At 39.0% G+C, this 144,179-nt stretch overlaps 1 protein-coding gene across 6 annotated transcripts; it reads right to left on the bottom strand.

The window, feature by feature from the left end:
* Nucleotides 1–24,822: 24,822 nt before the first annotated feature.
* Nucleotides 24,823–133,632, bottom strand: ELAVL4 (ELAV like RNA binding protein 4). 6 transcript variants are annotated; one of them, XM_075182055.1, is made up of 8 exons: nt 133,612–133,632; nt 55,058–55,298; nt 45,376–45,462; nt 35,802–35,905; nt 33,348–33,501; nt 31,486–31,711; nt 29,434–29,472; nt 24,823–27,291 (listed from the first exon to the last, which is right to left on the bottom strand). In XM_075182055.1, the coding sequence occupies exons 2-8, from the start codon at nt 55,284–55,286 to the stop codon at nt 26,964–26,966; spliced, it is 1,167 nt and encodes a 388-aa protein (XP_075038156.1). In that variant the 5' UTR covers nt 55,287–55,298; nt 133,612–133,632; the 3' UTR covers nt 24,823–26,963. The 6 variants fall into 6 exon arrangements, with proteins under 6 accessions (XP_075038156.1, XP_075038152.1, XP_075038151.1 ...); XM_075182051.1 differs by lacking the exon at nt 133,612–133,632 and adding an exon at nt 90,669–90,952; XM_075182050.1 differs by lacking the exon at nt 133,612–133,632 and adding an exon at nt 90,120–90,651.
* Between the last annotated feature and the right edge of the window lie 10,547 nt (nt 133,633–144,179).

The raw sequence follows: 144,179 nt of genomic DNA, 5'->3' as shown, positions 1-144,179 counted from the left end.
AGAAGAAACTTCTTAATTTAAGTTCCTTAATGAATCAGGCCCATGGTCTGGAATGGAACTCATGACTACAGTGCTGAGAGGCAGAAGTGCTAACCACTGAGCCACCGTGCTGCCCTTACAATATTGTTGTTATTTTCCAAAAATAATTGAATACCCTTAATTACTGTATTATTCAATTTTTGATGATGGATCTCCTTGAGACGTGTTAGATCAAAACCTCCTAGCTCTCACCAAGCTCTATACTTATGCAGTGCTTTTTCTGTATCCTATCTAACATTCACCATCTAAATCCCTGATATTTACTTCATAAGCACAGCTCCCATCTCTGTATATTCTTTTTATGAGTGTCCTGTGAAGCAATGAATATACAAACAGCTCCATATTACAATGAAATGGAAATAATTCTAATTTTAGCTTGCCGGTACTGGGTTTTATTTGGTAAGGGGGGAAGATTAAAATTTTTCATATTTTTCTTGTGATCTTTCGTTACAAGAACAAAACTACATAACCGAACATAAAATATTAATATCAGAATCATACAAAACCTATTATAAAAAAAAAAAAAAAGCCTAGCAAGAAAATTTCTCTCTTGGTGATGACAAAAGGAAAGTTTCCAGATTAAATTTAATGGCGATACAAATAAGACTGGAAAAATATCCTACGGGGAAAATGAGGCAATCAATATTTATACACTTTTACTTTTGCAATATGCTGAAGATCAACAGTAACCGGCCTCAATGCTGGAATGAGATTTTCTTGTGTATAAAATATGACTGAATGACAAATGTCATATTCTGGTTGAGCCTCCGAGGCTGGTTTATTGGGCTGAACGTGGTTCATAATTGTCAGTGTGCAAATATAGTGCAAATAGCTAGCACGATGCTCCTTTTTGTAGGTCAATTGCAAAGCACAATAGAGACAAGCTTCATGACTTTCATGGGGGGACGTAAGTGGGTTCTACCATCATTATTTTTTAAATGATAACTATTTGATGGTCAATGGGCCTGATTCGTCAAGGCACGCAAATCGAGCGCAATGTGCATTTTTTTAAACAAACACACAGAATTTGGGCATACGCACATCTGTATTCAACTACCAGCAGTTCTGAAGAAACGTCTCTTGTTGAATACGGGTGTAGGTACGGTTTGCTGTATTGAGACAGACACAACACACTGCTGGATACAATACGAATAATATTATGATAAGGCGCTGCCTTTGTTTCCCAAACTGATATTATATTGTGTTACCGATGTGCACCCTATAGGTAGGTGGTGCAATGACAAAGGATTTGGCTGGCTGCATTTATGGAGCTTTCAGCAATGTCCGACTAACCGAGCATTACGTAACCATGGTCGTTGAGTCGGACATGCACGACGAAACGCGTAGGAGTGTATTGCTATTTGAACTTACAGAATGAATTGACCATCACAGGAAGCTGTAGGACAACAATGACAGACTGGAAGTTAGTGGAGGCACGCCGAACGTTAGAGACATCAGCTTGTCCCAATCTGCATAGTGGACAGATTGAGACATTCATTTCACCTGCACCAACTTACTATGCTGTAAGTGTGATTTGTATAGCACAATAAAGATGTTTAAACGTTCTTCACTATGGGGTATATAAACTAAACTGCGGGTTTGAAAAAGTGGAGATGTTGCCTATAGCAACCAATCAGATTCTAGCTGTCATTTTGTAGAACGTACTAAATAAATAACTAGCATATTCAACGTTCACTGGCATATAATCCTTTCATGGGCCTGCGCAGAGCAATTTTACACAAAATGCGGCACATATCGACATTCCTTAATGAATCAGGCCCAATATGTGCATTTAATATAAAACAAGTGTATGTGTTCCAAAATATATAGATCATTTACAGTGTATATTTGTCCTGCATTAAAATAGCCTATAACTTATTTGAATGGTTAGATCTGCATTGCCCCATGTTGGCTACAAAAGATACTTAGACGGCTGTACATTTTTTTATTTTTTCTTTACAGACGATTAAACCTGAAATAAAAACTGCCTTAAACAAAAAGATAAAAAACAAATAAATGTTTGCAAATATAGTAAATTTTCAGGAGCTTATCTGAGATGTATGAATTAAAGCTGTAGGGGAAAGATATTGGGGTCTCTTTATTTAGTGGCGATGGGGCTAGTTTTCTATTGCGGCTTATCACAGTGATAGAAAACCCTTTATCGCCACGGTAAGTAAATTTCGGCGTGGCAGGTCAACTGCCAGACTATACTGGCTGGCAGCGGTATGTGTAGTCTTCCCTCTTCACCAGGCCAGTCTTGGCGCATTGGGACTTGTTAGGCCATGAAACACAGAGGACATGCCCCTAGACTACACAGGTCCACCCACAATCTGGCTTGGCCATATCTTTCTTGCCATGCTAAAAGTGGACTATCCCGCAATAAAACAGCACTGCTAGTATGAAATGGGGACTAGTCACACTCAGAGCAAGAATGGTTCTGATTAACCAGTAGAACAATATAGCAGAGATTACTTGTCAACTATTTGCAATTTGAGGTTTTGATAAACTACGGGTGATTCACCGCTGAGAAAGACGACGCGTTGGGTTTCCTAATCCTTTGTACCAGTCCAGCTTTTGGTTCGTCCCTGAATGCTCCATTAACAGAGCATGATTGCCTGTGTGTTTGCAGACAGTTCTATACAGACTTGTATCTTATATTCATGTTTCTTGCAAGGCTACCCAAGAGAGCATCTTCAACCTGCAAACATTCAGTACAAGATCAATTATGCTTACAGCACAGGAGGTTGGGGAGGAAGCAAGAGAGAGATTGCTTGTTAAATAAAGTGCTACATAACTAAACATTGTTCAATGGACGGCACACCCACCCGGATTTGGGGAGATTTGCACTCCTGTGCTTCTTGCACATATATACGGTACCTTTTTTTTAGGTTGCATTAAGTTTTAGGACTCCCTACAAGGTGGACATATAATGTTAGGCAGCAGATGGTTATGTGTGGGAGTCTGCGGATTTCAGAGAGATTTCTAAGCTTAAAAAGTTAATTATCTACCTCATGTGTTGACTTCAATATAGAAATCATTCTTTCTACGGAGGCGAATCTTATACCTTGCCTAGGAAGGAAAAAAAGATTTTTCAAAGAAATAATTTTTTAATTGGTTTTGGAACATGCAGTAGTTGTTTCCAAGTTTCATGCGATTGACCTTATCAATGCTAAAGTGAATATTTAAATGAGTTAAGTAAGCTGTTGCAATAAGTCTATTTTGTACTTAGACGTGCAGATGGCTAAGTGTTATTACAAATGAGATGCCTGTAGATGTGGTTATCGCAGTAACAGTTACAGTTGGGGTAGGATACAGTCTTACAGTTAGAGGACGCTAAAACTTTTTTTTTTCATCCAGTTTGTTAACTTTTGGGGCTAGATTTACTAAGCTGCGGGTTTGAAAAAGTGGGGATGTTGCCTATAGCAACCAATCAGATTCTAGCTTTCATTTATTTAGTACCTTCTACAAAATGACAGCTAGAATCTGATTGGATGCTATAGGCAACATCCCCACTTTTTCAAACCCGCAGCTTAGTAAATCTAGCCCTTGGAGTCTAAGTAGATAGTGTTAATAAATAAGTCCTTAATCAGTTGAATATAGAATACGTAGGTATACCCAGGTAATGCACAACTGGCTCCCAGGTGCCAAAACAATGTATATGGGAATCAGTTGAAACTAAGAGATATTGAATAAGTTGTTGGATTGTTGAGTAGTTACCAATAATAGGTCAAGTTTTTACTTTTACAATAGATAAGTGGGACTAGTTATAAGGAAGGTGGGGCTAGTATACCCTTTGTAATTATAAATTCAAAATAGAAGGATGGCATAGTGATCATTAAAGCCATGGTCTCTGTCTTTTGGTGTTATTTGAAGGCTTTTGTGCCTAGTTTTACATCATGCATCTTTGAAAGGGGCTAATGTTTGCCTCTGTTTATAGAAAGATTGGTCTGGGGGACAGTTCTATACATAATTATCCGCTCATAATTAGTTATGCATGTGAGGTTTTTAAATAAACTGCAAGGAGTGGGGAGAAAACTTGCAAGTACATTGTATGCCGGTCGTGTGCCAGTCTTGGGTGACATTAATCACTACTTTAAATAGGGTGTTTTTTTTATAAGCTAGGATGCTTTGGTAACCTGTGGTGCAAATTAAACAGGGTATTTAAAAAAATATAAGTCCATAAATATGACACTTTATATATAGGCAACCCTAATATACCCGTACAGAGGATCTTATACCATCTCATTTTAGCTGCTGGACCCAGAGAGATCCACTGTGGTTGCTATTGTCTTCTCAGTTCCTCCTAGTTGATCTCTGCAGCCTTCTTGGTGAGAGCAGATTTCTCCGCACATGGCGTGCATAGGTCCTGGCTCTGTTTCCACCAGCGACCACGATACTGAAGTAAGACACCAGGCTACACACCGCTACTCCAAGTTGGCAGCTAATCACAAGAGTGCCCATGCAGCATGAAGGCAAATGCCTTCTCTACAACCAGTTGAGGATGGAGGTTCTGTTATTACAAGTGGCAAAGGACAGTTATACATAACGACTATTTTAAGGTTTCTACAGAGACTGGTTCTTGTTCCGTGTGTTCACCTTTTGCTGTCTATCCTCCTTTCACACGTGATGCCCAACCGGTAGCTGCACAGAAATTCCGTCCACCAAGGACTACGTTATTATCGTCAGCTGATAATACTGTTGCCGTATAATAACAGCACACATTCCCATCCAGCTGCTACAGTTGTTATTCCGCTTACTTATGTATTAGCTGCTCCCAAACCTCTTAGATGGTAGGCTCATTTGGGCAGGGCTATCTTTATCTTTTGTTTCATGTCATGATCTCCTCAGTGTCAGAGCTTTATAAATAATATTTATAATATTAAGATGTTTAATAGGAAGAGGTATGAAGTCATTAAGTTATGAGGAAAGGTTAGCCAGTTTAGGCATGTTTACTTTAGAAAAAAAGCATCTTAGAAAGGATATAATTACTATGTACAAATGCATTAAGGGTCAAAACAGAGAACTTTCATGGGAACTTTTACGCCAAGGACTGTACACAGGACACGCGGTCTCCCACTAGTGTTAGAGAAGACCATGTTTCACAATAAACAAAGCAAAGGAAAGGGTTCTCTACAGTAAGAGCAGTCAAGATATGGAATTCACTGCCAAGGAAGGCTGTAATGACAGATTCAATTGATATATTTATGAAAGGGTTAGACACATTTTTAGCTGAAAAGAGTATCCAGGACTGTTAATTAAAATGAAGGATACTAGTGGATCCAGGGAGAAATAGGAATGTAATATTGGGTCAAGAGGGATTTTTCCAGATGGAAACAGATTGGCGGCTGCTTTATCTGGATCAATTTCATATATAAGAGAGCAGGAGATCCAAAATAGGTTGATGGACTGGTGTCTTTTTTCAGCCTCATCAACTATGTTACAATGTATTTAAGAGCAGTTTTTCTCGCATTCAAAGAAACCTCCATGCACTTAGGTATACATGATCATACAACGCAGCGTCATAATGTACATACAAAAACCGCAAACATATAACGAATACAGTATTACTGCTATTAGCCATTTAGAAACTAGATATACTTCTGTGAGCCACTGGATGAGGTTATACACATATCTATCAAAAATAAAAGAGAAACAGTCTACATAGAAAGTGAGACAGGGATTTGGGTCTAAAGGAGGCAAAATTGTGATTATGCATTGGTCTGCTATGTAATACTATCAGAAAAGGAGGCGACAATGGCATATACAGTATATGTGATTAATGAGACATTATTGAGCCAATTTGCATAACATACACTTTTTGCCATGGGTCAGACTGACATCAGTTAAACTTTGTCTTTTAATTGCATTTAGGTCGACTAAAGGTAATTAATTACAAGTCTTGTTTATTTGTATTTTATCTAAAACTTTGCACTAACGTTAAATCCCAACATGGTTGTTTGATTTATTTTCTGTGATTTGTGTAAGACTGTAATCTTGTCTTTTGTACAGGGTTAGTCTTTGGCAATACACTGAAGGATTACATATTATAGCTCTGGATGTTTTGGCAGTCTTCCTATATTGAAAGCATCAATGATGTAGGACTGTCATATGTTACTATAAGCTATTCTCTTATAGATGTTTGTGGTTTAGTGTACTTTGTGCTCCAAACCACTGGTTTGCTAAATGATCGTACATTAAATATTACGCAGTGCTGTACAGAGATTATTTATCATTCACATCAGCCCATTGAAGCTTACAGTATAAATCGCCAACCTGTTTTTCTTGTATTATTTAAGATTACATATTTGTATGATATAGAGCATTCTTATTCTTGTCATTGAAACGTCTGATTATTCATCTTTTTCTCTCTCATTCATCTAGTTGAACATGTCATCAACCTTTATGGTTTCCCACATACTCGGTAGGAATTTAAATGGGCGGAGATTTCAGCCATAACATGGGCACAATGTGTCTCCGGATGTTCCAGAGATACCTTGGGACGAATATTTTTAGTGTCTTAACAGCCTTCATTTTCACTTTCACTATTTGCCTCACTCTGTCTTTTCTCCCACATCATCATCACATTTTGTGTGTTATTCCACTATTTCATCATCGCCTCCAAAATTCTTCTTATCCTTTCCCATGTGATCATGACCTTCCTTATTCCCTTTCACCATGTCATCATCTCCTCCTCTATCCTTCTTATTCTCCCTCATGTCATCATCACCACCCTTATTCCCTTTCACCATGTCATCATCTCCTCCTCTACCCTTCTTATCCTCCCTCATGTCATTATCACCTCCCTTATTCCCTCTCACCATGTCAACATCTCCTCCTATATCCTTCTTATCCTCCCTCATGTCATTATGACCTTCCTTATTCCCTTTCACCATGTCATCATCTCCTCTTATATCCTACTTGTCCTCCCTCATGTCAACATCACTTTCCTTATTCCCTTTCACCATGTCATCATCTCCTCCTATATCCTTCTTATCCTCCCTCATGTCATCATCACCTCCCTTATTCCCTGTCACCAAGTCACCATCTTCTCCTATATCCTTCTTATCCTCCCTCATGTCTTCAATACCTCTCTTATTCCCTTTCACCATGTATCATCTCCCCCTCTATCCTTCTTATCCTCCCTAATGTCATCATGACCTTCCTTATTCCCTTTCACCATGTCATCATCTCCTCCTATATCCTTCTTATCCTCCCTCATGTCATCATCACCTCTCTTATTCCCTTTCACCATGTATCATCTCCTCCTATATCCTTCTTATCCTCCCTCATGTCATCATCACCTCTCTTATTCCCTTTCACCATGTCATCATCTCCTCCCCCTATATCCTTATCCTCCCTCATGTCATCATCACCTCTCTTTTTCCCTTTCACCATGTCATCATCTCCTCCTGTATCCTTCTTATCCTCCCTCATGTCATCACCACCTCTCTTATTCCCTTTCACCATGTCATTATCTCCTCCTATATCCTTCTTATCCTCCCTCATGTCATCATTACTTCCCTTATTCCCTTTCACCATGTCATTATCTCCTCCTATATCCTTCTTATCCTCCCTCATGTCATCATCACCTCCCTTATTCCCTTTCACCATGTCATCATCTCCTCCCCCTATATCCTTCTTATCCTCCCATATGTCATCATCACCTCCCTTATTCCCTTTCACCATGTCCTCATCTCCTCCCCCTATATCCTTCTTATCCTCCCTCATGTCATCATCACCTCCCTTATTCCCTTTCACCATGTCCTCATCTCCTCCTCCTATATCCTTCTTATCCTCCCTCATGTCATCATCACCTCCCTTATTCCCTTTCACCATGTCATTATCTCCTCCTATATCCTTCTTATCCTCCCTCATGTCATCATCATCTCCCTTATTCCCTTTCACCATGTCATCATCTCCTCCCCCTATATCCTTCTTATCCTCCCTCATGTCATCATCACCTCCCTTATTCCCTTTCACCATGTCATCATCTTCTCCCCCTATATCCTTCTTATCCTCCCTCATGTCATCATCACCTCCCTTATTCCCTTTCACCATGTCATCATCTCCTCCCCCTATATCCTTCTTATCCTCCCTCATGTCATCATCACCTCTCTTATTCCCTTTCACCATGTATCATCTCCTCCTGTATCCTTCTTATCCTCCCTCATGTCATCATCACCTCCCTTATTCCCTGTCACCAAGTCACCATCTTCTCCTATATCCTTCTTATCCTCCCTCATGTCATCATCACCTCTCTTATTCCCTTTCACCATGTCATCATCTCCTCCCCCTATATCCTTATCCTCCCTCATGTCATCATCACCTCTCTTTTTCCCTTTCACCATGTCATCATCTCCTCCTGTATCCTTCTTATCCTCCCTCATGTCATCACCACCTCTCTTATTCCCTTTCACCATGTCATTATCTCCTCCTATATCCTTCTTATCCTCCCTCATGTCATCATTACTTCCCTTATTCCCTTTCACCATGTCATTATCTCCTCCTATATCCTTCTTATCCTCCCTCATGTCATCATCACCTCCCTTATTCCCTTTCACCATGTCATCATCTCCTCCCCCTATATCCTTCTTATCCTCCCTCATGTCATCATCACCTCCCTTATTCCCTTTCACCATGTCCTCATCTCCTCCCCCTATATCCTTCTTATCCTCCCTCATGTCATCATCACCTCCCTTATTCCCTTTCACCATGTCCTCATCTCCTCCTCCTATATCCTTCTTATCCTCCCTCATGTCATCATCACCTCCCTTATTCCCTTTCACCATGTCATTATCTCCTCCTATATCCTTCTTATCCTCCCTCATGTCATCATCATCTCCCTTATTCCCTTTCACCATGTCATCATCTCCTCCCCCTATATCCTTCTTATCCTCCCTCATGTCATCATCACCTCCCTTATTCCCTTTCACCATGTCATCATCTTCTCCCCCTATATCCTTCTTATCCTCCCTCATGTCATCATCACCTCCCTTATTCCCTTTCACCATGTCATCATCTCCTCCCCCTATATCCTTCTTATCCTCCCTCATGTCATCATCATCTCCCTTATTCCCTTTCACCATGTCATCATCTCCTCCTCCTATATCCTTCTTATCCTCCCTCATGTCATCATCACCTCCCTTATTCCCTTTCACCATGTCATTATCTCCTCCTATATACTTCTTATCCTCCCTCATGTCATCATAATCTCCCTTATTCCCTTTCACCATGTCATCATCTCCTCCCCCTATATCCTTCTTATCCTCCCTCATGTCATCATCACCTCCCTTATTCCCTTTCACCATGTCATCATCTTCTCCCCCTATATCCTTCTTATCCTCCCTCATGTCATCATCACCTCCCTTATTCCCTTTCACATGTCATCATCTCCTCCCCCTATATCCTTCTTATCCTCCCTCATGTCATCATCATCTCCCTTATTCCCTTTCACCATGTCATCAGCTCCTCCCCCTATATCCTTCTTATCCTCCCTCATGTCATCATCACCTCCCTTATTCCCTTTCACCATGTCATCATCTCCTCCTCTATCCTTCGTATCCTCCCTCATGTCATTATCACCTCCATTATTCCCTCTCACCATGTCAACATCTCCTCCTATATCCTTCTTATCCTCCCTCATGTCATTATCACCTCTCTTATTCCCTTTCACCATGTCATCATCTCCTCCTATATCCTTCTTATCCTCCCTAATGTCATCATGACCTTCCTTATTCCCTTTCACCATGTCATCATCTCCTCTTATATCCTACTTGTCCTCCCTCATGTCAACATCACTTTCCTTATTCCCTTTCACCATGTATCATCTCATCCTATATCCTTCTTATCCACCCTCATGTCATCATCACCTCCCTTATTCCCTGTCACCAAGTCACCATCTTCTCCTATATCCTTCTTATCCTCCCTCATGTCTTCATCACCTCTCTTATTCCCTTTCACCATGTATCATCTCCCACTCTATCCTTCTTATCCTCCCTCATGTCATCATGACCTTCCTTATTCCCTTTCACCATGTCATCATCTCCTCCTATATCCTTCTTATCCTCCCTCATGTCATCATCACCTCCCTTATTCCCTGTCACCAAGTCACCATCTTCTCTTATATCCTTCTTATCCTCCCTCATGTCTTCCATACCTCTCTTATTCCCTTTCACCATGTATCATCTCCCCCTCTATCCTTCTTATCCTCCCTAATGTCATCATGACCTTCCTTATTCCCTTTCACCATGTCATCATCTCCTCCTATATCCTTCTTATCCTCCCTCATGTCATCATCACCTCTCTTATTCCTTTTCACCATGTATCATCTCCTCCTGTATCCTTCTTATCCTCCCTCATGTCATCATCACCTCCCTTATTCCCTGTCACCAAGTCACCATCTTCTCCTATATCCTTCTTATCCTCCCTCATGTCATCATCACCTCTCTTATTCCCTTTCACCATGTCATCATCTCCTCCCCCTATATCCTTATCCTCCCTCATGTCATCATCACCTCTCTTTTTCCCTTTCACCATGTCATCATCTCCTCCTGTATCCTTCTTATCCTCCCTCATGTCATCACCACCTCTCTTATTCCCTTTCACCATGTCATTATCTCCTCCTATATCCTTCTTATCCTCCCTCATGTCATCATTACTTCCCTTATTCCCTTTCACCATGTCATTATCTCCTCCTATATCCTTCTTATCCTCCCTCATGTCATCATCACCTCCCTTATTCCCTTTCACCATGTCATCATCTCCTCCCCCTATATCCTTCTTATCCTCCCTCATGTCATCATCACCTCCCTTATTCCCTTTCACCATGTCCTCATCTCCTCCCCCTATATCCTTCTTATCCTCCCTCATGTCATCATCACCTCCCTTATTCCCTTTCACCATGTCCTCATCTCCTCCTCCTATATCCTTCTTATCCTCCCTCATGTCATCATCACCTCCCTTATTCCCTTTCACCATGTCATTATCTCCTCCTATATCCTTCTTATCCTCCCTCATGTCATCATCATCTCCCTTATTCCCTTTCACCATGTCATCATCTCCTCCCCCTATATCCTTCTTATCCTCCCTCATGTCATCATCACCTCCCTTATTCCCTTTTACCATGTCATCATCTTCTCCCCCTATATCCTTCTTATCCTCCCTCATGTCATCATCACCTTCCTTATTCCCTTTCACCATGTCATCATCTCCTCCCCCTATATCCTTCTTATCCTCCCTCATGTCATCATCATCTCCCTTATTCCCTTTCACCATGTCATCATCTCCTCCCCCTATATCCTTCTTATCCTCCCTCATGTCATCATCATCTCCCTTATTCCCTTTCACCATGTCATCATCTCCTCCCCCTATATCCTTCTTATCCTCCCTCATGTCATCATCACCTCCCTTATTCCCTTTCACCATGTCATTATCTCCTCCTATATCCTTCTTATCCTCCCTCATGTCATCATCATCTCCCGTATTCCCTTTCACCATGTCATCATCTCCTCCTGTATACTTCTTATCCTCCCTAATGTCATCATCACCTCCCTTATTCCCTTTCACCATGTCATCATCTCCTCCTGTATCCTTCTTATCCTCCCTAATGTCATCATGACATCCGTAATTCCCTTTCACCATGTCATCATCTCCTCCTATATCCCTCTTATCCTCCCTCATGTCATTATCACATCCCTTATTCCCTTTCAACATGTCATTATCTCCTCCTATATCCTTCTTATCCTCCCTCATGTCATCATCACCTCTCTTATTCCCTTTCACCATGTCATTATCTCCTCCTATGTCCTTCTTATCCTCCCTCATGTCATCATCATCTCCCTTATTCTCTTTCAACATGTCATTATCTCCTCCTATATCTGTCACTCACCGACTGTGAGTGCCTCTTCTCCTGTTGTTAGGAACCGTGGCCGCCCGCCATCCTGACGGTCTGCGCATTCGCAGCTTCAATGAACTCTTCAGACCTGTTACTTTTAGTTAATTGGCTGATCAGGCAACACTCCCTATTTAAAGCACCTGTGGTCAATACCTCGTTGCCTGTTCTTGGAGTCTCATTCCCTGTGAGTCTCTGAAGGTGTTCCTGTGTTTCCTCGTGTCTTCAGTTCCAGCTGATTCCTCGCTACTGCATTACCGGTTTCCAGACCGCTTCAACTCTCCTGTGTTTCATCGTGTCTTCAGTTCCAGCTGATTCCTCGCTACTGCATTACCGGTTTCCAAACCGCTTCAACTCTCCTGTGTTTCATCGTGTCTTCAGTCCCAGCTGATTCCACGCTACTGCATTACCGGTTTCCAGACCGCTTCAACTCTCCTGTGTTCATCGTGTCTTCAGTCCTAGCTGATTCCTGACTACTGCATTGCCGGTTGCCTGACCGCTTCAACTCTCCTGTGTTTCATCGTTTCTACTATTCCTGCTGACATCCGCAAGAATCATCATTGCTCCTCTCGTGTGATGTTCTCTGTCTGTGTGCTTCACAGACACGGATTACCGCTACCACTCTCCTGTGGTCTCTACTCGTGTCGGCGTTCAGCCGCTCAGCTATCCCTGTGTTTCTCTCGTGGCAGCCTGCTCAACTGAACCGCGGTATGCTTATCTTTTATTGACTTTACCAGCTTATTGCATATCCGCTTGGACTGTGTTCTGCTCATCTACGGAGTCCTCTATCTCACGAAGTTATAGATGCTATTGACTTTGTCTCATATGTCCTGGATCTCAGTAGTGACTTTGTATCTCCAAGCAGCGCTAGTCATTTGCTATTGTATTATATATACCATTGGAATCAAGTTCCTTGTGCTCTCCGTGTTACCTTTGATGCTCCATTCATCTACCCTAGTGCCTATCCTCACCTATATATGCAGTGGTACAACTTGCTGGACGCAGACCACTGACTTCCCCGTTACCTACTTGCACCTGGAACCTGTCCCATCACTACAAGCAGTGGTACAACTTGCTGTACGCAGACCACTGACTTCACTACCTCCTATCTATCCCTGGACATTCCTCTCACTATAGCAGTGGTACAACTTGCTGTACGCAGACCACTGACTTTCCTCACGTCTTCACTTCCATCAAGATCCTCGTGTTCATATTGTTTAACTCATAACCTGTTACTGCTAGTCATAGACTTTCCTCGAGCATCCTCGCACCATCTGTTGATTCTCCTGTTCCGCTAGTCACCCTGCTACCAGAAGACCACTGTGTGCATACACTACTCTGGTAAGACTACATCTGGTGATATCCTGGGCAAAGACTCCTAGTGCCCGTGACAATATCCTTCTTATGCTCCCTCATGTCATCATCACCTCCCTTATTCCCTTTCACCATGTCATCATCTCCTCCTATATCCTTCTTATGCTCCCTCATGTCATCATCACCTCTCTTATTCCCTTTCACCATGTCATCATCTCCTCCTATATCCTTCTTATGCTCCCTCATGTCATCATCACCTCTCTTATTCCCTTTCACCATGTCATCATCTCCTCCTATATCCTTCTTATGCTCCCTCATGTCATCATCACCTCTCTTATTCCCTTTCACCATGTATCATCTCCTCCTGTATCCTTCTTATCCTCCCTCATGTCATCATCACCTCTCTTATTCCCTTTCACCATGTCATCATCTCCTCCTGTATACTTCTTATCCTCCCTCATGTCTTCATCACCTCTCTTATTCCCTTTCACCATGTCATCATCTCCTCCTATATCCTTCTTACCCTCCCTAATGTCATCATCATCTCCCTTATTCCCTTTCACCATGTCATCAGCTCCTCCTATATCCTTCTTATCCTCCCTCTTGTCATCATCATCTCCCTTATTCTCTTTCACCATGTCATCATCTCCTCCTCTATCCTTCTTATCCTCCCTCATGTCATCATCACCTCCCTTATTCCCTTTCACCATGTCCTCATCTCCTCCTCCTATATCCTTCTTATCCTCCCTCATGTCATCATCACCTCTCTTATTCCCTTTCACCATGTCATCATCTCCTCCTATATCCTTCTTATCCTCCCTAATGTCATCATCATCTCCCTTATTCCCTTTCACCATGTCATCATCTCCTCCTATATCCTTCTTATCCTCCCTCTTGTCATCATCATCTCCCTTATTCTCTTTCACCATGTCATCATCTCCTCCTATATCCTTCTTATTCTCCCTCATGTCATCATCATCTCCCTTATTCCCTTTCACCATGTCATCATCTCCTCCTATATCCTTCTTATCCTCCCTCTTGTCATCATCATCTTCCTTATTCTCTTTCACCATGTCATCATCTCCTCCTCTATCCTTCTTATCCTCCCTCATGTCATCATCACCTCCCTTATTCCCTTTCACCATGTCCTCATCTCCTCCTCTTATATCCTTCTTATCCTCCCTCATGTCATCATCACCTCTCTTATTCCCTTTCACCATGTCATCATCTCCTCCTGTATCCTTCTTATCCTCCCTCATGTCTTCATCACCTCTCTTATTCCCTTTCACCATGTCATCATCTCCTCCTATATCCTTCTTATCCTCCCTCATGTCATCATCACCTCCCTTATTCCCTTTCACCATGTCATCATCTCCTCCTCCTATATCCTTCTTATCCTCCCTCATGTCATCATCACCTCCCTTATTCTTTTTCACCTCCCATATCACTCTTATCCTTCCCTATGTCATCATGACCTTCCCTATTCTCTTGACCATGTCCTTATTTGACCTTTGTCCTTCTAATTCTCCAACATTTCATCTTTACATCCCCTATTCCCTTCCCCATGTTATAATTTTTTCCTGTGTCCTGTTATACTCCAACGTGTCATCATCACCTCCCTTATCCCCTTCTACAATGTCATTATCTTCTCCCGTTTACTTTTCTTCATCATGCATCATTACCTTCCAAATCCTTCTTTTCATCCCCATGTCATCATTACATCCCTTATTCAATATCAGTATGCCATCATCTCTTATATCCTGCATATTCTCATCTATGCCATCAGCGCCTCTCTTATTCACTTCCAACATATCATCTCCTCTCATATGCGTCTTTTCCCATGTAATGAACACCTCCATTATTCCATTCCACAATGTCATAATTTCCCTTCTTATTCATCCCTATGTCAGTGTCACCATCCTTGTTTCCTTCCCCATGTCATGATCTCTATCCTTTATCCTTCTTATTCTCCCTATATCATCATCACTTCCCCTATTCCCTTCCCCCATGTCGTTAATTATGATCTCTTCCTATATCCTGCATAATTTCATCTGTCATCATCACCTTCATTTATTTATACCATAGCTTTATCTCTTGTATAATTTTTTTCCTCACATGTTATAACTAACTCTTGCATACTTCTTTTCCTCCCACGTATCATACTCACATCCATTTCCCCTTTTTCCTTCCCTATGTCATCACCCCAAACTTAGTCCCCTTCTATTGTCATCATCTCCTTCTTTTTCCATCTTATCATTCCATCATGTCATTATTATTTCCTGTTTGTATTCATTCTTATATTTCCACATTTTACCTCTCTTTCCTTCTTATCTAAAATCATCATCTCCTCTCTCATCACCCTATTCTTTGTTGTCATCATTTCCCTTGTCCCCATCCACTAAGTCATCATCATCATCATCATCATCATCATCATCTATTTATATAAGTCGCATCTGCTATCTCCACTCTGAGCCACATTTGCTCCTCTTCTTTCAGCTGCACCCTCTTCCACTTAGAATGTAAGCTCTCTAATGAGCAGGGTCCTCCATACCCTTTATTTTCATGTCTGCATTTATTTTGTCTACCTTGTATGCCCCTGTTTTATATATGTACTGTTTTCCCTATTGTACAGCACTACAGAGCACTGCCTTACAAATCTACAATAATAAGAATAATAATAATAAGAATAATAATAATACTATCTTTTTCTTACTTTCTACCAAAGTCATCATCCCCGCGCTTATTCCACCATCCATCATCTTCACAGTTTCTCCAGTGTTATCATTGCCTCTTTCCTCCCCTTTCACCATGCCACAATCTCATGTTGTTATCTCCTCTGATGGCTAATTAATTCTGTACCTTTTTACTCATTTTTAATTTACTTAACATTCTAAACATACCTTTTACATATTGGATCATCTGACATGGAGATGTGCTGTTCATGCTCTGTTGAAGAAGCACAAAGAAACAGCCAACGCTGAAGGCGCAGTGGTCAGCCAATAATATCCAGCACTGCCATCAGCTCATAACTGGAGAAAAACAGTGGGACCCAGGTACACCTATCTACTGTTCGGAGAAATCTTGCCAGAAACGGTCTTTATGGAATAATTGCAGCCAAAAATACATACCTTCGACGTGGAAACAAGGCCAAGAGACTCAACTATGCACTAAAAAATATAGGACCTGGGGTGCAGAAAAATGGCAGCAGGTACTCTGGACTGATGAGTCAAAATTTGAATATTTGGTTGTAACAGAAGGCAGTCTGTTCGCCAATGGACTGGAGAGTGGTACAATAATGAATGTCTGCAGGCAAAAGTGAAGCATGGTGGAGATTCCTTGCAAGTTTGGGGCTGCATTTCAGCAAATGGAGCTGGGGATTTGGTCAGGATTAATGGTATCCTCAATGCTGAGAAATACAGGTAGGTACTTATCCATCATGCAATACCATCAGAGAGGTGTCTGATTGGCTCCACATTTATTCTGCAGCAGGGCAACGACCCCAAACATTCAGCCAATGTCATTAAGAATTATCTTCAGCATAACAAAGAACAAGGAGTCCTGGAAGTGATTATATGAGCCCCACAGAGCCCTGATCTCAGCATCATCGAGTCTGTTTGGGATTCCATGAAGAGGCAGAAGACTATGAACAAGCTACATCACAGAAGATCTGTGGCTAGTTCTCCAATGTGTTTTAGAACACCCTCCCTGCCGAGTTCCTTCAAGGACTGTGTACAAGTGTACCTAGAAGAAGTGATGCATTGATACTGTTTTAAAGGCAGAGCGTCGTCACACCAAATATGGATTTCGATTTCAATTTCTCTTCTGCTCATTCACCTTCATTTTGTTAACTGATAAAAATAAACCACTAACATTGCTATCTTTAAAAGCATTCTCTTACTTTGGGGCATTTTTCCCACACCTGCCTAAAACTTTTGCACAGCACTATATATATATATATTATATATATATATATGTATACATACACATTGCGTAAGGTATATGTATATAAACTGGCCTTGGATTTGGGTTGCATAAAAGGAGTTCCCGTTTTTCACTACATATTTGTGCTATTTTTTTGCATATACAGGAATTGTATTGGATATTACTTCCCAGCCCTGCATTGTGAATTCACAAGATATGTGAATGTTACTGTTGGATTTGGTAGATAGATAGATAGATAGATAGATAGATAGATAGATAGGAGATAGATATGATATAGATAAATAGATATAAGATAGATAGATAGATAGATAGATAGATAGATAGATAGATAGATAGATAGATATAGATAGATAGATAGATAGATAGATATGATATAGATAAATAGATATGAGATATGAGATAGATAGATAGATAGATAGATAGATAGATAGATAGATAGATAGATAGATAGATAGATAGATAGATAGATATGATATAGATAAATAGATATGAGATAGATAGATAGATAGATACATAGATAGATAGATAGCTATGAGATAGATATATAGATAGATAGATAGATAGATAGATAGATAGATAGATAGAGATAGATAGATAGATAGATAGATAATAATGATAGATAGATAGAGATAGATAGATAGATAGATAGATAGATAGATAGCTATGAGATAGATAGATAAGATAGATAGATAGATAGATATGAGATTAATAGATAATAGATATGAGATAGATAGATAATACATAGATATGAGATAGATAGATAGATATGAGATGGATAGATAGATAGATAATAGATAGATACATAGATAGATACATAGATAGATAGGAGATGGATAGATAGATAGATAGATAGATAGATAGATAGATAGATAGATAGATAGATTGTAACTATGGGCATATATACTGTATGTGTGAATATCATGAGATAAAAGTCAGCCTACAATTGGGAGTATTTATTGGCTTCCAGTAAGGCAGCTGGGTGACTGATGTATCAGTGTACTCACTGGCTGTCAGGAGGCAGTTTAAATATCATTAATCATCTCTGTACAGGTCGTACAGCCGGGGCTGGCACACTCCACTGCCTTAATGTGACCAATAAACTGGTCAAGAAGGAAAATAAAATGTGTTTTATGTGTTCCATCTCATAGACAAGCGGAGATACACACTCATTAACACTTTCACTGTTAGGGAGGATGGTGACCTTATATTACCACGGTAGAAAGGTTCAAGGACCAGAGCTGGCAGGAAAGAGCAATGAAAGCTCACATTAGCTGGATGAGCAACACAGCATATTATATTGGTGTTAGATCCCTGACATTCAAGCTGTTCTTCTTTCAAGGTCACTGTTGAGTATTATGCTTTATATCTTAGGTTTGCAGCCAGGTTGAAGACCTGAATATAACAGTGCAAGTCGGTTTTATTGTTGACAGGTTAATAATAGGCTTGTAGTTTAGAACGAGCCCTTTCAGATACTGATTAGCGGTGATGTCAATGCTCAGACACTATAGAACAGGCAGTTCAGGTGATCTAAACTGCCCAAGAGGCTAAGTCACCCACAAATGATCGAGCCTCATGGAAAATAATGATAACAGGATATGGAGTGAAAATGATAACAGGATATGGAGTGACAATGATTACCAATCTAGGCAAAATGTTAGCCTTTAAAACAGTGAGGGGCGGCGTGAAATAGCTGGAGTGCCGCACAGCCATCACCGGGGCCACACAGAGGAAGGAGGAAGAGCACAGTGCTCTCCCTACTCCTCTGAGTATGCTGCGAGGTCTCCCTGCATTGTGCAGAGAAGGTCACATCATCATCATCATCATCATCATCATCACCATTTATTTATATAGCGCCACAAATTCCGCAGCGCTGTACAGAGAATTCACATCAGTCCCTGCCCCATTGGAGCTTACAGTCTAAATTCCCTAACAGAGAGACAGAGACACAGAGAGACAAAGAGAGACTAGGGTCAATTTGACAGCAGCCAATTAACCTACTAGTATGTTTTTGGAGTGTGGGAGGAAACCAGAGCACCCAGCGGAAACCCACGCAAACACGGGAAGAACATACAAACTTCTCACAGATAAGGTCACGGTCGGGAATTGAACTCATGACCCCAGTGCTGTGAGGCAGAAGTGCTAACCACTGAGCCATCGTGCTGCACATGATGCGGATGTCAGCTGCCCCTGTTTCGGCGAAGGCTCGGTGGACTGCTAGCACCCCGAGGAACGCCTGTTGCCCACTGCTGCTTTCAGGTCTCGTTCAGACAAGTGTTCTTAGATTTTGCTCATTCTCCATGGAGAAAGGAAAGTGATGAGAACGAGCTGCACTAAAGGGTGAGTTTTTCTGATTGGACTAATTCCAACAATAGTTACACCAACTTAAAAATGCTGATTACTGTAAGAGGCGACATTGAAGAGAAGAACTACAGACTTATCATAAAACTGACAGACACAATGTCCGACACACCTGATACATGACTGATATAAATGTGACTGAAGAAAACGCGGTCAGTGAGATTGCTGGATTTTACGTAAAATGGCCACAGTGAGATTGCCGGATTTAAGGCGGCAATGGGCGGACCTGCCACATGTATACATTATACAGGCGGCGGGTCGTGAATGGACAATCCATTTCACAAGTTGTATGTAGTCATTTTATTCTATTCATCGTGCTGCTCTGAATCCAACTTCATTTTCAAGTGTGTCTTTCTGTCTCCATCATCCTCTGTCACACTGTCAGACCAGTGTGTTCAAAAAGTCACAGAGCTAGATGTACTAAAGGGAGGTTTAATGAAACTGCTAGTTATAAATTTTGGGGGCAATCATTATTTATTGATTAAGGGGCAAAATTAATTTATAATTAACTTTTTGGGGGCAAAATGTATTTTTCATCATATTATATTCTATTTATTATATACTATTTTATTATATTATGGGGATATATGAATATATAATTATATTAACTGGGCAATACTATTTGATTGCTAATGGGGGCAATAATTATTTATGATGCGCAATGTGGCACTACATAGTGCCCCCATGATATAATAATTCAATAATATTGTCCCGTTTAATATAATGAAAAATAAAAATTTGCTCCACAAGATAATTATAAATTAATTTTGCCCCTTAATCAATAAATAATGATTGTCCCTATAATTTATATCTCAATTCTGCCTCCTCTTATGTTCTAAATGGCAAGACAGCTAAAACAGCATGGTTGAGTTTTCAAACCAATCAGAAACAGGTTTAGAAATCCTGTCTTTTTCCTGGCTGTTTTGATGGTGCTTAACTGTTTGCAATCCGCCACACATCACTGGGCATTTTACATTGCAGCCTAAAACCGTCCTATAGTAAATGCGTCGGTTTGGAGCACTAAACCGCTGGCGATGTATGGCAGTTTAAAACCCCCACCAAACCCAATTCTTTGCAAATTCTCCTGCTCAGATTATTACACTGTGTGGGTGGCCCGCGGACTTGCCGGATCCAACAAATATCGGTAAGTAAAGATTAGCCTTGACGAAGTGCTAGGCGAAACACCTCAGTGGGCCGCTCAGTGCACTTCAAGGTGGAAGGTGAATTTGAATGGTTTTAGTTATCTTCTAGATATCCACAACTAATGGCTGAAGGCTCTATCATGTACAATAAAATTAAGCTTTCTAGCACATCTCATTCTCTGCAAAACTCTCCATAGACCATTTATTTAATTAACCCTGTATCATAATAACATATATTTTGGGGATTTATTTCCAGATTACAATGTATTTTCTCAGAAATACATTGTTTTGCTACATATTGAGTCAGATTCCAATCCCATTTGGCACTAATGAGGATAAAAGGGATGTATGCATGTAATTAGTGACTTTGTGGCTAAACCTAGCTTTGTCATGATAAGAGTATTATAAAAACAGATCCTATAAAGCCAAATGTATTAAATGCCAGTGCTAAAGGTTTGTATTATAGGATAGTATATGACCAATCACACCTTGATTTGTACCTATCAGCCACCCTCCCACCAACTAGAAGTAGTTGGTAGTTTTGGGAGTACTCACCCCCATAGTACTAAACCGTATCAATAACACGGGACATTTGAAAGACATACCGCTCTGCGGTTTCTAATCTGAGACTCTGTCCAATCAGCAGCTGCGTTAGAATCGATCACAGCTCTGTATCCTCTTTCCCATCTTGTCCATGAGCGCCGGCAGTGTTGAGTTGGGGATAAAGGGAGTTGGTACAAATTAGTTTGTATTGAACATATGATTTACCAGTTGTAACGCTATTGCATTCCTTTTCACTTTACCCAGTGTTTCATAGAAGCGCTCCAATTGTATATAGAACAAACTGTAGTCTTTTGGATATTTAGCGCCCAGCTGCATGCCAAATCTACTTACACATCGGTGTACACAGGCGATTACTTTCCGCAGTGGAGAGTGCTAGACAAAATGCAAATTCTTAAACAGATCAAGTGTTTGCTTTTAAAGAAGGGTTTAAAGAAGAACAATTGCACTTTTGTGGAAGATATAAGTTCTAATTTGCATGATATCTGCCACAACCGTAAGTGCCATTGTCATTTTTAATTCATTAATAGCAACCACTTGATCTGTTTTAGCCTTTATAATTTATATAGCACTCTCCACTACTGAAAATAAGCCATTGCATTCTTGCAATTGTTTAGGGAGAGATCCTGTAATATCTTGTTGCTGAAATGTGATTGGTTTGATGTGGCCACATCCGTGTATTGCTAACTCTCAAGTTATCTTATCTATCCCCCTTTTCAAAGTGAATTGATGCTCTATTTGGGATGTCAACTTTGCCTTTAAGGAAAAATAAAAGATAATTTACTAAAGTGTAGAAAATGCTATCCAGCAATGGAACTGCTGCGATGCCATGGAGGTATTTTTGTGCTACTGTGTCCTATTTGGTTCAGCGCATGACTAAATATATCAAAATGTCAAAATGGCGGTGACCCCAGGGTGCACTGTACTAAAGGAGTCTAAGCACATCGGGGAGTTCCATGCTGAATGCGGACTAAGGACACACAAGCTCCACTTGTTGCAATAATGAAATCTAACATTGTGGAATTCTACAGTTGTGACAAAAACCTCAGACTACAGAAATGTGACATATAAAATAAAAACAGCTTTAATGTCCTTTTACTGTCATTGTATCAGAAATGAAGGTGCATTAAGTAGAATTTTGGTAGAAAAAACAAGAAAAGTTCAAATTAATTAAGGTGGTTTCCAAAAGTTTTCAAAAGTAAAAATTAGACAAGATTTTCTCATTTTGACATGTGCTGAAATGCAAATTCCTGCCTGGGCCCGCGGATCCTGCATATTGTCTGCACAGCGGTATAAAGTGGGTACATGTGTGTATGTAGTCATACAGGCGTCTCCACGCTAAACTAATTGTGCTACAGGTCTATAGATTTTGCAGTTACTACATTGGCCTTATAAAAAGTAAAAACACTTTAGTGAAAGAAACATCTAACCAAACCAAACTCTCCCTTTTGATAGCTATAATAATGGTGGGGTGATCCCTGATATGCTGCAGATGGGGTGTCCTATCCTCCCATGTGTCCTGGTTTACCATTACTCTTTTTTCTGGAATTCTAGTGCTCCTGAACTAACATGACACATGGGTATATCTTCCCATAAATGTACTGTTTTATTTAGCGCTATATAAGAAGCATGGGGTGACATCTATGAAACATTATGTCACACGAGATGTCATTGTTTTACATTCAAAACTTATGGGAGCCTAGGAGTCCCTAAACCTTACCATTGGCAAGAGGTGGATAAGGAGCTGTTCTATTCTTCAGGCTTTTATCACTGTTTGTAGAACGTGCAAAGACATCAGTAGGACAGCATCATTTTATTTGATGGCTCTTAGGCCGTTGGACCATCCCACTTCCTTTCTAAGTTCTCCAGACAGCAATGCAAGAATAGAAAGTTCGCCTGTTCATAACCGGAGATTCAAGACACGAAGCCCAATCATTCTAATAGTTAGGAAGAGGGAGGGTTTGTGTTAAGAATTTATCACAAGTCTGAATTTCCTTCCATAGATATTTCTAATGTATAACACACATACTCCGTTCCAATCAGTGGTGGGCATGGGAGTGTATGTGGTGGTATGCCTTACTGCGCCTTCTCCTACTGCCTTCATTGGAAAACTTCTAAATTACATCCACTTACATTCCCATTACATTTTTCATACCGCCACTTCTAAACTTCCATACTGCCTTGACAAATATACTTGAAAGTTTTGATCTAGGCACCATGCAAACATGTTAGTTTGCGCTTCCATGATTGAAAACAAATGTTTTGCTGTGTTGCACACTGAAGGACTGTACTACATCTTCTATCGCCATTACCACTCCATTGCACAGCTGAGTGTAAGTCCCTGATTGTTTTAAACATGTGAATTTGGGTATTTCTTCCAGTTGTGCTTTCGAGTTAAAATCAATTTCTAAAAGAGCTGAAAGAAATTAAGTGTTTTTATAAATTACCTAAATATGCCAAGCATAATTCCCTAGCTGAGAAGCTATGCCTATAAAAATGTCTTTGGTACTCCCGATCATTCAGTTTATTTTAATTATTAATCATTAATTTATTCATTAATGTAAAGCGGTTCTCCACCCAAAATATTTTTATCTACCTGACAAAATGTAATGACCAAATACTATTGTGAAGACACATGAAATGATTCTACACTGTCTCTCCCCTCTGTACTCTGCAGGTACCTTTGCCTCAAGCTCTGCTATCCATTGGTCTCTCCCGTTACTGTATGATGATTGACAGTCCCATCTCCTCTGCACAACATGACTGCCGAGAATGTCAATGCAAAACAGCAGAGGGAATTGGAGTGTCAAGACCTTCTCAATGTTGTTGAGTGTCACAATTCTGAAATATTTGTATTTATCGCAACCTAGTGCTGTTTTATTACGTTTGGCATACATTTCCTAAATTATAATCAAGTTTAAAATTAAAATATTACCGCTATAGATAAATTGCATTGAGCCTTTCTCAATATATTTTGCTGTCAAAGGATATACGTGTACTAATCAAATTATAAACTCTTCCATCATTTTAAAATTATGTTTCAGGTTATGTAACAAACCATATAAATAAATAAATGTTGCAATATATATATTTCTTTAGCAAAAAACCCTGTGGTTTACATGCATTATCTTGTTATGATGCCAATCATCTTAGTGTCTGTAGGTGTAAAGGACAAATGAAAAAAAGTTTAGTCAATGACTAAAAACTTTCCAAAAGAAAGGATATTTATAACTTCGTAAAGCATAATTGTATACACTATAATTTATTTAAACTATAATATTAACAGTCATTCTCTTTTGAAACATTAAACCAGGCCTGTCCAACCTGCGGCCCTCCAGATGTTGTGAAACTACAAGTCCCAGCATGCCCTTTGAGCTATCAACTGGTTGTCTATTGGCAAAGCATGCTGGGACTTGTAGTTTCACAACACCTGGAGGGCCGCAGGTTGGACAGGCCTGTATTAAACCATTAAACCAAATGTATTTTTTTTTCTTTATTATAAAACTTTCTACGTGGAGTGAAAACATTTTTAATTCCCTAAGTTTACTGTATGGAATAAAAAATACACAAAATAAGCACGTTATATATAACCATAACAACGTTTTATTACCATTAAGACTAAACTTGTATTGAAAAGATTTGATATAACAAGACAAGAAAAAGCAATAGCAAATTTTAACTATCAACTAGATTATGCATAGCGAGTAACTTTTCCTAGTACTCGGGGAAGAGCAGAACATTTTTTATTATGTTTTATTTTTTAAAATATAGAACGGTACAGAGCACAAACATACTAAAATTATCAGTGCACTGGATATGGGAGAGCTGATTCTTCCTTTCTCTTTTAGACTGTAGCTCTGTTCTTGTATCCATCAGAAGAACATTGAAAATAAAGACCCAGTTTTTTTTGCTGTTGTTGTTGTTTCTACTGTGCATTAAGAAAAAATATTCACGACAAACATGACAACATATCAAACAATATTTCTACACAAGTTACCTTGATACGCTTGTCAATCAAGTATTATAAGAAAAACATTTTTAAGACATATACAAACAGAACTAGCAAAGGAGTACAACTTAATAATAAATTAACAGAAATTAAAAAAAAATAACTTTATATATATATATTTATATTATATATACACGTACACGCACAAGAAATGACACAATAATATGCTTCTTCCCATAGTTTAAGTAAACAAATAAATAGACTAGCCAAACCTGCTATAATTGATATTGGCCAAATGCATTACATCAGCAATTAAATAAATACGTGTTGCAAGCAACATAAAACAGTGTTTTTAAAATGTGCCAACGCAGCCCCGTTATATTGGAATGGGCCGTAAAGTGAACTCAAACTCTTTTAACAAATTTAAAGCAAATGTTTTCTTTTATTATTCTAAACACATTACATTTAACTATGATACTAAGATATGTAAATGATTCCGTAGCACCTACTGCTCAAACTAAGGAAGTATTTGCCCCGCCCAACACAAAAAAACAAGTAAGTTTTCTTTTGTTCTGCAGATATCCCATACTGATGACTTAAAGAAAAAAATTGTCTTGCAATGCACCTCTTGCTTGATTTGGGTTTTGACTGTGTGGTTATTGGGGGACCTGTGTAGAACACTCTCCCTCACTCAATAGAATAGTTTGCAATATGCTATGAAAAGATACGAAGACCAACTGTTTGTAACCCACCTTTCAAAAAACATTCTACTAATCCAATTTAAAACATATCTTGTTCTCTAAAAAGTTACCAGTGCAGTATGTATGACAAAGTTGTCAATTTTCCCCTAAATTAGCCAGTCAAAATATTATTTTATTTTTTTCTCAAATCCAGATTCTCTTGTAAAAATTCTTTATATTTTATAAAAATAGATTTTTCTGGAAACCCATTTTCAGCAAAGAGACAAACTCTTTGGCAACATTGTTCGTTTATTTAAATTGTTTTGCGTCATCAGGTATTCCGACCTAAGCGGTCCCCTTAAGAATCTCCTTTCAACACCTAGTCAAGAAACAATACAATTAAATGCAAAAGTCATTATTTTTGATCCCTTTTTGCACAAACTTGCTATATTGTTTCTTTTTTTTATTATTATTATTCACCCTTTGAGTGTCAGAACCTTTGCTACATTCCCACACTAAAAGGGCTTTTGGAAAGGAGGCGGGGGGGAGCAGGTCACCAATCTGAAAGGACTCATTTGTGAACAAAAAAGAAAGCTGAAAAAGAAAAGAAAAAAAAAACTTTTTTTCTTTTCTTTATTGTATTACATTTGTAAAAATTGTTGTTGTTTTTTTTTCAAGTTTTTTTTTTAATTATTTTTTTTTCATTTTTTTTTACTTCTTCAAATGAACTCATGGTCATCTTAAAAACAGCCACCTTCAAAGAAGGCGTAAAACTAGCCGGCTGGGTTAAAAAAGCCCTGCTCATTGTAATCTATGTATATTATATTCAACGACGACAGCTATGAAAGAACATTCAATGCATCAAAGTTTTTTTTTTTTTTTAGTTATTTGTTTTTTTCTAAGCATTATAAAATCCTTTCCGGTTTATCACAGGATATCCAATGGTAATACTCAGGCAACACCGGCTTATAAAGTCCATGGTTGGTTATAAGCCATTGAGAGTCTGTTTTTTTGTTTTGTTTTTCCGTCTTCTTTTTGTTCGTGAACAGAATTTTTTTTTTTTAGGTTGATGTAGATAGGCTAGAAATTCAAGACTTGTGGGTTTTGTTGGTTTTAAAGGAAACTTGCAGAACTCTGTCTCCCAGACGGTAACCGTTAAGGCTGGCAATGGCCATAGCTGCTTCGTCATAATTGGTCATTGTGACAAAGCCAAATCCCTTGCATTTGTTGGTGTTGAAATCACGGATGACTTTGACGTTGTTGACTGCACCAAATGGGCCGAAAAGCTGCCACAGGACGCTCTCATCTGAGTCAGGAGAGAGGTTGTAAACAAAGATACACCAGCCTGTACCCGTGTGGCCGGGGATGTTCATTCCCACCAGGCTCGTCATGCCATCGATGGTGATCGGAGAAAACCTAGATGGAAGAGAGGCGAGAGGTCATCAGCAAGGTGAAAAAAAATCTCCCCCCGGAAAAAAGTTAGGAAAATAGCCAAAGGAAAAAAATGTGTTAAACACATGAGACGATTTTAGTGATGGGAAATGTGTCAAATAATTAAACAAAATCATAATAATAATAATAATAATAATAATAATAATAAAAACGCAAGTATATAATTTCTACATAACGCTCATAAATAAATGGTACATCTATCGATTGTGCTCCATACGTACTATAACATCACCTATTGTGTGGCTTGCTGTAATACTTAAATTGTGGTGTTTCCTAACATAGTACAAATGTTTTTTGAAGTATAAAATTATAACCTAGGTCAATGAAATACAAATCTGATTTTTTGATAGGAGCTCCAAATACGTTTCGATTTAGTGGTCATTGCTTGCTCTAGATCTGTACTTTCAACTGGATTGACTTTTTTTTTTCTATAGGTCAGTCTCTGACAACTATGGACGTATGCCAGTCACTGGCTTGGGTCACTGAAATGTATTCACAGCTACAGCAATAAATTGTTTTATGCAGGGGTGGATATTTTAGATCATGGTTAGACAACCTGCCGCTCTCCAGCTCTCCAGACGAGAACGCTCAGCAGGCCACGGCAATGTTAAAAATATGATGTCGTGAGTTGTCAAAGAAAATACTGGGAATTTGCAAGCCCACGTTAATTTATTAATAGATCATTTGATGACCACATTAAAGGGGTGTATTGGATTTTATTTCCAGACCACAATAAGGATATCTTGCTAGTCAAACATTTTGTGTATCTCTCTTAAATGGGATACTTGCAGAAGCAATGGTTGTTACAGTATACATACAGCAAGATTGGAGACATACTTGTCTTAGAGCTTGTGTAAATAAAACAATCAAATAAACCAATATAAAAATGTTATAGTCATTAAACCTGTAAATGAAAGAAAGCTCTCAGGCAGTTAAGGCGCTCACATACACGGATCATTCAATTTCATCCGGACAAAGGGCCGATAATACAGTGTCGCCTTATTTCTTGTTTTGTGCTATGTGATTGTGAGGGGAGAGTGTAGGGACTGTACCATATAGGGACTATATGATTTGTAATTATGATGAAAATAAAGTTTTACTGTTTATTTTTATCATCATTATGCATTATCATGAATTAAATATTTACTGATTAATTCTGGTCAGCCTTAACACAGATTAAGCCCTGACTGGCAATTCAGAGACATATTTGGCATGGCTACCCAGTGCATTGATAGCAGAATAAGATTTGGCTAAATTGACTCTATATATATCTGGTGAACTATATAAGACTATGCTGTTAGTAGCTAATAGGGGACACACGGTGTTGGCTTTTTCTGATCACAGTATCTGGAATAATTACTGTTCGTACATTTCAACAGCAGAAGCAGCTGATATGCTCATTTAAAGTACCCCTGTCACCTACATAACGTCACGGCAGCCATTTTGTCAGCCGAACAATTATTCACGACAATGCAGCCTATCCATTCACTAGGGACTTTTTACTTTACGCCTCAGACATTAGCTCCTAGTAAACTGACAGGATGAATATGTTTAAAGCCCAAAAAATGTCTGCCTCCCACGTGTGTAGGTTATGATGATAGTTTAACAGAGGCCCATATTGGAAAACACCTATATTTGTTATAGTCGTATATATTAAAAGGGGGGTAAGATATAAAATTAGCCTAAAATGGTATGTAATATCATTATTTTAGAACTAATTAAATATGGTGTACAAAACTGATTGTAGTATCTAATGGGTAAGTAAGTATTCGCTCTTAACTAAGCTGCATAGAAATGTTTATCTGCCAGTGTAACTGAGGCACCTTAACTGCGACTGTAGCCCACCTGTGGATAAAAACAAGATGGTGAAAAAAATAAAACAACACAATGTATTGGCGTCTTCATAAAAGAAAACCAACAGTCCCAACTCAAAAGAACAGAATCTCACATGCTGGTGGGAAAAAAAGAGCAATTAAACAAACACAAATAAAGTTAGTGAATTGAAAAAAAACAAAAAAAACCCAACAAAACAAACAGAAAAGAAATAAATTATAGCATCAATCTGTGCCAACATGGACAGCTGGCATTCTGTGAAATTCTAATTACCTCTTAACGCCATAGGCCATATTAAGCAAATTGTCCAGCCTGAAAGAGAAGGAGTGTCTTTGGGTTAATGTCTTACAGATGGTAAGAGCGCTCAATGGAGCTGTTATTAATGACGTCCCTTTTCAACAGAAAGACAAATCTTCTACCACTTGATTAGGCTGCTAACGCTCTAGCCTGTAGGAGTCAATCAAGCAGCATTTTATACTCTGACAAACCTCCAGAAATGTTACAGGCTGTCTTTTAACTCCTACTCTGCTCAAATACAGTGAAAAAAATCAGAATATATGTGTGAGCTGGGTTTAAGATAGGCCTGACTAACCTTTGGCTCTCCAGGTGTTGTGAAACTACAAGCCCCAGCATGCTTTGCAATTAGCTAGCCCGCTGATAGCTGGCAAAGCATGCTGGGACTTGTAGTTTTATTTTACACCTGGAGACCACACAGGTTGGATAGAACTGGTCTACAAGATCTCTATGGTCAATTGTGAGGACAGTCACGGAAATAAGGCCTTGTCCTGCTTGTGTAGTCAGTCCGTGGCCGGTACGTTTTAACACTACCACTCAATGATGCAGCCTAAATACAGAATCACTAACACACCTGCAGTATTGCCAACAAGCAGTTTCTGTTGCTACATATAGAAATATGATACAAGCAATCAGGGCAATTCAAAAGCGGTTTAATATGTATAGGAAGGAGCTTTTTTTCTGTGTCACAGAATTTTGTTGGTTTTCTGGAAGAAACTGTAAGCTTAAAGTTGGTAAGAGCAACCTCCGTAAATTAAGTTATTAACTGATAAATCTAGTGCATTCTTTTCTCTAAATAATTGGATCTTGCAGTAAGATGTATATAAAAATGACATGCTAAAAAGAAATATATTGTATTTTACGCTCACAGTCAAATGGAGCATCCCTACCATGATTGCATTTGCCTTCCCCTGAAAATACAATTTTTTACTGTCTAAACCGCTTTAGTGACGGCTAAAAATGAGTGAATATGTAAAAATGTGCAAAACAGACGCACCATCTACCATCAGTTTGTCTATTACTTCTTATAGTCCAAAAATGTTAATTATATGTAATGCCTGAATTGCTCCCTGATCGACAGAATATAATGGTTCGTTCATTTGGGACCTCAGCTGTCAGCATCAAGATGATTTAGGCAGGAGAAGGTTTCTCCGTTTCTGGAACAGCTTCAGATTACAGAATGTTACATTTTTGGAGGGTTTGAGGCAACTGTGTGTGTGGGGAGAGGAGTGGGAATGAAGAGGTGGGTGTTCACCAAAAAATAGTTATGCATTTAGAAAGAAGGCCAGCAATAATTAATCTGTTTTTCCAGACAGTGCATGCTCACATATAAAAAATGATGGCAGGTAAAGGTTTTCAGCTATTCGGCTCTCTGAAGCACCACAGGAGAATATTGGAGAGAGGCTGATCAATACCTTCTGAAACTTGGCAGAAGATTAGTTCTCAGCCTTGAATAAAATGGGCCTTTGAGCGGTTTTGAGTGAATAATCAATCTATCTTACACAGAGATAAGGAGACACCCTCACTTATACTGTATTAACCCCCTTTTCACTGAAAAAAAAAAAAGCCATTCGCCTCTCTGGCATCAACAAAATTAACCCTGCCGATCCCGGAAGGGCATCGATCAATATATTAACGCAGGGCTATTTTGCAGAGGAAATTGTCATTTCGTCGTACAACAGTGCATTGGTATTATGCGTTATTTATAGTATGAATACAGCACATCCAGACATTCTGGTCTCTATTTACATATTTTCCAGCCAGCAGTACAGTAAGCAATCGTTTACCATAAAGATAAGGAAACTAGCCAACAAATCAATGACGGAGGATAGAGATATCAGCATAAACAACCTCCCGTACTGTCGTTACATATGTCTCACCAAGTTCTGTTGCTCTCAGATGGGATTTTTTTTTACTGCAAGTAATGAAATCAAACATGGCTGATCTATTAGAAACTGCTTATGTATTTAAAAGGAAGAAAGAAAATGTAACAACTTTAATTTAACATAATGATGCATTTCTAGTCTTTACCTGAACCGCTGCGCCTGGTGGTGGAGAGGGCCGGGATAACGCCTGTTGGGGGACTGATATAGTTGCGAGAGTAGCGCTTGGCTGGTTTTCTGACTTGGGTTGTTGGCGAATTTCACAGTTATCGGTTCAGTTGCTCCACTTGGCTTTTGTCCATTCAGACCCTTTATGGCTTCTTCTGCCTCTATCCTCTTGTCAAAACGGATAAAACCCACTCCCCGAGACACGCCTGCAGAGGGAAGCATCTGGCTTAAATATCATTACAATAAAAATAACTATTTACAGGTTTTCCTATTACTTCCTGCTCCGTAAAAAGCCACTATCCAATTTTGCATTTATCAGACATGCAACCTCGGCATCATCATCAATTATTTATATACCGCCAACATATTCCGTTACAATTGGGGACAAACATAGTAAACTAATAAACAAACTGGGCAAAACAGACAAACAGGTGAGAATGTCCTGCTCACAAGCTTACAATCTATGGGACAATGGGAGTTTGACACATGAGGCTAAGTCTACATTTTGCATTTCGGCCCAGCCAGGCTGCAAAGGTAAAACTGACTCATAAGCTAAATGATCCTGTCACACAACAATGTTGGTCAGTGGGTAGTTGTCTTGTGTGAAATTGTGTAACAGGTGGTAATAGGGTAAGGTAGTGAGGCTAAGAGGGTGGTTGAGGAATATTATAAGCTCGTCTGAAGAGGTGGGATTTCAGAGAACGCTTGAAAGTTTGTAGACAAGAGGAGAGTCTTATTGTGCGAGGGACAGAATTCCATAGAGTTGGTGCAGCCCGCCTAAGGCAGCAGCATTCAGAAGGAAAAGGCGTTACATTGCTTTACGCTCATTATATTTCCTTTTCATTTATTTATTGCCACTTGGTTATCAGCAATTTAGAGCATATTTAGTTACATTGTTGATCGGTTGATAATTCCATGTAGGAGTTTTGTAACTTGACCACTGTTTAGCACTGTCCCATTGAATTCTATAGATGAACACCTTTATAACGCAGTATAGAAATCAGATCCCATATTAATACATACAAATATGCTGAAGACTATGTTTCCTTGAAGAAAATCACCTTTGTATATCTGTTCTAGAGCTTCAAGTGAAACATAACATGAAAATAAATCTGGTATTGATGTCAGGTATATTTTCCCTTTCACGCTAAAATGGTAAAAATAACATAGTAGTCTGACATTAAAACTAACCTATTACTTACACAATGCCATTAAAATGCTCTCACACTGAATGGTACAAAGGAAAATCTGAGTTGATTGACAGAAGCTCAGAGTCCAAAAGCACATGACCTTTCAGCCCTGCCCTAAAGCCATTCCTGCCGTTGTACAACAGACAACTGTGGCTCAGGAGAATTTGTGAACATTTGTTTGGTGTCTACAAAGCAAGGAATACATTTGAAATAAAAATCTGAAATGAAACCAAGGTTATATTTCCAGGACAATGAAGTAATGTAACAAAATATGTAGAAACAACGTCCTTGGAAACACAGATAAACAAAAATATGTGTTCATTTTATGCATTTTACTTAATGTGCTCTCGATAATATTTTGTAAGATAATGATTCAATTATCTGAAACGAAACACACAATTTTGTTTATATATATATATATATATATATATATATATATATATATATATATATATCATTTGAGATTATACAAACTGTTGTCATTTAGGCAAGTGCAAGCCACCATCTTTTTGCAAGCACAAATTAACAAAGATGCATAAAGTTTCTATGATGAAAAGGGAGAAACCTTAAATCGGCATCACTGCCTATTCATATTTATTAATCTGTTCAATATTTCACTGCTATTAACCTTTAGTTGTACCACGTCACCCACCTGTGACTTGATCCACTAAAATTCTTGAGGTGATGATGCGTCCATACTGTGAAAATAACTGCTCCAGTTCCTTCTGCGTCATGGTTTTTGGAAGGCCGCTAACATATAAGTTAGCATCACGGATTGATGCGGAACTAGGACGGGCATAGGAAACCTGACAAAAATAAATGGAAACATTTGGTCATCAATTGCTAAATATTCGGTCTTCTCTGATCAATACTTGAAGGGTAACAATCAGTGAACATTACATATGTTCTAGGTTTTGTAAAATAAACTCCTTTTCCTAATCGGCTGCCTTCCTTTCTACGATGGAATGACATTCGAACGAGCAAGTGACAAATTTTGACACTGAGATTCTAAAACGTATCATTACAGTTATAGGCAAACTGAGGGGGGGAGGGGGGGGGGGGGTTTCCTAGTGCCTGGAAACCCCCTTCCAAGCCTGGGGCACTGTATAATTGTGGTGTCCGGACCCTGCCCCCGCTTCACACGGCTCTGCTTGAAAAGGGAGAGCTGCGTGCACCTTGCAGTAGTCCATGCAGCATTGCCCATGTATATTATGGGGATAGGAAGAGTTGGAGAGCAGCCAAGCATTGTCTAAAATGATAGCTCCGTCCCCATGCATGCTGGTCACGCCAACTGGAGGCGTGGTGTGGAAACCCTCCTCTACAAATCCTGCGTTTGCCCCTGACATTCACTATCATAATGGAAGGTTGACAAGGTTGCAGGGAGGTTCTACAGGATGCTGATCTTAGGCCAGATCTCAAGTTCAAATCCACCTCTACAGAGGAGGTATTTTTTTACAGGGTTCTGCTGTTGTAGAGGAAGGAAGATCTAAGTGAGGGTCTCCTAAATACAGATGCAATGGGTGGGATATTCATTGTTCAGATTATCCTTTAAGGCTCTTAATTATCCTTTAAGACTATTAAAATTAGAAATTGTTGTTTAAAAAAAATATTATTTCTTTAAAACACTTGAGTTGTATTTGTTTATAACAAAGATTAATAAGAAAGAATCAATTTAAGAATGGGAACAAGATATTTCACATACAGTTTATTAGTTGCCTGGTTAAGTTTGGCATAGATACATTTTATCTTTCATAATCCATCTCACAGTAAATTGTATGGTTATTATTTTTATTTTGTCTGAAAATACCGGAAATCATAAAAAGACAGATAAGCTACAGGAAAAAAAGTATTGCCATATTGCTGATATGCAGGAGAGCCCCCATAACATACATTAGGTCCACTCCCCCCAAATACAAACGTTCTGATTCCTTCTTTTTCTGTTCTGTGTTTTAAAAATAGCTGTTGACTCAACACGGAGAATGTGACTAATGTTAAATTCAGCAGAATGGATAAAGAGAGACAAACTTGCAGTTTTGTGTGATTGGCTGAATGTGGGTCTTCTAATTCACCGCTCACAGTAACTGTAAATACGGCTTGTAAAAATCAGTCCTGGAAACATGTATTTCATATGTCATTTGTAGGTCAAACACTGCTTTGTAATTTCAGCTTATAGTCTGCAGAAACTGCCGTAGCACTGGATAGCAACAACAGCAGCAAGCGGAGAAGGGGTTAATTTAATACACCATGTATCACAATTTTTTTTTGACCTAAAGACTAAAAACTGTTCCACGCAATAGACTTATTTAGGTAATGTGGAAAAATTTTTAACATTTTTTTTAAAACCAGGTTTAATCTCTCCAATAACTGGATTTGAGACCTCAAGATTTTTAAACTGCATAAAGGCTAGATATTACTGAAATGATCATGTAGACTGGAAGTTCTTAACCTATAGGTCAGGGTCCAAAGTCATTCATACTTGGTTCCCATAATCCTCTCTTTGCACTTAATGTTCACTGCCAACTAATAATCTAATTTGCAATGTTCTTATTAATTGCAGGTGAATACATTTACATATTTTATAGCCTACTTAATTTGTGAACAACAGTGATGTCATTAAGAGTAAATACATTATGAATGAAAAAAAATAACAAGTGCAAGAGAAAGACCCAGCCTAATTTGATGTGATGTAACGTTAAATCCCCAAGCCTACACTGTTGTTTAGCAAAGTAGAAGACGGTATTGTATAAACATTAACTTCCTTATAAAGGAATTGTTCATAGGAACATGTTTCTGTCGACTAGTGAGAGATCCTGACCAGGAGGTGTTGCCCATAGCAACCAGATTTTAGCTATCATTTTCTAGAACATTATAGATACATGTAGCTAGACTCTGATTGGTTGCTATGGGCAACACCTCCACTTTTTAGAAGGTTTGATAAATCTACCTCAGTGTCTCAAATACAGGGCACTGTCCTATGGCAATGATGTACAACAATGCATTATATTATTCCTTATAATTCAGTGACTGTCACACTGTTACTAATGTTAGTCCAGTTACAATTGGTGGTATCACTATGTTCTGACTCTTCCCCTAAATATTACCTCACCTTGATGGTTTTGGTTTGTAGTCTGAGTCCATTTAAAGTGTTAATGGCTTTTTCTGCATCCTTTGGATCAATGTAATTAACAAATCCATATCCTAGGCTCTGCCCTAGATGGGAAAAGAAACAGGCAAATTAGGGACCAATCATTGTATGAGCTGTTGTACGATTTACATAGAAATGATCTTCACTAAGGTCAAACCTGTTCTGAAGGTCAAAAGCTCTTTTTTTTGGTACACAGATATTAAACATCTACACACTGATCTAGTTAAACATGCAAATATGTTCTTGATGGGTAAATATCACCAGTATAAACATTTTGAACATGTCATATAAAATCATATGTTATTAAGTATGTATTTAGTAGAAAAAAAGTGTGGTTTTAATGGCATTTATTGGCTTGTTGCAACGCATTATTAGTAAGTTAGTGTCTACAGGAAGCTTCCAGTCATAGACTAAACTGCATTATTCTAAAATGTTCCCACGTGGTCCTATTTATTGCACCTGTGTATCAGTGAGAACACCTGAAAACTGGGTATTGCTGCAGATCTTATAACATAACCCATTTCATGTTGCATACATCCCTCGGCTGCCATTGTGGTATATTTTCCAGTTGCTGTAACCTTCTCAGAATTAACTGAGGAAAATAATACACCTTTCAGGTGAATTAATTCAGAATAGGTTACTGCAATCACCAGGAAATGGAAGAATGGGTGCAGATTGTCACAGAAAAACTGACAAATTGGGTTTATTGAGAGGGGTGGTACTAACCGTGGAAGGAGGATTGACTATGATGTGACATATAGAATTTTGCATAGTGCTCTCTGATGACTTTTCTCTCTCTCTCCGCACACAGAAGTGTGTGCTGCGCCTCTTGTGAGTCTGATGTAGAGTCGGACGCAACGCATCAGTGCAAAAAGCACTTTTAGCCAAGGATCCATCTCAATGTTTACTCAGAGTGAGACAGATCTCCCTCTGGCACCTCTCTGCGCTTAGAGAGGAGGGATGAGGAGGGTAGCTGGCGAGCCTAGCAATGTAAAGGTGGGTTCTCACATTTTACATGCTATGCTGAGTTGAAAGCAGCCGCAGATAGGTCTCTAGGAGACGTATGTTTTGCGGGTGCTTTCTGCTGGTGAAACAGACCTTGCAGTATTAAAAAGAAAAAAACAAGTAAAAAAGTAACTACACTTTTAGAAAAAATGTGCACCCCCTCCCAAACATCATAACCAACCCTTATGCTGTTGGGAAGGAGGGGAGCACATTTTTTTCTTTTACATTAATGAATTAATTTATTTACAGGGCTGCTGTGACTGATACACTTAAGTGTATCATGCCCACCGGCCCATAAGGCAGATAAAGGGGGGTGTTTGTGTTTGTGCAATCTGCATAGTATTCTGAGTCTATAGATCCGCGCCACTTGGAATCCTGGGTAATTTACGGAATGCAATATACACTTACGATTGCAGTGTAAAGTGCATGTGACTCTACATCAGGCCCTGGCTGCATATCATAAATGACCTCTAACGAAGTTAATAACTGTATCTGTGCAAACAAGGAAAGACTTCTAAGAGATACCTGAAAACATTTAGATGCTCAATTTGTATCATTAAAAACAAATTAGTGCAACACATTATTCCGTTCTCTTTACAGCCTACGCATTTCGTCTCTCACCTCCTCAGCGGCTCAGCGAAATTTTGGACGTTTAAAAAAAAAGACAAAACTGTAATGTATTTGTCACCACTGTTTGGTTACATATAATTTATTACTGGTTAAAAGAGCATTAACAGAAGTGGTAACAGATTTGTCCCCATCCAACATCGGATATTTCAAATATAATTTAACAATATAACACCCATTTTGCTTCCGATAAGTAAACACTCCTATGGCCGTTTCACTTCTACCTTCCCAATAACATCAATGTTAGCAGTTTGCATGATGTTAAATAACCATTGGGGGTATATAAATCAGTATTTAGTGGCAATTATTTCAATGGTTAATCCGCTAAGAAATAGTGACATGCTATGACCCATCAGTGCAATGGCACTGGGACAGGTGCCCCTGCAGGCAAATATCAAGATGTGCAACTTTCTATAATATAAATGTCTAGTGGCGTGTGTTAGTCTGTCTATCTGTGTGTGTGTGTGGAAAAAATAAAACCAAGCTGCAGTGCCACCTGCTGGGCGGAGTTATACACTGACCTACTAAATTCTTAGTGTGTGTGGGAAAAAAATTCAGAAAGGGCTGAAATTTGGTATACTAAGATGTTTTTAATTTGTTAATTTATTTTGTTAATTGTTAAAAGTGTTTATAAAGATTTAAAAAAAGATATATATATTTCTTGAAGGAGAAGTGACAGTTGGGAGTGGTTGGTGCTTGCCAGGGGTGACAGTGGGGAGTGGTTGGTGGTTGAGGCCTGGGCTATGGCCCAAATGCATGACAAGAACCTTTTTAACACCTTAAGTAGCTTGATTTGACTAGAATGCATGAGTATCATGCACGGGTTAACTTGTTTCTTCATATGTAGCCATTGCAATGGACTACCAGATGTTCTGTCTACAGCAGCTTGGCCCTGCTAAATACAGTGAGTTGTGGGGGGCTGGAGGAGAAGGACCCCAACCAACAGTACAGTTATTGGGAAGGGAGTGGATTTAGTAAACTTCTTAAATAAAGTATTTTTTAAATACTACAATGTATCTAAAAATCTAATGTTTCCATTTCAGGTTAGCTTCATATAGACAATGCACTGTAAAACGTGTAGATTTATTATCTTTACGGTATAAACATATTTATGAATTATGTAGTCTCTGCTATTCCTTAAAAAAGAAAACAAAACATATTGTCTATAGTCATCACATTTCAACAATAAATAAATTCTTATGTGCTTTATAAATAATTATTATACAATGTATATCATTCCTATAAGCTTCCTGGTATATAACAAGAGTAGAAACAATTTATTGCTGTTCCCAAATTTGGGAAAGTCTCATTGGGCCTTTAAACTGGTTCCTAAAGTGAACTGTTTCTTAATTAAGCACTTTATCCGTTATATGTGTTTATTTACTTCACAACTGCATTCAGTTTCTAGGAACAAAGGACACTACATTTATCCAACCTGACCCAACTACAGGACATGACCATAATACAATTTATTACACTCAATACAGACAGAGAGCACACATCTACCCAACCTGACCTAACCACAGCATATGATCATCGTAATACAATTATACACTCTATACAAACATAAGACACTACATCTACCCAACCTGACCTGACCACTGGACATGATCATAATACAATTATATCACACTTTATATAGACGAAGGACACTACATCTAGCAAACCTGACCTGACTACAGGACATGATCATAATATAATTATATTACACTTTATACAGACACAGAACACTACATCTACCAACCTGACCTAACCACAGGATATGATCATCGTAATACAATTATACACTCTATACAGACATAGGACACTACATCTATCTAACCTGACCTGACTACTGGACATAGTCATAATATAATTATATTACACTCTATACAGACACAGCACTACATCTACCCAACCTGACCTAACCATAGGATATGATCATCATGAAACAATTCTATTACACTCTATGCAGAGCGAAAAGCAATTATAGGACTCTACAACTACTCTCATGAAATGACTCATGGTTCCAGTGATCGTGAGTATCCTCTACTTGGGCACATGATTGTAGACTATGAAAATCCTTTAAAAAAGATGATAGAAGAGTTTGTACCACACAGTAAGTCCTTCTCAGATGCCCTAAATTGACCACTGGACATGATCTTAATATAATTCTATTTCACTGTATACAAAAATAGGACACTACATCTATTCAATCTGACCTGACCACTGGACATGATCATAATACAATTCTTTTACACTCTATACAGACATAGGACACTATACCCCCAACATGACCTGACCACTGGACATGATCATATTACAATTCTATTACACTCTATACAGACATAGGACACTATACCCCCAACATGACCTGACCACTGGACATGATCATATTACAATTCTATTACTCTCTATACAGACATAGGACACTACACCCCCAACATGACCTGACCACTGGACATGATCATATTACAATTCTATTACACTCTACACAGACATAGGACACTACACTCTCCACATGACCTGACCACTGGACATGATCATATTACAATTCTATTACTCTCTATACAGACATAGGACACTACACTCTCCACATGACCTGACCACTGGACATGAGCTTATTATACTTCTATTACACTCTATACAGACATAGGATACTACACCCCCAACATGACCTGACCACTGGACATGATCATAATACAATTCTATTACACTGTATACAGACATAGGACACTACACCCCCAACATGACCTGACCACTGGACATGATCATACTACAATTCTATTACACTGTATACAGACATAGGACACTACACCCCAACATGACCTGACCACTGGACATGATCAGAATATTATTCTATCACACTATACACAGGTGTAGAACACTACATCTATTACATTTACTAAAAACATATAATGCTACACTTACCAAACAAGGACTAATCCCTGAATATGATCATAATACAGCTTTGTTACACAAAAGGTCACAAACATGATTAACTTCTAGGCATGATCATAGTACAGTTTGACTGCATTTTAAAACTCATATTTAAACAATTTCAGATACTTAGACATTATCGACTTTCCCACGCCCCCCTACAACATTTATAAAATTTTGCTTTCAATTTCTGTCTTCCTTCTGTGCATTTCGAAGTGTATCAATTACCTGCTCGATAATATATTTACATGGCTGAATAAAGAAGGAAGATAAAGCAACGTATTTAGTAAATGTTGCAGGAGCAGTGGCGCACGCAGGGGGGTTTCTGGGTCTCCAGAAACCCCCCCCCCCCTCCGCTAAGTAAGTGCCCACCATAGTGTCACTGTCCTATACAGCAGCCACGGCGCGTCAAAGAAGCGTCCGCGGCGGTGCTGTGTTGTATAAAGCACCGCCGCAGACGCTTCATAGACAGCGCCGTGGCTGCTGTATAGGACAGCGCTGCCGAAATGGAGCTGCTGCGCATGCGCCCTCTCTCGCGTATTTTTTTTTTTTGGGAACCCCCCCCCCCCTGACAATCCTGCGTGCGCCCCTGAGAGCATGTACAAGTCAATATATTAAAGTCAACTAAAGGTGGCCACCCCCTTTATAAATATGTGCAGCACACCTAAAATATTTATTTGTCCTCCACTGATGCCTATAAACATTTTCAATTAAATACACAGAATAGGATCAGACACAGAACTGTGTTCTGTCACCAGAACAGCATATATTGTACTTGTCAGCTATTTATTATTAAATCAGGTATTTGGCTGAAAACTACATCTGTAGATATAAATTGTATAGTGCTACAGTATCTGTTCAGTAACTGACTGAGAACAAGAGATGGGTCTTGTCTTTGTACCAAGTGACAAAGCTTCTAACAAGGAAAGGTGGAGGTGTTGCCCATAGCAACCAATCAGATTCCAGCTATCATGTTCTAGATTGTACTAAATAAATGAGAGCTAGAATCTGATTGGTTGCTATGGGCAACATCTCCAGTTTTCCTTTTAAGAAGGTTTGATAAATCTATGGGAGTTCACTGGGGACTGTTTATCTTTAAAGAGCCACATGTATGCCTATGATCCATTTTCTGTACAGCAATGCTATAGCGTATAAGCTCTAATACATATGTGTTTGTAGTATCTATGTCTCTTTAAGGGCCATATGTCAGATGTTCACATGAACTCTGCAGTATATCGCAATGATGGTGTATGCGTATGGCTATTGGCTCTATGTAAGTAGAAGCTGCATGGGGCACATGCTTTTTTGTCAGCTCAGAATGTATGTAGCACAGAGGCCATTACTGGAATTCTGCTGCACAAATAGAAGCAGCTCTCATGCATAATGCAAGCTCTATGTCATGCAGAGGGGAGCAGCAGATGTGCCGGGAGAAGAGTCAGCACTGTAATTCTAAGGTTAAAATAAATGCAACCCACAGGGATCAAAAGGTAAAAATAACCCCGCACTAACGCAGAGACAGGAGAGCCAAAATCACTCTGCTGCCCCCATGTAGTCTGCTGATCATACACAGTCTGTGCCCAATGTCACCAGGAGACCGGCAACGCAATGTGTTCCTCTCCTGACACTGATAAAAGCAAATACTGGCAAACATGACTGGTGCACACTTCTCTTATTATCCTAATGTATTTGTGTAATAATACGTCTTGTCTCATCCCTGCTGACCACAGGACAAAGGGATGGGGGGAGGGGTTGAAGACAAAGGCCATACACAACATAATGACAGGGAATAATGGTTCTGTATTAAGAAGTCCAGATGTTGAGGGTTTAAAGTAAATCTGGTTTTCTGGCTATTTTGGGTTTGTAAGAAAATGATGTTCTGCAACATAAACCATAATGTAACTTATAACGTTTGGATCTGATATTAGCTAATAATGCATTGATACAGGGGCTGGATGGGCTGGGGGCATCTGCTCCCTGGACCGGTCCCATAGCTACCTTGGGCTGGGTAAATGGATTATCTACATTTTTTCCTTTAAAATGTTCCCAATAGGCTGCTGAGTTGAGTCATCCCCACTCCCCTGGCTAAAATTTGCCAGCCAGCCCCTGCATTGATAGTATATGATATAAAATATATTAAATGGAGATTGTAGATTGTAAGCTTGCGAGCAGGGCCTTCTCACCTCTAGGTCTGTTTTACCCAGTTTGTTTATTAGTTTACTATGTTTGTCCCCAATTGTAAAGCACTACGGAATATGTTGGCGCTATATAAATAAATGATGATGATGATGATGATGTTGGAGGCACAAGGTTATGGGTCTACCCGTAATTTTACTTTTGTAGGTACATCTTGTACCGAAAATCTGCAAAATCTACTAAATCAAAAGTCAGTATATTTTACTTGTTTTAACAGATTACTGTGTACAATACTTCATCATCTTCATCATCAACATTTATTTATATAGCGCCAGCAAATTCCGTAGCTCTTTACAATTAATACTGAGTCCTTAGTTCCTAATCGATAAGCTGCATTCTGATAATGACAGTAAGACCTTCCTCAACAGTGGATTTGATGATAGGTGAAGATAAGAAATCTATGTTTGTGGCTTATTTTACACCGTAGCCCAAATAAAGCTCGTAGGTTATATTGACTTACAGTGGACATTTTTTTCTGTTTAGAAAAAACTATTGTTAGTTATTTCCCACTACAGTAACTGCAAATTTCGAAAGCACAAGAAATGTAATTAGCTAGCAGAGGCAGGAAGAGGTCCAAGCAGAGATCGGAGCAGGCACATATTTAAACCAATCAAGCAGATCTGTACAGGATATTGTCTAATCATCTGTTCTATCTTGTCCTGAACGTCGCTCTTGTGCTTGTGTGTGAGACTAAGACAATTAAAGGACAATACCACCCAAGAAAAAATTTCCCCGTAAAACTAAGGCCGTTAATTGGAGGAGTTTATTGAATGTGCACTTTGAAGCTGATAGTCTATAAATAATGTAAGTGGATGATACTGTACACACAAGTTTCCTTGCGCTTTGTATTCAATTTTACATTCCAGTTTCCTTGAGTGTAGGCGACAAGATAGTTTAAAGAGCTTCCATGTGCTTTTACTCAGCAACAAATTACATAACAGCTTTGATCAGTGTAGTAGAAACTAAACAATAAACGTGGATGATTGGCTGCTATAAGTCACATCTTTGTACAATTATACATGTTAGGAGCAGCACGGTGGCTCAGTGCTTAGCACTTCTGCCTCACAGCACTGGGGTTATGAATTCGATTCCTGACCATGGCTTTATCTGTGTGGAGTTTGTATGTTCTCCCTGTGTTTGCGTGGGTTTCCTCCGGGTGCTCTGGTTTCCTAACACACTCCAAAAACATACTGGTAGTTTAATTGGCTGCTATCAAATTGACCTTAGTCTCTGTGTGTGTATGTCAGGGAATTTAGACTGTGATCTAACAATAGGGCAGGGACTGATGTGAGTAAGTTCTCTGTACAGCGCTGCGGAATTAGTGGTGCTATATAAAAAGCCGATGATGTGGATGCTACTGATTTATTCTCAAAGTTTGTTTAAAAATGTTTGTAATGACATTTGACTCTTTCTATCTCAGACCACAACAAATAGTATTAATAATATTGCTAGGGGTTATGTAGTCTTATTTATAAAGATGGACAAGTATATTTTGCAATCTTTATTAACCAAGTCCACTGTCGAGTGCCAGTAGTTTTGGATCAGATCTGCACTAAACACATATTACATGGTATACATGCATCTATAGCAAACATCTAAGCTTTTATCAGACTAATTCAATTTATACTGGCCATAACCATTACAATCTGATTGGATCGCTGCAATCCAATCAGATATGTGGGTACTTTGGCCACATGGGAGCCAGCTTGCACATTTCTAAAGAGATTTTAGAGATCCAACCCAATCAGATTGAATGTGAAATTGTCTACAATTGTATTTATGAACCTATATTTAAATGATGAACTAAGATACTTAGCTACAAAATGTATTTAGCCTGGGGGGGCTCCAAATATTATGGGAAATTGTAAGCAAAATATATATTTTACTTACAATACTGCAATAATACATTAATAAACTTACCTCAAAAAATGTTTAGATCATTTTAATATGCAGGAAACAAAGTGGCAAAAAACAGACTTCTCAATCCTCATCCTGTGACTGCGATTGATCCCTGATATAGGATTCGATACATAGCTAATATATATATGTACAGCTATTATACGCATTAATGTATTTCTATAATATGAAAGACAAGTACAAACCAAGTGAATTATATGAGATGTAACACTATATTTACACTAAAAGCATGATCTCAGTGTGGCACTCAAGCTGAATAAGTCCCCAACCCTGAATTAACCCTACTGGAAAACTTATCGAAAATGATGTAAAGAGTCTCAAAAATTATCCCAAACACCTCTAAATCGTATATTGTTATACAGGACGTGCTATACATTATGGGGACACCTGAGACTGGAATAAAGGAAACAAGGGGGTGTTGGTCATAGCACTCGATCATATGTTTACTTTTCCAAACAGCACTCAAAACATTACATTCTGAATGGTTGCTATGGGCAACACTACCTTTTCTCTTTGCACCAATGTTTATAAATGTCCACCATTAGGGGGCCTACGGCTAAGCACCAGTTAACTAGTTTTCTCATTGAGAACTCTATACGGCTAAGCACCAGTTAACTAGTTTTCCTGGTGAGAACTCTATACAGCTAAGCACCAGTTAACTAGTTTTCCTGGTGAGAACTCTATACCCCAGTCCAATAATTCTGACACTGGCGCTCTTGGAGCATTATAAAGTGCCATGCTCAGTTCCCAGCCCCATACATACAATGGCCCCTAAACCGCTTGAGCACCAGGGGACCTGCAACGCGTGACACGTTGTAGACCCCTCCAGCACTGAGCTAGAGTATATCAAAAAGCAGTAACAAACACTACTGACCTTTCCCAAAGATAGGGCCCTCTTCAGTAAGGGGTTTCCATTTTGTGCCAGTGGCTAAATCCTTCAAGTGTTCCTCCAATTGTGTGCCTATGGCAAAAATCCTTAGTGAATAGGGCCCAATAATAGTTATTTCTCTATATATTAAATATATATATATCATACATGTACAATATTAAATTTGGGAGCACAACCTACTCCAGAAAAAAAACAATCAGCAAAATATAAGATAAAAGACAAGAGAGCATATTAAAGAAAAACAGGTATATACTGTACTAAAATTGGTCTATGTTTTCAAGCAATTTAACAAGTTCATGCAACTTTAATTTTCTAATTTGTATATTTTCTCCTGCAACTTTTTTTCCCCAAACGCATTGTTTTACCATTCTGGTTTCCGTCCGTGTGTTTCACCAACCCTTCCATAACATTAGGGCAGAATTGTTTATTGTTGTAGACCTTGGATATGCCACAGAACTGCTTTGTGGATTCAGCACTATCGAATGTACTCGGTAATGCTGATCTATATCGTGTTCAAGGGCAATGTATTTAAAAAAAAAAACCAAAAAAAACTCTGCCAGGGTGATAACAAGGCCTTAGAAGAAGAAAACCAGAGTGAAGAAGCAATTGATTTATCATATACATTACTTGCTATCCTATTGAGAAAACTGAATGCGATCTAATGAATGGTCTGCATGGGTTTACATGTCACTCCCACAGAACATAACAGAAATACTTTAATATGTATTACAATGGCCATTATAATAGACAATAGAGCTTCTCTTCCTCAGGAGTCGGGAAAAATTTATTAAATAGTGGTTAGGGGGCAAAAAAAAAGCAAATCAAAGTTTTTAATGACAAGTCTGCAAGTCATATGCACAGTGTGGATTTATAGGCTCATATTTTGAAAGTTCTACTTCAATAATGTGTGTAAAGTTGTGCGACATGTTAAAATTACAGTACACTTACTGTGGATTTAGTCATTATTGGATGGTAGACAGTATACCTAATTTAGCAGCTTTTAATCAGTTAATTTCACCTGTTTAAAGTCTATACACAGTGGAGGCTGCCATTTTGTCTAATACATATTTTCAAACTCCCCCATGCCTCCCTGATGGCACGATTTGTGAATTAACCAAGATTCTGGAGAATACACCCAATCAATTACATAAAAATTAGCGGCAACCCTGAGGCACTATCAAATCATGATTGGATATGCTTAATCTGGCACAGGCGTGGCCAATTAATGACAGATTAACCATTTTCCCACAGTAAGGTGGAGCGGTGGCAGAATGTAGCAGGAAGCGCAGCTAGCCAATGCCGTGAAACCCACGATTGCCAAAATTGTGTGAGCTACCCTTCAAATCTAAGGGGTAGATTCATTCAAGCCTTCTAAAGAGGAAAAGTGTAGCTGTTGCCCATAGCAACCAATATGATTCTAGCTATAATTTTCTACAATGTACTACATAAATGATAGCTAGAATCTGATTGGTTGCTATGGGCAAAACCTCATTTCCTTTTAAGAATGTTTGATAATTTACCCCTAAATGTCCCTGCTAGCCTTAAGGAATACTGATCTTTACAGAACCACTAAAAGGGGTATCCCTACCTTCAGAAGAGGCTTTGTCTGTGCCTTTTAGATATATATGTACATCAAGAAGCAATTGTTATTATCTTTGACCTTAGATATGACACATAGCTGCTTTCATAATATAATTTGTATCCAATGCAGAAAGCTTATCAGAGCTGTGTCTTATTCAAGGGATCTAAACATAAACAATTATGCCTGATTATACAAATACATGGCTAAAATGCACATATAATGCAAGGAAAACCCCCCAATTTATAGACTCCACACCCTTAACCATTAAGCATCGCCCCCTTTTCAGGGTGAGCCTCGGCAATGAAAATTTCCTGCACACCCTGCATTATAGGTATGCAAGCTAATCTTTAGACAAGATTGTTTTATAAATGCCCCCTAAAGTGTTTAAAAAAAGATATCGGAGGGCATGATACAAGTCAATAAACCAAAGTAATCTAACGATGGGAAACCAGTTTATTAAAACAACACAAATGTTCAACAAATCTACGATATAAAATTAACTATTATGGTTTCTTGTCATCAATACTATTATGGAATACTACTATTTTGTTTGTATGTCATAAAGAGCCTTTTTGGAATAATTTTAGGAATGTGGAACACGTTTTGCAGATCTTATGGAAGATATGGTAAGGAAGCAGATTCTAGACAGCTGTCTCTTCCTTTACAAACCCCTCTGTGCATTGTGATGTCCCACACATGGGAACAAAACACATTTGATTGTGATTAAGGGGAAAAAAAAGGCCAGAATTTTAAACGCAGAAGAGGGAGGTGTGAGAGAGCGAGGAAAGGGAAGACGAGCAGCCTGGCAATTATCGCTGCCAACGTGGGCTTCAACGGACTATCATAAACAATACATCGGGCATTACAGGATTTCATTCTCATCTGACGCACTGAGGAATAAGATCACATGGTTTAACTCTTTGGTGGAGTGCTAAAGTAACTCAAAATGATTTATATTCTGAGCTTTTCAAGACAGGGACTGCGTCGGATGTTGCATATATTGCAGAGACCTGCAATAACTGGAATTCAGGTGCTCCCAAATCCAGCATCGCGTCCGTCTAGATCTGTCCTCCCTTTCAATGGTACATAGCATAGGCTCAGATTTTGAAAACAATTAAAACATTAATCTGACACACTAGACAAACCAACATGGTGTAAACTATTATACTTCTATTATACCAGAACTTTTATATGTCAATTTATATGTAACATGTTGGCCAGAACTGGATATTTTTATTAGTTGTATGTTAATTATTAATTCCTGACATATTTAGAGATAACAAATATGTTTTCTCTCAATTTATTCCCTCTTGAGTGAGCAATGTGGTAATGTAGAGCTAAAAACGGAACTGAAAGGTTATTGTGAAGAGTTGCACTGAACAGTAGATTCTAAAAATACATTGATTCGTTCATTTCCAGAGTGTGCTACTTAGACTGTGTTTTCGATGAATTCCATTCAGCCACATCATGCCTTCCTTTGATGGGACCATGCCCTGAAAATCTGGGAATGCCACTTCTGGCTGTTTAATATGAAAGTGCACAAGTACAGTAACCCACAGCAAAGGGCACCTACCTACACAGCAAAGGGCACCTACCTACTGCCAGAGCAGCCCATGCAGCCACTATGGGGCCCCTGCAGCCATCTATGGGGCCCATGCAGCCATCTATGGGGCCCAGCAATTAGATATGCCCAGTGATATACGTCCATCCTATCCTGGATGGACATTAGCGCAGCGGAAGTTGTTTGGGTTTTCAGTTCAATCCCGATAATTCCCCTCATAGCCAAATCTTGCTCCAGGGGCCAGATGAGTTACTCCCCTGCGCGGCAACTTAACAGATATTAACTTTGATTGATCTAGTCCTAGTTAGACAACAACAGCAAATGTGCACTGTGTTTGGTTGCTGTGGGCTTTTGCACATTTACATTTTGTTAGCAAATAATACCATATGTTCCTAAGTGCTTGCAGTCATAGATATGTTTAGGAGACAAAGAAACATAAAAAAAGGAAACTTTCATCACATACATAAAATATACAGCTAATAGGCTGTGTAAAATGAAATATTATTGAACTTTCCATTGCATTTAATGAGGGACGTATCAATTACTAAACCTCTCATTGAGGCCAGCAGGGTATCATACTAAACGTTAACTATTAACAAAAGTAAACAGGTTTTTTGTAAAGGAATTTATTGACATGTTCAATGGTTTAAGGATATAAGGATCATAGTTTTCCTTTAAAAGCTTGTATATATGTGTCTCAAAAGCACCTCCATTTAGTCATCCCAATGCTGCCTGCAGTATTTGCTTGCCTTTAATATAGCAGATATGTAGGTCTGTGAAGCATAGTGTAGAGTTCCCTAGTGAATTCCGTTATCTGCACTTGTCCTGTGATTATAAATCATCTCTTGATATGGTAGTGTCAAATCAAGATAGAGTCTAATATTTATGTAGGAGAGACAAAACAAGAAAGGAGATTAAACAATATGGATGTGTGAACGCTTCACATAGAAGTGTGGTTGACAGGAGCCTAACATCAATAATGTGCTGTAGGAGGACCCTGCTCATTCCGCTGTCTAACTGTGACTTCCTGCTTTCCCTCCTTACATCATGACACTGCCTCTGTCACATGTCCTCACTTAATCACACAAGGGGAGAAGTCAGCACCAGATCAGTAAACACATCTCCTGAAATACTCTGTGTCGCCGTGAACATTCCAATGACCTCATCAGCTGCAGTTTCTTCTATTTCAAAATGATGGACTCACAGATGTGCAGGAGCTAAAGATTCATAACAAAAAGCTATACTAGAGCCTTTGGTTATGCTAATGTCTATGATAGTGATCTGTTACAGGTTTTCAATTTACGTCTGGAAAATTACGACGACGGTCTTTTATGTGGGGCTGGCTTTTGGGAGGAACCACTGATGGCACTAGACACACCCCTCTGTAAATCAAGCCACGCCTCCTATGGCAATAGCCACTCCCTTCCATTGGGATAAGGGAACCCCTGCAATGGAGATCATACAGGGCCCTGCCTTTACAAAACTACTGCAGACAAATCTGCATGTAAGGAAGGATAACACTAACTTGTCCTATGTGGCTTTAATAGCTGCTACCTATTTGCTTTGAAAATGTTATATGTTATGGAATTTACACAGTGACTGATTTATGTCATAAAGACTTTGTCTGCAAAATTGTGCATATATTGTAGCAGAGGGTTATAAATAGAATGCTGCGCTGTGGTTATAACATTGTCCAGACGAGAACATGGAAGCTACACAGCATAGAAAGGCTGGCACCTCTTTTTATACATTCATCTTTTTCCTGCTGTCTGTGAGTGCATCTTGCAGCAGGTACTGTACATGCAGACTGCTTATTAGCCTAGATCAGACGTGACTTGCTTTCACTGTCTGTCAATTGAGCTGTTCACAATTTAAAGACTCTTCATCCCCCCCTGCCACCCCCGAGCCCTAGAGCAGCTCCCTGTCATGTGTGTTTGTGTGTTTCGTGAGTGTGTGTGCGTGTGAGGGGGGGGGGGGGTGTGTTTTTTTTAACAGCTGCCTTCCCTGCCTCCTCCTATGCAAATGATGCTGACTGGCACACATTGCATATTGCTTTATCTGCACTGAGCCTAACATGGGCTATCTTTCTTCATGTATATATTCTAATTCCCTTTGGAGATGCAGTTCATTATAAATACATCACATACCGGCAGGTCACCTGCGAGATAAGGAACCTGAGAAAATGTATTTCAATATACTTGGATGGGGGTACTCATAAAATAGTTGCCGTTTTATCTAGAAATGCTTTAATTTGAAAAGGATCCTTGACCTATTCACAGCATTATATAGGTTACAGATAATAGGGTAATCTCTAACTGTGAATTACAGATATTAGAAGCTATAGAAGATTCTGTGACAAAGGCACACGGGTCATGGAAGGTGACTTCCAATATCCTGGGTGTGTTTGTCCTTAAAGTGCATACGTTCTCACAATGGACACGGAGATTACTGCATTGTAATGCAGTGCTTTTACAGATTATATTCATGACTGTGCATTATATGTTGATAGAAGCCTCAAACAACCACAATATAAGCAATGAACAATGATGTGCAGAAATGACGGAGCTTCTGATTGATCTCTGCTACTGATCTACAGGACTGTGGATAGTACATGGGGAGTGGTATATGAATTAGACAGTGAGCTCTCACTAGAAGCATCCTCTCCACCCTCTGTCTCATGTTTTCCTCAACAACCTCATATCTACGCGTCCTGCTTTTATGTGTCATTTGTATTTTGTGTGATTTACCATTCTGACAGTCCGGCTGTGCGGACTTTTGTGACATCTTATAAATATAAACCATGATGATTGCATGAAAGACCAGATTACTGTATTATATAGGTACTATCTCAGCCCCCTGAAAAAGTATTCAGGTAGAGTGAGAATAAAAAGACAGTTGTCAGCGCTTATCGGCGTCTTCGCAGCTAAAATTTAAAGGGGGCGGTGGCTTGTAAAGGCAAACTTGCCTTTACAAGCCATCGCCCCTTTAAATTTTAGCTGCGAAGATGCCGATCTCCCGCGAGATGAAAAAAACGGGGTATGATACATTTACCCCCAGGTATTAGTTGATATCATGATGAAAACATTTAAGCCTGCATCCCGGCGTCAAGGGCACCTCATTATATGCAGGTCCTACACTGACCTGTAAATGTTTTGATCAAAATATGAACTAATACCTCATGGTTTCATTTTGCTAGATACACACAGATATGCGGTGTAAAGGATAAGCGCTGACAACTGTCCTTTGTTTTGTATACATATATGGGCATTTATATTGCCACGCAGCTGGTGCCATATATAATGTGGGATATACCGAGCGCAGGCTTGTTTTTTCTCAGGTAGAGTGAGAATGGCATAATTAGCTAAGGCTACAAAGGGCACAAAGACTGAACCTTGTGTGGTCAGAGGTTTTTGACATTTAACACATTGAGCCCACTAAGCAATTTCCCCTGTCGTTCCAATGCAAGGACAACCATAAAGCAAGCTTATAAATACCCTAGCACCCATTCATGTCACTCTGGCCTCATTTAACCATCTAGTTTCCGCTGAACAGCCAAGTAAGTCTCTTTCTCCAGCCTGGCCTCTGTAGAGCTGTGATGGATCATGAGGGACCTGTTTTACTCTTAATTTAAAAAGCCAGAATTAATTACGTAGCGGAAATTAAAGTTATAATAAGCTCACTTTATGGCTACATTGTTTCTATTTTTTCTTTTCCTGGTTCCATCTCTGCATCGTTACAAGACAATACAAGATATGAATCACAGCTATTGACTATTGTCCTTCTAACATATTTCTAATTAACCATTGTATCATTAGGCTGAACATAATAGGCATGATTCATTAAGGAAAGTAAGGCAAAAAAATGAGTACGATTTCTCCTGGACAAAACCATGTTACAATGCCAGGGGTGCATATTAGTTTATTATTTTGCACGTAAGTTAAATACTGGCTGTTTATTCATGTAGCACACAAATAATTAATAGCTTTATTTTTACACTGAAATTTGATAGAGGACGTGCCCTACCCCAACTATAAATCTGTTCCCACATTTGAAATGTAGCTCCCCCTCCAATGCAACATGGTTTTACCCAGGTGCAAAGTTTTTTTGTTTTACCTTCCTTAATGAATCAGGCCCAATTTTTATACAGTTTTTTTCTAGTGACGTGCTTAGTTCAATGCATGTCCTATCTTGTATGTGTCTTTTGACTTAACAATTGGGATATAAACCCCCCCACTGCAGAAAATCTCCCCAAATTCACAAAACGACTCCAGCACTAGAACTAAGGGAAACCGTCAAACATTCCAAAAACCTCTAGAACAACTGGGTTCTAGTACAATTCTCAAACGGATGTAAACAAAAAGATAGGTGGGTTTACAAAAACCAAATCAATCTTTTGTTCTGTTACTATATGCCTGTTGCTGTCATCAAGGTAACGTAGACAAGATTAATCCAATAATAATTGTGTCAGATTAGACAGAACTATATTTTCATCTACCTTCCTATTGGGATCTCAACTGACAATTTTAGAGGATCTCTGGTTTTGGATTCCAGCTTCTATAAAGATAGCAATGCTGGGAAAGACAGTCGTGAAAGGCTGCATTGCTTACAAAAAGCTTGCTGTAGAACATACTTCCTTTAGGGATTTTACAGATGGATGATTTTCTCTGTGTCTGTGTGCATTCGATCTGAGGGTCCGTTCATTAGCATCAAAATGCAGCTAGAACGCACCGCTTAATAGGGAACAATTGGGGGAGATTTATGAAAAAAAAAAGAGCTAATGCACAGGAAAATTGTGATGTTGCCTACAGCAACCAATCAGAATGCAGCTTATTTTCATAGCACAGTTTAGAAAATGAAAACAAACATCTGATTGGTTGCTATGGGCAACTCCATAAATTTCCTGGGTAATTGTTTGCATAAATGTTTCCCATTGTTCCCTAAGAAGATAAGCTGGTCTGTATACACAGCAGCTTTCAATGTCGACACAGAGCGGCTGATCAACACAGGAAAATATTGCATGCTCTCTTTTCTTTCATTGATCCGTCATTCTGTGTTTGTACTGAAAGCTGCTGAGTAAAGACCAGCTTATCTCCATAGGGAACAATGATCCTTATTTTGAGGTGTTTCGATGCAGACAAAGTGCCTTTGTATAAATTACTCTTATTATCTTTTTAGAGAGAAAGCTATATTTTAGATTTGTGCAAACATGGCATATAGCCAAGTGATGTATAATTATTGTACCACCGATTCCATAAGTTTATGAGGCATCAGAGGTAAAAGCTTCAAAGGAAAAATTAAGGAAAAAAAATGAGAAAGTTGTTTATGGTTTTTAACTATTCTCCATGTCAAGTCCTTAAGCTGTGGCCATTTTGTTGAAGACCACATTCTATTTTCAGTAGGCCATTCCTCTTTTGACTGACAGAAATCTTTGCTGCTGGCAGGTATGATACTATTCTTCCTCTTATTATTATTATTATTATTATTATTATTAATAATAATAATGATAATAATAATAATAATAATAGTAGTAGTAAAATAACTGTGACTTGCTCAATTTGCTCTGAGAACACACTCAAATTCGCAAATAAAAAATAAATTTGACATGGATGTGTTAGTTATAGTCCTTGAGGGAAGCAATTTTCTTTGTGCACCTCAAACCCTGGGGGAGATTCAATTGCTGGTGGTGTGACGCACGACATCGCACTGCGCATATTGCCGGCAATTACGGTACAAAGTGCCGCCAATAGAGGTGCGAGGGAATAATAAACGGAGATTCTAGTTGGATCTCCGCCGTCAGGTGTTTTTGAAGTTGGATTCTATTGAGGAAGTCAGTTGTGCAAAACAAAACTGCTTCCCTCTGTGGGTGGAGATAGCACAGAAAATTGACATGTTGAGTTTTAAAGTTATTTCTACCTCAGAATATGCTTATTTTAATTACAATAGGTATGTAATTCCACCAGGCAAATTTCTTCAGAAATTATAAAAATGTAAGGTATATAGCACACTTGCCAGCATTGTCAACATGTTTCCCGGGAGGTCCGGGGTGCAGGAAGGTGTGTGGAGGTGGGGCTCGAAGAATCGTGTCATTAGCCCCAAAACGGACATCACTACTATGGACCAATAAAAACAAGGGGCGGGCCACTATGATGAGTCCATGACGTCACTAAGCCCCACCCCCTCCGTTTAGTTTACACAGCCGGTCAGGATCAGGGAGAATTGCCTGCTCTTCCTGGAGTCGGGAGGACTCCCAGAAATTCGGGAGTCTCCCGGACATTCCGGGAGAGTAGGCAACTATGGTATATATGGTATATAGGGCTGTTTGAGATAATATTATTACACCATTTATTTTGCAAATTGTTCAATTGTTTGAGATTGATGTACATATTACTCCCATATTTTTAAAGTTAACTTTTGTGAGTCTTATTATCGTTTCCTACTCTAGATATATCTGTACTAATTGCTCCATGTTACTTGTGTGCTGAAGACATCTCTGAGACAACAGTGATTAAGCTGTATACATGTACCTGTGATTTTATCCCGCACCAACTTGCAGGATTCAATCTCCCCAATGCTGCCAAACAGACTCCTGAACTCTTCCTGTGTCATGTTTTGCGGCAAATAGTTGACTATGAGGTTAGTTTTGCTGTCATCTGTGGCTGCCCCTGTCTGCATAGGAGAAGGACAGTTCCTACTGTTACTGGATGGTCCATTGCTCGTATTGGAAGTTGGGCCATTCGACACCTGAGGTTCCATGGTGCTAATTATCTGCAAGGCAAAACACAAAAGTATAAGGATTAAAGGATAAATATGTACTGTACATTAAATAATAGCATGCACATGAGGTCTTTTCTAAAGCCTTAGTTAAAACCAACTGATTTGTATACATATCTAGCAACAGTCCCGATTTTCCTGCGACAGTCCCGATTTCCGGCAATCAAAAAGGGCAAGGCCTGCCAGAAAGGGGGAGTGCTCTTGTCCGAAACGTTTAGAGGTATGTGTTATTAGGAGAAGCAGCCCAAAGGAAGTAATTAGTACATAAACTTCAAAAGCATGATACTTTCCCAGTATTAGCGATTCAAGCTATACATCTGGACTATATTCCCAGACAACTGTACTTTAAAATTGTAACCTACCTACCATTATAGATCTATGGCCCCTCCTTTTAATTCTTCCTATTGCTATATAATACCAATGCAAAGGCTGCTCTCACATAAACAGTAGCTCCAGGATCCTCCGTCTGCAAATTCTACCAGTCACCGCAATTTGCTGGTAGCAAGGTACGGACAGATGGATGAGCCGCAGAACAGCAAACTAGACTGAAATGCAAATACAGCATTAAATGCCACAACTGTACATTTTTTTTTTGTGCTGTCCTTGACAATCTGTGATAAAAATAAATAGGTACAGCCGAACGGGCAAACCTTGAAGAGTGCTCCTGAAAATAGCTTTCCTAGTTATTTTGTAGCTTTTTTTGGAATTAAGCCAGATGAATAATAAGGAACAATTATGTAAGACACAACATTGGGTTGATTAAACGGTGAAAGACAGAGGGCAACTAATGACCTATCTGTTCATCCTTGTTTGCAAGCAGGATTTGAGTGACATTTGCTTTATTTAACGCGATAAAGGGCCATGTTTATTTCAACTTCCAGGTTGATGTGTATTTAATATAGTTTTGGGGCTTTAATGCAACTAATTAGCCTTCTAACAAGCTACGTTACTGTATGATTTAAATCAGTGGTCGATGTGGAAATTTAGAAGTAGCTGTATGGAAAATGTAAGTGAATATAATTTTTACAATGAGGGCAGTAGGAGAAGTGGCGGTATGGCATATATATATATATATATATATATATATATATATATATATATATATATATAACAACCCACTTCTACCACTGATTTAAATTTAAAAATATGTCCACACATTTTGACTGCAACTTTAATTGTAATTCTTTATGCTCCATTGAATGATATAATCCATCTAATTTTAGGAGCATTATTAACAAATAAAGGGTTATTCGCTGGCAAAAAGCACAAGAGGCGTAATCTACAGCAACCAATGTGGTGTTTGCTTTAATTGTCGAAAGCACTACGCTGATGAAAGCTGATTGCTGATTGGTTGCTATGAGCTTGGGCATTTTTGTAGCAATGTTTGTTAATGCCCCGATGGAGTGATTAGATATAACATACATCCACACAGGTAACACAGCATTAAGAGGTTCATTCAGCGATGCGCATACTCAGAAGCAAAAAAGCTTATTATACATCAAAAACGCAATTTGCGTACTTTTCAATATGACCCCCTCAGTGTGCTTTGTATATGATATCCAGAGTTTTCACAGCGGAGGCACTTCTATGTGCCAGGGAAACAGCGTTTCCCATTGAATGCTCTGTGTTACTAATTGTGATTGTATTTTTTTTATGGTTGAGAAACACAGAATTCTAAATTAACCATGTGACTCATCCCTCAAGAACATTGCTCAGTGATTTGCATTGTTCTAGATCAACAGTGTCTAAGTATGAAAACTATGAAGAGAGAGAGAGAAATAGGAAGATAATAGGAAGCTCAATCTGCATATGTACATCTCTGGTAGTTAAGCACACAAGGTATGTTAATTAATGAAAATTAATAAGTCCATTTGTGTACCGTATCTTGCGTGTAATAACTGACTTTACACCAATGAACGCAATTGCATGCATGTAATTTAAACGCAAATGACACTTACGACTGCCTACAACTTAATGGGGGGGGCAGAGGTGGGAAAGCTCAGACTAACGTAGGCCATGTATATTAAGTGCGTTCCGACACAGATGCGGCTAATTCAAGCCCTGTGTTTCTCGTAGGTAAACCTTGGTTTCAGCCGAAACATTTGCACCTGATACAGGTGCACCGACTAATAGTGATGATTGACGCGGCATCGTCTTTGCAAAATCTGGCACAGAACATGTGTAAGTAAGATAGACCGTAAGAACGCATTGTATGTACAGTACGCTTTCAGGACAACTTGTTTCATGTATTTAATGTACAAGAATTAAATTATAAAAATAAAAATAATATATATATTTTAAACCAACCATATATTTTTATTAATGATGATACTGTTTAGAGTTCATTTGTTGTATAATATACACGTGTTCAGACGTGACTTTATACTGCGCTTGTGTGTATACTGCAGTCTGTTCTGTGTGTCTGTGTAAGACAAGTACTATTTAGGAAGAATGTATTTATACCCAGGTTCAAATCGAAACCGCATCTTGAGATCCCCTTGGATTTGAATACGGTCAGAACTACGCTCAAGCTTCGGACTCATTTTTAAAATGCGTTTTGCGTGCAAGTTGCATTAGGATTTGAATCAGGTCCACAATAACTAAATAGCAGTGAGCGTACAATCTATATTTTGAAATCTAAACACACTCTACACATTAATAATTGAAAGTGATGTCTGGAAAAATATCACCTATAAGAAATTCTGATACGTTTGGTTAAATATAAAAATTAATATCTTGACCATGCCCCATAGTCCTATAAAAGGAAAATTATCCCTGTAATATAAATATTTCTGTACACGCTGCTTCCAAAAACCATTGGGGGGTGAAGATTTCCTTTGTGAAACCTGGTGGTGGTCCTAGGGCTTTCTGTATGTTGTATACATTTAAGATTAAATAAATCATAATTCTGAATACATTCTTGAATAGATGCCACAAAAGGATACATATAATGATAACACTCAGATTATTGAGGATGCAGTTTGAGCTCAGGCCTAGGGCCGTCTCATATGAAAGTAAAGTTCCCACACAGACAGACCTCTCTCACATCCCAAGAATAGTAAATACGCTCCCCCTTGCTGCAATGTGCATCTCAAGTGATGGAATCTCGGTCACATCTCCCTAGTTCCCCGGCGAGTCAATTCAAGCCATTGTGATGCTCAAACCTAATCCATACCTACCTGAATCTAGGGCAGTCACTGCGAGGCCCCCTCCCTGGTTTTCCTTTCACCAGCCTCAGCATTTACACAGTTCCCGTTAATGGCACTTGTGAAGCAACCTCCTTTAGTGTGGAAAGAGAAATCTTTCAAAGTGTGTATGACACTCGGAGCCACTTCGCACCTGCTCTGCAGATCTGCTAATTTCACGCTTGCCGCTTCATATCAGGAATCCTCTCAGACAGATTGAGGTCCCTTAACTACCCCTGGTGTATACCGGTGTGGGTCACATGCCCTTGTGAATCCTTAAGTCGTTGCTTCACGTATGGATTGTAGGTCCATCTATTAACCCTTTCACTGGAGGTAGAAAGCACTCTTTGGGTGATGGAGCATAAAAGGCTTTCATGATGCCTCTGCAAAAATCCAGGGTAAGCACCTGTCTACCAGATTGTAAAATGAAATGTGAAGGTCATTAATGACTGCATCATTTAGATGGCTTCAGATGGAGAAGTCAATCAGTGCACCAAATATGCACAATGCATTCCTGTTATACAGATCGCTCGAACAAGAAGAGTGGATGTAGAAGGCTAAATGGAAATATCTAGACATTTACTGTACATTACTTAAAAAGAATAACATTATGCATACTATCAATTCACAAGGAACTAGTGACACACCTCTGTGATGTCACCAGTTCCTTATGAATTGTGCCTCGTGCCTCAGTATCCATTGACAACTTAGGTGAGCTTGTAACGTTTTTTTTTTATGGATATGTATGTTTGCGGGCAATTAATGTGAATTTCTAAACTATTTTACCTATAGTACAGCATATTTAGTCAGACAGACTTTATATAATACCAGATGCGCCTAATTTGTAGGATATTCAATGTGCAGCATTTGAGTCTGAAAATACCACATACCACACTATAATTCTACTTGTGCTCTTCTGTTTAACAAGGGTAGCGTGTCGCAGTTAAAGGGGAACGTTACAACTGACGCGACAAGTAACCTGCACTTGATTAAGCCCCATGTATTACATAAACATGCTCCACCCACACACACAGCTTTTTTTAAGCTAGTTTTGTAAAATAAGGCTAGAAAACTATTTTGCCTAACCAATCCATCCAGTGTGTACTCAAGAATAGATCCCAGATTACCTGCCACTGACGTTAATGCAAGGTAAAATAAACCTGGATATTGTCGGTGGGGTTCATAAACGGTGACACTGTTGCAGTTTATAATCTGAGTTTTGGTGTTTGGCTCTTATAAGGTTAATATGGACCCATGGACATTTATTACATGCGCTCGCTGAACCTTGTGGACTCAGAGTGTGACATGTTTTGCTGCCACTATTTTTGTGCATTTGATTGCGCAGATCTGCTCTAGCATACATTCCAATTGAATGTTCATGTGGATATAGCATAAGGAAACAGTGGCTGCTGTAGGGCCCGGACCAGGGTTTTCATATAACTGATACAGACTGTTCCCAATATAGAATCCCCTGTAGCACCAAATTTTAGGATAGTGTTGGATCTGGAAGACTTATTTCCCGGTCTCAACCTAGAGCTGCCTCAAACACACAGATAAGTACTATTCTTCCATTCTACCATTATTCTAAAAAAAAACAAAAAAACGAAATATATAAAAGGACGCAGAATTCAGATATGTTTAGGCATATAGCAGCGCCAGATCTCCTCCAGATCTCTCTGTTTGATTCTTTCCACATAAAAAAAACGTGTAGCAGCAATCAAATCATGACCGATTGTGAGCCAATACCCTCTACGCGTTTCGCCGGAGAGACTTCATCAGGAGGGGTCAATATGGTGGATTTAAAAATTGTGGTACTTTAGGCCACGCCTCCAAACCACCAGGACATGCTCCAGTTAGATCCACCCTGCCCTCAAATTGCCACGCCCCTTTTTGCATCAACGGACAACGTCCCTCTAAAAACAAGATAGTTGGAGGGTATTCAGTTTATGTATCAGATCCATTGTTTTGTCAAGAACAAGACCGGAATCAGCGTTTGTCCTTTAAAACATTGTACTGTCGATAGTAACATTTACCTTTTATCTTTAGAAATATTTCTGGGTCCCTTGCTGTAAAAATCTGAAACACTGTCGATACATCAGTTTAATTCCAGGGTATAAAGCGAACCTGTCTCAACATTGATAAATTCTCATTCGGCTACAGACAAAACATCCTCTGATGTGCAGTAATTTTTGTTCTCATTCTTGTTACCGTGATTCATTTGGCAAAATCTTTATATCGGTTAGTAACATTCAGGCACGTAAGCCTGCACGCTGTTTACTATCATTTTCTATTCCCTTCTTTCCACTTTCCGGCAGAACACTGCTTTTTAGACTGGAAGACAAATTATTCCGTGTCTGAATGCCTTTAAAAAAGCAAATTAATTCTAGCAGCTAATGATTTAAATTGTGGCATGACCCCTATCTCTAATTTACACTTGAATTATTTATCCGGGAAACGGCGCAGTCAGGAAATCTGAATCATACCTTTTTACTACTTAAAATGCCAGACTGATTAATTAAGATAAATAAATCAAAATGAAAAAAAAAAAAGTTACATTTATCTGTGATTATAATTTAGCTGTTGCCAATTGATTTTTATAAAACATTAAGTACATTTTTGCTCGCCCGGGTAGACTTCACCATCATAGTTTGGGAAAATACGAAGAAAAACTTGTTTAGTGAAGTTCCAGAGAACTTTAAGAGATTGGAATTATGTCATAAGTTATCATAACTTGTAATGTAGCTCCCTATAAAGCCAATATGGGGGTAAATATATCAAGCTGAGAGTTTATCGGTGGGTTTAAAAAACCAATCAGATTCTAGCTATCATTTATTTAGTGCATTCTACAAAATGATAGCTAGAATCTGATTGGTTGCTATAGGCAACATCTCCACTTTTCAAACCCGCTGGAAAACTGTCAGCTTGATACATTTACCCCATGGTGTTTGTTTCATTAAAAGTGTACAATAAATGCTGGTTTAAATTTTCTTTTCAAATTAGAAATTTGGAGCATTAAGCCTATAATAAGACAACGGATCTTGTTACTTTCTAAAATATATGTGTAAACCCCCCAATACACAGTTTAAGGCATCATACATTACCTAGTAATGAACCTTGTGCAAGAAAATGTATTCTGTCACCTTCATTAGGCCCTATATATTCGGGCGTTGTTTTAACTGATTTAATGCACATTCTCAAACAGTATTCAACGCCCAATTACACTGGTATCCTCCAAAAATAATGTAACAGAGCTGTAGACACACACTGACGAGTGTTAGCTTTGCGTCAATTTCAACGTTGCTTGCGAAACTGTTAAACGTGTGTTCAAAATACAGTGAACGCTGCAGGGAAGCTCTCCAATGCGTAAATTATCACGTGATGAGCGCTTTTCCAGGAGATGATAACACGCTTTCAACAGGAGTACTGAGGAAAGATTTTGTCTATCACACTTAACTAGCGTCCTTTTTAAATGCCCGGGAACACGAGCCCTAAGAGTGATTCTTTACAGAACTCAATTTACTATTCAACGGTGGATATCAGACAATACACTAAATTATAACTCCTTAGATTCCTCCAGATTCTATTTAAGGCAGTGGCTAATAATTGTTTCTTACAAGGGTACGTTGCCTTTACACAATAGAGGCAGATATTTTGTTGGCCGAACCAATAATCAGCCTCTCAGTTATATCTAAGGCTAATTGTTTTAAATACTAGAGTTTAAAGTCACAGGCTGTCAGAGCGGCATACCGGCCAATATCCCCAATTTACGAGGCCTGAAAGGCATGATCATGTGACCTTGCTTACTGAGGGCGTGGTTTGGGCATATCTGGTATGTCATTGGTTGGCTGCTCAAGGCCATGGTCAATTTTGAAGCTGGGGTAACGTTAGGCACACATAAATCTCAATGTGGCTCCGGCCCCATAGAGTTGTGCTCTGGCACTGCGCAGAATACTTATCTTTTTAAGGCTAAATGGCTAAGTGGTTAGCACTTCTGCCTTACAGCACTGGGGTCATGAGTTCAATTCCCTACCATGGCCTTATCTCTGTGGGGTTTGTATGTTCTCCCCGTGTTTGCGTTGGTTTCCTCCGGGTGCTCCGGTTTCCTCCCACACTCCAAAAACATACTGGTAGGTTAATTGGCTGCTATCAAAATTTACCCTAGTCTCTCTGTCTGGCTGTGTGTATGTTAGGGAATTTAGACTGTAAGCCCCAATGGGGCAGGGACTGATGTGAATGAGTTCTCTCTACAGCGCTGCGGAATCAGTGACGCTATATAAATAGATGATGATGATGATGATGACTTGTTGCCTATACAATGTGGAGGCTACTATTTTGTGAACTGAATCTATTAGTGAGGATTACACTTATTAATTCAACAGATGTTAAGCAGTAGTAATGTCACTAGTTCCGGGTAAATTAATATGCCACATTCTTCTACCCAAATGTCTCTCTCTGTTGTCTGTGAGCAATGGGTGTAAGAAAGGGGACTGTTTTTAATATGCTATAAATACTTAAAATAGAAAATGAGTATGCTAAAACATAACAGGCAATGTTAAGGCAAGGATACAAATTTCCATTGATCGCTTTCAAGAAAAAGAAAATCAGAAAAAAACCCAAAGTGAACACCTGGCAGCCGCAATGGAGATCAGCGAGTCGGAAGTTCATAGCCAGTTGCAGAACACACAATTACAGATTATGACAGCCTACATATTTGAAAAGCATATTAAAAAAAGGAAAATACAATTGTAGCAATTTGCTTGTAATAATATATTCAAAACCCTGTGGCTAATGTACCCAGCTTACAGAAGTTCATTTATTACCTGTCTAATTCAATGACAGCACCATATTCATAAGGTCAATTTTTATTTCTGTATTTCATTTCCAAAAATGTGCAAAATTGTTCCAATGCAAAGCAACCAGTGACCCAAATAAATGGAGTCATGTGATTCTTGAAACAGTGATCAAATGTTCCCACTTATTGCCACTAAAGAGACCAGGAAATAAATGTATCAAACCTAATAAAAAGAAACAATGGAAATGTTGCCCATAGCAACCAATCAGATTCTAGTTCTCATCTATCTAGTACATTCTAGAGAATGATAGCTAGAATCTGAATGGTTGCTATGGGTAACATCTACACTTATTCTTTTTAGAAAGTCTGATACATTTACCCCCTGGGGTGATAAGTGGAAGAATAGATTATTGAAGAGTGACAAGGTAGTAATATATTAACCATTGAGCAGATAGAATTGTCACAGGACCCCATGTAGAACCACCAACAGCTTCTGGGAGGCATAGAAGCCTTGCTGTCAATCACTGACATATATGTTTACAGGCAGATCCACAGAGAACCATTCTAGTCTGACACAAAAACATTTACTTAACATCATTAAAAGTTACTTGCTAAAAGTTTTATTGATTAAATCCAGAGTGGAACGTAAGGACAAGGGATACAAGAATAAAAGTGAAACCAACATTTGTTTCACTGTTTCAGGGAGTTAACAAGCAAACAATTCTGTGCTATATAAATTACTAAATAAAGTTTAGTGTACCTGAAAATTTTAGTCTGTCAATAAGCGCCTACACAACCTCCACAAAATGTAGCACTGTGAGACACCGATGTCCCAGAAGAATAAATATCATTAACTTAACAGTGCAGCAATACAAGTATCATTTAGTGGTTTAACCGGGATGATATAATTCATTCTTGATGCAAATAGTTATACATGATAATTATGCCATGGATAATGGAATTTCTACAATATCAAATGTGCCAATGATTTGTGTTTTAAATGGAAGCAGTGAAGAAAATTATATAGGAATTATGCTAGATAGCAAATATAGCATGGCTGTTCCGCCAGTGTGGAAATCGGTTTGATCTGTGGTAGATCTTAGATAGCTCTGTCATCTCCGCCTAAGCCACAATATGCATTAAACATTATACTTGTTTAAAGTGTGACATCAGACCCATACTTATGTGAATATGGTCGGACTGTTGCATGGTGATAAGGATGAAGTTGGGGGGGCGGGGGGATTAGGAAACTTCTATCAAAAGAAAGCCGTGTTCCGTATAGAATATAAACTTGAAAGGAAATGGAGAGAATATTATTTTTTATTATTTAGATAGTGCCCATCAAATTACGCAGCGTTGAATTAGCCTACCAGCTTGAACATAAAATATTGGAATATTTAACTCACCTATGTTCCCTTTGTGGTTCCTCTACAAAAATATCTGCTGTATTGAAAGGTGGTAACTTTGATGTGTCACATAGGTTCATGGTCATAGGTTGTGTTGGATATATTAGGCATACTTGCCAACTCTCTCGGAATGTTCGGGTGATTCCCGAAATTCGGGTAGGTCTCCCGGGCTCCCAGGAGAGCAGGCAAATATCCAGCATATGGCATCTTGCTCCTCAAAATGACACGATTCGCGGTGAATCGCGTCATTTTGGCCCCGCCCCCCGCATCAAAATCGGCAGTTTGTTGCAGGGGCGGAGCCAAAATGACGTGAATTGCCGCGCCCCGCCCCTCCCGCCCTCCAACCACCCCCCCCTGTCTGGGATCTCCCGGAATTAACTTACCAAAGGTTGGTAAGTATGATATTAGGCAAGTAGAATACATTTATGTAGCTGGGATCAAGTGTTTATGTGACCATGTTCTGGGACCCCAAAATATGTGTTTCCTATTAAAATGTAATACATATACCTATATAACCAACAATATGCCCCAGAGACTTTTGGGCCGCATTTGGTGTGCTATCTAACAGGTTACACATCTCTGCATTAGGCTACCAGCAAGTAAAAAGCTGTATTAGCTTTAGTTATAGCACCCCCTGTTGTTTACACAATGCAACTACGCCAGCAGCAGATACCAAAGGCCTGTTTGGTTGACTTTGCTCCCTGTTGTGTTTAAGCAGTCGTTTGACTCTTAGGGGTATATTTACTAAACTGAGGGTTTTCAGTCAAGTTCACATCATTTTTGGATCATAATATTTAAGGATAGTTAAATGATCAATATAACAGTTTAAACTGATATTCAGTATTATTTACAGTATATTGGGCATAGATGCCTCAGTCCTGTTCAAAATTATCTTGAAAGCGAAGTCTGGAAATTTGGAGTGTGGATATGTGAGAATATCAAGGATGCCTCTCCCACCACTTTTGCTAATGTGGGGGAGGAAGAGAAATTAATAATAACAAATACATTTCAGCCTGATCTTTTGTTCTTTGGATCGTTCAATTATTTATCTTGGGGAATTGGTCGATAATATTATAGTCCCATTTAAAAAAATCAATAAAGGATTTTAATACAATCCAGTTGTGCCTATATATATATATATATATATATATACACAAGTTAACCCGTGCATGATACTCATGCATTCTAGTCAAATCAAGCTACTTAAGGTGTTAAAAAGGTTCTTGTCATGCATTTGGGCCTAGCCCAGGCCTCCTCAGGGGAAGAGCGTTACTTCCCGACGTAAGCGCCCTTTTTTAACGTGGTTTTGTCCACATGTCACCACCTCATCATTCTTCTCCATCACCTCATCCTTCATTTTCATCGCCACATCTATCCAGATGTCTATCCAGACACAGGGATCTCTCTCAGCGGTCCTGAGTATCACACTCCTCTCACTCTGTCACCCCCGGCAACCACCAACCACTCCCCACTGTCAACCCCGGCAACCACCAACCACTCCCAATTGTCACTTCTCCTTCAAGAAATATATATATATATTTTTTAAATCTTTATAAACACTTTTAACAATTACCAAATTAAATTAACAAATTAAAAACATCTTAGTATACCAAATTTCAGCCCTTTCTGAATTTTTTTCCCCACACACACTAAGAATTTAGTAGGTCAGTGTATAACTCCGCCCAGCAGGTGGCGCTGCAGCTTGGTTTTATTTTTTACACACACAGACAGACTAACACACGCCACTAAGCATTTATATTATAGATAGTTTATATTGCAATATATTATATATATTTAGATAATAATTCCCATCACTCTCATTCCGAAGCTTAGATTAAACGTCAAATGTTAGTATAATGCACTTAAAAACAAGTCACTTATCTAAGTGTGTTAGGTCTTCACTGACAAAACACGCATTCAGAATGAGTCATGTGACACAAGTGGGTGAAGCCTAAAGGTGCCCACTCATACACATTGCAATTTTGACAACCAATTAAGCCATTTTAGCCATGCACACACAAAAGACCACAGAACCAACATCTGATGTTATTGTCAGGTATAGTATGCCAACTGTGCTAAAATGACTGTTTATTCAGCAAACAGAGTAAGTTTATGTCGACGAACGTAACTAAAATACGATGTGAAGAGGTTCACAGTCAATAATAGACAACAAGTTGTAATCTCTTAACTATTTTGCAACTTTTATTAGTAATGACAATCTTAGCAGACCTGCTCTCCCCGCAGTTATTAGTAGAACGTGGCATACTTATCAATGCAAGTTTATCACAAGTATAATCCACGACGACTAGCTATATTTGAGGCTATCTGGAACCCCTGGCTATCTTATTACCAGGCTGCTGTTTAAACTTTTCCTCCAAATGATTATTAAGTTTCTGCTCTTATATTCTACATGGACCCAATGTGTGATAGAACCGCTCTGGAGATCCGTTCTTCCCTTCCATTCCCTTACTAATGTTCCTTCCTATCCTCCCCATCCTTTTCTTACACACTGCTCCTCAGCTCTCTAGGGTCTAGTAGAGGTTTCATGATTCTGGATACTTGTAATTTCGATAACTTATGTGGATGCTCTTGTTTCGTTATGCAAAAATGTTTGGTTGACTTCGCCCCTTGTTGTGTTTAAGCAGTCGTTTGACTCTTAGGAGTATATTTACTAAACTGCGGGTTTAAAAAAGTGGAGATGTTGCCTATAGCAACCAATAAGATTGTAGTTATCATTTATTTAATACATTCTACAAAATGACAGCTAGAATCTGATTGGTTGCTATGGGCAACATCTCCACTTTTTCAAAGCCGCAGTTTAGTGAATATATACCTAAGTATTCTCCTCCTGTTGCCTTTAATCCTTTTTGATCCCCCCCTCCCACTTTCTCCCTTTCCCCTAGATCTCATCTTTCCTTTTATAGCTTATTTTTGTATCTGCAAACAACTTCAATAAATTATATTTCAAAAAAGAAAAGCATTCATAAATTCCAAATGAACATTGTCCTTGTGGGTATTTATCTTTTGGGATGGTAGAGTATACCTGGACGTCTACCATGCAATGACTTTTGAATACAGCAACCCTTAGACAACTTGGGTTGGCAGTGAAGAGTCAGACAAACAATGGGGAAGATTTTATTGGAACCTATACCGTCCAATCAGATTCTAGCTATTATTTCTCTAGTACATTTTAGAAAACAAAAGCAAATGTTGGCTCAGTTGCTAAGAGCTACAGCACAGTTGTCTTGTGCTCCAGTTCTCTTTAATGTCCTGCAGAAATATATTGTATATTTTCTGTAGAACAGCAGTAAGCATCCTATGGGTTTAGCAGCTGCTGCGAAATGTTGTGGAACTACAAGTCAGAGCATGAGGCTGGCAGGGTATGCTGGAACTTGCGAACTTACAGCAGCTACTGACACACAGGTTGGCTATGCACTTTGCATGGTATTATTATCTGCGTTCCCATGCGTGTGTGGTACAGCACGTGCATCTGCATTGTCATCGGAATCATGACAAGTAGATGAGTATTTCTAAGTGTCCAAGTGTCGCGTGTTTGGAAAACATCACCCCAACAGGATTCCAAAGATGTTAAATATTAGGGGAAAGATGGAAAACATGCTGTTAACATCCGATTCTGAGAACAGATTGCTATTCCTAGCAGCCTTGGAGAAGTCCAAAATATTATCTATGCAGAAGAAACTGTTCCCTGTACCTTGGTGCCAGGAAAAGAGATTGTGGTAAATTGCGCTCATGTAGTATTCATGAGCTCTGATTTAATATTATCTCTGCTCTTCATTAATGAAAACACGTCCTATAGCCTACAATAAGGAGAAATATATAGTATCAGGGCAAAAGTAAAACAGTCCCAGTCCCACTTTACAACACAGAGGAGCAATGGCTCAACGCATATATATATATATATATATATATATATATATATATATACACATAGTTATTGTTAACGTCAGGATAATAACGAGGAGACAGAACCTACTAAAGAGTGTCTACTGGGTTAATACGGAGAGACAGACAGATTTAATCTGCATTCCAGAACAGATAATGCTTGTGGTATATGATGGTACCCAATGTATAGAAACAAAGATAAATCCAGTTCCCTGAATATGGAAACTTTCAACTTATACTACAGTAATTCACCTCTTACACCCTCTTCCTACTGTAACCTGTAACTATTAGTACCTACAATTGTAAGATTTGATCAATCTCTGAACATTGACTTTTATAATTCAATATAAATATGAAGAGAAGATATTTATGAGCTAAAGTTGATTGATTAAATGAAGACTCTTTTCATTGGTGTTGATCGTTTGAACTGTAACCAATCCTATATAAATGAATCCAGTTAGAGTAAGTTTATACATAGCATTACTGCGCATTCAAATGAACATACCAAAGAAAGTTTTTAGTTGGGGGAATGGAAAAAAAAACAGGCAAGTGGAAGAAAACACAGCATGTTACAAACTGAAAAACACACTGCAACACACTCAAATAAAAAAGCACCAATTTGCATCTGTACAGAAACACATAATAAACAGATGAAGAACACACTGGCACTGGAATTCACTCCAGGAAAATGTAACCGATTTAAAAATAGTAAAAGAAATTGAAAAAGGTATGCGCAAAAACTAGGATAACGTATTTTGCTGTATTTATAAATAAAACTGCAAAACAGAAAGATCGGGAATTGATAGAATTAAAAAATATTTTTGTTTTTTATTTCTACATGTGGTCGGTATTTAGAACTTAGTGCATCATGAGATAAACTGTGTAATATTGTAAACTACTTGTTGTTTCCATGCTTCTTTTATGGGAGAGAAAAATAAACCATAGTAAGTACACCTTTAGCAGGTTAATCTGTGCTGCCCATCACTAGTTAGAGCAGCCAGCATCTGGGATTCTGCAATGTTCCAAAAGAAAGTTTGGTTTCCTTGAATCAATGTCTGAAAGTCATCTCTGCTGTGGCTACATTAAGGGAATAATAAAGCCATTTCTTTTATTTTTGGCATTCTGTTTTTAAATTTTAACTAATTAATAAGTAAATAAATAAAATGAGTCGAATGTTTTGGCATATAAAACTCTGAAAACACAATGGGGCAGATTTATCAAATCTCTTAAAAAGGAAAAGTGGATGTGTTGCCCGTAGCAACGAATTATATTCTAGCTATCACTTATCTAGTTTCAATGTGTACAACGTCCTTAAAAACGCAGAAGAATTTCAGAAATATATCTTTATCTCAAATGTTCTGAAATGTAAGATGCAATGAATAGACATTACACTGTGCCAAATATCATCAGTACTCTATTCTACATAATTGCTCAGAAAACTGAGAAATTGACATATTAGAAGATGCTGATCACATTTAAGACATGTTTGGACAAGTTAAGATATATACTTTATTAAGAGAATACCTCTGTATCTTCATGAAGAGGACAGTTTTCCTGGAAAATCCAAATGATTTTATATTTAAATATTGCTATATCCTCTGCTATTATCCCGTAATGAATAAAACACAATACAAAAACCTCACTTAAACAAAAAAACTAATTTATGGCAGATGCAATTGTTCCGTCCTCCTACAATTTACCTAACTATGGAAAACTGGCTTTGTTTTTCTTTTCAAAAGCAATTGTAACTCAGACAATGAACATAACACTGCGAAGATTCCGTCTCTTGGAAGAGACAGTGTGCACAGCTGACAAAACCACAATCTTAACTTCAGCTGATTTGTTATTTTTGTATTAGTGTTGCAGAGTGTTTAATTTGACACCATTATCGAACAGTAAAAATCCATGTGCGAAAAAAAGGACCAGTATAAAGACATCTTTGAAGGGCAAAACAAGTATGTTCATTAGGGCCACACATGTAAATGTTTAAACTAGAGGAGATCCAGCCGTTCTGTACCCAGACCAGCTCTTTCGGTGTCACTGTGGTCTGTTAAACAGGTTAGATGACTGGTCAGCACCTAGGCCAACAATAGGACCTGTTCTGGTGTCACTGTGATCTTTTAATGAGGTTAGAAGATGACTATTCAGCACCCAGGACAGCAGTCGGACCTCTTCCAGTGTCACTGGGTGGTGGTGGACTACTTGGTCTGTTAACGAGGTTAGAGCATGAGTATTCAGCACCCAGGTCAGCAGTCAGACTTCTTCCGGTGTCACTGGGGTCTGTTAATGAGGTTAGAACATGACTATTCAGCACCCAGGTCAGCAGTCAGACCTCTTCCAGTGTCACTAGGGTCTGTTAATGAGGTTAGAACATGACTATTCAGCACCCAGGTCAGCAGTCAGACTTCTTCCGGTGTCACTGGGGTCTGTTAATGAGGTTAGAACATGACTATTCAGCACCCAGGTCAGCAGTCAGACCTCTTCCAGTGTCACTAGGGTCTGTTAATGAGGTTAGAACATGACTATTCAGCACCCAGGTCAGCAGTCGGACCTGTTCCAGTGTCACTGGGGTCTGTTAATGAGGTTAGAACAGTGGTTGTCAAACTGTGTGCCTAGGCTCCCTGGGGTGCTTTGGAGATCTCACAGGGGTACCTCAGCCAGGGCCAGTGGTAAGCAAGGTGGTGGACTACTTGGTAATTATTTTGGCTTAGGGGTGCCTTGAAAAAAATTTGGAGACCCTAAGGGTGCCTTGAACTGAAAAAGTTTGGAATCCACTGGGTTAGAACATGACTATTCAGCACCCAGGTCAGCAGTCGGACCTCTTCCAGTATCACTGGGGTCTGTTAATGAGGTTAGAACATGACTATTCAGCACCCAGGTCAGCAGTCGGACCTCTTCCAGTGTCACTGGGGTCTGTTAATGAGGTTGTAAGATGACCATGAACGCATACCAATAACGTTAACCGTTATATAGTATATACTTACATATAATAAACAATGAAAGCAGCACTAGACAATAGAATAAGACAATAGAAGCCGTGCATAACAAAGTACAAATGCCACCCCATCATCCTTTTACTAATGTTTTTAATGCTAGTAAAAGCATGGAAATGCATATGGGAATGGAACCTATTGGTTTCAATGATCCCATACCCACTTCATACACCTGTGGTTGTGAACGGTGGTGGCGCGGCAGTCTGTGGACACTGCATGCTCCATTCACTCACATTATCTGCAGGTGTAAGCGCAAATTACACACCGCATGTCCACTATGTCTCTGGCATTGAATTAACACCATGGCTAACCATATGCATAAGCCCCTCTGCCCCTCTCTCAGTGGAAAGCTACTTTAAACTCATTCCCCTCAAATATACAACACGGGACTCTGTTTTATTTCAAGCTGTTCTTAATTACAACAGGAGTATATACAAATATCAAAGCAAGGACTCTCTGCAAAATTGTTATCTCACACATGGATGTGATCATTATTTACACCCTTCTAAGAACCTGAGTATCTATGTTGAGCTCAAAACAACAGGAGACATTACTAATTACTAATCTCGCTGATGGTAAGAAATATTGCAGTTTTAGCAAAACATGTGGTTCTCCCACAACATAATTGCCATCTACTTTGTACTTTGATGACCTCTAACATGGAACGTTCCAGATGTGAAGGTTGCACAATTTGTTTATTTTTTACAAATTGCTCAGCTCTGGCCTGTATCTATCTTATATATAAAATTCATTGGTCTGTTTGGTTGTTTGTTGGTCTGTCTGGTTATGCATTCAGACGCCCCTGCACCGATTGAAATGAAACCAACGCAAGATGGTCCAGTTGGATCCTGGACAGGTTTCAAGGGGATTGGGTTCCAGGTTGGACCTTCCATTGGTGTATGCTGGGCAGAACTTTGAACCAGGGAGCCTGTTCTGAGCCTGCATTTAGACACAACTGCACTGATTGGAATTAAACCAACGCAAGGTGGTCCAGTTGCATTCAGGCCAGGTTTTCAGGGGGTTAGGGACCTGGTCGGACCTCCCATTGGTGTATGCTGGGCAGAACTCTGAACAGGGGAACCTGTTCTGAGCCTGCAATCGGAGAACCCTACTCTGGTTTGGATGAAATCAAAGCAAGGTGGTCCAGTTGCATCCTGGACAGGTTTTAAAGGGGTTAGGGTCCTGGTAGGACCTCCCGTTGGTGTACACTGAGCAGAACTTTGACCCAGAGATCCTGTTCTGAACCTTCCACTGGATGGATTTGGATGGAATTTATTTTTAACAGGTTGGCAGTTACATCCAGCTCATTGATAACTTAACAACTTGAAGATTTAAACCCAGGCAACGCCAGGTACTTCAGCTAGTAAAACATAAAACTGCCCCAGAGGGAAATTGCCCCCACTGCCATCACTCCTACTACTCAGCACTATGTAGTAAAAATTAAACTTGTATGAACTAAAACACATATTTAAAAACGGCTCCTAATTTCCAGGGGTAGTGCTAGGTTTTAAAGTTATGTCCCTGAACATTTTTGTCCCTGCTAATGTCCCTATTTTTTAGTACTGACCAACTGCACAGTACATTTAATCTTTTCCTGCATGCTAGATGCATTTCTTACCTCTTGTTCTTACTCTTATTATCTTTATAAATTAATAATTATTGAAGGATAGTATTTATAATCCAATTGAGTAAACATGACATTATGAGGACTGAAATACCCCAAGGTCCCCCAAAACTGTGTCACACACTCGACCTGCTTAGATACACTGCCTCAACAACAAGGCGTCCCTAGAAATTACTTTAAAATGTCAACAGCTATGCAAATAATATGTTGCAAGTTTGATCATATATGCAGAAATCTCAAGTTTTTAGGTTTTTTTTAAAGCCCCATGCATAATCTTGCTAAACTACCCATTGATATTCTGCACAAGTTAAAAAAAAAAATGCAGAATTTAAAATGAATAAACCAGCAGGGAAGGATTCTTGGAAAAGTAAATAAAACATAGAAATATTAAGAACTCAGTGTTAATTAAACTCTCAGGGGGGTGACGCTTTAGCATAGTACAAATGCTTTATAATTCTATACCTGGCGGATATAAGAGAATATCAAGTTGACAAATAGCTTCCTGCTTGATAAACAAACACACAAACAAAGACAACTACACAGCAACCAATCAAATCCTCTCTTTCATCCATTCGGGGAAAGTCAGGTCAAGGAATTGTTATATACTCCCTTTATCCGCTCATAGTTTGCATTCATTAATTTGTTTCATGTTTCTATAGCGAAATCAGCAATTTGCTTTAGATGACTACTACAATTATTATGTATATGTAAATTCTGTCGACACAGCACAGCTGAATGGGAGGGGGAAGTAATGTTATCGGATACTATAGATTCTATAGAATATTATCCATGCGATGAGAAAATTGCATTAGTGAATATTCCCCCTACGGTGCGTGGTTATATCTTCATCACTTTTCTTAGCATCTGCTGTTTTTAATGAATACAAAAGAGGGCAGGGTAGGAGTTGGTGAGGCTAGGAACATACTGAGTGTTATTTATTTAGAGAAAAGGCGAAAAATCAGAGGACTCCGGTTTCCGTTCCACTCCAGCTTCGTCTTACTTTGCTGTGAATCTAGATAGCCTAATTAGTACTTAGTAAAGCGTCACATACTGTGAGAAGAGCCGCTGTCTTATACACAGCCATTCACGGCATAAAGAGATGTGTGCGGTGCTATTTTATATAGAGCCAGAAGATAATATAACACTTTAGAGGAAACAAGACAATGAAAAACTATTGGGGGTTCAAATAGGTATATTTCGGTAGAGTAAACTGTGTCGTTTCCAGATTTAATGGAGGAAAGCGATTTCTACCCAAAAAGTTTATATATATATATATATATATATATATATATAGGTTGAAGAGACAAGAATGTAAACAGCAACAAAAAAATAAATGTTGTTATAAAAGATTGACTAAAGGAACGCGGCTGGATATCTCAGAGATACAATGAAGTTCCAATACGACTTTTATACTGACGGACATGTGACAAAGTTATGGCTTTTGACTTCGCTCTCCACAAACCATGTGTCTTTGCTTCTCCTCCACAACTCTCCTTAAAGTAATAGCGTTGAAAGATTGATAAGACACCTTAGCGGAAAAATAATGATAAACATTTAAACTAGCCCATACTCTACTATCTGATCAATCAATTAGGCGATTCTCAACCAAACTGTCTCAGCATTGCTGCCTTGTGTTCCCCAATGTGATCTGCGCTATCAAATTGTGATTGGATTTGACACGGCAGGTTCTGGCTAACCTCTGACTATGTTGCCGTGTGTTAGGTCATTGGCCATTGCCAGTCCCTTGCAATGTGGTCATTTGCCCTGAACATGAAATCAATGGATCAGTGTAATATAGATCTCCTTATGTGGCCACATTGACTACAAATCTGGCATGATTACCAGCCACATTAGCCCATGCCCCACTTGTAGGCCTTATTTACACATCCCAAAGTCCTGTTGTTATTTTTTTTATTGCAGAATATAAATGAGCACAAAAATGTAGCATGGTCCAAAAATGGTTTCGCTGGTTTGGTGGTCCCTTTGAACAATGGATTATTGGTTAATCTTAAATCCTTTGTTTAGCTTTCGTGTAGATTAAGTGAAACAGAGTCAAGATTTTCAACATTGTTCTTCAATCATTCAGTTGTGTTCTCTGCAAGTCTTTACCTTCTGCTTGGGAGACAATTAAAAAAAACACATTTAAATTTCAGGATTGGCCAAACAACCAGATTGGATATATAGAAGCTTTGTTTAGCGTATCTTTTTCTTTTTTTACCCGTGGTGCATTTCCTAGGGCGGTGGTATTTATTATTATTGTGTTATAAGCTTTTTGTTGCAAAGGTGGCAACTCTCTGTTGTTACTCTTAGTGTGTCTATATTGCCCATGTATTCATATATGTGTACATATGCACACTGGGGAATATGGAAATAAGAGTATATTTCTACCTTATGGTTCTTAGTTGGCACATAAAGCCATACATACAGTGTATGTGGACTACTTTACAGTTCAGAAGAGGTAGAAGTTAGGAGAGTGTTTTCAGAAATGTATGTATTTCATGTGCCAAACTTGTGTATTATGCGCATGAGCTCAGAAGTAAACGGTTCAGTGGTTGCTGTTCATAATCTATTCTAGTGGTCAGCGTGGTTATTCAAAACTACATACACCACAATACATAAACAGTATGACTATGATGTATGTCAAATAACCTTTATAAATAATATTTAGTGAGCAGAAAGCTGCCATGTCATTCAATGGTCCCAAATCCCTTCCTGCTGGTATTCATGATTGGGGCAGCACGGTGGCTCAGTGGTTAGTACTTCCGCCTCACAGCACTGAGGTCATGAGTTTGATTCCTGACCATGGCCTTATCTGTGTAGAGTTTGTATGTTCTCCCCGTGTTTGCGTGGGTTTCCTCCCACACTCCAAAAATATACTCTCTATGTTAGGGAATTTAGATTGTAAGCTCCAATGGGACATGGACTGATGTGAGTTCTCTGTATAGCGCTGCAGAATTAATGGAGCTATATAAATAGCTGATGATGAGGATTGTGTGAGTGCAAAATGTGTAGTCTAAGGAATCGTTGTGATCAGGCTTTATTTTTTCTATTTAAAATTGTCAGCTATCTTTGCAGAGTGTTTTATGTGAACATGGACCTGAGCCAGCCTATGTCACATCTTAGCCTCTTGTCCTCTATATCACAAGTGTTTTCTCCCACCAACAAGCTATCAATCAACCTGACCCGCATACAGTCCACACTTGGGGTTGATTTATTAACGTGCATAAGTGTGATGTAACCCAAAGCAGCCAATCAGACATTTGCTTTCATTGTCTTATCTGCGCTAAAAAATAAGTCAAAAAGTAGCACTTGGCTGCTATGACCTACCCTACATTAGTGTACATAGCTCCATTTTATTTAAAAACACTTGTGACTTTTTTAGCTCAGTTTCTCTCTATGGAGGAAGCAAGTTCTCACGATGGAGACACCTCCTTACAATGTCTCATAACATTTCTATAGAAAATGAAATCACTGCAGAAAATAAATGTACACGTCAAATTACATTGGCTTTACTAGATAGCCGTAAACACCAAAAACTATGTACAAAAGGAATGTGTCAAAAGAAATGCACAACAGACGTAAAGGGAAAAGGTGCATTCAGAAAAAGCTGCAGGTGCTGGTCTCCCCTGGCAGTGAAAGAGTTAACGTCTCTTGCAGAATCGGGTATGCAGAGCAGCATTTTGTTAGCTAGCTCTGCATTTTATACTGTGCTGCCGTCTCATCTTAGCAAATATGCGTGCACATCCATTTAACTGACCTTATTACCTCCACCCCATCAGCGCACACATTCACACTCCACGTCTCCATCCAATTTAATGAAAGATTCTATGTGCTTCTAAACACTTCCTTAGCCTGTCAAAATCACCTGATCCTCTGGGGAATAGTGAAGGATGGGGGAGTAGGGCAGAATAACTCCAGGCTGACAGTTCTTTAAGTCTTTCAAACAAGTCTGGGTGGAAAATATGTTGGGCCAAAGCATGTTAAACCTTCGTCACCACCCATAGTTTCCTACAGGTCATTGGAATGGAATTTCTAGGGAAAATTTGGTAATGGACACATGCATTTTTCAGAGCCTGATTAAGATCCCATGAGGCCCTAAGATACTGAGTTGGGCCCCCCTTCACTTTGTAAAAAAAAAAAAAACACACACATAAAACCAGGTTAGGGTAACCCATGCCCTGCATTGCCCACTAGGCCTCTGGCGTGAGCCTAGGTTGCCTAATGGATGATCCAACTCTGTCAACCATGAGGCACTTTGTGGATAAATAGGGTACTACCCTCTCCGACATGACCTGATTATGGTATATTATATATCACAATAATGTACTTTAATTTACATATGAACTAAATATATTCACTCTTCCTCTCCAATAAAGATTATGTGGCATTAATACTGAAAATTTAATCCGTAATACAGAACAAAATAAATGTTACTCTGTCGTTGGTCAATTTAAAAGACTGGAGACACTGTCAGGATAAATCTTAAAAACCTGTATGGTTCCTGGGACTTAGAGACCGATGCCAGCTCAGCCTCACCATAGAGCTATGTTACAGACAAATAATGTAAACACTTTCTCTTTCAATATGACTGGACCCCAAAACATGGACTCCTCTTACTGTGAGCGAAATATCATTATTATGTAACCTGTACAAAAAATATCCTATTTTTAGTAATTTGTCTCTGTAAATGTTGGTTCCTGCAAAGTTCCTGTTTTTCTAAAGTGGCCAACTACATCTCTATGATGTATATAATTCTCATCCATCGTTATTATCCAGTATGACATAGAAATTAATATTTGATTATACATGCATAGATTCACCTGACCAGTGTCCTTGTAAATAGCAGCTAACAATGTACAGTATAGTTCAGAGACAGTCAGCCAACAGATGGATGGGGGGCGTCAATACGTTCTACAAATTATTTGTGTCAGCTGATACTACTGCATAGCTTATGACCTTGCTGTGTATTCTACAAAATCAATAAGAAATTATTAGAAATTAAGACCTGGAATGGGAATTGGATTGCTTAAGAAAAGGGGTGACGCCCAAAAGGACCTGCATGCTGTTGCGTTTTGCTAAACAAAACCACTTAAAATACAGGTTATCAGTCCAGTTGCAAAAACAGATCTAACTGAGAGTGATTGGTTACCTAGAGAAATATGCTCAAAGTGTGATATCCTTGCTTTTTTCCAATACATTTTGTATAATCTCCAGATTACTGTTAAAAAAGGCAGGTAGCCAAAACTAGACAAAATGAAGCTCTGTTTACTAAAGCTACATTGGTTCTTATACCGCCACACAAAGTGCTGTTTGGATGCCACATGCCAACAGGTGTGATCACCATGCCACATAAATTATAATTAGCTTTTGTTTTGGTCAGTCACATTGCACAGACCTCATTGCACTTTTCAAATTATATTTGAACTTTTTTATTGTGCTCTGTACTACACCTGATCTATTATTCACCTGTGATATGGTTTGGCGCCCCCTTTACAACTTGTCTATAACTGTGCCTCTGTTGTCATATGTCTCTTGTGTCTTAGAAGATGTATGAAAAATAATTTTGCTTCTGTTGGGTACGTCAACACAATGCCAGTATTAGCTCCACTAGGCCGTACCAGAATGTATATACAAAATACGACAGAAGTTGCGTCCTATTCATTCCTTTATGTGCCAGTTCTGTCCGTTTTCTGGGTGGCTGTTGTCAAACGTGCACCATTTATGTTAGAGCTTATCCAGACTCAGAAGTGATTATGGATATTTTTTAGAGCATTTTATAGTTGGAAATGTACAGGGCTTTTTTAAAAAAAATTCCCATCTTATAATCAGCGCCTAAAACGCTCCGTGCGTCAGAGTCTGCTCAAATATCATGTGTTTCAATTTCAGAACGTTTTTATTAAGCACCTTGGCTGCTTGTCCAAAGCACAGCTTTCAGTGTTTTTAAAAAAAAACATTTGAGCGGTTAAAGTGTGAGACATCCTTTCCATTTTGCTTATAGAAATTAATGTTTCCAATGTGTAGCGATAACACACGCAGTTTAAATGTGGAGGGAAAAGCGCCTGTGTTTCACCACCCTTACGATGCAGTAAAAGTGTCAGAGCTCTGGGTCAGAGGTCACTGCAAAAGTACACATTTAGAGGTCCCTGGAAATCAATGTAATGGGAAACAATTGACTATGCAATACATACATTGTTATCCTACTGAAAAAAAAACTAAGACTGGAAGAATTGCTGAAACCAAAGCTGGATCAAACTGAACAGGATTCTGACACGATGACTGTAAGAATGTCTAATTTATTCAATAATGTGTATATTTGAACCAGTTTGTTGTCATAAGGGCTTTGGGGCATGAATGTAAGAAATACGTAATGCATCATTCAGTCTCTGATTTATTAGGTGTTGCATGTTTTTATCTTATAGGACATCTATATATTACCAGCAAGAGCATCCTTCTGGGATGGAGGGGGGTGGATGGACCAATGGAAGACCAGATATTGAGTTCTGTTGAGCACTCAGTTACACTATCAATACATCCTTAGTGTAAGACAACATCACGCTTGGAATATATGTATACAATGTTTGATGTACATAAGTGCACAAAAAACACACATGTGTGTGTGCGTGTGTGTGTGCACATGTAATGTGTATTTACATGTATGTGTATTTATTTAAATATGTGAATATAATTGCAATAATAAAGTAATACAATACTACGAAACTTATTCCTGGTCGCCCATGCAGCAACCATTTTGCCCTTGCAGAGCTTGTCTCATTGTGATAAATATTTCTGTAATTATGAAACTAGTGGCGTAAACCTATTTATGTAATCTAGTTGCATAGAACTGTCCCGTTTATCAACACTTATTCCTACTTATGTTTTTCCCCGCTTTTTTAATTCATGTGAAACAACGTATTTATTGTGACAAACATGGGAGCGATGGTACCGTCACTGGTCTATTGAGCATATCTGCTTCATGTCCTGGCTTTTGAGAGTTCCAAAGAATCATTTCAACCAGCAGATGAACATCCCATAGTGAAAAAAAAAAGATTAGATTTAGTTAATCGTTTAACCTTCATGTGCTTTCACCTTTGTGGGTAATTAGTCTCGAACACATTTGAGAACACAATAACAGAGGGAGGAGGAGATTTGGGATTGGTTCCCCCTTCCATCTAATAGGCAACTTGGAATTAGAACATGCTTTTATAATGGTACCCGGCGCAACACAATCTTTGCCTAACCCTAAACAACCCTAATGACATTGAAAAAATACTGCATTGCAGTGCTCATTGTACACGTCTGTATACTCAACTGTCCCATGGACAAATAATTGTGCGAGGGGTAGATTACACAGCAAGTGTACAAGTCTGGTATCATTATAGCTCACTGGGGAATATTTCTCTTTCTTTATTTCACAGGCACATTCATAACACTATAAGCCAAACAAGGCTACACACACAGGGGGAAAGGACACCTAGTCAACTCAACAGTCCACGAACCAGATCATGGACAACCGGTTGGGGTGTTCAGTGCAGGACATGTAAAGATTACAGCACTGATGCTCCATGCATTTGGCAAACAAAGAGGTAAAGGAGGAAAAGGAGGGGGTGATCCATGCAAATCAGTGGCTGCTGAGATACACTGATCTTTTCAGAACAAAGAGAATGAAAGAAATTGGATTTTAAATTCACAAAAGAGGACAGATCCTATCACTGCATACTGAATATCTGTATCTAAGGCTCGGGGCTCCATAGGAATAGTTATGGCTCACCTGGGCCTTTATTGCAATGACCTACTTGCCGGACAGTTATCATTTTTGAAACAAGCATTATATTAGCTATATAAAAACATTGCTTTATAACCATGTCCACAGGAAAGCCAGTGATACAATCAACACTTCACAGTAACTTGTAAAGGTGTTCGTGGAAACTGTGAGTATATCACAATATATAACAATTCACAGTAACTAGAGAACTCGGCGATAATGTCAAATATATTATGTCCTGGGGTTCTTTGCAACAATGTATCACAGTGTCCAATCAACAGAGGAAACAAGTCTTAAATCTGTATGGAGGATACTGTGCATGCCGAAATAACGGTACGTTTCACAACTGCTAGAACAAGGCATTGTTAATGCTTGTATGGTATTGTATATCACACACAGTATTCAATCGCACACGTATGGCGTTCATGGATGGCGGTATGTATGCCTGTTTTGTTTTCCAGCTTTTCAACTATTCTCCAGGTCTCTAATAGTAAATCCAATGATCAGACCCCTTACTGAGCCTGTGATTGAGTGTCCTTTACACAAACCGGTCACAAAAAAAACCAAGGCTCAAATCAGGCAAGCAATTTCCACACAATTTCCAATCTCATTTTCAAAGTCTTAAAGAACATCCAGCAATCTTCTCAAAGTAGCAGGTTTTTCCTATTACAAAACAGTGATGTTTCTATCCCTCAGCATTGCAAAGTATTAAAAAAAGGGTTTATTTCATAGACTTATGTGTTCCAAAGAGAAGGTAGATGGAAACGAAGAATGTTTCCATTATCTTGTCCCTTTCCCAGGAAGCTTTGGGCAAAGGGCTTTGCAAAAAGCAAACAGGAAGTGTTGGTTCAGGCATAGCCTGAATAGTAAGTTAATCAGAGCATCGTTAAGTTTTCCACCTTAAAACTTCAAGTGGAGATAGCATAATGCTCAAATATCAGCATGAAATATTCCTAAACAGCCCTGTAACAAATTAGTTGAACACAGGAATTGCTATTGGCTTTGTTTTGAACAATTGCTCTATTTTACTCCTATATGTCAGATAAAATTGCCATAACGTATCACACACATACACATGTGTGTATATATATATATATATATATATATATATATATATATACATACAAGAATATATCATACACATAACACACACAAACACACGTACATGCGCACCCATGTTTGTATACAGTAGCTGCAAAAGAATGAAATATAGCTATTTATTTATTATAACCAGCTGCATTACCAACACATAATATACTATATCTTCCATAGCAGTATACAGCTAGTAAACAAGGCATAAATTGAGGCGTTGTGTGCGCTTGAGTGAAACACGTTTTGATTACAGGGTTTAAATGTCCCCTATGCTGATGCCTGAATATATTTTTCCAGTTAACAAAAGCACAGACATAGAACAATCTAATCACATTTTTCTAACTTTCAACTGATATTTCACAGCACACAGCGAACAAAGACTCTACGGCAGATCAACATTCACTGTGATCTAAGACACATGACAGTATGTCTATCCTTATATTGTATAAACTAAAATGGTAGTAGAATATAGTAGGTGTTACAATCTTTATTTCTAAATGTAGGTTGTATTGCTATACCCAACGCAGAGAATCTAAAACAGTTTAGACAAAATGACACTGAGAATTTTTCCCCTCACTCTGTGTGGACAGTCATAGACCCCTAGCTGCACATAAATTAAAGTGTAGCAAAAATGGGAAACTAAGCCAAATTAAATGTCCCTTTAAGATGATAAAAAGGAATGGTACAGCAGGGCTTGTGGAACATTCTGTTCTCTTTAAACCCAACTGGGAGATTGTTCCATCCCAAATTACTGATGTTGATGATGCAGCCCATGTTAAATAACTTCCATTCTGCATTTAATTTTTTTTGTTTTGTACATTTATATTCAATCCATGAATGGTACCAACCATCAGTGATCAAGAAAGTAGCTTTCAATGAAAGAAAGAAAAGAAAAACAATAGTATGCTTTCAGCCATAAGAGTAAATATAACAAAACTCACTATATTTTCTATTTTCATTGTTGTTTTTTTTTGTTTTGTTTTTTATTCTCTTGTTTAGTAAGCATAAAAAGAGATACAGCCTTCTTAGTGAGCGGCACAAGCTTAAAATAGTGTTTAGTAATTCACTGTACACCTGTGCCAGAGATGTAATTAGCACCTATATGAGCAGAATAATTAAAGTTGTGACTGCTATAAAGAAGAGCAGATAATAGAGGTAACCCCAGTCTTTTTTTTTTTTTTTTCACATCGCTTGCTATATTCCCAAATGATTGCCACCTGCTCCCCTATCTCGGCTCCATCCCTAGTCGTTTCCCCGGCAACCTTTCTCTGGCTTCCCCTCGGAGCGATAGCTTTCACTTACAACGCTCCATCTAATTTTGTTTGTTTTACACCCATCAAAACAAGCAGACAAAGACAATCCCTTAAGAATGAACGGGTTGGGTGGGGGATACAGAAGCCTCAATTTGCATGAACTGGAAAGTATCTTTATTTTTTTTTGTTTTGCAAGGTCCAAGTCTACAACAGGTTTGAGGGGGCTTTATATTAAATTGGAGGTACATTATGCCCCGTCTCCCTGCAGTGTTTAATGAAATGCCATGCAGGTCACGACAGCAAAGATTCAAGTGTGGCACTTTACACCCATTGTGAGAAGACCACACAAAAGGAGCGACAAGGTCTGTGTTTTTGGGGGAAATGAAAGAAAGGACAGCTGTACTTAATTAACATATGTTCATTCTGCGGCAAATGCAATTTTTGGGGGGTGGGGGGGGTGTTCTTTTCTCTCTTTTTTTTCCGCTATAAGGCAAAAAAAGCTTCCAGCAGCAATGTAAAGGGGGATAAAGCAGAAAGGCAGTGACAAGAGCCAAAGACTCATGTAATTCAAATGAAGATTACACAGCATCAAGTAATTCTGTGATAGATGTACATTGACATTATCGTTGTCAAGGTACCCTCCTAGATTGGATGCAACTGAAGGCAGCACAGAGGCGTTCGACAAGCTAGTACGGTACATGGATTTATTATTGCAAATGAAAGCAAGGGAGAGCAAAACGGCTGTAAATGAAAATAATTGCTTACAGTCAGAAATGAAAAGATTGCAGAAAAAAAAAAAAAATAAGGAGAGAGACAATTTTCTATAATCCACTTACCATCTTCAAGCCATTCCACTCCATCTGTGACTATTGAGATGGAGTCTTCTAGCTTGTCACAGTGTCAAAACCAAAAAGAGCGTTATGTAAAAGCTGACATTCCTTCTTACAGTACTGCTGGCAAGAGATGCTACGAAGGACACACACTCACACACACTCACACACACTCTCACACACACACACACACACACACACACACATACACACACATACAGAGTGCTCGCTGAGCCACACGCCTGCCTCCTCCTCCTTTATGAGGTCACGGCAGGGAACTCTGATATATAATATGCAGCATTTACCAAGCCCCTATACATTACTCTTATCTAAGGTGACCATACTGAACACTAAGACCAACCAAAATTAGCATAAGGATGAGAACATTTTTTTTTTTTTGAAATGCACTGGGTTTTTTTTTAAAAAACATTTTTCCAGATTCCAAGTCTTTGTGCACAAGCACAATGGCAGAAAGGAGACCTTACAGTATCACAGGTTAGATGCAGACGAATAGAACGGAAGGCTATAATACCCAGTATGTGGGGTGCATTTTTTTTTTTTTTAAAAAAGGTTGTATGGATTGTGCTAGCGTGCAACACAGAAATGACCTTGAAAACAATATGCATTTGTAATACAACATATCTGCACGTGACAAATCACTTTAGAAACAAAAAAAAAAGGAAAAAAATAAAATAAAATAATAATCAGCCAATCAATACTATCACTAAAGCAACGGAACAACGATATCCATACCAACAAGAGATGCAGACACAACAGATTTACGAACTGAATGGAACTTGAAGACATAAAAATGTGATACCTACCATCACCATTCTTAAGGGTTAATATTGTCTCGCTGTGTGCTCCGACTTTTCTCCTTGTTACAGTTATTTTCGAAAACGCTTTATATATATATATATATATATATATATATATATATATATATTATTTTTTTTGCAAAAAGTTTTTGTTTATTATTTTGTGATGCCTTTTTCCAATCCAGGGACCGCCAGGAAAAAAAAAAAATAATAATCCCCACAAATTTGTAAAAATAAAATAAATAAATAAATAGTACAAAAATATGTATATCTCTATATGTGTATATATATAACAATCTGAATAAATAAAAATAAATAAAATGGTAAATAAAAAATAAGGAAAGAAAAAAAAAAAGAAAAGAAAAAAACAGAGAGAGAGAGAGACTGTGCTGATGCCTCTCGAAAGTAGGGTGTAGATATGAAAATTGGATAGAGCCTTGCTTGAAAATTGGCTAGATGCATTTATGGGACTATCTGTCAGATAAAGGCTGTATCTGATTGGCTAACTGGGCTGGAGTAGGTGGGGCTATGCAAGGTGCTATTGAAATTGGCTTCTAACAGACTAGGGAGCTTAACTCTTTGTCTGCAGCATTGGATTTTGCTACGATTTCCTTTGACATATGTTGCTGCAGAAGCCTGGGGGGGTTAAAGACTTGGTGACGGTCACTGAAATGTGCTTTGTATTTTGTCATTAATGACCAGCTGGGCACTTTTGGCTGAACAATACCAGTTCACAGGTCATTCGCAAGATGCAAACTGTACTAATCCAAAATATTGATTTTAACATTACACTCTAAGTTGATTCAAAGGGGCAAACACAACCAAAGCAATACTGGTATAGAGTAGAGTGTTTTAGTACCATTTGCTGATTTCATTATATACTAAGTATAATACACAAATGTATGTGGTCTGCATCAAAACTCTATACAGATGACCAAGACTAGGAAGTATATTTTGTATGTTGCTTTTTGTCATTAAACTTTTTTGTTTTTTTCTTCTTCTTTTTTTGCCAGATATTAACATTGAGAATCAAGGCTTATTTTTCTAAACCCGAGGACTATGATCAGTGTGGTAACTTGCGTCAACCAATGGAAAGGCTTTGTGACACCGAAAAATGATTGATTGCTTCGCTTAACGAAAGGTTCTGTATCAGCCTATATGAATAAGTGTTCCTAGATGGCAGTGGTCTCCCATTGCCATCCAAAAATGGAACCGACTTGGAAGGATATTGTTCTCATGACCTTCAAGTTCATCTCTTGCTGGTCAGAAAATGTGTTAATTGAATATTAGCGTCTACATTAAACATAACTGCCAGTCCCAAGGTGCACAAGTTGTCCAACTTGTTTCCCTCCTATATGCACATGCTAAGGTTTATAGAGGAAAAATCATATCGTCATCATCATCATTTATTTATATAGCGCATATCAGTTTTATTTGCACACATGCGAATGTGATTTTACAATTATCAGACAAATTGTCTGCATATTCAGTTGAAAAAAATAAAAGTTAAATATGCGACACACCGCCTTTTAAAGACACATAGGTAAAATGTGGCACCTAAGATACCTAAACACTAACAACTGCCTAAGGTGTCTAGTTTGTGTTCTTTCTGTCTTCTGCCCTAGGATGCAAATGGTAAAACATTCTTTAGAAGACCAATTCCTATGGCTTCTGCGCAGTTACATTCTACGTTATTACTCGTGTACATATTTATAGCTATATGTATTCATCTGTTGTATCTGCTGCGAACCAATGACAGATACACAGCTATAGTTGTGTTATGAGCGTCCTCTGGACTCTGTTATTTCATTTATCAAGGAACACTCTCTCATCCAGTGATGTTGTGGGTGTGGCCTGTTTGTTGCATACATATGGATGGACCAACCATTCATTCAGCCAAGCCCAATAAGTATATTTTGCTTTAGGCAAACACCACATAAATTGTAATCTAGAATTGAATTGATGAGTGTTCATGTTGGGATGTGCTAATAGCTGGATTTCCTGTAAGCCACACACTATGTAGTCAGCCATATAGCCATCTCTGTCCGAGCAATGCACTCTGCAGGGTTATCAGAAGAGTGATTAGCCCGAGTACATAATGATTTCTGTATCAGTCCTCTGTTTACACTTTTGCTTCCAGCATATGCAACTTACAAAAAAACAATGGGCGCTGCCCACCTTGTTTACAGCGAGCAACTTGGGCAGTTCTTCCACATTAGCGATGTGCAGATCGATAACAAATTGCTTACCATAGGAAGAATTAGAACATTCTGCGGTTGGCTTAATTCTTTTGTTTTCTGATACATTTATATTTAATATTTTCCCTAGGGGATCCAAGATATGAGATTTTTCCATAATGTACAGGAAGCGTTTTAAGGGATACTTGTCCCTATTGATTAATGTAAACACACAGAGTAGTCATTACTGAAGCAGAAATGCTGAGAGTACAAAATGTTTCAACTGAACCAATCAGTGAGTCAGATGTGATAGAAAGATACATTTAGTGCAGTGCGATGATTTGAGTACACAGTTATGTCTTATATTCTGGGAGTAAAGTAACATAGGAGGAGGGGTATAGGGGTAAAATTCTTATGCCTCAGCTGTCACGGAAGGAAAGAAAAAAACCCTCTCTAAGGGTCACATATGAGATTTTGCTCTGATTTTTCCACAATCCTAACGATAGCAAGTTTCTTTAATCACACTAGTGTTCTCGGTCAGCCCATCTACTGAAGGCTTGTGTTACTGTGAAACCTCTTGAGATGTTGGCATTCTGGCCTCTATTTTGTATTTCTTTTTTGCTTTCCACATCATGTCAGAATGAATTAGAACATTGATTGACAGCTCGTCTTCTGTAGCTGAAATATCTGAAAATAACTGCATTGGTCTGTGCGTTGGACTAGTAACTTTCTATATTGTTAAAATTTCATAGGCTGTGGGGAACTCTGTAACACTCACCAACAAATTATTATAGTTGAATACATATAATATCCTGTCGAGACATATATTCATTTTGTCGCTTACATTTTGTAGATTATGCGCCATTGGCCACACTATAAAAATATTCCTAGGCCTGACAGAGTCTCCCTTCAATAGATAAATGACAATCTAACTGGTCTTACATCAAACATTGAAGGGTATGGTGGTATCACCTGAGGATGAAGACACAATGTCTCATCGACTAACATTGCATTTAGGGGCAGAATTTGCACTGAACCACACCAACCAATCAGACACTTGCTTTTACAGTTTATCTTACGCCATGGCAAATAAAAGCTAATTGCTGATTGGTTGCTGTCTCCCCTATTTGTAGTTTTTAAAAATTAAAGTTTCTCCCTGGTTATGTGTTTTTGTTTGTTTTTAACTACATGAACCCTAGAGAACCTCTTCTCCTGTTGTGAATGTTGGGTGCAATTCTCAGTATCTGTCTATATGCTGTAAGTCAAGTGCAATTCTCAGCATTTGTCTTTATTTTGCATGTTGTATAAATTGTGATTTATCAGTGCTTGGTATTTAAAATACATTTGGATATTATATAATCGCCACTCGTGGTCATGCAATACAAGAGGTGTATATTTACTTAGAGTGCACCATTATTTGTATAAACCGCCCCTATCCATAGTAAAGTATCCCTAGTAATTGTGTTAATGTGTTTCCAATTATGTATTTATCAAATTTTTCACACAACTGTTTGAAATAGTAATGCATCTTGCTGCTGTTTTATGTTGATATTTAAGGCATCCCTAAGTGGCACTATTGCCTTAAGCTATAGGATTCAAGTCCTTGAATGCTGTCAGAGGGGGCGCTATAGGTCCATTCTCAAAGTTAACAGTTAACCCTAAAATGCCTGATAAGCTTATGAAAAAGGTACTACGTACTATAATTAGCACAAAATGTGCCCCTTCCTGGTTCTGGCAAAAGGCAACATTTACCAATATTTCTAATGACCCCTTATATTATGCTAATATACAGATGAAGCCAATGTTATCCCAAACATAAATTATTTTGTCTTGAGCTTAACAGTTGTAGGCAATAATAATATCCAGAATGGTATTTATTTCATCCTAGATCATCATACTCTAATTTTACTTATGAAATCAGATTAGTAAATGGTTTCAGAGTTAGTATTGGGGATTTGCCTGTAATGTCACTTTGGGATAATTTGGGCTCCATTTGTCCGATTTGTAAGTACAAAATATAGAGGTATAAAAAAATGGTACAAAACATGAAAAGTAATGTAACGTACACAATGTATGGATCAGATAACAGGAACAATCATTTGTTGCTGGTTCTCTAATCTCACAAGAGTTTTCTTTCGTATCCAATGTCAAATGTAATTGAACTGAATATAGGTATAGAACCAGTTTGTATATATTTTGCTAGCAAATATATTCAATATAATATAATTACAGCCCATTGTGCAGATATGCCAATCACGATTTAATAAAAAACAATCTGATCTTACAATATTACCAGCTGGTTTACTTATTTCAAGGACATGATGCAACATTGGCCATTACTTGTGATATCTCTATACAAATTGTATGATACTAACAGTCAATTCAAGTATAAGTATCAAGTATAAAACAATATATAAAATATTCTACTTTTTTTGTCCATAGAGCATGCAAATCCATGTTAAAGTTACCAGGAAACAATTCATTTTTGGAAAATGTACAACTTTGCCTATAATATACACTATGCATTTCCAATCTACCAAAATGCACAAATGTAGAAAATATTGTATTCAATGATATTTTTAGTATGCACTATGCAGCAAAAACAACTTAAGCCATTTTCAAGGATGTCAATACCTCACCTTGTATAGCTGAGGTATTGGTCTAGTAAATAATGTTTTGCGGCATTTGCAAGCCAATAAAATACTAGTAATGGACAAAATATAATCTCGTTGCTCTAAATAAATACAAACTTGTAACATTCTATAACCAACATTCTACTTCTAGATTCTGGGTTCCCCTCTGCGTAGGAAACTGGCAACAGAGAAGAAAAAGAGGCTTTAAGAATTCTACACTTGCCAAGATAGGATAAGCTCAGAAAACACTGCAAGTATAAACAGAAGGGACAACAAAATAGAGACACGGAACTCGTGCACAGCCAGTTCCTCCGAAATCAAATCAAAAGGTGATTAGATTGCCTTACCCTAAATGAGCAGCCTTGTAAGTCATTAGCGGCAGCAGATGTATGCAAAAGGGACGGATTCATAGTGTATCTCTCAGCCTGTCTCCAGCAAACATCCTTTCCAAACGGTATGGACATCTTAACATCACAAGAAATCTGCAGCGTCTCTTATAGTCCAGATGGGCTACACCACAAGCCAATTCAGCATTAATAAACACCTACTCTGTGCAGCTTGCAAGTCATACTTCGTACTATCACAGGCAACAGCAGGCGACTGACGCACTCATTAACCTCTATGCTGACAAAAGGACTAGGAACGCAATGCACTGGAAGCCCCCTTGGCTGCAAAGAGGTTTAAAGATCACTGGAGGGAAGAGGTAAAAAAAAATCTTGATTTTTCGCAAAAACCACAAAACAACAAACCTTTTTTTTTTTTTTTTTTTTTTTAAATGTCAAAATCAGGTTAATTTTTTCTTCATTTAGGAAAAAAATTGGAAATAATCTTCATTACAGCAGTTTAAGTCAGCACGAAAAATGTTAGACTCGCATAAGAAAGTGTCAAATTGTTACCTCGTTATTTAACAAAGCAGCATTAAGGGTCCTGGTGATTTCAAACATCTTGCCAGAGAGTAACAAAAAGGAGCCTTTGCTATGCTACTTCGGCAAAGGGTCTGTCCGAATTGTTCTTTCCAAGAGAGTCAATAGGAAGATTCCCTAGAGTTCACACATCAGAGCTTCTGTTCAGCTTGCTGGATTTTCCCCCTGATGAAGCACACAGAGTACAGATGGATAAAGCAGCATGGACTGCTCCCTTGCAAGGTTACACTGCTACAAACATGGCTGGTGTTAAAAGTATTCTTTAAAAGTAACAATTCAAAGCATCGCCACCAGGTGGTTTGTGAGCACAAATGTAAATAATCTTGGGAAGCAGAAGAGACCTGGAGCTTCTTGGTTGGATGTTCTAAAACAGGTATATTAACAGCTTGCACCCATGACTGCTGTCCCTCCAATCACCCCTTGTATACTCAGTTCCTTGTCACTGCCCACTAAAAACTCTCCCGTTCAATCAAGAAATTGCTTGCAGTCCCAATAGATTCTGGAGATTAATTCTATGGTAAATGCATCTCATTAAATTGTATCAGAGCTGCATTCTGCTGCTCTTCCCTATTGAACTGATAAAGCAATAATATATGCTCGAATACGCTATGGTGTTATTATTTCCTCCTACTTTGTAAGATGACAAACTGAATGCATTATTGGTGCATTGGTGAAAAACTGTCTCTCTGCATTTCTTGCAGTCTTCCGTTTCATGCCGCAATTGGGTGAACGTTTGAGGGATATAAAGAGGTAGTACATTCCTAGATGCAAATCGCTCTGCAAATTCCAGACATTCTGTCGACTGCTTCGGATGGATGCTGAGATATCAAGTTGATATCATGAATGGCACAAAGAAAGCAAAGAGATGAAACCGTGCATTTTACCACTTCACTTTAATGGAATGTTTAATTGAAAAATAAATTCTGTAAGAGAGCTCAGTAAAACACACACAGGAAACAGGTTATGGAAACATTGAATGGGGATATAGGATTAAACCTTTCTGTTGAAGCATTAAACCCATTTTCCTACTAGCTTTAACAGTCACACATTTTTAATATTCCTATATGCTGGAAACCATGGTGTAGTATTGCCACATAACCCTAGTTGATAACAGCACTAAGGTGCTATATAGTGTATAGCAGAACAATATAAATTCCAAATGTATGATTTCACAACAATCTCATATTAACAGTATTATCACAATTTCACTTCTGTGGCGCTACAAAAAAACAAATTGTATGCATGAACTCCCTGCTATGTTGAGGCCACACCTTACTCATCACTTTGAGAGGAGCCTCACATTGACACTTTCAAACTCTCCGTCTGTGGGTCCTGCTTGCCTCCATTATCATCCTCACACCCGGTTCCTGCTTCCCACAAGATCAGCACACAAATCTCCTCCTTCTGTTAACATTCTAATGATCTGATTGGCTACAGGCTGTCCAATCCCCTCCCACTACAAAACTGAGGACATAATGGACAAGCAGGAGATGAAGATTGAATGTAATAATGCAATCAGACCATAATTAAATGCACCTTAATAAATGCATATTACACAAAGTAATATTTTAGGATTCAGCCAAATAGCAAATCCTTATAAAAAATAATTTGTCTGAACACTGAACTGAATTAAAACCCTAATTAACAAATTAAAATTAGGCATAAGGGGACACAGTGATCAATCTCATATGTAATGTTAGCTCTTAGAAGCAATAACTTCGTGCCCTTTGCTCTAAAATTGATGGGAAATTTTCTGGGATAAATTCAGCTTACCGGAATATTGCTTTTTTTTTTTTGTAAAAAAAAGAAGCTTGAACTGAATCCTGTTGATGTGTACAGTAAACAATAAGCTTGTACAACATAATAACAAATATTGTACACATTTACAGTACCCAAACAATCTTGCTACTGTACAGTGTAACAACAGACTTACACAAGCAAAGTTAATACTATACAGTACATAGTTTTACTTACCAGGCATCCAGCGTTGTCTCTACGGAGGGTTTCAAGGGTCCAGTGATGCTCTCATTAATGGGAAATTCACTGAAAAGGGGGATCAACAACACTGCTACCTGTTTGAAGTAAACTGGAAGTACTAAAAGAGAGGTCATTGTCTGGGGAACTAAAGTATTCAGGGGACTCTCTAAACTGGGGGGGGGGGGGGGGAGGGAGGGGTCGTCGGACCCAGATAACTACAACTATGTATTCAATCATTTTCAATTTATTTCAGTCCACTCAAAACTAACTTTCACTATCACTGTTGGTCAACCAGGAAGAAGATTTTCCAACATGTTTCTTTCACATTGTTTAGTGGGGCTCTGTGTTCTATGTGATACCATTTTAAACTATGTTAATGGCTTTACGGCTAGTACACAACTGAAGAAACTTTTAACCAGGAAGGGGCAGCTTGGAGGTGAAGGGAGCCTGGCAATGCTAGGTTGATACACCCCCTCCTCTGAGATTCTTGCTCCTCTGAGGCACCCACTCTGCTCCCCGAGAACCCATCTACTTTACTATCACCAATGGATTGAAAGTTTTTATGATCTCCAAATTCCTGAAGATCGGAGGTAGTAACAAAACTCAACATGATGTACAAAGGAGCCACCTTCATTATACACCTTCACTTTCACATCTTGTGCAATGCTATTTTATGGTTTCAGGCATTTCAAGGCTGACGACTTAGAAAACATATGGCAGTATCAGCTGCAGTACTATGCTGATATTACCTGACTGCCACATGAAGGATTGGCCACTATTAAGAAGGACAGGTGTCCAAAGGGAAATTCAATTGTATCAGACAAGTTCTAATTTAAAGGACACCAGCCTCATTTTATTTTCATTTAAATCCCTCTTCCCCAATAATCGACATTTCAACAGTCCATCCTTCTGGGTCAGGTCTGCCATATGCAAATCTGCCTTATGCAAATGATGGAAGAGTGGCTCTATAATACCATACACATGAGACAACGATGTTAGACAAACTTTGGAGCCTCAACACAAATATCCAATTTTCTTTCGTCCTTTTAGAATATTAATAATATTGTACCTTGCACAAGCAAATTAAGGACTACACTGTACAACAATAAAATACTGTACATAGGGAACAAGATAAGGGGGTTAAAGTATTACCATGCTATTGATGTAGCAACTAATGTATTAAGTTCAACCTTAATGATTCATTTTGACAGTGGCATTATTTTTCGCAGGGAGCAAAGGGTTACTACCCTTTAATACAAAGGCACACACGCACACACACACACACACACACATGAATCTTTTCCACTGTTCCGCACCCGTCCACCCCTAGGATGCTTTATCTAATCAATAATAACCATTCCCCATTGACATTACACCATCTGCCTTGCAGTAGTGCTAAGTGCAACTCAACTGTTATAAAGAGACTTTTCTCAGCCTCTTAAAGTCACATCCCCACTTAGCAAATTGTACGCAAGACACATCGGATTGAAAGGATGCTTCCCCGTGACACCAGGGTCATGGACTTATAGCACTGCTAGAAACACTGGCAGCCCATCCTTTGTCATTGTCCTCCAAGTTTAGTGGAAAACTTACTTGACTTGTAATAGGCTCCAGACTGTTACATTTCAGAATACAGTTCTTTCTGGTTAAGGTAACATGGAAGAAAAGCAAAATAAACTGCTGACATTGGCATATTACTCATATAAGTTCATTATCATCATCATCATTTATTTATTTATATAGCACCACTATTTCTGCAGCGCTGTACAGAGAACTCACTGACATCAGTCCCGGCCCCATTGGAGCTTACAGTTTAGATTCCATATCACACAGTCACACACAAACAAACTAGGGTCAGTTTTAATAGCAGCCAATTAGTTCAAGATATACAGTATGCAAGCAAACCCCACCCCAATTTTAGGACGATTATTTTCATTTTCGTCTTTTAATGTGGAGCAAAGAATTGATACCACAACTCTCCCAGACTCAATATTATATGACATGTGCATGCTTTGTTTCTGAATGCATTCGCACCGTTGGTTCTACGTGGGATGCTAATCATTATCTTGCATTCATTTAGGCTCACTTATAAGCCACGAAAAAATGCAGATGCACAGGGCTTTTTTATTGTTGCAAGAGCGTCCACTTCCTGGTCATTGGAATTTCCCTTACAAAAGTATCTAGTTTTGCGCATTTCAGAATCCATTGCAAACTAATGAGCATGATGGAATGAGTGGAGAATCACTTCTAATGCAACTTGCTTCCACTTTAGGACCTCCCTAGTCATTGATGTAAATTTTAAAGTTTTTCCACAAAAATATTGCTGAGCTTACCTCATTTATGTCTTAAATTAATGCGAAGGAGGGGACATCAGTGAAGGTACATTGGCGAAAGTAGGTCTAGAAATGCACTTTCCCACAGTGCAACTGGAAGGTACAAAAGTGTCCCATTGTAAGTATAATGTAGGACTAGCCCCATGTTCCCAACCTCAATTGTGATGGAAATATCGAGTCTTCTTACTGAGACACCTTATGGAACAAGACTGAGCTTGATCTTTTTCAGTCCCAGGAGCAGCCATCTTCCGCGTCACGTGACCTTCTCCACATCACATGACCATCTCCACATCACATGACCATCTCCGCACAACACGGGGGGGGGGGGGGGGGTCAAACAGTGTCAGCAGCACATCCAAGATAAGAAGAGGAGAGATGTGCAGGCTGCACCATATGGTCTCCCTCCTTCCTCTGTGGAGAAGAGCTGCATGATTCCTGTTTATTTCATCAATTTAATTACTTCATTAAAGCAAGGTATTTAATTTTAGGTTCTAGTTACATATGGGGCACATTAAAAACAAGAAGAGCAGGTTGACAGATGGAAACCTCTCTGAAAAATTGAATTGTGTCTGTCCAGCCTTACAAACTTCAAAAACCTGGTGGAAACTCTGGTTACCCAGAAGCCACCTTGAATTGTCAGGTTTGTTTGTTATCGCTTGTAAACCTGTATATCTTATCAAAATGTCTGATGAAATGTCACTATATATAGGTGTCTCTTTCCTGTTTAAATCTATTCTTTTAGCTTATTACTGAGATTAAGGGTAATGTGTGTGCCTGTTGAGAGTTAGAGATTGAAGTGAGTCTGGTTGCCCATCGGCAGCGATACATCACTAGTAAAAAGAAGCAAGAATCCTTGGCGACACAATGACTTGCCCAAACGAGTACTCTCATACCCACCTATTGTGTCTTGATATTAACTCTTGCCAGGGCCATCTTATCAACATTATGGGCCCCTGGACAAAGCAGTGTACTGGGGCCCCTACTTACACAACCATTCACAGGAATAAAAATTAAAATTATTGATTAAATTAAGTTTATATTTATTGTTACCTGCAAAAAAAGTAATTGTTTAAACATTAAAAAACCATACATTCTCTTAAATTCCAAATTCCATATAAGGTAATTTAATAAGGAACACCTTTCGCCTGGCTAATTACATGTTTTTTGAGCTACTAGTATTCCCTGCAGAAGTAATTGAAAATAGTCTGAAGAGCTTCTCACACTCTCCCCCTCTTCCTGTCCCTTACCTTTATTACCTCTTGTTTTATCCCTTGTCCGGTCTTTGTTTTGCCCCTTATTTCCCTTATCTACCTATGTCAAATTTTGTTCATTTAGATTTAAAAAAAAAAAAAAAAAGAGGAAACAGTGAGTTTGTTTGTTTGCTTTATTATAATCACCGATAGATTGACACGTTTTCATTGCATCATTTGTAACGCTATGCTTATGTACACTGTATAATCGGTATTATGTACTGCTATATTTTCTCTTTCTAACAAATAAAGAATTTTAAAAAAACCATACATGCTGTACTACAGAGATTAATCCACATAAATGCTTTTTTTCTGTTTGCCCCCATCATGCTCCTGGTCTGCCCCTGTATCAGACACTGTGCCCTCCATTATGCTTCTGTTTGTCCCCCTTCATCCTACTTCTTGTCTGCCCCTGTATCAGACACTGTACCCTACCTTATGCTCCTGTTTGTCCCCCTTCATCATACTTCTGGTCTGCCCCTGTATCAGACACTGTACCCTCCCTCATGCTCCTGTTTGTCCCCCTTCATCATGCTTCTGGTCTGCCCCTGTATCAGACACTGTGCCCTCCATTATGCTCCTGTTTGTCCCCCAACCTCATGCTTCTGGTCTGCCCCTGTATCAGACACTGTGCCCTCCATTATGCTCCTGTTTGTCCCCCTTCATCATACTTCTGGTCTGCCCCTGTATCAGACACTGTGCCCTCCATTATGCTTCTGTTTGTCCCCCTTCATCCTACTTCTTGTCTGCCCCTGTATCAGACACTGTACCCTACCTTATGCTCCTGTTTGTCCCCCTTCATCATACTTCTGGTCTGCCCCTGTATCAGACACTGTGCCCTCCATTATGCTCCTGTTTGTCCCCCAACCTCATGCTTCTGGTCTGCCCCTGTATCAGACACTGTACCCTCCCTTATGCTCCTGTTTGTCCCCCTTCATCATGCTCCTGGTCTGCCCCTGTATCAGACACTGTGCCCTCCATTATGCTTCTGTTTGTCCCCCTTCATCCTACTTCTTGTCTGCCCCTGTATCAGACACTGTACCCTACCTTATGCTCCTGTTTGTCCCCCTTCATCATGCTCCTGGTCTGCCCCTGTATCAGACACTGTGCCCTCCATTATGCTCCTGTTTGTCCCCCATCATCATGCTCCTGGTCTGCCCCTGTATCAGACACTGTGCCCTCCATTATGCTCCTGTTTGTCCCCCTTCATCATACTTCTGGTCTGCCCCTGTATCAGACACTGTGCCCTCCATTATGCTTCTGTTTGTCCCCCTTCATCCTACTTGTTGTCTGCCCCTGTATCAGACACTATACCCTACCTTATGCTCCTGTTTGTCCCCCATCATCATGCTTCTGGTCTGCCCCTGTATCAGACACTGTGCCCTCCCTTATGCTCCTGTTTGTCCCCCATCATCATGCTTCTGGTCTGCCCCTGTATCAGACACTGTACCCTCCCTCATGCTCCTGTTTGTCCCCCTTCATCATGCTTCTGGTCTGCCCCTGTATCAGACACTGTGCCCTCCCTTATGCTCCTGTTTGTCCCCCTTCATCATGCTTCTGGTCTGCCCCTGTATCAGACACTGTACCCTCCATTTTTCTATTTGTCCCCCTTCACTTACCTTTCAATCGCCTTCTTTTCTTCTTTTGTCTTTTCTGTTTTCTTTCTTCCTCGATTGCTTGTCCAACACATCGTGCACTCCTCACTGAAAATGTCAAGCGTGATGACGTCACGTCCATCATTCAGTGCGGAGAGGAAGAGGGAGGGAGCCGGATCGCTGCCGTTTGACCGCAAAAAGGGAGTCTTCCGGAATGTCTGGAAGACTCCCGAATTTTTATGAGTTCTCCCGGACTCCCGAGAGAGCAGGCAAAAAGCCCAGATCCAGCTGTCTCTGTTGTTGAAGATGGGTGGGGGCTGGGTTAAACGCTTCATCGCGGCCCCGTCCCCTGCTGCGATTGGCTGAAATTGCATAAAATTGACAGGGGCAGAGCCTAACGGCACACCACGCATGGCGGACCCCCTTCCGGACAGCTGCCTTCAAAAGTAGGTAAGTATGTTTTTTTCGTTTTGTTTTTCTTAATTACTTCAGAGCCCTGGCTATGGGGCCCCTATGCATGTGGGGCACCCGGGCAGCTGTCCAGTGTGACCAATGGGAAAAACAGCGCTGACCCTCGCACAGCCACTGCTTGATACTATCCCTGGAAGATTAACGGTGTTCCCCACACATACTAATGGCCTATCTGTGGGATAACTAGCAAGTCAATAGCCTCTCTGTGCCAAATTTTGATAAATAGCAGCGCACTTTTTGTCTCATTGTAAATACTCACAGGAGATGTTTTTTTATTCAAAATGAATTATGTCTGTATATGGAAATCAAGAAAGTAATGTTTCATTAATAATTTTCACGGTCCAAGGCCTATGGTGTTTAAGGACATAAGATGGTGGAATACTAGGGAGAAGAGGCGTGTACTGTAGACTATGGCATTTGAGATGTGCAGCTGACCTAGGTTTGGTTTGTCGTAAGGATATTCAATTCAATCAATAAAGGGCTATCCCAATACTGTCATATACAACATGCAAATAAAGAACACAACTGCTAAATTCCCACATTTATCATTCCAGTGACATGTAGCATAGCTTTGGGGTATACAATCAACCCCTCAAAGGATCTTTAACATATTTTAATATATTGCTGAAGGAGAATGCAGAGGATGAATTTGTTCTTTTTTTTCTCAATCGTAGAAACAGTTTTGTAATCTAAGAAACATTTGGAGTCATCAGCTAATTTCAAGCTTTTTTTCATGGATTTTATCCTCTTGCATGTGACTTCAAAAATGAGTCTGATTAGCGTGCTCTAATCATGTATTATTGCATTATATTAGCAGACAGCTCAGTGATGTGATTAGAGCGGCATAATAAGGCCTATACTGTTATGTGAGCCTGACATGCACGATCTTGTCACTGCTTATGCTCCAAGACAGGAAGTAGAAACTCTCCTTTAATGTAGTAAACACAATCATTATTATTAGGGACTACAGTACCATTTTTGATAGTTGTTATATATAAATGATATACTCATGATTGAATATTAAAGGGGCATTATGATTGTCGTCCTACCACAGCATGTATTGTATGTAGTGCTTTACTTCCTGGAAAATCTCTAGCCTGGGAGATGCTTTGTTTAAAGGATACTGCTTTTCAAAAGAAAACAAATTATTATTTTTTATTTGGCCACTAGAGGCACTGTTACATTGCAGTCTATGGTTGATAGCTTACCTCCCAACATTTCAGCACCTGGCATTGGGACAGGGGGTGTGGGCATATCACGATGTGGAGGTGGCCATGTCATGATGTGGGTGTGGCCACGGCCCCGAGAGGGATGCTTCGCGCTTTAAACCACTTGGCTGCCCCATAGAATTCCCCCTTTCTCTACAAACACTGCAGCACCTCATGCTCTGCACTCGTTCACCACTACACCCGTTCACCATTGTCTCACCCATGAGACAAACATGCCCCTGGGTGGGACAGCGAGAAAGAGCTCTAAAATTGGAACTGTCCCGTCAAAATCAGAACAGTTGGGAGGTATGATTTTAGGTGCTTGTTTAAAGGTAGACCTACATAATTTTTTTTACGGTAGACATTTGTATTCTGTGCATTCACGCCAAAAATGTGCACGCATATGTCCATACATAGTTTTTGCATATTGGTGGCTTGTATGGCCTTACGCCTGGAAAGGTTCACGGTTTGGCAGACATAGGCAGAGTACAGTAAAGGCATGTTCGTGTAATTGTAACACAATTAGATATGGATGCATTCGCAGATCTTTTCCGGGTGCTGGCCATACGCAACAATTACTATAAGCAGTGCTATCTAGCAGCTTCTGATTGGCTGATTGTCGTCTGTCCCCTCTAGCTGCCACACTAGTAATGTATGTACAAGCTATCTATTATGTGTTCTGGCTGTCTGTTTGCATATTACTTAATTGCCTGCATGTAAATAAAACTTTTTGTCTGCATCTTTTCCTATGCCCGTTTCTCAATGAGCCTCTTAATTTTTCCTATGGTTGAGTAATAATTTAACATTACTTTTATACAGTATTTCATACTTTCTTTATAAAGTATTATTGCACAACAAAAGTAGAAAAAATATGAGCCCACAATAATTGCTGGAACAAGATTATAGACAGACATTTCTAAACTACATTTCCCATAATGCTCAGGCATTCATAGTTTTGAAGCTTGCCTATCCCATATCTTAAGAGTAGGAGTTCATTGGGGAATGTTATATAGTTCAGGAATAGCTGTAAGGCTGGAGATCACCCATCCTCATATCTACTGATGCACAAAAGGTCATTCTGCTGCCTTAGGCAAATAATGTAATTGTGCCCGCATTCATTACTTACATAAACCAATATATGTAATCAGAAAACGTGTTTCATTTTATAACGTATTGATATAACATTTCATGTATCATTATAACATGTCACCTGTAAAACTAAACACTATTTTCAACTGCAGACGTGACACATAAGAGAAGCCTTACTTTTCTGTGTACAAAAGATCTCTCTATGGCTAATGAACCCTGTGTGATATTATAGAGATTATAACTAATGAGATATTAAGATAAGAAAAGTGTTATTAAGTCTTGTTTTTGTCAGAGACAATTACAAACAATAAATCCTATACTGGAACTAATTACAACATTTCGGGAGGAGCTCAGATTATTATTTGTTCAGGTTTCTCACCAATAATCCAGACTCCAAAATGAAAAAAAATGACTTCTCTACCTTATTTTATGGATGCTGCACCTTAACTTATTGCTTAAGTGAACATTTTACTCTTTCTGTTCAATTGCACTAAATAATTGTTGACATCATGTGACCACACATCAAGAAGTTAGAAACATTTAGAAAAAAGGAACCCTCATCCAGAGCAAGTCATTGAAGGATAACTTCACCTAAAGGGTACTTTTTACCGAACTACCGCTTCCACCCATGCAGCAGAACTGTGAAGCTTCCATGCCAGGAAACGTTGCCTTTAGGCAGAACTCACAAGCACTACAATTACGTTCCCAACTGGAAGAAGAGGACATTCAAACAGCTGATGGTTGTCAACAAATGGGTAAGAACCATTGCAATGCACATGGTTGTGAATTCCTCCAACTGTAGAGGTCTATACTATCAAACAGTTTTCACTGGTTGCTAGGGTAAGTGGTGGTGGGGTTGTCATATAACAATGATGTCTTATTCAGACTTATCCTTTAAACCACAATATTTCACCAAAGCACTGCAAACTGTCATTAATATTGTCCACCAGATAATTTCCTCCAATGGGTAAATTCCCTCCCCAGCCTCCAGTACTGAGAGGGTTAAATGTGATTTATCAAACTGCAGTTTCTCTCACCTTATTTACTACAACTAAGTATCCTTTGTGCATAAACAATGTTCCCCTAGGTGGGGAAACACAAACACATTTCTTCACAAGAGCACTAATTACTAACAAGATCAGCCTGTATTAAAGCTGATCGTTGAAAATGAATTGAAGACGGAGAGGAATCCACCCACCAACGAGTGAGAATTGCTATTCAATTAAAAAAATGCGGGAGGTGAACGGTTTACAAAACATGCATCGCAGACACAAATACATTTTAATTATACAATTATTGCTCAAAAGTAAATTATGGGCCTTTTATGCCTGCAGACACATTATAAATCATAGGCACATGACATAAATTTCTGCTTTTAGGTCCCTTTATTAGCAAACTGTCAAAACGAGAAAGGTGGCTTTGGAATTGTTTTTTCTTATTATTATTTTTTTCCTAATTGCCTTCATTATAATCATGGTTTATGTATTACTTGGGTTAGCTGAAACAATAAAGCCTGATGCAAATACTTGGCATCAGTAAAAAATGCTCATAAATGTTTTTAATGAGATTCGCAAACATTTTGAATGACATTTCAGGTTTACAAGTTAATCTTATTTTGTTTTTTTCAATAGGATGTTTCTGCACACTCTCCAATCCCTAGCCTTGCCTTGAATCTTACCAATTTCATGTGTTTATCCTGTTGTCTCTGGTTGCCACCCAGAAAGCTGGGCGATTTTGAGGTGTCCTGTTTTCACCGTACTGGGACCAAGCACGGATGGGCTGAGGCAGTCCTGGGTGCTGTTTGGGAGGCCCAGTGGTTTGGTCATGTATAATGTATATATAATGCAGTAAGATGGTGTCCAGTGGTATTACCAGGGTCATAGCCATGGACGTACCTCTCTTAGTACTGGGAAATTGTGAGCTATATCCCCTAAGGTTAGAGGAGAGGAAATTTCCCAACCAGTAAAGGAAAGGGTTCTTTACAGTAAGAGCAGTCAAGATACGGAATTCACTGCCAGGGAAGGTTGTGATGGCAGATTCAATAGATATGTTTAAGAAAGGGCTAGACAATTTTTTTGCAGAAAAGTGTATCCAGGGATACGGCCGTTAATTAAAATGAAGGATAGTAGTGGATATAGGGTAAAAATAGGACTGCAATATTGGGTCTGGGGGGATTTTCACAATTGAAACAGGATCTCGCAGGAGATCCAAAATAGGTTGTATGATGGACTGGTGTCTTTTTTTCAACCTCATTAACTATGGTACTATGTTACTATATTTTCTGTATGTGTGGTTACTATAAGAGTTCCGCCTTAAAATGATCCAACTAGTGGACATCTAGTTCTAGCTCGAGTCGAGAGCTCCATGGTGCTTGATGACCCCTGCAAACAAACTGGAACCCAATGGCTGCTATTTTATAACTCACACATTAAAATAATACCCCCACAAACAATTACGGGACTAAATAGAGTGTTATATTACCAGAAGTGGATCATAAATGAGATTGCCTCCTGGAAAATCTCCCAACAAAAGACCATAGGGCCGTAGATGGCCCTCTAATAGCAAAGATAATACATGTAGCTCTGCCAGCAACTGATTTAGATTATATAACATCAGAGAGAGAATCCCATAAATTAGACAAAGACTATAAAGAATTGCACATGGATATAAAAGATTCTCTTAATGCTACCAAGACCCTACAATGCTTACATGGAGACAACAGGTTGAAAAACTGGGAGAGGCTGAGCAGAGGATAGAAATCGGTGAAGATAAATTGGAAGGGCACCCAAACACAGATAAGATATGGGCGTATTGGCCATAGACCTCAACAGGAGATTTTCCAGGACTATGGCACCTCCAATGGCATCATGAAGTGGCTGCATGACTTTTGTCCTATTTTATCCTTGAGGTTGCCAGTCTAATAGTCTGCTGATCCTAGCTTATGGGGGTGAGCACTGGCTACTGGGAACTGTTCTAGTTGCTAATCTATCTATCTATCGATCTATCTATCTATCTATCTAATATTTATGTATTATCTATTCATCTCATATCTATCTATCTATCTATCTATCTCATATCTATGTATTATCTATTTATCTCATATCTATCTATCTATCCTCCATCCTGTGGCTGATTTTAAGTAAAGTGCAAATTTTGCCTACAATTTTTGACCGAATATTTGTCCTGCACGCTGGACAAATACTGCATGCCCTTGCATGCTGCAGGCACATGCTGTCCAGCTCTATTATTAAACTGCATTTTAGAGTTAGGCTAGGCTGCATTGCCCTCACAACTCTAAATCAGATATGTTTTTTTCATTTCCACACCTGCAAGTTTGCACCCACTAGCTGGATAGGCTCCTAATTCTAAATAATCCCCTGTATATTTTCCTTGGTTAGTGAAACCAAATGCTCTAGTCTAGTATCTTTTTGCATGACATCCTGCTGGCCTTAGGACTGTGAAAGAGCCATCAGAATAGGCTTAGCCAGACAAGGGTATGACCACAACCAACTTAGGCTAGACAGCTAAATTCCTGGACAAGTCTAATATCCTCTGAGCTTTTAAACACATACACTTCTGCAAAATATTTTTACAGTATTGTACCATTACTACTATTTGAACATGCAAAATGATTGTTGAAAACATTATTTAAAAATACTTGAAGGTTCCAGAAGAAACAATGAAAAATCCATCAACAATCTCATGTTTTTTCCTCTTTAAATACCAAATACAATAAGAACTTTTTATTTTTTTTTCAAACTAAATATCAGTAGGATCATATGTAAAATAACAAAGGAACCAAGAGCCAAAGGGCTTGAGTCCTTAAGGTAAGCAAAGCAAAAAAAGGAGTAAGTTTGCACCTGGGCAAAACCATGTTGCATTGGAGGGGGAGGTAAAATTAAAATGAGGGAACAGATTTATAGTTGGTGTAAGGCATGTCCTAGATCAACTTTAAATTTCAATGTAAAAATAAGGTCAGCATGTATTTGTGTGCTACATGACAAAACAAACAGTATATTCTATATGTGCAAAATAATAAACTAATTTGCACCCCTTGATTTGTAACATGTTTTATCCATGATCAAATTTACTCCTTTTTTGCCTTACTTTCCTTAATGACTCAGGCCCAAAGTGTACAATTTTGGGTGATAAAGAAGAAAGGTGACTAAAGGAAAGCATTTAAGAAGAAAAGAGAAGTTTTATACCCAGGAACAATGTACTGCAAATCTGGGTAGGGGTCTCATCTCCCAGGCGATAAAGCAGAGCACTGGCCTCTTCTGAGCAGACGCGGTCTGTGGGGGTCTGAGGGTTGAACAGCCACACCCCTTTCACCCACTATAATTTTGCACCTTATTATATCTGGAATGTTACAGTGTTCTAGACTTTTGATATTCTTAAAAGGGTCATGGGCGTACTTACACCGTGGCTTTAGCATTATATCAATTGGAACTAAGCCTTATGTAACAAATATATTCTCCTGTAGTGGGGCATAAAAATTAAGATAATTACATGGGATGTAAAGGGACTTTTGTCCCCAAATAAAAGAAAGGGAAGCTACATAGCCCTGCTGCAGGGAATATACTTTAGGCAAAGTGATTTTGTAAGAAGCCCTGGGTAGGTGGGTATGGCTCACCAGCAATAGATGGAAAGGCAGATATACTGATCCTACTTCATAATTCTTTGCTTTATACCTATTTAAAGAAAGATGCAGGTCTACAGGAGAGGGAAGCTAGGATGTACATGCAATCCCCTAAGGGAGGGATTGGATTTTAAAACACAGGATTCTGAGAAAGGTCTGGGGGGGAGGGGAGTTTACCTAATCACAGTCCAGACACAGGAGAAGGATAGAATTAACTCAACAGGTACAAGACACAAGCTGAGAAAGAGGAAAAAAGTAATTGAAGATGGAGACGGCAGGTTTGGTAGATCTGTGGAGACTTCACCATCTAGATCATGGTTGTCCAGCCCGCGGCCCGCACGCGGCCCAGCACGCCTGTAAATGTGGCCCAGCAGGAGTTTTGGTTGTGGCAAGGGGGCAGCGCTATTAATGGAAAAAAAAAATCCTTCAAAAAAAAGAAAAGCAACTACTTACCTTGCGGTCACGAGGTCACATCAGCTGGTACTCCAGCTCCCTCCCTTGTCTCCTCCTCCGTGCGGCGCTCGCAGTGAATGTCGGGCGTGATGTTATCACACCCAACATCCATTGCGGAGCGCAGCACAGAGGAATCACCCACGCGAGAAGAACAATCAGCAGCACAGAATTGGAGAAATGAAGAGAAGAGGACAGGAGAACAAGCCGATTAAAAGGTAAGTTAAGGGGGATTTTTTTTATTATTTCAAGGGACGGTGACCAGTGAATAAAAGTCACCTGGTCCTGGAGCATCATTGACCTTATCTCCCTGCTACATACTTCTACTTGTATTACTAATGGGGCATTATATATTATTCTCTTTGGCCCATTATAAGTTGTTATCCCTTAACTAACATAGTGGTGCAATTAGCAAAACAGGACACAATTTGGGGTCACAGTGGTGTATATGTCAGGTACCGTAGGCCTGGTCAGGGCACCCTGATATACAATGCCTGGCTTAAATGCACTTTATTGATATTGCATCGAAACAGTACAAAAAGTGATTATAGTATAATAACTAGAGAGGATTTTTTGAACAGGGCGATTGAAAGGTAAGTATAGGGGGATTTGAAAAAAAAGTGATACATATATATATATATATATATATATATATATATATATCACTTTTTTTCTCATATATATATATGTTAACTATGTTTTCTATGGTTTTTTGTATGATCAGCTATCGTTATTGTTAGTGTATCTTATGTGCGGCCCAAACCAACTTGTCGTCTTCCAATGTGGCCCAGGGAAGCTAAAAGGTTGGACCCCTGATCTAGATAGTAAAGAGATCACACACTATTCTAATGTTCCTAAATCAATATCACATATTGATTATGTATTAATCACCCACCCCTTACTCAGGAGGGTTAGTTAAGTTAATATAGCTGACATGATGATATCAGATGATTCTACAGTAGAGGTGACTTTTATTGATTTAATACCTAGAGGTCAGGATATACAATTCCCATCTTACATTTCCCAGCTTACTTGATAAATTATGAAGATTTTTGTAAAAACATGAAAGTACGTTGGGAGGACTGGAGTTCAAACAATAAACATTACTTCGATGAACCTATATTAAGAGATGATTTTCCCCTTGGCCCTGAATAGGTGAATATCATATTGAAAGGTGCTATCAGAACAATACACCACATAGCTTCCTGACCCTCAGTAGTGGTGTAAATGTCAGCAGATCTCGCTGTCCAAACTGACTGAGGGACAACTGGAGTCGCTGAATTTTATCAAATATTGCAGTAAGAAATATCTGAGGCTCTAGAAACCATATTCAAAGTTATCAAGAGTTGGGAATGTCTGCTAATATTAAAGTCCTTCTAAAACCTGATATAGACTCCACTATACTAGGTGCCTATTGACTTATTTCTTTAGTGAACGAAGACATAAAATTGTTGAGATAAAAAGGTGGATAGATTAGCCAGGCATATGCCAATAATAATAAAAAGAGATGAAGGGGGGGTTGTCAGAGGTAGAGCAATAGTTGGTCACGCACAAAAGGTACAGGAGATCGTAGAACATCATAAATCAGATTAGGATGGAGGAGGAACAGCTATCATCATCATCATCACCATTTATTTATATAACGCCACTAATTCCGCAGCGCTGTACAGAGAACTCATTCACATCAGTCCCTGCCCCATTGGGGCTTACAGCCTAAATTCCCTAACATACACACACACACACACACACACACACACACACAGATAGAGAGATAGAGAGAGAGAGACTAGGGTCAATTTTGATAGCAGCCAATTAACCTACTAGTATGTTTTTAGAGTGCTATACTCACGCTTGATGCCGAGAAAGTTTTTTTGTACAACGTAGATTGGCGAAGGTTGGAGATAGTTCTGGGTAAAATGGGATTCCAATGATAATATATGCCAGTATTCCAGGCAATACATGGTTACTGAAAGGCCAGAGTATATACTTCAGGCTTTTATTTTGGCCCTATATTATGGCAGAAAGGCACAAGACAAGGTTGCCCGTTTACACCCCTATTATGTGGTACAGCGATTTAACTGCTGGCTGTGATTTTATGAAATAGTGAATGAGGGAATAAACAGGACATTCAGAAGTATGCCTAGTGTCATAAGCAATGGGCACTGGTGCTTGGCACTAAGCCTTGCAGCTTTCTTACAGCCACTCGCTTACCATAGATGTTTCAGAGCAGCCGGGCTTGTAGTTTAAAGTGCGGCCACATGACCGCACTACAGCGAGAGCTATAAACCATTTCATTGGCTTCCTGCACCTTTTTAGTGCAGACTCCTGTTTTTTCACTGCCAGTGAAAGTTGATGTTAATATTTCTGTGGGACTATGCTGAGTGTTTCTTGACTCTGGGTTTTTGGTTCAGGTTATGACATTTGCCTGTCTCCAACTGTTGCTGCCTGCCCTGACCTTTTATTAGGACTTGACTATTTTCTGGACTGCCACCTCCCCTGACCTTTTATTAGGACTTGACTATTTTCTGGACTGCCACCTGCCCTGACCTTTTGCCTGGATATTGACCATTCCTGTAGTGCCTACACCTAGACCTCTGCTTAGAAACGAGATATTATTTCAGCCTGTGTGAATACCTCCACTCACTTGTTTTTTATTCCTTTGTACGGTTTGATTGGTGTTTCCAAATTTCTCTTAATAAGCCTCTACTACGGCGCACAAGATCTGTGGACAACTGAGTACCGTCGAACATGGTCCACTCTTAGGGAATGGGGCTGCTAAAGGTGAAGACCACAACTATGTAGTAGAGACATTCTGGGAAATTGGTGTCTGGCGTCTTAAACAGTTATGTTTTTACCCAATCTGAGTTTTCAGATACAAAGGGTACATGATTTCATGGCCTATATATGTTCCTTTATGGGGTTTGTTGTTAATAAGTATGAACTGATACCACAAAAATGAGTACAACATGGAAAGAAATACGTTTTGAGAATCGGTCATTACTATATCACCAGTGGGTTAAGAAGGAATAAATTAAACCCCCCCTGTTATAACAAAATTAGTAAAAAACTATCATTCATGGGAAGGTGTCAACTTTTAAGACCAGTTTTGCTAGATTATTAAACCCACCTATAAATAGACTTAGGACTTTCTAAATTAATATGGGAAGGTAAGAAACAAATAATTTAATTAGCTATAAAAGAATGGGAGGAGAGTTAATTTGCCAAACATCAGAGGTTACAATCTAGAGAGTATATATAGAAATAAAGAAAGAGATTGGATCTATAATACTGATCAGTTTTCAAACATATTGATTGAAAACAGCTTGGCAGCCCCTGGGTCCTTAGTGGAAATATTACATACAAATATAATGCATTTGCTGCCTAATACCAAACATGGTCTTTTATTAGGAGACACTATAGTTACTTTGAAGAATCTATGACATGGGTATAAGCTATCATGACAGATTTAAAAACATATGTCCGCATATGGACACCCTGCATTTCCCCCCAGTATGTTAAATAATTATTTTAAGACTACAGTATAATATAAAATTTATCAAAGGGAGAAAAACCTGTAAATACATCGGAAACTGGCCGGCAAATGCTATCGCTGAGTATCACCGGCAGTAGCCTTCACCGGGGACCTCTCGGTGAAGCATCTTCATGCAAAGATGGGGAAGTCTATTTAACAAGGACAGTGGCATTGTCCTCCTTTCAGCATTGTCTTCTCAAGATGGCACTAGCTTTCTAGACATGAACAAATGCTTTATTATTTAATTAGTATTATTATGTATTATTTTTTTATTTTTCTATCTTTGAATTTATTTATTTTTACTTACTTTTTTATTTTGGTAAAAGTGTAACCGGAAGCCTGTTTGGGTTTCCAATTCCACTGCCAATGTGTGAACCGGCAAAACCAAGTCACACATGCACAGACGGAACCTTCACTGACTGGCGAAGTGGTGAGAGTCCTCTTACTGGTGCCAGCCAGTTTCGCCAGGGAACTGAGCATCACTCTCCTGCCCAGGCATCCTTTTATTGTTCGTCTATCACTGCATCCTGATATTGATAATTAGACCCTTATGTCATATCCTGCACTTGGAAGTGCGGATAGCAACAAGCAGGGTTAGACGATTACAGGAATACAATTACCTAAATATCCAATGTTACTACTTTTCAATGATTATACCTCTGAGGATGCTGAGGAGGTTGTCGTTATCTGTTGACTTTGTCTATATTGGCAGCTAGAAATTGTATTGCACAGGAAAAAGAATTAAATGAGGTTCTAAAGATATTGTTGCTAATAGGTAAATTAGATGTCGAGAGACATAAAGAACCACAAACTGAACTATTCAAAGGTTTTACATTAACAACTTACAACAAGAAGTGCAACATGTCTTGATTACATTTAAGTTTACAATATAGATTGTGGTAAAACAGTTTAAGGGAATGTTTAGGGAATTGGACGGAGAGGGGGAAATAACTAGCTTGATACAAGGGAGTTTCGGGAATTGTAGTGAAGAAGGTAAAGGTGTGAGAGTTTGTTTTTGTTAAAGGTAATATATAAATAACAAATATGTATTTGCAGTTCTCCAAACAAGTATTTTACCATGTTTTTCTTAAAAAGGTATAGAACAAAAATAAAAGCAAATACGTCATTCTGCATAAATAAACTGAGTTTCTTATCACCCGTAGATTTCAAAGGACAGTGCCCTCAGTGGCAGAATTCTAAAAGTAACGTCAGCAAGTATGCATTGCCTAATACTATGAATCTATGTATCAAGGCAAATGTGGAGGAGATAGAGAATTCTATTCGTTACTATATAATTGCTTCAGGAAGGCCATTTGGATGCCCATCAGTCAGGGTGCGAGGTCAGATTATGTAGGGCGGAGCACGAGTGTGCAAACATGGTAATGAGATTAATTATTATAATGCAGCGTGTATACCGCTTCCTTCTCTCCTCCCTCTGAAAGTGGCCAGTGTGTAAACATTGTATGTGATTGGCAAGTGACCAGTATGTAAACATTGTATGTGATTGGCAAGTGGCCAGTGTGTAAACATTGTATGTGATTGGCAAGTGGCCAGTGTGTAAACATTGTATGTGATTGGCAAGTGGCCAGTGTGTAAACATTGTATGTGATTGGCAAGTGGCCAGTATGTAAACATTGTATGTGATTGGCAAGTGACCAGTATGTAAACATTGTATGTGATTGGCAAGTGACCAGTATGTAAACATTGTATGTGATTGGCAAGTGACCAGTATGTAAACATTGTATGTGATTGGCAAGTGACCAGTATGTAAACATTGTATGTGATTGGCAAGTGGCCAGTATGTAAACATTGTATGTGATTGGCAAGTGACCAGTATGTAAACATTGTATGTGATTGGCAAGTGGCCAGTATGTAAACATTGTATGTGATTGGCAAGTGGCCAGTATGTAAACATTGTATGTGATTGGCAAGTGGCCAGTATGTATACATTGTATGTGATTGGCTGAGCTCTTCCCATTCAATTCCATGGTCAATGTATTTCAATGGTTTATGGTTTAGTGCAAACAATTACTGCCTATGGCTCTCCAGCTGTTATTAAACCTCAAGTCTCAGCAGTAGCATTAGTGATGTAAGACTCCTGTCAAAAATATAAGGTGTGGAACTAGAGCTGCCGTCACAGGGGGTGCAACAACTCTGAGGCTCAAAGGTTAGTATTTTTTTGCCCTTTATTGATATTAATGAATGCAAGTACAAGTGTTCGATAACCCTCTCATGTTAACAAATGATCATAATACACATAACGTGTCATCATCATTTATATTTCTGTTCTTCAAATGCATAGCTCCCAACTGTCCGGACAGGCCTCTGTCCCACCATCCTGATGGGGACAACTTTGTCCCAAATGAGCCGGAATGTTGGGATGAAACAGAACAGTGCTGAACCAGTGCTGCACGATCCTGCTACTGGTGTGCGTGGCACTGAAAGGGTATACTGTGGAGAGGGGATGGACTTATGTGTGAGCCTGGCACTATTAAAGTACTAGACACGCCCCTGGAGGCGTGGCCACACATCCATTGTGGTGCAACCACTCCCCCTGGATGACAAAGCCACACACCCATTCAGGTTCTGTATTGATTTGAGCACCTTCAATGTTGAGAGGCATTTAATCGGCAGCGGTGAGCCAGCCTATGTGAGTAGTATTCTCCAGGATATACTAGAAGCAGTGCAACATAAATGTAAATGCTCCACCAGATATTTCATTTTTTCTGTTAAATTCTACTGTAACAGAACATAAAGGTCCTGATTCATTAAAGAAAGTTAAGCAGAAAAATGAGTAATTTTGAACCTTGGCAAAATCATGTTACAATGCAAGAGGTGCAAATGAGCTTATTATTTTGCACATAAGGAAAATACTGGCTGTTTTTTCATGTAGGAGGCAAATACTTGATTGCTTTATTTTTACCCTGACATTAAAAGTTGATCTAGGACATGTACTACCCCAACTATAAATCTGTCTCCTCATTTTAAATTTACCTCCCCTACAATGCAACATGGTTTTGCTATGGTTCGAAGTTACTATTTTCTTTTGCTTTCCTTTCCTTAATGAATAAGGCCCAAAATGTATAAATTAGGAGGACTATATACTCACTCTAGTTTTTTATGCTTACCAAAAGGGGTGTTTTGACACTCATTCCGGTCAATGGACCAATATTTTCTAATAGAGATAACATACAAAATGATATAACAAACATTAAAAGACCATAGTTGGACCATGGAAAGAACTTTTTCCTCTTATTTATCTTATGCACAATAGTTTATTGTGTTACCATAAACAGAATCTCGACCATATTACTGATAGATCTTCCAATGTCTATTTTATAATGAAACCACCAATCTATGCAAATCATTTCCTTGGGCACCTTTCTATCTTCATCTTAATAGGCTGTTTGCAGCAGACAAAACCAATAATTGCTTTTATGGCTTATGCCATTTCAGGGCTGAACGTCAGATTTTATCAGACTGAAAAAGAAAACATCCAACTGTATTTTTTTCTTTTCTTTTAGAAAGAGGATTTGTAAGACCACTTGTCTTCCTGAATTGAATCTAAAGATGTCACCCAGTCTTTTTATTATTTGACATGACATCCAAGGCAACAAATTACAACCAAGCAATAAAACCAATGCACAGACCCGTTAACCAACGCATCAGTGCAAAAGCACCCCTTTAAAATACAAAACGTTGTGTTGAATTTTATTGATTTTCCTTAAATCCCTTTTAGATACAATCCAAGAGGTAGGGTTCTATGGGGTAAAAAACTGAGCTGACCTCCGCCATATAAATTTGTTGCATGGAGCGAATAAGCACTGGAATTAGTGGCACTATATAAATAGCTGACGATGAAGATGATGATGATGAAAGACAGGTGTCAAAAGTATGGCACTTCATTTCTAATACTGATTTCTGCTATATCCAGCCTAATTCTGAGTAGGACGTGCACTAGTTTGCATAGAGTAAATTACGAAAAATAGCACACATATAAACTTGTTTGCAGAGTTCTGTCACATGTCCCTTATGTCCGGAAACGGGGGTACAGTGCAGGGCAGGGGTGGTCTAATGTAGTACAATTAGGCTATGTTCACGCAAATGTGGATGTAACTCACATCAAATCTCGTCATCAAAGCGCTGTTCACTTCAGAAGAAAGTAAGGTGGTATCTGGGAGGGTGGCAAACTCTGCCAGAAGTCCAGGGGTCTTCCAGACATATCGGAAGAATATGCAAATATGATATACAGGTAAGAGAAGGGTCCTAGAAAAAGAAGCCCATCTTTCTACTTCTTGAGTAAACGCTTTGTGTGTGTGTGTTGGCTTCTCCATGGTTGAAGTTTGTCTGTCAAAGGTGAATTATTATCATCATCATCAACATTTATTTATATAGCGCTAGCAAATTATGCTACTATTTTACATGCAACTTTCTGAGATCATCAACAACAGTCTAATTAATATCAATACTCAGAGGCAAGAAGTCAGCACAGTGCTTCAGATCATTTATGACATCTTATCTAATATACTTAAACAGTTATCTGAGACCAGCACCAGCATAGCTAAAAGAGACATTTTCTCTTATCACTTTTATTAGTATCGTAGGAGCAAATAAATGTGATGAGGACAATTATGGGGGGCAGAGAGGGGCTGGCTGGGCTAAGGAGGCAACTTCCCCCCAGGCAGGTCCCATAGTGGGCTTCCTTGAGCTGCATACCTGGGCTACCTGTGTTTGTTTCCCTTTAAAATGTTCTAATAGGATGGTGAGCCTATCAATATTGTCAACACTATCCCACTGCTGACACCAACGGCTTACATTGTTCATTAGAAAAGCGATGTTTAAACAAAAAAAGACTAACATTATCTTACTGTACAAGAAATCTAAGGTGAATTGTTGGGCCAAACAATCAAAGTTCACAGAACATTTAAACTGCAAGTGAAATCAAAACACTCCGAAAATGTCATATACATATACTGTATATAAATATATTGCATTGGACGGAAGGATACATGGTTTTATTCTAAATATGAGTCATGTTTTTTAGCCATTGTGCCTATCAGCCGGGAGTATTAAACGTAACAAACAAGTCTTCCATGCTGCCTGCTTTTCTTACTGAGCCGAGGCTTCCTCTGGAAACTGCATGAGCTATCTCTGGATTACAATATAAAATTAACTGGATGGAGAATAATCTCTGTAACTCTCTCTAATGCAAACTTTAATCCACTTGAAAAGTGCATCCTCCAAAGCCTTATATCCTCTCATGGGATCATTAAACAAAACAAACAGATAATATGCTCTTAACAAAGAAATACGTAAATCACATAAGATCATTTGTATATGTGGAATAAGACTTATTTAACGATTAATCCCATTCTTTCTATCCCCACATTTTTCAATACATTTTTACTTCTTTCCTGGATTTTTGAAGTACAAAAATACTTATATTTAAATGGTTAGTAAAACATGATACATAGGGCCTGAGTCATTAAGGAGAGCAAAGCAACAAAAGGAGTTACTTTGCACCTGGGCGAAACCATGTTGCATTGGAGGGGGAGGTAAATATAAAATGCGGGGACAGATTTATAGTTGGGGTAGGGCATGTCATAGATCAACTTTATATTTCAGAGTAAAAATAAGGCTATCAAGTATTTATCAAGTGCTACATGAAACAGTAGCCAGTATTTCCTTACATGTAAAATAACAAACTAATTTGCACCCCTTGCATTGTTACATGTCCAGGATCAAAAATACTCCTTTTTTGCCTTACTCTCCTTAATGACTCAGGCCCAGCGTATTTTCTACACACACACACATAAATATATATATATATATATATATATATATATATATATATATATATATATATATGTAATGATCTAGAGTTGTCTTAATGGAACAATCTGGAAACATGTCAGGTGCCCCTACACAGGGATAGCAACAGTGCCACCATTGCAAAAAGTCAATTGAAAAGTTTGACCTTATTCTCTCAGTCTTAAAAGCATATCTGTCAACACTACCACTGTTTTGGCACATCATGGGGCATGACGTATTGGAAAGTGTGCATGTCCTGGCCTTGGACGGGTCTGGCGTAGCCTAATTTTTCCCTATTTTTCAATTGGGAATGTTGACAGATATGTAGAAAATAGGGGTCTGATTTAGAGAAACATAAAAAAGTGACTTCTGTATACGTTGTTAGGGCTGTATTTTAAGTTGCATGTACCTTAGGCTGGGTACACACTACAGAAAATCTCTCCCGATTCGATATTGATAACAATTTTGCCAACAACTGAAAGTCCTGATCAATATGCCGATTCATGTGTACACACAATACACGTTTTACACAATTTACCTTCAGATCTTTGCTCTTTATCTATCATAACCATTGGCTGAAAAGCATTTCTGTCCCTATATAGCTTAAGTTGTTATGGTTTGGTGTGTAACAATGATATTATTAAAAATATACAAAATATATTTACAGATTTTAATAGACTGTATAAACAAATTGTACTGTGTCAGTTTATTCCAATAGAAAAACGTTAAGGTTTCTATATTTTGTTTTGTTATGATTTCCTTTGTTTAGTATTTTAGAACCTTTAGGAGTGTCCTGATAACACACCAAAGAAGTGGAACATGAGAAGAAAATATTATAGGGGTTGTCATCGTTTCCTGGCGCCTTAACTGAGTTGCCGACATGACACTTTTAATAACAGGAGGAGGAGAGGACTACCAGCATTAGCAGACTGAACCTATATAAGGATGCGATCTGCTAGGACAGAGTGTTCAAATAACTATGTTTATGAATTGTTTTTACAGATTTGCTAATGACAGTTCTTCTTTAAAGCAAACTAACGGCTAGATTTACTAAACTGCGTGTTTGAAAAAGTGGAGATGTTGCCTATAGCAACCAATCAGATTCTAGCTTTCAATTATTTAGTGCATTCTACAAAATGACAGCTAGAATCTGATTGGTTGCTATAGGCAACATCTCCACTTTTTCAAACCCGCAGTTTAGTAAATATACCTCTTAACCTTTCATTTGAAAATCCCCAAATAAATATAATTAGTGGAAATGGTATCAAAATGTAATAGTGATACACAAATATACGATTTCTAGAAATGAAATTATACAACATTACCCAACCATTTCAAATATTAAAATGTATGTACAATATCAGAGACACACATTGACCCACCATTTTTAATTAAATAATTCACTTATGCAACTTCAGATTAAATGACATACATGTGTATTTTCTGCAGTACATGTTAAATTGAGCAAAGATCGAAATTAGATACATGTGTTTGATTATGATAAATATTAGTTGGGGATTTAGCTGTATTAGACTAACTTCAGTACCATGGACAGCATAAAAGTACATTTGTGAAACTAAATAATGTTTACTGGTTATACTGTATTTTAAAGAAACCTGTTGGCTTTACACTAGCTTTTTATTTGCTTATTACATAGTGCCTTGTACATCACATCAGCAGTGAGGTATATTATGTACTCTAACTACATAGTGGGCAAGTAACTATGTAATAAGCAATTAGAGAGCCGATCTAGAAGCTGGGGACAGGTTACCTGTAAAGTATTATTACACAAGTAATTGTGAGGAGTGTTATATTATTACCTATTATTTGGTATTACTACTACCCAAGATATTTATATGGTGTGCTATATTATTAACTAATATTAGCTATTATTATTACACGGTATTGTGAGGAAGTCTTGTGTTATTACCTATTAATTGGTATTATTATTACATAAGGTATTGTGAGGGAGTGTTGTATTATTACATATTATTATTACATAAGGTATTGTGAGGGAGTGTTACATTATTACTTATTCTAAGGTATTATTATTACATAAGGTATTGTGAGGGAGTGTTATATTATTACCTATTATTAGGTATTATTATTACACAAGGTATTGTGAGGGAGTGTTACATTATTACCTATTATTAGGTATTATTATTACATAAGGTATTGTGAGGGAGTGTTATATTATTACCTATTCTAAGGTATTATTATTACATAAGGTATTGTGAGGGAGTGTTACATTATTACCTATTATTAGGTATTATTATTACATAAGGTATTGTGAGGGAGTGTTATATTATTACCTATTCTAAGGTATTATTATTACATAAGGTATTGTGAGGGAGTGCTATATTATTACCTATTATAAAGGTATTGTTATTAGACAAGGTATGTGAGGGAGCGTTTTAGTATTACCTATTATTAGGTATTATTATTAGACAAGGTATGTGAGGGAGCGTTTTAGTATTACCTATTATTAGGTATTATTATTACAAAAGGTATTGTGAGGGAGTGTTATATTATTAACTATTATTAGGTATTATTATTACATAAAGTATGTGAGGGAGTGTTATATTATTACCTATTATTAGGTATTATTATTACACAAGGTATGTGAGGGAGTGTTATATTATTACCTATTATTAGGTATTATTATTACATAAAGTATGTGAGGGAGTGTTTTAGTATTACCTATTATTAGGTATTATTATTACAGAAAGTATGTGAGGGAGTGTTTTAGTATTACCTATTATTAGGTATTATTATTACACAAGGTATGTGAGGGAGTGTTATATTATTACCTATTATTAGGTATTATTATTACACAAGGTATGTGAGGGAGTGTTATATTATTACCTATTATTAGGTATTATTATTACACAAGGTATTGTGAGGGAGTGTTATATTATTACCTATTATTAGGTATTATTATTACACAAGGTATTGTGAGGGAGTGTTATATTATTACCTATTATTAGGTATTATTATTACATAAAGTATGTGAGGGAGTGTTTTAGTATTACCTATTATTAGGTATTATTATTACACAAGGTATGAGAGGGAGTGTTATATTATTACCTATTATTAGGTATTATTATTACACAAGGTATTGTTTGGGAGTGTTATAATATTACCTATTATTAGGTATTATTATTACACAAGGTATGTGAGGGAGTGTTATATTATTGCCTATTATTAGTTATTATTATTACACAAGTTATGTGAGGGAGTGTTATATTATTACCTATTATTAGGTATTTTTATTACACAAGGTATTGTTTGGGAGTGTTATAATATTACCTATTATTATGTATTATTATTACACAAGGTATGTGAGGGAGTGTTATATTATTACCTATTATTAGTTATTATTATTACACAAGTTATGTGAGGGAGTGTTATATTATTACCTATTATTAGGTATTATTATTACACGAGGTATTGTGAGGGAGTGTTATATTATTACCTATTATTAGTTATTATTATTACACAAGTTATGTGAGGGAGTGTTATATTATTACCTATTATTAGGTATTATTATTACACAAGGTATTGTGAGGAAGTGTTTTCTCTGCCCTTGTTATAAGGATAACTAATACTGGGAGTTGTTTTGCAGAGATCTTGGAGCTAATTTTATTTAAAGCCACAAATTGGTCATACAGACACCCATAGATTGTCATACTTTAATCCCCTGGGTGACTGGGTCTCATAAATGCATAACTCCCAATTGTCCCGATTTTAGCGGACAGTCCAGTGGGTGGGAATGTTGGGGAAGGGAGGTATCTAATGGGCAGCCTAGTACTTTACAGCACTAGACAGCCCTGTGGGGGCGTGACCCCCTCCACTGCAAGATGCCCATGCCCCCATTGACCACGCCCCCTGCCCCTTGGCTGCCTCCAGTATGTGAAGGAAACTGAAAGGAGCACATTAAGGAAATCTAAGACAAGTAGAAGGACTGTATATATGGGAAACAATAATGAAGGAATAAATAAAGTCAAACTGATATAACCTGTGTGTCTCTTGTCTCTGAGGCATTTACACTGAATATGTTTTGTGACATTTAAATAATCAGTTTTAACCATCTTTCAGTTTAATCAGAGTACCTGGTTGAGGTTTACATCTGATTTTATACCACTTAACTTCTTCCTAGGAGTAAGTAGTACAAATCCTCTTATGATCAAAACACCCGATTTGCCAACATTAATCTTAAACGCAGAACAGGTTTTAATGGGAAACTATTTTGGTTTTTTTTTCTGCAGTTTAATTCAAGGTGCCCCTGACAAATGCTTTGATAACAGGATTTAAATAAATATAAGAAAATTGAGTACTTAAAGGATAATTCAAAGTAACCTAGGGTGACCAATGACATGTTGGCTTTCGCTCGTCTGGCTTTGGCTACACTGTTCAGAGCTGATATCTGGTCGGTTGTTATGGGTATTTAAAGCTTGTTATAAAATAAATATTTTAAAAAAAGAAAGTATGAAGAATGCTTTCCAAATCACATGCAAAACCTCAATAAAAAATTCAAATATTTTAGACCTGGATCTGATTTCCTCATTTCCATCCAAAAATCTTGGCCCGGTGGCTTTTTTCCTGGGCCGAGCTGTTGGAATGGAATCTATATATATCTAAATAAATACATTTAGAAATTGGGCAGATTTTCCCCTAAAACGGCTATGAGTGTGGGTCATCCTGCTATAGCGGATATCAACAACAGTTTCACCAGCGCAGGGCCCCCTGGGCTCTAAGTGCTGGGGTAATGAGAGCCATGGTAACCCTTAGAGTGCCAACTTTGCCAACGCAGTGATCCAAGTATAATAGTAAGGGTCCTTAAGAATCCTGACCTATAATACCAAAGTAGTATAAATAATGAAATAATACACAAATAATACAAAAATCATTTTTCTAAAGTAGAGTTTAATTGAAATATAAACAAAACAAATGTCTTACTTTCTTCATGTCCCGCTGTAATCCAATGGAAAATCTTATTTTTTTGGAATCCAATTGGAATAAAAAAGGGGTTTCCGCATGCAACTGTTCACTAGAAGCACCAGCTCATGAATTACCTACATTGACTGGGAGTGTCATTAACTAATCGGCAAGGTTTAGGTTACTGCATTCTCAGCTGTTGTTACCTTTATCAAACCCCATTAGAATATTGTCCCAAATGTGGGAGGAGCCTGAGCTGTATTGCAGAGTTGGTTAAAATTGCACAGATGGAATATTAGGTTAACACTGAACAATGTCTGTTATCGCCATGGCGTGTTATTTTCAATAATTTGTACAGGAACAAACAATAGACATAGTGTATATTGCTGAAGATGTCTGTAAGTCAATGTATATGTTCAAACTAAATAATAAAATATTTCAATAGTGTAGCTTACAGTAAATCTTTACAGCAATTTAAAATGTAATATAGGTTTTGCTTTTCAATTCATATAAAAAATAATGACAATGACATGAGAGCTAAATAAAAATCAAATAAAAGTAACTTTCAACTGGCAGGCTCGGTATGTTGCACATAATTCTGGCTTATTTTATGTAATTTAATTAGAATGGGATTGCGATGCCAGCTAAGACTCATCCTAGAGAATAGTTAAAGTGCCCGTCATCTGTGCATGGTAAAGGCAGCAGTTTTGTAAGCTGAACCAATAATCACTGGGGACTAATGAAATCACTGAGGTTTGAGACCACTGGCGGATCCAAGGGGGGGCGATCGAGGCAATCGCCCCCCCTAGCAGGGCTTGCTGCCGGCGGCTGCACAGTATGTGCAGGTCCGCTCGGCAGTGACAGGCAGGGACAATGTGCTGCCCGCCCGCTGCCGGACGGCTCACTGTCCCTGCCTGTCACTGCCGAGCGGACCTGCAAATACTGTGCAGCCGCCGGCAGCCTCAGAAGTCAGAAAGGGGGCGGGGCCTAAATTGCCTCCCCCTAAATCGCCCCCGGTATAACAATTTCCTAGATCCGCCCCTGTTTGAGGCACAACGTGTCTCTGTGATATCACTAATACCTAGTAAACTTATAGGATGAATAATGGTTCAGCTGCCATCAATGATGGGTCTACTAGAAGTTGGAGAGGGACATGGTATGACTTAATGCCCACACAGGGGCATGTGACTGCAAAGTTTAAGGACAATTCAATATATCCAAAAGTGTAATATTGTGACATTATTGGGATATTGTTATGTCATTTTGAGCAATGAATATCCCTCTAAGTTTCAGATTTTCCCATGTACAAACATACATACATATTCATATATGACTGCACAGATTCCCATAGGGCTAATCTCTTTGCCGGATAAAGGTCTGTTATGACAACTCAACTGCAGCTGCCAACAGCAACACCAAGGGATTATGGGGATTTATAAATGTATACTCTCAGGTCTGAACAGACTGTTGGTTGCGGGGGGAGGACGGGGGGAGGACACCCCTTCCCGCTGAAAGGAACGAAACAACAAATAAGTGACATCCCAGAGTAATCACACACCGCAGTCTATATTCTACCTTGGAAATCATGAGTTACAAAGTGTCACATAATCTTGGCAGTGAAACATAGAAAGGATTAGAGCATATGGTAAAGATTTAAAGTCACCAGCTGGAATCTCTTGCCATGCATGCACTGACAGAGTATATATTTTGGGTTCAAGATTTACAAGCTAAAACAAACACTAGCTATATTTAATATTGTCCAAATACAGCAAATAAGGCACAGTGCATCAGAAACACATTCTCTTTAATTGTAGCAAGATGCAATGAAACTAAAAATTATGTGTATATATATATATATATATATATATATATATCAATACATATATATATATATATATATATATATTTTTTATATATACAAATATATATATATATATATATACATACACATACATACATATATATATATATATATATATATATATATATACACACGTATATATACACATGTTAATTATTGAATTGAGGTGTTTCAATCAGACCCATTGCCAGAGGTGTATAAAATCAACCACCTAGCCATGCAGTCTCCATTTGCACACAGTTGTGAAACGAAATGGGTCGTTCTGAAGAGCTCAGTAACTACAAGCGTGCTGCTGTGATAGGATGCCACCTTTGCAATAAGATGGTTCCTGAAAATTCATCCCTGCTGGATATTCCACAGTCAACTGTAAGTGATATTATTAGAAAGTGGAAGCGCTTAGGAATAACAGCAACTCAGCCACAAAGTGGACGACCACGTAAAATCACAGAGAGGGGTCAACGACTACTAAGGTGCATAGCGCGTAAAACACAGGTACAAGGTGAGTAAAAGTCACCAATGCTCTGCTGATTCCATAGCTGAAGAGTTCCGAACTTCCACTGGCATTAATGTAGGCACAAAAACTGTATGGCAGGAGCTTAATGGAATGGATTTCCATGGCCGAGCAGCTGCATGCAAGCCTCACATCACTAAGACCAATGCCAAGCGTCGGATGGAGTGGTGTAAAGCACACCGACACTGGACTATGGAGCAGTGCAAACGTATTCTGTGAAGTGACGAATCATGCTTCTCTGTTTGGTAGTCAGATGGGCGAGTCTGAGTTTGGCGGATGCTGGGAGAACATTACCTGCCTGACTGCATTATGCCAACTGTGAAGTTTGGTGGAGGAGGGATGCTGATATGGGGGGTGTTTTTCAGGGTTTGGGCTAGGTAGCTTATCTCCAGTGAAGGGCAACCTTAATGCTTCAGCATACCAAGTCATTTTGGACAATGCTATGCTTCCAACTTTGTGGCAACAGTTTGAGGAAGGCTCTTTTCTATTCCAACATTTGTACACAAAGCAAGGACTACAAATACATGGTTTGATGAGTTCAGTGTGGAAGAACTTGACTGGCCCGCACAGAGCTCTGACCTCAACCCCATCGAACACTTTTGGGATGAGCTGGAATGGAGATTGGGAACCAGGCCTTCTCGTCCAACATCAATCAGTTCCTGACCTCATAACTGCTCTACAGAATGAGTGGGCACAAATTCCCACAGAAACACTCCAACGTCTTGTGGAAGCCTTCCAAGAAGAGTGGAAGCTGTTATCGTTGCAAAAGTGGGACCAACTCCATATTAAAGTATATGTATTTGAATACAATGTCATTACAGTCCCTGTTGGTGTAATGGTCAAGCGTCCGAATACTTTTGTGAGTATAGTGTACATATATATATATATATATATATATATATATATATATATATATATTAATTAATATGAGTGGGATCATACTTATTAAAATACTCTGAGCAAAGCACAAACTGCCATATTTATCAGGGAAACTGACAGAACCCTTACCATTACCAATGAATAATTTATAACACAGTATATCTCAGAAATATGGGTATACTTGCTTTACATAGTATAAAATATACAAAACATCCATTGTTTTACAATAAGCAACAGTTTGGATAAGGCTAATTTAAGTATCCTTTAATACTTTTATAAAATAAATGTATAGGAGTTTTCAAAAAGTGAGGTTTCTTAGCGTTCCAAAGTGGTTGTAATAATGGAATTATGTGAAATTCTCCGTATCATGTCAGGAGCTGTTTGACCTTGAATATGACCTTGCATGTGACTTTGTATTTGATATCTACTCCTCATTGTCAGTTACCAATCTCAACTATTGAGTGTTTAAAAAGACTTCCTCTAGTGTACCTTCAATAGAGTGCATGCTAAAGTGTGTATATATATATATATATATATATATATATATATATATATATATATATATACATACACGTCTTACACCTGAGGTCTGCAGCGTGTCTACCAAGTAAGACTGTTTTTAGTATCTCTACTCTTTCTGGCGTCTCATGGGACAGACATCATCTCCAGGGAAAGGATTGTGGTAGATGGGGTATCTAAAATTACATAACATGTGCTAGCTGGTAAACATTGGAAAGTTGATACCATAATTGTCTTCAATACAAATCTTTTTTTTATTTGTCATTTTCTGCTTTCCTCTGGGATGATTGATAATGAGACCGAACTCAATTGCATGAAAGATTTGTATGTTGGCTGAAAAAGAAATCAAATGTAGGGTTTTTTTTATGCAGAGGAAAGCTTCAGAATATATTATTATCTTGTCAGATAATAAGACACTCAGATAGACCGACAGACAGACAGATAAATAGATTTACAGACTTTATTAATCTAAAGAATGAAGAATAAGCAATATAACAGTAAACAGATTTATAGGCAAGTTACATTTTTTAAAATAAACGTCCTTCACACCAACTAGCAAAATTGCAGTTGTCCAATGCCCAGGGACAGGGGCAAACGCAGGATTTGTAGAGGGGGGTTTCCACACCACGCCGCCAGTGGGCGTGACCAGCATGCATGGGGGCGTGGCTATAATTTTTGACAGTGCTTGGCTGCTCTCCAACTCTTCCTATCCCCATAATATACATGGGCAATGCTGCGTGCATTATTGTTAGGCGCACGCAGCTCTCCCTTTTCAAGCAGGGTCCATCCACCACAATTATACCGTGTCTGAGGCTTGGAGGGGGGTTTCCAGGCAATTGGAACCCCCCCTCCTCGGTTTGCCTATGAGGGGTTACCAATCTCTGTTAGCCAGGTAGGGGAGGGCTGGAAAATTTTAGCCATGGGGCAAAACTCGACTCAGCAGCCTATTTTAAAGTACAAAAAATGCAGGTGGAGCAGTGACCCAGCCGAAGGTAGCCCCCTATGGGACCGGTTTGGGGAGCAGATGCCCTGTGCACCCCCAGCCCAGCTAGTCCCTGCAGCCAGGGTTGCCAAATGATCCCTTTACTTACCGACATATATAAATCATATAGATTCTGTGACTGATTGCATTCAGGTTGTATCTTATCTGGCTTTACTTGCCACAGACCCTATATAATTTACGTGTGTCAGTATTCAAAGAGATGAGTTGGCAAACTGCCCGCACACTGGCAATAGTTGCTATTCTATGCGTGAAAGCTTGCAAAAGTTTGAAAGTTTGGGCTGCATTGCAGATGGGGCACGAGCAATTTTACCACTTGGGAGGATAGTTTAATGGAAAACAAGGTTCTATTTTTCTGGAGTACTCCTTTAAAAACACTGACAGTCCCAGATTTTAGACTAGTGGGGATTTCTATGTGTGTTATTAAAGTGCAGTTGTGGCTCAGTAGGCACCAAACACCACCTTGCAGGGCTTAGGTCTTATTTGGATTCTGAGCCAGGGAGCTCTCTCCATAGAGTTTGTATATTTCTGTGTTGGAGTGGGGACACATCTTCCCTTACATAGTCCAAAGGCAAACTGGTAGGTTAATCGGTTTCTGGCTAAATAGATGACTGTTATTTGCTTGGGCATCTCTACTAGGGAAATTAGATTGTAAGCTCTTCTGCAGGAGGGACTGATGTGCTTGAAAAAAGAAATGATCTGATTGCATTCACCTAAGAATGAGTGTTTACTATGTGTTTACTATGCTGAAAACATTGCTCCATTCATGTTCTCTCTGTGATCCGTGGGGAGTGGAGCAAATATTCCAGCGTAATTGGCACTGTTATACCATATAGTGAAGGGTCATGGGATCTGCTCTTATTTGGGGGCAAGAGAGTATCAGAGAGAGCGAAGAGAGATCATTTATTGAGTGGAACGAACACATTTCCATGTGCAAAGGAGAAGATTGCCTTAAGTTGATGTCATTGTGCGTAACTGCGATTCATAACGCAATCAAGGCGTTCCAATGAAAGTGGTGGCAATTGTGACAACGCACAGAGATGAAATATACATACGAGAAGTTGATGTGGTTTGTAGATGTAAGTAGCTCTGTGGTTTATCTGCAACTGATGCTATAGAAACTTGCATAACAAATATGATGAATGTGCACACTAATGTTTAAATGAGCTAATAGTGGACACATATAAAGGGAAATTTGTGGGGGGGGAAATATCTCCTAAGCAACTGCAAAATCAGATAATTACACTGAAGACTGAACAATTTTTAATAGAAAAAAATACATAGGATGAAGCTGGAATGTATAAATGTTCTTCTTTTTCTCTGCCAAAAACATCCATGTATCCCACATATCCCATCAACATATCACACAACATCCATGTGTCCCACGTATCCCATCAACATATCACACAACATCCATGTATCCCACATATGCCATCAACATATCACACAACATCCATGTATCCCACGTATCCCATCAACATATCACACAACATCCATGTATCCCACGTATCCCATCAACATATCACACAACACCCATGTGTCCCACATATCCCATCAACATATCACACAACATCCATGTGTCCCACTTATCACATCAACATATCACACAACATCCATGTATCCCACGTATCCCATCAACATATCACACAACATCCATGTATCCCACATATCCCATCAATATATCACACAACATCCATGTATCCCACATATCCCATCAACATATCACACAACATCCATGTATCCCACGTATCCCATCAACATATCACACAACATCCATGTATCCCACATATGCCATCAACATATCACACAACATCCATGTATCCCACGTATCCCATCAACATATCACACAACATCCATGTATCCCACGTATCCCATCAACATATCACACAACACCCATGTGTCCCACATATCCCATCAACATATCACACAACATCCATGTGTCCCACTTATCACATCAACATATCACACAACATCCATGTGTCCCACATATCCCATCAACATATCACACAACATCCATGTGTCCCACATATACCAGCAACATATCACACAACATCCATGTGTCCCGCATATCCCAGCAACATATCACACAACATCCATGTGTCCCACGTATCCCATCAACATATCACACAACATCCATGTGTCCCACATATCCCAGCAACATATCATACAACATCCATGTATCCCACGTATCCCATCAACATATCACACAATATCCATGTGTCCTACATATCCCATCAACATATCACACAACATCCATGTGTCCCACATATCCCAGCAACATATCATACAACATCCATGTATCCCACGTATCCCATCAACATATCACACAACATCCATGTGTCCCACATATCCCATCAACATATCACACAACATCCATGTGTCCCACATATCCCAGCAACATATCACACAACATCCATGTGTCCCACATATCCCATCAACTTATCACACAACATCCATGTGTCCCACATATCCCATCAACATATCATACAACATCCATGTGTCCCATATATCCCAGCAACATATCACACAACATCCATGTATCACACATATCCCATCAACATATCACACAACATCCATGTATCCCACATATCCCATCAACATATCACACAACATCCATGTATCCCACATATCCCAGCAATATATCATACAACATCCATGTATCCCACATATCCCAGCAATATATCATACAACATCCATGTATCACACATATGCCATTATCCCACGCAGTCCACGTGGCTGCAATAGACAAATACATTTTCATTCTACATCTATTGTTTCCTGTGGCAAGTAAGGTGACACCCCAAGAAATCACCAGTGTTTTAAATGTGACCATCACAAAATAATAATAAGGATATGAAAAAGATGAAATTCATACACAATGTTTATATGTATAAAAGGGAATAAAATGTATTTACAATATCAGCGATAGCTCCTGCATCAGGACTTTGCTGTTAGGATCTACCCACTGAGACAGAACTTCAGTCTAGGTAAAACTACAAACTTTAAGTTGCAGACAGATAACACATTGTGCAGCTGATGCATAGAGCGCTTCACCCTGAGATGGTTTATTATACTCACAATGAAAAAATTAGATATACAGTCAAAACTGTTAAAATATCCATCTGAACGCATGAAAAAAAGAAACTGCATAAGGCATTAACATTTCCCACATGGAAAGTGTTAGTCATAATGATAAGCAATAACCATGTGTTCTCTTTGCTTCTCATGAAAACAACGGATGGGATAATCATTCTGTCAACAAATACAACAAGTCCAAATTGAACGTATGTCATCTACGCCAGCACAGTAAAGAAAATCAACGTTACCACTTACATTGTTGCAGTAGAAATTCTCGGGTTGGGAGCTATTGAAATAAGAAGGTGTAATCAGTGACACCTGTATTCAGTGTCTAATACAAGTACACCTGTTTCTTTGTCTATTATGATCCCGCCTGTAACTATACGTGTAAATCAGTCACGCTCCACCCCAGACCTGCCTCAAGATACTGTATCACAAGAGGGGATTACAGTGAGTTTGGGACTACTCGGGAACTGCCAATTGCAAATGACAAGATGTTACCTTATAATGTTTCATTAAGTTGCAGGAAAATTATATAATGTACTTACAGAATCACTGTCTGGTTTATTTATAGACAGAGACAGCAGCTTTATTACTCAGGGAATGGGGAACGCTCTAAAAGTGCAGAGGACAAAGCTAAATCGTCCTTAAAGTGAGCTAAAATCAACAACTTATTGTATTCAGTAAAAAACACAATTTTATTTCTAGACAAATGCCACGAGCTGTAATCACATGCAAAGGAGCTAAAGTAGACATGGATTTTAAAGTACATAATATATATATATATATATATATTACAAAATTGTCTTAATAAGTAGAATAAAAAGTAAGTTAAAGTATTTTCAGCAAACACCCGATAGTGCCTAAAAAAGCCACTGATGCTTAGTCTATTTGTAAAACAAAATTGTATTCATTTTGCAGTAATATTTCACCATATTTCATTCCATTTCAGTCTTCTCCACCCATAACCTTGAACCACACATAACTTCCTAGATGTTGTTTTGCAGAACATCACCTATACTTGACAAAGCGCCTGCAAAAGTCAACAATGCAACTGCAACTATCACATACAACCTACAGCTTTTGTAACTGCAGATCATTTACGGAACCAACTATACTCTCTTCTGATTGTTGTCTGATTGTCAAACGAGAATACAACAGTCAGATGCAAATGTAGCTGATTAAACAGTTACAAAATGACAAGGTGCTGACAGACCACAAGCAGTAGCGCTACAGTCATATAACTATAGTTTGTCTGTTCTTAAGTGATGTCCAGTGGCTGAGCAAGTGTACCCATGACTGCAGATGGAATAGTAATCTGGGTTCCTGCCACTAGTCTCATGGTTGAAGGAATTTTAGGAAGGAGAACCAGAAGGGGTGGGGGAGGTCCTGACCCTGCCCAGCATCACTTCCTGCTTAGGCAGGTTAAATGATTCTGGCATATGTTTCACTTTCCTGGGCTGCATGTGGCGGAAATACAAGCTGCAAGAAGTTCTGCACTGGGTCCTAGATCTGCTTCTAGATCAAGCTGTCAGCAAGTGAAGTTTGCAGGCTGCAGTCACATAGAAAGCTGCAGGAGGTCTAGCTATGGTGAAGCGTTTCAAAATAGCCTTCCTTCAGCATTCCATGGAGTTGTCAAGTTTGCAGTATGCCCCTTTGTCCAGCCGGCAGCTCTCAGGCAGTGGGCAGTTGGCCCATGTTAAGGGTGTCTATTGATCCTTTAACGATGGCCAATCAGGGCCTGATTATCCAACGGGCTGACTAGACTGCTGTCTAAGATGCAAAGTATTTTGTGGTGCAATTTTTTTGGGGTTGCAAAATTATGACAGGGGAGGAGTAAACAAATTCATTTTAAAATAGAATAGAATAGTTGTTCTCCAAAGTAAAAATAAATCATGCCAGATGTTGTAAGGTTTTAATTTTGACATATTCCCATGGTAAAGTCTGAAGACAATAAGTCATCCTCAGCCGCTCAAGGATAAGTCAAGGAAACGTTTCCTTGACTTTCACTTTCACGCTTTCACCCTCAGGAATGCGCGGTTATGTCTCCATTCTACTATACAGTTCTGATTTTTTATTGAAATGAAATGAGTGACAGATTGCAATGACCCATTTAAAAAGCCAAGTGGAACTGTGTTTTGGAAACACGGGAACATAAACATTGGAAGAGGGGGATGGGCGGATTTTAAATTAAGAATGACTTTATTTTTGCCTATCTAGTATTAGTCTGGTGTGAAAGGTGAGGCCTCAGTGACTGGAGGAGGCTCAGTTCTATTCAGTTCTGTAAGGTAATAAGCCTTTTTTGGTGTACTGTGGGGTGGTGAATTACTTAGACCTTCTAGGAATCGGTGAGTATTAAAGTTCCAGATGTGAAGTTAGGCAATACCCACGTGTCTTTTTGGCTTAGATGGTCTAAATAAGATCAATCAGGTAAGCGTAGATAAGTGGCATTGAAGACTCTCCTCTCTCCTGGTCCTCTCCTAATACAACCTGAATATTCTCCATCCTTAAATAGTGACTAGAAGTGGTGCAAATGCATTGGTGTTTGGAATACACTGCATCCTCATTGATGCCACGATTAAGGCTGCTCAGGGGGGTTTGGATAGTGATGCCATTTGCAGTCGTCTGGGTAGGTGGACCTCTGACAGGGCAGATTGCATGTATGTCCTTAGGCTCCTGGGGTGTGCTGGGGAGAGCTCCTTGACTCTGTGTCTTTGTTTCATCCTATTTTCTCATTTAAGGTATCCAGCCATTCAAGTTCAAGCTGTCCCAGAGATAGCTTACTCAGGTATGCCCTGATGTGATAACCTCTCATAGTGGAGTTAATGACCATGTTACAATGCATGGGGTGCAAATTAGTATTCTGTTTTGCACATAAGTTAAATACTGACTGTTTTTTCATGTAGCACACAAATATCAACTTTAAATTTCAGTGTACAAATAAGCTATCAAGTATTTGTGTGCTACATGAAAAAACAGTCAGTATTTAACTTATGTGCAAAACAGAATACTAATTTGCACCCCTTGCATTGTAACATCGTTTTGTCCAGGAGACTGAAATAAGAAGTTTCTCAAGTTAAGATCCTTAATGAATCAGGCCCCTGATACTTAATATCTGTAGGGATGTAGCCTACGTTAGCCAGCTTCTAGATGGTTGTGTAATCATTTGGTCTGAAATACCTCCCTTTCTAGCTAGGACGTAATTAGTGCCATCAACAGGAGTCTGAAGAAGATTAGAACATTTTTTTAGAATACCTGGCTGTTTTTTTTTCCAGTATTGGGGGAGTAACTCCCACCTCTCGCTCCTCCTATCTCTTCCACTCGCATCCCTCCACCTCAATTGTCCGTAATGAATGTTTACTCCAACAAGCTTGATCCTCTCTAGCTCCGATCTCCTCATCCTCTCTGTAAGGTTTCCTTTGTTCTAGGTGTCTTCTAATGTAGTTGCTTTCTCTATTATCTCTTGTATTGATTTTTACTGAATCTATTGTTTCTCTTGCACCTTACTTATATGTATTTTGTTGTTTATTTTTTGCTGATTGCGCAGCTCTGTGGCTTATGTGGTGCCATATAAGTAAAATAAGATGACTATGATTTCCAGGATCTGCTTTTATGGAGGACCTGAATGGTTCTCCCTCATGTGGGGGCATCTTTCATTTTGTTAAACTTTGACGGGTATAAGTGGGCTTGGGCATGACATCTGTGACCCAGGCTTTACCAGGCATTGCCCATTGCATGCTAGACAATAAAGGCTGTGGCCATTTCTCTCCACGTTCTCTTGTGTATTTATTGGGGTGTTGGTGTGGAATCATGTAATAGTAGATAGCACCAGCACAAGCTATCTGAGCTAACTATTCTTTGTAGGGCAGCACGGTGGCTCTGTGGTTAGCACTTCTGCCTTACAGCACTGGGGTCATGAGTTCAATTCCCGACCATGGCCTTATCTGTGAGGAGTTTGTATGTTCTCCCTGTGTTTGCGTGGGTTTCCTCCGGGTGCTCCGGTTTCCTCCCACACTCCAAAAACATACTGGTAGGTTAATTAGCTGCTATCAAAATTGACCCTAGTCTGTGTGTGTATCTGTCTGTGTATGTTAGGGAATTTAGACTGTAAGCCCCAATGGGGCAGGGACTGATGTGAGTTCTCTGTACAGCGCTGCGGAATTAGTGGCTCTATATAAATAAATGGTAATAATAATAATAATCACTACAACACACAAAATGTCAGTGAACCGTAACTATAATACAATATGAAATAAACAACTCTCATTTGCCAGACAAATCAAGTTGTATTTAACAAGAAGGACACTGTAGCTCATGTTTACAGAAAAGGTGATAATTTCCCTTTCATCTAGTCAATAAACTTAACATAATTAGCACACTGTTTTGCTGTCTATGTTACATAACAACCAACACAGGTAAGATTACTTCTGGAATGTAGACTTTTGACAATGCAGTTTTGTTTTTTCTGAATGAGGACAAACTTGAGTCACTAGGCAAATGCCATTTGTGCTTCTCCTGTTATGTCATGCACTTATTATTATTGTGCATTCTGCCCATTTTTATGGGAACACATTTTAATATTCAAATATGACACATGCAATAAAGACCTAATGTCCCTTTCCTCTTATGACTCAGTTAATTGCAGGCAGGACTTTGAAATGATGCGTCAACATTTTCTGGCATGTTCCTTTCTATCATGGATACCACGATACCACAAATGGTGCTACAAAGTGATTACACATATGCACTTCAAAGTGCTGAATGGGAGCATGCATTTATGTATGTACGCAGCGAAACAATAGGTGCATTAGAGCAAAACTAAATGTACTAGACCCCTGCACTTCTTCAAATTCCTAAATAGCCCCCACTAACTCTGAATCATACCAGCTATCTCAAAACATTTTTTTTACAGTGTGATATTTGGTGCAGCACACACATGCCATTATATTCAGAATGGAAAACAAACTAAAGCTTGAACTAAATAATGTATTGTGCTACATCAACCCTATGCATAGTGCATAGCAAACCTGTACATGTTTTACTTTAAGCAGATCTGTAGTCTGCAGATGTGATTGTACATACAGGTTGCAAAGTGTCTGATGCAATGTATATTTAATGTAGCTCACTATCATTAAGTTTTGCTGCTGAGTTGTTTGTCTCTTTAAAGATTCTGTAGCCTGACAATTTCTTTTGGTATTTGAGCCTCTGGGGCTCCCTTAGTTTGATGTAGTACATAATATAGAAGTATTGTGTTTGCTAGTGGTCAGGGGCTGGAAATTTTAGCCTGGGGGCAAACCCAAGCAAGTGGCTCAGGCTTTCCTACTAGTTTACGGTGGTCGTGGTTTATATAGACAATGATGTATATGCAAAACTGTCAAAAAAACTATAATCAAATACACCACCTACCAGCTACATCTGACAAAGCAGAGACCATTCTAGTGGCATCTGTATGATACACATTCTATTGAACAATTTACAATCCTGAGAACATTTTAGTGACCTCTATACAATACCAAGAGCATTATAGTGACCTATATATAATACAGACAACATTCTAGTAACATCTATACAAAACAGATAGCATTCTTGTGACCATTTTACAATACACATTGGCATTCAATTAACTGATTTTTAATACACAGAGCATTCTAATATGATATGCTATTAATAAGCCTATACTGCAATCCGCATATACTCCATTAGGAAAACATTTTTATTCAAAAACACCAATGATTTAAGTATACTATAGAGAAAACCATATAGTATATATCTTACCTTAATTCTGCTAATACAACTTGTGTGGCGGAAGACATTCTTTCTGGCGCAGCGTACACTTATACTGTTATGGCGTTGATGTGCAGCTTGATCATTAGATGCATAGTGCTGTCTCGATTCCTTCTGCATACACAGGATTATAGTTTATATACAAGTAATAATATATACATGACAACACTATTGTACTCATTTAATGTGGATGACCTCAGAAAGTGGAAACATAGATTAGGGCAAATAGCAAACCCACATCTTGTACAGACCCCAGAGAATTTAATGTGCAAAACATTAAGTAATAGGCCGTGGTCAAAGTGGAAATTTAGAAGTGGCGGTATGAAAAATGTAATGGGAATGTAAGTGAAAGGAATTAAATAGTTTTCCTATAAAAGCAGTTGAGAAGTGGTGGTATGACATATCACCATATACACCCCCACTTTGACCACTGGTTATAGGGAAATTCAGTAAGCATATCATAATGGGAATTATAGTACACCAGGTTCCATCTGCACAGTACCGAGCATGATGTGCTGAGGTGCACTTACTGTGCAGCACACTGTCGCTGGAAATTAGTGTTGGAGACTATCGGCACATGAGAGGTGGAGTGCTCCGCAAAGGCTGGAAGAGGTCATTGGGGTAAAAGGAAGTACAGTCATGGCCAAAAGTTTAGACAATGACACAAGTATTGGTATTTGCTGCTTCATTGTTTTTAGACCTTTTTGTCAGATGTTGCTATGATATACTGACGTAAGATTACAAGCATTTCATAAGTGTCAAAGGCTTTTATTGACAAATACATTAAGTTTATGCAAAGAGTCAATATTTGCAGTGTTGACCCTTCTTTTTGAAGACCTCTGCAGTTCGCCCCGGCATGCTGTCAATCAACTTCTGGGCCACATACTGACTGATGGCCGCCCATTCTTGCCTAATCCATGCTTAGAGTTTGTCAGAATTTGTGGATTTTTGTTTGTCCACCCTCCTCTTGAGGATTGACCACAAATTCTCAATGGGATTAATGTCTGGGGAGTTTCCTGGCCATGGACCCAAAATTTTGATGTTCTGATCCCCGAGCCACTTAGTTATCACTTTTGTCTTATGGCAAGGTGCTCCATCATGCTGGAAAAGGCATTGTTCATCACCAAACTGTTCTTGGATGGTTGGGAGAAGTTGCTCTTGGAGGATGTTTTGGTACCATTCTTTATTCATGGCTGTGTTCTTAGGCAAAATTGTGAGTGAGCCCACTCCCTTGGCTGAGAAGCAACCCCACACATAAATGGTCTCAGGATGCTTTACTGTTGGTATGAAGGTAGTGCTCATCTTTTCTTCTTCGGACAAGCGTTTTTCCAGATGCCCCAAACAATCTGAAAGAAGATTCATCAGAGAAAATGACTTTACCCCAATCCTCAGCAGTCCAATTCCTGTACCTTTTCCTGGAGAGAAGTGGCTTCTTTGCTGGCCTTCTTAACACCAGGCCATCCTGCAAAAGTCTTTGCCTCACTGTGCGTGCAGATGCACTTACACCTGCCTGCTGCCATTCCTGAGCAAGCGCTGCACTGTTGATTCCCCGATCCCGCAGCTGAATCAACTTTAGGAGACAGTTCTGGCGCTTGCTGGATGTTCTCGGTCGCCCTGATACCTTCTTTACAACTATTGAACCTCTCTCCTTGAAGTTCTTGATGATTCGATAAATGGTTGCTTTAGGTGCAATCTTTCTAGCAGCAATACCCTTGCTTATGAAGACCTTTTTGTGCAAAGCAATGATGACTGCACGTGTTTCCTTGCAGATAACCATGTTTAACAAAGGAAGAAAAAAGATTTCAAGCAGCACTCTCCTTTTAAAGCTTCCAGTCTGTCATTCTAACTCAATCAGCAGTGATCTCCAACCTTGTCCTCATCAATACTCTCACCTGTGTTAACAAGAGAATCACTGACCTAATGTCAGCTCGTCCTTTTGTGGCAGGGCTGAAATGTAGTTGAAATGTTGTTTTTGGGATAAAGTTCATTGTCATGGCAAAGAGGGACTTTGAAATTAATAGCAATTAATCTGATCACTCTTCATGACATTCTGGAGTATGTGCAAATTGTCATTATAAAAACTGAGGCAGCAGACTTTGTAAAATATAATATTTGTGTCATTCTGAAAACTTTTGGCCACGACTGTATATTGCACGCAAAATCACTCTGCGCATAACCAGCACCGGCAGAAACGTCAGTGAACACAGTCCTGTTTCGTACACTTGTGAGCGCAAAGGACACTTACTACAGACTATGGTTTTAGGGAGTGAGTTGGGCGGGGAAGGGGCGTTTTGCCGTAGTGCCGTAGTGAATTTACAGAAGGGGAGTTACTTGTTTTTCTGCCATAACTCTTGCTCCAGGTAAAGGGATAGTCTAAGTCCAGATCAGAAATGATGACAGTCATGTATGCATGCTATAATATGTGTTTGTTAGCAGGTATACATTTGCACTCTCCATCAGCAACATCTAGATGGCAAAATCAGCCAAGTAAATTTTGACACAAATTAATTTTTGATGATTAATGGCTAAAGTGCGGTTTGTGGCGTGTCATCATGTGTAATTCATGTGTGTCTGAATACATTAAATCATTTTTGTCCACCTGGCAAAATCAAATTCACCAAACAGAAGATATAGGCCACTTTTACTGAACTTAAAAAATAGGTTCCAGCATTCTGCTCAATAGCTACTCATTTAAAGCAACTGGCATCTTTGATTTAGCTAAACCTCTAATGTGATTCATATCACCTGATGCTAAGGGGCAGGTTCAATTGTAAAAAAAAAAATGACTGTGTTGTGTTCCGGGAATGTCCGAAAGACACTATACAGTGATTTTTTTAGTGAAATATCCGCTCACTTTTAGTCGCATCCCATAGAGACGCGAGCAAAAGAGAGCGCTACTTTTTACAATATAAACAATAAAAATGCACAGATGTTCTTCAGAACTTCGCGGCTAATTGAATATGCCCCTAAATGTTCTGCTCACAAAATCCTACTTATTTTCCTATCACAATAAAATGGGCAAAAGTAGCTAATTAATATTAAATATACCACTTCATTACTTTGACTCAGCTTAATGCATTTGGAAATTGATAGGGAAAAGAATAAGCAGTGTAAAATCACACTGTGAATAATGGGTCAGGCTAATAGTAAATTTAAAGATGGATGCTGGACACAGACTTGTCCATGAAGAGCTCAAACTCCACAAACACTAGTGGCACATCCACTCACCACTCTCCAGTCTCCCAGACAGTACTGTCGATTTGGCACTGATTTCCCTGACACCTTTGAATACACTTATCCGACTGTCACCACTACCAGCTATCCTACAGTGTGGGGCTGACTCTGTCCTCCCCACCCAAGCCCTTTGCACCTTCGTGGGACTCTCCAGGCTGTGCCCATGGTCACCAGTTATCTGTATTCAAATACCACCAGGGAGGTGGGAGCCCTAACCTGACCGAAGAATTCATTTGATTAACAGGAAGTGAACAGACAAACTGAAAGTGGCCTTAGAAAATCTGCCATTCCATCTCCTCCTCAACCGTGGAAGTAAATAATCCCATTGATTCTCATGAATTAAAGTCCTTGCTCACACACCGATCAGAGGCCCGGTACATCTATGCATCTGTTGTCCTCCCTGTAATATTATGCTTAATTGCATTCATATTTATTATTCTGCTCAACTGTAGCCTTGCAATTGTTATTATGCTTACTATTTTCATGTATGTCTTATCTGTATAATTAGTCGCAAATATGTGGTGCCATTTAAATAAACGCTGATGATGTGGTATGATAATAGGGTTTGTCAACTCTCAAGTCCTAAAGTACTCTCAGCAGATCATGTTTTGAGGATTTTTATTCCGTGGGAAGAGGTAATGTTCTTCTCTTCTCACCCCAGTATAATATCACTTCAGATGAGAATTTCTTGTGTTTGTTTTATTTTGAAAGTCCAAGTTTTCAGAGTGAGATAAAAACATCACATTGACCTTTCTATTTGTTTCTTGTACCTTTCAGCAAAACCTTTTTTATGCTTTCTTTTAAGGTCAAAGAGGTCAGACTATTCTGCACTGTTTTTTGAATTTGTTATACTAGTTGAAAGGTTTGGAACTTATACTGAGACAAGCTGGCAAATTCTTTTTTATAACACATTGCAAATCAACACATTAGGTACTTGGATATTTCTTTTCAGTCTTACGTTAAAATCTGTAATTCTTCACCCACAAAAATCCTTCTTTTGGCAAGGAAACTGAAACTGGGAGACATATATGTAGATGATGTAGGCTTTGTCATTTATCACATTTCAAAGGAAGCAGCATTTATCTTTCATTGTAAAAGGTGTGATATCAATCTTCGGGGCATATTCAATTTGCCGCGATGTTCGGATGAATATTGCGGCTGCGCATTTTCTATGGTAATACAGTACAGCGACATCGCAGATTTCCCTTCACTCCCCATAGGATTGCAGAATGAAATCTGCAATGTTGCGGGAACGCAGAGTGCCTTCTAGCCCATGCCAAAGGCACTCCGCGCATAATTGAATATGCCCCTAATTGTTAACTGCAATGACCAATGTGAGCCAATGCTACAATAAAGCTGATTTGTTGGCCCGAGAGAAGGACTCCACCACATTTAAAGATTCAATGCTACTTTATGATACCATAGTCCTGGATCTTATTTAAATCCGCATCTGCTGATAGTTTACAAAACTAACAAAATACATAGATGCTATATTGAAAAGAGTCATAAATAACAAACTATTCGGAGCTCAAGAAACATGTGATGTACAAAAAATACATGGGTTCGTTTCACCAGAAAATAGGAATATATATTAAACATAGCTCAACTAAACAGACCTTTGTTTTACAATTGATTGTGAATGCTGACAATTTTGGGTAATAAGATAACACCCCATCATGTACCGTTTCAATTGCGTAATATTGCTATATAAAACAGAAGAGTTGATACAATACAATCTATAAATGACTGGTTCAGGTAGTTCTGAGATTGAGGAGATTGAGCTGAATTACACATATAGCAAGAAATTCCCCCAGTAGATACTGACAAAGTAGAGAGGAACTGGGTACAAGTACAAGCACTGGCTGTAAGGGCTAGTTTACATGAGAGCACCTGATGGGAATCATGACTGCAATGAGGAGCTTGTCGCTGGTCCCCTTTGGTTGCTCTGCAAGCATCGGAAATCGTGTAGGTTAGGTGGAGGAAGGCAGGTTTTACTGGCAGGGAGAGCTAGAGGAACATACGTAGCTTAGAAGCCTGACATAAAAAAAAGGAGATGAGAGGAGAGCGACCAACGTCATGTCCGGGGCTGTTGAGGCACACAGAAGTAAAACTCATACTCACATCCTCCTATTTTCAACAAGACACATTGAGATGAAGCTATGGCGAGGTCTTCATGAGCAACCTTTGCTGCCCCAGTGGGACCTGGTGAGTCAACAGTGAGAGATGAGCCAGTGTTAACTGATAGCTTGAGCAGAGGAGTGGAATTTCCAAGTCCGTTTGACACTTCCATTAATCAGCCAGGGGTAGACTGAGTTGAACAGGCTCTTAGTGAAAATAGGCTGACATGACCACAAGAAAAGAAGTCAGCATTCAAAAGACTAGTGGGTGAGAAGGCCAGGAATGAGAAGGAGAGTAAGAGGATGTAATATCCCCATAATAAATCTGCAGATTAGAGTGGCTAGACCTTCAAAAAGAGATATTGCAGAGGATGCTGTCCATAAACATATGTCAGGTTCAGAAAGAAAGAAAGCATGGGTTGTAAGTGTCAGGCCAAGAAGTCTCCAGCACTGACAAAGGAGTGCAGGGGGAAGTATCCCCCAAACACACTCTCCTGATCAAGCAGCGGTGGCGCGGCTAGGTCCTGGTTCGGTTGCACTTGTGACAATCCATGTGGTTGAACAAACAGTTGTCTGGTCACTGTCATCATTTAGAGATTTGAGGGGTTAATTTGCTGGCTCTTATTTTGGGAAATGCTTGGGGGCTTTGAAGGCTATCGAGCACAGGAAAGAGTGCATAAAATTAACATTATTTTCCAGTATGAGTGCTCAGGCTGTGGACACAGTCACCCAGCCAATAGATGTTTTAGAAGAATAGGATGGTGGTTGGAAAAGGGCAGGAGAGAAGTATTAACAGTAAAGGTCCTAAAACCGGTAGAGGTGGGGAGGAAAGTTCCATAGCTCATGCATTATTTTAATAAGGGAGAACACAGCTTCTTAGAGAATGATTTGCATAAAGCTTTATAATCCTCATAAAGGAACTAGGTGGCCTTGGGAGAGAAAGGAACTTGCATTCAGCCTTGGAATACAAAGAAATGCTGCAAAAGGAATTTTCAAAAGAGGTTTCATTAAGGAAAGGATGTCACCTTTGGGAGTACTTCCGAAAAAGGAGCCAGGGGATTTCGGATGTATCACCACCTCTCCTTCCCAGAGGGATGGTCAGTCAATAATGACCCTGAGCTGTTCAGTGTAGTCTACACCTCTTTGAACAATGCAATGCAGAAAGTCATAATATGTGGAAAGGGTGCATTTGTGGACAAGGCTGATATACTGTAGAGGAGGCCTTTCATTTGCTACCCATAAACCCTTGCAGGGATGCTAGTTCAAGTTTCGGTACTTTGTTGATAGATACCTTCTTATAGGCTGTGCGATATCTTGCAAGTAATTTGAATAATATTACATCCTGGCTTTAGGTTTGTCATAGGGACAGAGGGCTAGATGGCCAGGTAGGGTAGACCCGGAGTATGTGACCCTTTGTATTTGTTTTGCAGACACTAGACTTCAGCAGTGGGCCCTTTGTTGGTTCCCTGGTTACGCCCTCCGTTTAAGGGTATGGTGAATAAAATATAAAAGGTTGTGCCAATATTCTATCCACTGCTTGGTGTTGTGTTAGATTTCAGGGGTATCATTATGGTGTGAGGAGAAGTACTGAGGCACAGATAGCTTTGTGCTGTGCTCTGTGTACCATGTGCTAACACGGTAGACAAAGTAAATACAATTTACTAAACCCGTTGGGAAATTGGAGACAATGTGAAAATGGATCATGCTCAAAGGTGCTACATGTGTGGCATATGGCTTCTGCAAGGTCAGTTTTCACACCCATATGCATGTGACCCATGTTCTCTGTACGCCATAGGATAAGTCCTACGTTCTACTTGTATTTTAGCCCTTTGCAAACAAAGAGCAACTGAAAAGCAAAAAACAAAAGTGTTAAATAATGATGTTACTAGTGCTTTGTTTAGCAATTCAATAGCAATATCTTAAAGGGAAATAGCAATAAAGGGAAATATCAATAAAGAGAAATACGCTTAACTTGCAAGCAGGTCCTGGCAGGAACTAGGATCTCTAAAGATGTCAAATATGGTTCTAGATGTAACTTTGTTCCTGTTTGACAGTTTGATATCTTTGATATTTACGCACACTAAGGGCTTGAGTGTGACACTTCTTGAGTGTAATTTATGCTCTAAAAAAGCTGTTAATAAAAATAAAGTATTTATATTATTGTCATGAACAAACGAAAATAGAAAAAAAATATTTTTAAACTATGCCCACAAAGTGTTATAATATATGCTCGATTAATTAAGAACTCTTGTGGCTTCGAGGTTAATTCCCAATCAGCCAATCAGAAGTAGCTTACATGTGCTGGGTGCTGTCATCATCATCATCATCAGAGTGTATTTGCACCTGCCCTCTAGAAGATAAAAAAAGATATCATCATCAGCATCATCTATTTATATAGCACCACTACAGAGGTTATACAGCGCTGCACAGAGGACTCACATCGGTCCCTGCCCCATTGGAGTTTACAGTCTACATTTCCTAACATACACACACGGACTGAGAGGGTCAATTTGATAGCAGTCAATTAAACTACCCATATCATTTTGGAGTGTGGGGCAATCTGGAGCACCCGGAGGAATCCCACGCAAACATGGGAAGAACATACAAACTCCACACAGAAAAGGCCATGGTCGGGAATCAAACTCATGACCCCAGTGCTGTGAGACAGAGGTGTTAACCACTAAGCCATCATGCTGTCCCATATGGCTCCTGACATGTGTATATATGTCTCCATGCTGGTCTGCCCAGTGGCGATCGGGGCAATCACCCCCCCCCCCCCCTAGCAGGGGCTTGCTGCCGGCAGCTGCACACTATGTGCAGGTCCGTTCGTGCAGAGACAACCAGGAAGAGTGTGCTGCCCGGCCGCTCTGTTTGTGTTATAAACACAATCAGAGCGGCTGGGCAGCACACTCTCCCTGCCTGTCTCTGCCGAACGGACCTGCACATAGTGTGCAGCCGCAGGCAGCCATAGCTGTCAAAAAGGGGATGGGGACTTAATCGTCCTCCCTAAATCGCCCCCCGTAAAATAAACTTCTAGATTCGACCCTGGGTCTGCCTCAGACAAAATTGCATGAACACGATCTCTGATAAATCCATAATTACATGGGGAAATGCATCAGCTGAATACCCTGTCTCTAAGGTATAGCATTGGTTTACTGAGTTTTGAAATTCCTGCAATATTGCAGGAACATCGAAATCATGCATTATATAACTGATAGTACAAATATTTTATTTACACATTTGGAGCCACCCATTAAAGTTGTTTACACTCTACTAATACAGCATACACAATCCCTATACAGTGCAACTACATCCCACTTCATCTGAACCATCGTGAAGGGGGCGCTTGTTTCCATACTCTAATCCAGCGGTTCCCAAACTGTTCCCAGGGGTGCCGCAGCGCTGTCACAGGCGTGCCGCGACCAGCCTGCAGAAACAAAACTTACCAATCCGCGCTGCGCCCAGGATCCAGCATCCTCCTCTCTCCCGCAGCACGCCCGACATTCAGTGACAAGCTGTGTGAGAGAGGAGGATGCAGATTGGTAATTTGTTTTTTTCCTCTGGCTGGTCGCGGCAGAGGGGGCAGCGTGAGAGAGGGCAAAGGGGGCAGTGTTAGAGAGGGCAGAGTGAGAGGAGGCAGTGTGAGAGTGGACAGAGGGGCAGTGTGAGAGAGGGCAGAGTGAGTGGAGGCAGCATGAGAGGGCAGAGGGGGCAGTGTGAGAGAGGGCAGAGTGAGAAGAGGCAGTGTGAGAGAGGGCAGAGGGGGCAGTGTGAGAGAGGGCAGAGTGAGAGGAGGCAGCGTGAGAGGGAAGAGGGGGCAGTGTGAGAGGGGACAGCTTGAGTGGATGCAGATGGGGCAGCGTGACTGGATGCAGAGAGGGCAGCGTAAGTGGATGCAGAGGGGGCAGAGTGTGTGGAGATGAAGGAGGGCACAGTGTGTGGATGAAGGGGACACAGAGTGTGTGGAGATGAAGGAGGGCACAGTGTGTGGATAAAGGGGGCACAGAGTGTGTGGAGATGAAGGGGGACGCAGAGTGTGTGGAGATGAAGGAGGGCACAGTGTGTGGATAAAGGGGGCACAGAGTGTGTGGAGATGAAGGAGGGCACAGTGTGTGGATAAAGGGGGCACAGAGTGTGTGGAGATGAAGGAGGGCACAGAGTGTGTGGAGATAAAGGAGGGCGCAGAGCATGTGGAGATGAAGGAGGGCGCAGAGTGGGTGGAGATGAAGGGGGCACAGTGTCTGTGGATGAAGGGGGCAGTGTGAGTTAGCTGTCAATTATTCTTTGACAGAAATATAATTGAAAAAAATATCTAAAAATATTATTTTTCCTTGGATTTATATGTATTATTTTTGCATACAACTAAAAAGGTATTTCTGTCCTGACCTAAATACTTATTACGTTATTTTGACCAAACTACTTCTAAAACAGGACTGCTCAGTAATTATTTTGGGGGGGGGGTGCCGTGAAAAAATTATGGAGACTCTAAGGGTGCCGTGAACTGCAAAAGTTTGGGAACCACTGCTCTAATCGAATAAAGAACACTATTGTGTTTCACAGACTACACGCTGGATTTTTTGGAGAGCAATTCACATTGTGGCAAGAGAAAAATAGACTTGCTTGCATGGTCCCCATGTGCTTGATTGGGGTTTTCATCTTTAATTTGCAGGATAGCTTTGTTATTAGCACTTGGATATTTTTCAGTCACATTTCTCTCTATATGAACTCCTGTGGTTTCAGATCAGCCATTTGCTTACTGATTGTAGCAAGTTTGCCATCTTTCAGGATATTATGTTTCCAGTAAAAGTGTAACACTGCTACACTCAACACTGCCATCACCTCTTGGCAATGCAAAACACTACCAAGCCAGCCATGGTTAGATCAGTGGGCTACTCCCATCTGTAACAGATGCCGCAGCCGTACTCACTAGGTGACTCTGGCACGGGATAAATACTGGAAAGAAGAAAAGGGTACTACTGCTAAGGTCCAGTAATGATGTAGTAGTGGAAATAGCAGACAAGAGGGGGTTCTCCGATGATGGTAGCTAAAACTACAGGAGCACCCGCAATCAGGCTATTCCCCAATCTGCCTGTCCGATGCCACAGTATGGATGGGATCTGCGACTCCTTTTGCATCAATGTCTGTCGCAGACAATGGTTTCAACATCACATGAATTGGTTCATCAGCACTAGGAAAAGTAGTGGGGAA

This window comes from Mixophyes fleayi, chromosome 8 (genome assembly GCF_038048845.1).
Source record: "Mixophyes fleayi isolate aMixFle1 chromosome 8, aMixFle1.hap1, whole genome shotgun sequence".
In the NCBI taxonomy this organism is placed as follows: domain Eukaryota; kingdom Metazoa; phylum Chordata; class Amphibia; order Anura; family Limnodynastidae; genus Mixophyes; species Mixophyes fleayi.
This window is presented reverse-complemented; position numbering and strand designations above follow the sequence as displayed.

What these genes read in the sequence shown, in the direction of transcription:
- ELAVL4 (XM_075182050.1), bottom strand. Translation starts at nt 90,236, where the DNA reads ATGTCCATACCGTTTGGAAAGGATGTTTGCTGGAGACAGGCTGAGAGA. An exon ending in TACAAGGCTGCTCATTTAGG is followed by an intron (nt 55,299 to 90,119) that starts GTAAGGCAATCT and finishes TTTGCCTTGCAG; the next exon opens with ATAATTAGCACCATGGAACC. An exon ending in GGGCCCTATCTTTGGGAAAG is followed by an intron (nt 35,906 to 45,375) that starts GTCAGTAGTGTT and finishes TTTCCCATCTAG; the next exon opens with GGCAGAGCCTAGGATATGGA.